The sequence below is a fragment of the Cajanus cajan genome, chromosome 2, assembly GCF_000230855.2.
Source record: "Cajanus cajan strain Asha chromosome 2, NIPB_CcT2T_4, whole genome shotgun sequence".
Taxonomy (NCBI): domain Eukaryota; kingdom Viridiplantae; phylum Streptophyta; class Magnoliopsida; order Fabales; family Fabaceae; genus Cajanus; species Cajanus cajan.
The window spans coordinates 25705752-25849930 of NC_138518.1; positions in this window are offsets into that span (position 1 = coordinate 25705752).

The window sequence follows — 144179 nt, forward strand, 5'->3', positions numbered from 1 at the left end:
GAGTATTGAGTATGATTCCTCTTGTTAGTCTCATAGTCTCTATTGTAAATACATCGTATAGTTTGATTTCTTGTACCTTGTATATAGTAGATACTTGTATAGGTGTATTTTTGCCTTTGTATTTGTGAGACACTTTATTTCCTTTTTAGTAGCTATTGTATATTGTTTCTAGGGTAGGTTACTTGGGCACTTTGACTCCATTTAACCTAACCTAGAAATACTTTCTTTTCTTAGTTTTCTAGTAGTAGGACTGGGAGTGGCATTAGCAAGCTAGAGAGTGCCATTAGCAAGCTAGAGAGTGTTACTAGCAATTTAGCCAAAAGGTGGTCCTAGGTTAAAATTTACATATTGGACTCATTTTACTCCTAATTTTTAATAGATTTGATTTAGCTAGGTTCCATTCACATTGGATGAACCTAACTAAACCAAATTATCAATTTCAAAACCGGTTGGAGTAAATTAAGTCCAAAGAGCCGCCCACCTAGATGTGTTCACACTTGTGTTCACACTTGGCCAAATAGCTTGGTTCTTCTCAAGCTTGGAAGCTTGAAGCACAAGCTTCTCCTTAGCTAGCTTAACACGCAAGCTAAGTGAGGAGCTTGCTCTCCAAGCCTCTAGACCATGGGTGGTTAGCTAGACCTTACCATGGTTCCTAGTGAACCATGGTTAAGACTAGCTTACTCTCCAAGCTTCCTACTTCTATATTTTCGTTTTTCCCTCTTTGTAAAACACTTTTGGATGTATTGAGAATTGATTTCTGAAAATATTGTTCAGATTACTCTCTCCTAAAAGTCCCTAAACCTCTTTGATATTCATCCAATTCTCTTATCCCTTCATAGAAGAGTGTGGTGAGAATTGAAGTGGCTTATCTCTTCATCAAGGAGTGGCGCCTCTTGGGAGTGTTCTCCACAAAACCGTGGTGGTTCTAAGGTCTCCTCCTCCCTTGGAGACCTTTGCCAAGCCTAGGAAGAATCAAGGAGCCAAAGATCTAGGGAGGAACTTGAAGAGGATTCACATCAATCTGGATTCTCCAACAAGTTTTCCATCATTTGGTATCAAGAGCTAGGTCTCCTTGGTAAATTCGTTCCTAAGCTTCTTGTCTTGTTTTTGTTCGGTTCAAATCATCTTGTATTGTGTCTAAACTGTTCCTACATGTATTTCCTTTTGTTGTCTTGTGTTTGTGTGCCTTGAGTGGTTCTTGTGTCATAACTATAAATCTATAGAACACACTCACTTTGTCTTGCTTGTTTTTGGTTCATCTTCTAAATTCTTGTGAATCAATCCTTGTGTGTGCCTTAGGTATTCTTTGTATGTCTTTTTGAATGTTTTAGGTTTGCTTTTATCTTCCTTTGGACTCCTCTAAATTCGGACTAAAAAAAATTCCTAAAAAGAAACAAGAATACAAGCATTTTTCATTTCTTAATCTTCTAGTTTTGTCTTAGAGTCATGTGTAGTTGTTTTACTTGTCATTAAATCCTTGTTGTGCCTTTTTCTTTTTAAATCTAAATGTGTTAACCTCTGTTCATATGTGGTGTCATTGCTGGTTGAACATTATTAAATCTTAGTGTGCTCATAAAATGATTCCAATGCATGTTATTAGACCTAACATGTTCTAGAGTCAATTTTTTGTGAACTTCAATTGCTATTTGTTTCTTAGCAATTTGTGACCAGAAATTCCTTGTGTGTCTTGTGCTTGTTTTGGAAAAAGAAAACAGAGTTAGAAGTGTATTAAAAACAAAAATCAAAGTGTACAAAAATTAAGAACAAACTAGTATCAAAACTAGTAACATTTTTGTGTTGAAAATTTTGACTAGTACACTTACACTTCTACTCTTCTTACTTCTCTTTCCTCCACCACTTGGAAACCTCCTTATTAATTGTTTGGCCTCTGTTTGAAGTTCTTACTCTCTGTATTCAAAGAAAAGAAAGAAATAAAAGAGACAAAAATATAAGAAAAAGAAAAGAAAACAAAAGAGAAAAACCTAGAAAAAGCAAAGTGAAAACAAAACATTATTAGTAGCACTTGGCCTTGAAAATTTGTGTGATTTTTCTTGAGGTTTGCTTTCTGTCCAGTGGTTGGAAAAATACTTTGAAACACTCAAAACAATTGCACAAATTTTTTTTTGGTTTTTGTAATCCATTCTAGTGCCATTCCTAGGGTTAATCTTTTGTGTGCTAGCTTTTGAAATTTGCCTTTATTTGTTGCTTTGTGTCTTCTTGGCTCTCTTTGTTTTGTCACATTAATTCCTACTAGAGTATAGCCTTTTCTAAATTGTGCTTTTCAGTTTTCATTCCTTGGCCTCTACTCTCTCTTGTTTGGTTGTTAAGCCTTGGTGAGACATAATACTTTTCAAGCCATCACACTTGGAAGGAAGGACTAATTGAGACACATTGGCTAATCTCAAAGGGGTCTACACTTGAAGGAGATTGAGGTACAAATAACCTGAGTGAAACACCTTTGGAAAGGATCACTTGTTTGTTCTTTTTGCAGCCAAGCTTTGTTTTGAATTTTAGGTCAACATTAGAGACGGATTTTGGAAGCCATTTAGAGACGGATTTGGAGAATTTGGTGACCGGTTTGGAACCCTTAGAGAAGGAATAGTGGAGACCAATTTGGGGCGTTTCACTTGACTCCAAGGCTGTCCAAGCTTGCCTCGAAACACCCTTGGTGGAAAATTCTTCAAGAATTTTTGATTTGTTTTGTTTCCTTGTCTTGTAACTCTTTAACCCTACCTTGGGTTAGCTTTGTTTAGTTTACTTTTGTTAAATCAAACCTACATTTAGGAGTGGTTTGGGAAATTGTTTAAGTCCCACAACTTCCTAAATATTTTTAAATAAAGCTTACTAGACACGTTAGTACTTGTGGAAGGGTCCCCAAAGGCTTCAAGTGCCATTTGGGTTTCCACTAGGACACGCCTAGTTTTATTAGCTTTCTTACTACGTATAGAACTTGTGGAAGTGTCCCAAAAAGCTTCAAGTGCCACTTGGACTTCCACCCTAGGATAATTCGACTAGTATATGCTTTACTTGCTTTCCTTATACTTGTTAGAATTCTAAGTTCGTTTAGAAGGCTTCCTTTGCCTACTAGGGTGATGGAAATTTAATCCCCAAGGATCCCTTTGGAAGAAGTAAGACCAAGAAGGGTGAAGGGTGAACCAAGGATGCTCACACTTGAAGACCATTGGGCCTTTAACTAGGTCCATGGTTAGGAAGCTCGAAGAGACTTCTACAGAGGAGGTGCTTCTTAGACCTTTGCTCTTCATGAGCATTGATTATGTTTCCTCTTATTAGTTTCTTGAGTTTCCATTGTACATACTTGTATAGTTGATTTCTTGTACCTTGTATATAGTAGATACTTGTGTAGGTGTATTTTTGCCTTTGTATTTGTGAGGCACTTTATTTCCTTTCTAGTAGCTATTGTATATTGTTTCTAGGGTAGGTCACTTGGGCACTTTGACTCCATTTAATCTAACCTAGAAATACATTCTTTTTAGTTTTCCTAGTAGGAGTGGCATTAGCAAAATAGAGAGTGTCCTTAGTAAGTTAGAGTGTGCTCCTAGCAATTTAGCCAAAGGTGGTCCTAGGCTAAAATTTACATATTGGACTCATTTTACTCCTAATTTTTCATAGATTTGATTTAACTAGGTTCCATTCACATTGGATGAACTTAACTAAACCAAATTAACAATTTAAAAACGTGATTGGAGTAAAATAATTCCAAAGAGCCACCCACCTAGATGTGTTCACACTTGTGTTCACACTTGGCCAAATAGCTTGGTGCTTCTCAAGCTTGGAAGCTTGAAGCACAAGCTTCTCCTTAGCAAGCTTACCAAGCAAGCTAAGAGAGAAGCTTGCTCTCCAAGCCTCTTGACCTTGGACGGTTTAGCTAGACCCAACCATGGTTCCTAGTGAACCATGGTTAAGACTAGCTTGCTCTCTAAGCTTCCTACTCCTATATTTTCGTTTTTACTTCATTGTAAAACACTTTTGATGAATTAGAGATTGTATTTTCTGAGTTGAGTTCAGATTTCTCTCTTCCAAAAGTCCCTAAACCTCTTTGAGTGCATCCAATTCTCTTATCCTTTCCATAGAAGAGTGTGGTGAGAATTGAAGGGGCTTATCTCTTCTTTAAGGAGTGGCGCCTCTTGGGAGAGTTTCTCCACCAAACCGTGGTGGTTCTAAGGTCTCCTCCTCCCTTGGAGACCTTAGCCAAGCCTAGGAAGAATCAAGGAGCCAAAGATCTAGGGAGAAGCTTGAAGGAAACTCAACATCAATCCGGGTTCTCCAACAAGTCTTCCATCATTTGGTATCAAGAGCTAGGTCTCCTTGGTAAATTCGTTCCTATGTTTCTTTGTCTTGTTTGTTCGTCCAATATCATCTTGTATATGTGTCTTTGCTGTTCCTCCATGTATTTCCTTTTTGAGTCTTGTGTTTGTGTGCCTTGAGTGGTTCTTGTGTCACAACCATAAATCTATAGAACACACTCACTTTGTCTTGCTTTTCTTGATTCATTTTATAATTTCTTGTGAATCAATCTTTGTATGTGCCTTTAGGTATTCTTTGTATGTCTTTTTGATTGTTTTAGGACTTCTTTTATCTCCCTTTGGACTCCTATAAATTCGGACTAAAAAGAAACTCCTAAAAAGAAACAAGATTACAAGCTTTTTACATTTCTTAATCTACTAGTTTTGTCTTAGAGTCATGTGTAGTTCTTTTACTTGTCATTAAATCCTTGTTGTGCCTTTTTCTTTTTGAATCTTAATGTGTTAACCTCTGTTCCTATATTGTGTCATTGCTGGTTGAACATTAAATGAATCTTAGTGTGCTCATAAAAGATTCCAATGCATGTTATTAGACCTAACATGTTCTAGAGTCAATTTTTGTGAACTTCTTTTGCTAATAGTTTTTTAGCAATTTGTGACCAGCAATTCCTTGTGTGTTTTGTGCTTGTTTTGACAAAAGAAAACAGAGGTAGAAGTGTATTGAAAACGAAAATTAAAGTGTACAAAAGAAGTTAACAAACTAGTACAAAAACTAGTAACATTTTGTGTTGAAATTTTTGACTAGTACACTTACACTTCTACTCTTCTTGTTCTTCTTTTCTCCACCACTTGGAAACCTCTTTATTAATTGTTTGGCCTCTGTTTGAAGTGCTTACTCACTGTATTGAAAGAAAAGAAAAGAAAAAGAGACAAAATACAAGAAAAAGAAAAGAAAACAAAAGAGAAAAACCTAGAAAAATCAAAGTGAATCAAAACATCACTAGTAGCACTTGGCCTTGAATTTTTGTGTGAAATTTTCTTGAGGTTTTCTTGCTGTCCAGTGGCTGGAAAAAGAATTTAAAACCTTCAAAACATTAGCACAAATTTTATTTTGGTTTTTGTAATCCATTCTAGTATCATTCCTAGGTATAATCTTTTGTGTGCTAGCTTTTTAAAATTTGCCTTAATTGTTGCTTTGTGTCTTCTTGGCTCTCTTTTGTTTTGTCATATCAAATTCCTATTAGAGTGTAGCCTTTCTAAATTGTGCTTTTCAGTTTTCATTCCTTGGCCTCTACTCTTTCTTGTATGGTTGTTAAGCCTTGGTGAGACATAATCCTTTTTCAAGCCATCACACTTGGAAGGAAGGAATAATTGAGACATATTGGCTCATCTCAAAGGAGTTTATACTTGAAGGAGATTGAGGTACACCCAACCTGAGTGAAACACCTTTGGATAGGCTAATTTGTTTGTTGTTTTGCAGCCAAGACTTGTTTGCATTTTAGGTTACAAATTAGAGACGGATTTGGAAACAAAACTAGTGACGGATTTGAAGCAATTAGTGACGGATTTGGCTAACTTGGTGAAGGCTTGGTGGAAACCAATTTGGGAAGCTTCCCCTTGACTTCAAGGCTGTTCCAAACCTGTCCTAGCTGCCCTTGGTGGAAAATTCTTCAAGAAGAATTTGATTTGTTTAGTTTCCTTGTCTTGTAACTCATTAACCCTACCTTGGGTTAGTTTTGCTTAAATTTACTTGTGTATACAAACCTACATTTAGGAGTGGTTGTTTGGGACATTGTTTAAGTTCCACCACTTCCTAAATAGTTCTAAATAAAGACTATTAGCTTCGGTTAGTACATGTGGAAGGGTCCCCAAAGGCTTTAAGTGCCATTTGGGCTTCCATTAGGACACGTCTAGCTTTATTGCTTTCATAATTCGTTTAGACTTGTGGAAGTGTCCCAAAAAGCTTCAAGTGCCACTTGGACTTCCACATTAGGACCATACGACTAGTATATGCTTTACTTGCTTTCCTTTTACTTGTTTAGCTTCTAAGTTCGTTTTAGAAGGCTTCCTTGCCTATTAGGGGTTTCGTGCACACACACACAACTACTTTGCTTGCTTGTGTGAAAAATTTGTTTTGTAAGAAAAGTATAAAGGGGTTTAGTAATTTCCACTTGAAAAGGCTTGGTTATTAAGTGGCTCCTTGTAGCTCACCTCCCTTGATAGTGCAACTTGTATACTTAGACCTCCAAATACTTAGTCTTACACCAAAAAGAAAAAAAAACTCTTTGTAAAAATTTTTATCACTCACTTTGCAAAAAATTTTAAAGACTTGTGAAAACCTTTTACCTTGCAAAAATGAGTGATCATTCCCATGAGAGTAGTGTGCATGGTCATCATTCTCCTATGACTCATAAAAGCACTAAAGATGAACTTAGAGAACTTAGGGATTATATTAGGAAAAAAGAAAGAGAAAATGAAAAAAATAATGAAACCATTAGAGAGTTTTTAAACAAACTTGTGGTGGGGGGTGAGGCTAGCAATCCCCATGCCAATGAAGGTCATGGGCCTTCTAAGCCCAAAGGACATGAAGGTGAAGGGCCTTCTAGGTCCCATAGGCCTAGACATGAAGAAGGATCATCTAGGTCCAATAGCTGTCATTCACACACTCACTCATCAACAAGTGAAGGGCTTTATAGTAGTCACCATGATGATGGCTACTATCAAAGACCCCCTAGGCATCATAGGCCTAGGCATGAAACAACTTCTAGAGAACCTAGGTTTGACCTTCCTCCCTTCCATGGAAAAGATAATGTGGATGATTACTTAGATTGGGAGATGAAGGTTGAACAACTCTTCACTTGCCACAATGTGAGTGAAGAGAGAAAGGTTCCCATGGCTACCCTAAGCTTTCAAGGGTATGCCATGTATTGGTGGACTTCCCTTGAGAGAGAAAGAAGAACTCATCATGAGCCTCCAATTCAATATTGGAATGAGCTTAGAAGTGCCTTGAGGAGAAGGAACATTCCTCCATATTTTGAGAGGGAGTTGATGGACAAGCTCCAAAGACTCCAACAAAGAAACCTTAGTGTTGAGGAATATAGGCAACAAATGGAGTTGCTTATGATGAGGGCCGGAATTAGGGAAGAGGAGAGAACCACCATAGCTAGGTTTCAAAGTGGCCTAAACCTAGAAATTAGGGATAAAGTTGAACTATTACCCTATAGAGATTTAAATGAGCTAGTTAAACTTTGTGTGAGGGTAGAACAACAACTAAGAAGAAAGCCTAGTTTTAGGAAAGAAACTACCTCCTACCCTAAGAAGGACTTCAAGAAGGAGGGTACCCCCTCCTATTCCAAAGAAAGGCCACTAAAAGAAAAAAAAAAAGAAAAATATTCCGATGAGCCTAGAACTAGTTCCATTAAGTGCTTTAAGTGCTTAGGGAGGGGACACATAGCTTCCCAATGCCCCACAAAAAAGACCATGATCATTAGGGGCAATGAGATCCTAAGTGAGGAAAGCACTTCATCTTCTTCATCATCCTTAAGTGAAAAAGATGTTAGTCTTAGTTCTAGTGAGGAAGCACCATGTGAAGGTGACCTATTCATTGCTCAAAGGTTACTTACCAACCAACCCAATGATCAATCACAAAGAGAGAACCTTTTCCATTCTAGATGCAAAATTTTCAAGAAAACTTGTTCTCTCATTGTTGATAGTGGATCTTGTAATAACTTTGTAAGCCAAAGGTTGGTTGATAAGCTTAACCTAACTACTATAGCCCATCCTAAATCTTATAAACTTCAATGGCTTAATGAGGATGGACCTATAGAAGTTAAGGATCAAGTAAATGTTCCTTTCTCCATTGGAAAATATAAAGATGAAATTTTATGTGATATAATTCCAATGGATGCAAGCCACATTTTACTTGGAAGGCCTTGGCAACATGATAGGAAGGCCATTCATGATGGTGTTACAAACAAAATTCGCCTAGTCCACCTAGGCAAGAAACACACCTTGACTCCTCTTTCACCTTCACAAGTGTTGGAAGATCAAGTATTTATGAAATCAAAAAAAAAAGAAAAGAGAAGAAAAAGAAGGTTCTAGAGTTGGAGGGTAGTGTCTCCTCCAAGGAAATTGTTCCTAGAAGTCAATTTTTAATAAAACATTCTATCAAGAAATGTCTTCTAGTTGAACAACCTCTTCACCTTCTTAAAACTAAAAAGACATTACTCTTGGAAAAGAGTAAGGAGGATAGTGTCTCCTCCAAAAATCTTGTGCAAAAGGAAAGTCACTTTTTAATTCAAAATGATTGTAAAAAGACTCTTTCTCTTCACAAAGATTTTAGCTCTTTTTCTACTGCTGCCACAACCTTAGAACTTAAGATCCACAACCTAAACATTTTTGAAAATAAAGGATCTCAAGTTCTTAGTCTTGTGAAGAAGGAGTGGACTTCACCTAGTTCTACTTCTTATGCTACTACTTTGGTGGTGCCCAAAGTAGACAGCCGTTGTCTATTTAGGACTTCTCCTTCTTTAGTTATTCTAATAAAGCACCCAACCTTTGGTTTATATTGTTTATTAGATACATATCATGGTGTTTTATTTTCTACTTTTGATCTTAAGGGAAGTTCAAAATTCTTTGAACTTAATTTTACTACTTCCCTTCAAGATCAAATTAGATTCTATGACTTTTCTAAACTCTTTACACCCTCTTCCATGATGTATCTAACATATAATATGATCAAGGGTTGTCTAGATAGTTTCCTTATTATATTCACTTTGTTTTCTTATAGAAGCCTAGGTTACTACATAGGGTACTTTAGGCAAGATATCTTAATATATAGGACTACTTCATTAGTTTGTTATAGTTTTAGCACTTTAACATTTTTAGGATTTAGTTTTACACTCAGACTACACTATAGTGAGGATCCTATTCTTATAGAACCCATCCTTCCTAGTCTAAGGACCCTTTCTAGGACTATAGAAGGAATTCCTCATAGGGTGCATTTTCCACATATGTTATATGAATATGTCATCCCTAATGCTTTATTTCTTATTTTCATTGTAGGTGATGCTATCTTTGTGGAAGGACCACTGGATTTGAGGACAAATCCTTCCGAAGGGGGAGGGTATGATGGAAATCTAATCCCCAAGGATCCCTTTGGAAGAAGTAAGACCAAGAAGGGTGAAGGGTGAACCAAGGATGCTCACACTTGAAGACCATTGGGCCTTTAACTAGGTCCATGGTTAGGAAGCTCGAAGAGACTTCTACAGAGGAGGTGCTTCTTAGACCTTTGCTCTTCATGAGCATTGATTATGTTTCCTCTTATTAGTTTCTTGAGTTTCCATTGTACATACTTGTATAGTTGATTTCTTGTACCTTGTATATAGTAGATACTTGTATAGGTGTATTTTTGCCTTTGTATTTGTGAGGCACTTTATTTCCTTTCTAGTAGCTATTGTATATTGTTTCTAGGGTAGGTCACTTGGGCACTTTGACTCCATTTAATCTAACCTAGAAATACATTCTTTTTAGTTTTTCTAGTAGGAGTGGCATTAGCAAAATAGAGAGTGTCCTTAGTAAGTTAGAGTGTGCTCCTAGCAATTTAGCCAAAGGTGGTCCTAGGCTAAAATTTACATATTGGACTCATTTTACTCCTAATTTTTCATAGATTTGATTTAGCTAGGTTCCATTCACATTGGATGAACCTAACTAAACCAAATTAACAATTTAAAAACGTGATTGGAGTAAAATAATTCCAAAGAGCCACCCACCTAGATGTGTTCACACTTGTGTTCACACTTGGCCAAATAGCTTGGTGCTTCTCAAGCTTGGAAGCTTGAAGCACAAGCTTCTCCTTAGCAAGCTTACCAAGCAAGCTAAGAGAGAAGCTTGCTCTCCAAGCCTCTTGACCTTGGACGGTTTAGCTAGACCCAACCATGGTTCCTAGTGAACCATGGTTAAGACTAGCTTGCTCTCTAAGCTTCCTACTCCTATATTTTCGTTTTTACTTCATTGTAAAACACTTTTGATGAATTAGAGATTGTATTTTCTGAGTTGAGTTCAGATTTCTCTCTTCCAAAAGTCCCTAAACCTCTTTGAGTGCATCCAATTCTCTTATCCCTTCCACAGAAGAGTGTGGTGAGAATTGAAGGGGCTTATCTCTTCTTTAAGGAGTGGCGCCTCTTGGGAGAGTTTCTCCACCAAACCGTGGTGGTTCTAAGGTCTCCTCCTCCCTTGGAGACCTTAGCCAAGCCTAGGAAGAATCAAGGAGCCAAAGATCTAGGGAGAAGCTTGAAGGAAACTCAACATCAATCCGGGTTCTCCAACAAGTCTTCCATCATAGGGGTTTCGTGCACACACACACAACTACTTGACTTGTTTGTGTGAAAAATTTGTTTTGTAAGAAAGGTGTAGACCCCTAAAATTGTCCGGGTCGGAAATAAGACTCGAAGACTCTCAAAGACCGAAGGAAAGTCAGCCGGAGGGACTCCTGGAAGATCCTGGAAGACCCTAGGATGATTATTCGTAGGTTTAGAAGTCTTAGAGTAGCTTAAAATAAAGATGTGGGAGGATTGAAGCTCAATACGGCCTCCTAGAAGTTCAGTACGGCCGTACTGAACAATTTGAACTACAATACGGCCGTACTGAAACCAATACGGCCATACTGAAGTTTTTGAACTTCAGTACGGCCGTACTGAATTCAATACGGCCGTACTGTAGTTCAAAACTTCAGTACGGGCCGTATTGATGTCAGAGGCCGTACTGCGCCTCACTCCTATATATAGGACGTCATTTGGACGTCATTCCACACTTTTCCACACTTCTTGGCCCCTCTTCTTGAGTATTCTGGGGTTTTTGAGCAGTGTTCTGCCCTAGGAATCTCTCCGAGAGCCGATCCGACGAAGTTCTTGAGTCACGAGCCATTTGCTTGAGTCTCAAACCTAGTCGAAGGGAAATCTTTTGGATTTCCATAGTCAAAAATTATTTTTTAGGAAGGAGCGAACGAGCGTGTAGAGGGAGGGAGTGCCAAAAAGCCTCCTAGACTTTGTTAAGATATATAAAAGCACGCTTCAAAGGTTTCTTCTTCAAAATCCCTTCTTTTACTGCTTTCTGATTGTTGCATATTTAAAATTGTCATCATGTAGATATCTCGTTAACAATCGTTTATAATAATAGGGGTAATTTAGTAATTTTACATTGTTATTTATGAAATAATCTGTCATAGGGAACCCGAAAGGGGCGTTGTGGGGTGCTAACACCTTCCTCGCACGTAACCGACTCCCTTACCCGACTCTGGTTGTAGTGGCCAAAGTTGATTTGCGAAATCAATTGCCTTATCCTTTTTTCCAATGTTTTGAGTAAAACATTGGTGGCGACTCCAAGAACCCTACTTTGCGAAAACCACTAATCCATGGAGGGTCTCGCTTGAGATTAACATGGATTGGTGAGAATCATTTAATAAAATTGTTAGTTCGACAAGGTCTCAGTTTGAGAATAAGTCGTTCTAACAATCCATCTTTTCAAAACTTTTAAAAAGAGTCCAACCATCGTCGCGAATGCCAAGGTCCGTTTCGGCGGGTGGCGACAGATGGCGACTCCACTGGGGAAGCCTCGAGAGTCAGTCCCATTTAGTGATGGATTATTTCTAAGATAATAGTTTAAAATTACTTCATTACCCCTCGCTTGTATGATAATATGTTTTATCTATGTGGCTTTTAATAACTGTTGAATGTTTAAATTTTTGCAATTGTTTGAAATAAAAACTGCACACAAACCTTTGCACACAACAGTTCCCTCTATACCCGGGGGCATGAGTGGAAAGCCATAGGGAGTGGATGTTAGTACGGCCGGTTGTCGAATGGGTCTATAGGTGCCCGCAGACCGTTGTCGGAAAACATCACTCAAGGTGATAACCATGAACTCAAGTCCGACAGTGCGTTGGAGCTTTCCATCGACTTACGACGAGAGGAATTGGGTCCCTATAATGGGGGCACCTTGGGGGCCTTGGACCGGTGAGAACAGTTAGAACCTCCTTGAATATGCACTTTTCTGCAGGATACCCCTACCTCGTGATTCGCTCGTGACTGTTCGTGGATGAGTGAATTGTTTGTGCATTCTTTATGTGACATTGTATGAGCATACATTGCATTATTTAAACATACAACATTCCTCTTTTAAAATGAGAATAAATAGGAATAAAAATCTTCCATTACATGGTGTTAACATCTACCTTCATCACATTCATATAGGTAGTTTCCCTTTTCACAAAAAAAATAATAATACAAAAAAACAAAATACCCAAAGAAAAATAAAAAAAGAATATTATTTATCCAAACCAAGCAATATCATGCATCATCTTAGGAAAAGCCCGAAAACATGATAATGCTTAGTTGAATAAACACTATGCATGCATATTCACCGCCATCATCTCATATCATGCATTTTTGTCATAGATCATGGAGGGATCTAGGGGAATGCAAGGGCAGTTGAAGAAAGTGGACTTCTTATTATACCGTGCCGAGAGGTTGGATCACCTCTATTCTTTGATGCCACGAGAGGCTCGTATTGAGTTTGAAAAATCATATGGACGAGTTCTCGACTTGATGAAGATATGTGTGAATCCAGCTTTTCTAAGAGCATTGGTTCATTTCTGGAGTCTCGATCTGCATTGCTTCGAGTTTCCCCAGTTTGACTTAGTTCCTACTCTCGAGGAATACGAGCTCATGCTTCGATGGCCTAAATCAGCAGGGGTCTATATCTTTCATGGCAATCATGTGGCCGTGGAGAGGGTCGCTACTCAAGTCAAACTGCCATCACGTTTATCTGCCTTAGTGGGGAACGGCAGTATCAAGGGTTGGAAGCTCGCTATGATTGAGGACCACCTTTCTTCCTTGGCTGGTGAGGGAGATTGGTTAGCTTTCAACAAGACTCTAGCGTTAGCCGTGTTTGGGATGATCCTATTCCCCTTTCACGCTAACACAGTGGACCATGCTGCTATGGACGCTTTCTTCGCTTGGGACGTACACATGAAGAGTCCCGTGCCTGCCATTCTTGCCGAAACCTTGCTTTCTGTTAACCTATCTCAGCAGAAGCAAGGGAAGACTATCCGATGCTGTACCTCCTTGTTGTATGTATGGGGCATCACACATTTCTATGCCTCTAGTCACATGGGGACCTTGCCCGATCCGTTGAGGAGTTTTTCGAAGATCCCCGTATGCCGCCGATATGCTTCCGAGTGGAAGGAAGAGATGGAACAGTGGAGTATTGAACCCTTCACATGGGTTTGTCCTTGGTTCCGTCCGAGCAATATATTGATGAGATGCGGCAGCTATCCAAGCATACCATTGATGGGCCTTAGAGGTTGCATAGCCTACTCACCTAGATTGGCTATGAGGCAACTTATGAGGACTCAGATTGTTCCTACTCAAGAGGAGCTTGGAGGATTGTGTTTCTCCTTTGATTCCGAGCATCAAAGGGACATGCACGCCGTCATTAGAGCGTGGGAGAGACCAATCCATGAGGGCGATCAAGAGCTTGGAAAGCCTCGGGTATCCGTCTCCACAGATTACGAGATATGGAGGAACGAGAGGGGGGTGTCCCAACCATCCACCTCTTGCGCAACCGCAACTACAAGGAGGTTAATGCAAGAACAAGTCGATGCCTTGACCAAGAAACTGGAAATCATGGGAGCTCAGATGAGAGTTCTTGAAGAGAAGAATGAAGAATCCGGTTTCGTCATTGATGGTCTACAAAGGCAATGCAAGAAGAAATACCACGAGATAGAGCGGCTCAAGGATGAGTGTGCTAACCTCAATGAGGAGGCTACTCGGGCATCCAAAATGCCAAAGGTTGAACCGAGTAGTCAACTCCTAGAAGTCAACGCAAAGATAGCACACCTTGAAGCCGAGCATGCAAGGCAGGCACAGTTGATCAAGGACATGCAAGACGATCTGCTCTTGACTCGATCCGACGCACAACAATGGCGGGAAGTTGCTCAACAACAAACCGCAAGCCTTTCCGATTTCCGCAAAAAGGAAAGGGAGGGACTAGCACAGATGGCTAGACTCCGGGAGGAGAAGGATCGAGCCGAAGACGAACTTAACGAGCTGCAGGCCATGATCAACTACCACATTCAAAAAGCGAAGGACGCTCAAAAGATCAGTGATGATATGAGCCAAGCAGTCCATACGCAAGTCGAAGCAATGGCCCGCCATGTAGAGGAAGCCGAAGACGAATGGAGAAGAAACATGAACCCGCCTGTGGGTTTCTATCGGCTTTTCTCATTTTGTAAAAAATTGCTTCAAAGCATTGTATAATAAGTTGTACACTTTCTTTGATCAATAAAATCGAAATTTTGAGATTTATTGCCTTTGCATTTCATAGTCATTCATTTGCATATATCTCTCCCGGTAATTTCATAATAAACATTAATAAAAAGAAAGAATTAACCGATGCATATGTTCAGAATGGATCGCACGCCATTTGTTATTAAATGCAAGCCAACAACCGCGCCAAGCGAACACACGTCAACTCCGTTGTTGGTAATCAAGACAAATAAAGGGGAAGGTCCGATACCACTAAGGATCACTGCTCCAAGACCTTTTCCCTACGAATCAAATAAGCCTGTGCCATGGATATACGACATCCATTCTTCTGCGGACAGCGATATCTCTAACATCGCTGGACTTGGGGGCATGACTAGGAGTGGCAAGATCTACACTCCCGAAGATTTTCACGATAAAGCTCCCAAGAATAAAGAAAAGGAAAAAGAAAAAGAGAAAACCGAGGAAAACAAAGAATCCGAGGAGGAGACTGACGAGCTGTTAAGATATATCCGACAGAGCGAGTACTCCATCGTGGATCAACTTCATAGGACGCCAGCAAAGATTACCCTGTTGTCGTTGATCCTAAGTTCCGAACCGCATCGGCAAGCTCTGTTGAAAGTCTTGAACGAGGCATATGTGTCGCACACTATCTCCCAAGACAAGTTTGAGGGGATTGTTAGTCACATCACAACTAGTGATCACCTCTCTTTCACCGATGAAGAGATCCCCGCTGAGGGACCGAATCACAACAAGCCCTTGCACATCTCTGTAAAGTGCAAGGAGTATCACATCGCTAAAGTCTTGGTGGATAACGGATCTTCCTTGAATGTGATGCCAAAAAGAACGTTCGATCAAATGGCAATCAAGGGAGTCCAAATGCGCCCGAGCAACATGATCGTTCGAGCTTTCGACAGTTCTAAAAGAGAAGTGGTGGGAGAAATCAATCTTCCAATCCAAATTGGACCCACCATCTTCAATGTCGAATTTCAAGTGATGGATATTACTCCCGCATACAGCTGTCTCCTCGGCCGACCTTGGATTCATGATGCGAAAGCTGTTCCCTCTACGCTCCACCAGAAAGTCAAATTCATAGTGGGTGACAAGCTGGTGACTGTACAAGCTGAAGATGACATACTCATCAGCAAGCCATCTGCCATACCTTATGTGGATGCAGCAGAGGAAGCTCTAGAAACCGCCTTCCAAGCATTGGAGATTGCCAATGTTGAAACGTTTCCCCGAGAAATGAAGAAGGTAGCCCATATGCTCACCAAGAATGGATACTTGCCCGGACAAGGACTTGGCAAGGATTCCCAAGGAATTCCCGAGCTACCCATTATTAAGGATAATCCGGGGAAACAAGGGTTAGGATACAACCCTAATAAAGATCAAAGGACGAAGAGGAACCAAGATCCTTCTCGACGTTCTTTAAGCCAGATCTTTAGGAAGGCCGATTCACAAGCGTCAAGGCCGGTCGTCGTCATCAAGTGCTCTTCTCCTTCCGATAGGGATGTATAGACCTGATGACTATTAGAGATTACTCCTCGGGGACAGCCCGACCCCCGAGCCTCGATAGGGCACATGTTTCCATTATGATTATAATAAAATCATTCTTTATTATTTCTTACTGCTTCTTTTCTTGCTTATAATAAAATTCTAAACCGCATTATTTTTAACCCTGTTTGAATAAACATGAATGAGGTTAAAATCATCTTAATAATAATAAACCCGCATCATTTTTATGTGGAAGTGTGTGTGACAACTTGGAGCACCTTCCCTTGGCCTCGACAAGTGCCATCATGGATAAAAAGAAATCCTTTAAAATAAAAGAAGCTCGGCAAGAAACACAAAAAGGGGGCTGCGCAAAAATAAGAGCAAAAAACCCGCTAGGAATCCCACAAAAGGGTGACCTAGGCAAAAGTTAGGGTTACGAAAATAAATAAAAACAAAGGTCCGCTAAGACGCCACAAAAGGGTGTTTTAGGCAAAAATGAGGACAATCAAAAAGCGAAAATAAATCCATGATGGTACCATGAGCCGAATTCAAAAAAGGTTCAAGGGAAGCTATCTAAGTTGTCAAAATCACAACGTCAATAACAAGATTTTCTTAACTTCATAAGTGTTTAATCAAACAAGCCTAAACACATAAGCCTACCTTGGCCAACCATTCTTACAAAAACCATTTTTGAAAAATAAATCCCCTCTAAAACACAAACTTCAGAACAAAAATATCTTTCCTTTCTTTTCTCTCTTGTCCCAAACGATTTTAGGATAATCTAGTGGAAACATGGAGATATAGTGATCAATAGGAGGGTTGACATGTCTTCTAAAGGAAGGGAAGGATCACTTGGTTGATGACACCAATCTCGATATAACACGCATCATTCCTCGGTTACAGAAATCGGCATCGCACAGCCCGTCTGGAGGAATGGCAAAATTCAAACAGAGAAACGCATCGGTTAATTCTTTTGAAAAATGAATCAAATAGAATTAGGTGCATCATACCGCATACATGCATACAGATGATAGGTGTACTGGAAGATCACTTATTCTCTGTTTATTGAAAAAACAAACAAAAAAACAAAAAATATAAACTTCAGAAAAAAGAATGCGCCCGTACCATGTTCAGTACACCCGTACTAAAATCAGGGTTATGAACAAATTTTCAACTCAATACGGGCGTACCGAAATGAATACGGCAGCATTGGCCATAACGTCCACACCAATACGGGCGTATTGAATTCAATACGGCCCGTATTGGCCCATTTTCATTCATCACAACATCTTCATTCCTCTGCATACTTCATCTGTGAGTGTGTTTGAGATCCCCCTGTACAGAAAAAGCCGAAAATCGACAAAAAAGGCAAAAATACAGAAAAAGCCAAAAATCGAAAAAAAGGCAAAATTCAGAAAATCAACCGCATCATACAGAATAACTGAGCCTGGAGAGGCTTGCCGAAATAATACTCCCTCATCATACAGAATAACTAAGCCTGGAGAGGCTTGCCGAAATAATACTCTCCCATCGTACAGAATAACTGAGCCTGGAGAGGCTTGCCGAAATAATACTCCCTCATCATACAGAATAACTGAGCCTGGAGAGGCTTGCCGAAATAATACTCTCCCATCGTACAGAATAACTGAGCCTGGAGAGGCTTGCCGAAATAATACTCCCTCATCATACAGAATAACTGAGCCTGGAAAGGCTTGCCGAAATAATACTCCCCCATCGTACAGAATAACTGAGCCTGGAGAGGCTTGCCGAAATAATACTCCTTCATCATACAGAATAACTGAGCCTGGAGAGGCTTGCCGAAATAATACTCCCTCATCATACAGAATAACCAAGCCTGGAGAGGCTTGCCGAAATAATACTCAACAAATTGTACAGAATAACTGAGCCTGGAGAGGCTTGTCGAAATAATACTCCCCAGAGACTTCTCAGCTCACTCTCGTGGATCAAATCCCCAGTAAGAGCTATCAAAGCAAGATCAGCAAGATTCCCCAATGGAAGCATGATCATCCAAACAGAATATCCGAGTCAAAGGACTCAGACTTCCTCAGTGGAAGATAGCTTTCCAACTCGTGCGACGAGTGAAGCTAAGCCTGAAGAGGCTTTCTAAATAATACTCTGGGATACATAAGATCTTCAATCCCCATTCGTCTACTCAGAGGCACTCCTTCAAAAAAAAGAAAAAAAAAAAAAATCAAAAACATCAACAACCATTCCCCAAGCGGAATCCGGCACTCAGCCGAACACCGAACATCAAGATCATTCGCCTACTCAGAGGCACCCCTTCAAAAAGAGAAAAATCGAAAAGATCAATAACCATTCCCCAAGCGGAATCCGGCACTCAGCCGAACACTGAACATCAAGATCATTCGCCTACTCAGAGGCACTCCTTCAAAAAGAGAAAATCAAAAAAAGATCAATAATCATTCCCCAAGCGGAATTCGGCATTGAGCCAATCATTGAACGTCAAGATGATCCGCCTAACAGAAGAGGCTAATCAAAATTAACAACAGAATCCCCCAGCGGATAACAGCCTACGCAGAGGCAACAAAACCAGAAAATCAAACGAGTCACCCGAATAAAGATAACCGGGATACTCCACCAACGTCGAAAGGACGTCAGCCAATCACAAGGCATCGCTCACCTCAGAAAGAGCATCTTTGTGTCTGCATCCCCAAGGAATCAGAATTTCCCCAGTGGGCACCAACTACGCAATGGAAAGTTGGGACACAAGAACCTATGAGTAACTGCACATCCCCTAGACGGATCCCTGCGTTATCTAGCCCTCAGCGGCACCAAAATCAAAAAAACAACCGTCGAAGCAGCATCGTGGACTGTGGAGACAAAATCATCACAAATCACTGGAAAGGAGATACTCACGCTACCCCGTCGTCACAAACACGGAGGTATGCAGCTTCCGGCTCGAGCAACGAGCGAAGCTAACCCTGGAAAGGAGATACTCACGCTACCCTGTCGTCACAAACACGGAGGTATGCAGCTTCCGGCTCGAGCAACGAGCGAAGCTAACCCTGGAGAGGAGATACTCACGCTACCCCGTCGTCACAAACACGGAGGTATGCAGCTTCCGGCTCGAGCAACGAGCGAAGCTAAGCCTGGAGAGGCAGTACTCACGCTACCCCCGTCGTCACAAACACGGAGGTATGCAGCTTCCGGCTCGAGCAACGAGCGAAGCTAAGCCTGGAGAGGCGGTACTCACGCTACCCCCGTCGTCAAAAACACGGAGGTATGCAGCTTCCAGCTCGAGCGACGAGCGAAGCTAAGCCTGGAGAGGCGGTACTCAGCTACCGAGGTTGTCAGAAGCACCGAGGTATGCACGAGCCTGGAGAGGCGACGACTAATACTCAACCTGGAGAGGCTACTCAACAATTTTCCACCGGAAGACACTACAAGTCAGAAGGATGGCCTACTCCCCGGACAATTGGGTCAACTCCTTTACTTGTCAACCGGTACACCAAAAAGCCGTTTGACTAAGTAAAGGGGGGGCAGCTGTAGACCCCTAAAATTGTCCGGGTCGGAAATAAGACTCGAAGACTCTCAAAGACCGAAGGAAAGTCAGCCGGAAGGACTCCTGGAAGATCCTGGAAGACCCTAGGATGATTATTCGTAGGTTTAGAAGTCTTAGAGTAGCTTAAAATAAAGATGTGGGAGGATTGAAGCTCAATACGGCCTCCTAGAAGTTCAGTACGGCCGTACTGAACAATTTGAACTACAATACGGCCGTACTGAAACCAATACGGCCATACTGAAGTTTTTGAACTTCAGTACGGCCGTACTGAATTCAATACGGCCGTACTGTAGTTCAAAACTTCAATACGGGCCGTATTGATGTCAGAGGCCGTACTGCGCCTCACTCCTATATATAGGACGTCATTTGGACGTCATTCCACACTTTTCCACACTTCTTGGACCTTCTTCTTGAGTATTCTGGGGTTTTTGAGCAGTGTTCTGCCCTAGGAATCTCTCCGAGAGCCGATCCGACGAAGTTCTTGAGTCACGAGCCATTTGCTTGAGTCTCGAACCTAGTCGAAGGGAAATCTTTTGGATTTCCGTAGTCAAAAATTATTTTTTAGGAAGGAGCGAACGAGCGTGTAGAGGGAGGGAGTGCCAAAAAGCCTCCTAGACTTTGTTAAGATATATAAAAGCACGCTTCAAAGGTTTCTTCTTCAAAATCCCTTCTTTTACTGCTTTCTGATTGTTGCATATTTAAAATTGTCATCATGTAGATATCTCGTTAACAATCGTTTATAATAATAGGGGTAATTTAGTAATTTTACATTGTTATTTATGAAATAATCTGTCATAGGGAACCCGAAAGGGGCGTTGTGGGGTGCTAACACCTTCCTCGCACGTAACCGACTCCCTTACCCGACTCTGGTTGTAGTGGCCAAAGTTGATTTGCGAAATCAATTGCCTTATCCTTTTTTCCAATGTTTTGAGTAAAACATTGGTGGCGACTCCAAGAACCCTACTTTGCGAAAACCACTAATCCATGGAGGGTCTCGCTTGAGATTAACATGGATTGGTGAGAATCATTTAATAAAATTGTTAGTTCGACATGGTCTCAGTTTGAGAATAAGTCGTTCTAACAATCCATCTTTTCAAAACTATTAAAAAGAGTCCAACCATTGTCGCGAATGCCAAGGTCCGTTTCGGCGGGTGGCGACAAAAGGTATAAGGGGGTTTAGTAATTTCCACTTGAAAAGGCTTGGTTATTAAGTGGCTCCTTGTAGCTCACCTCCCTTGATAGTGCAACTTGTATACTTAGACCTCCAAGTACTTAGTATTACACCAAAAAGAGAAAACTCTTTGTGATAATCTTTATCACTCACTTTGCAAATTTGTTAAGACTTGTGAAAACCGTTTCTCTTGCAAAAATGAGTGATCATTCTCATGATAGTAGTGTGCATGGTAAACATTCTCCTAAGAGTCATAAAAGCACTAAAGATGAGCTTAGAAAACTTAGGGAATATATTAGGAGAAAAGAAATAGAAAATGAAAAAAACAATGAGTCTATTAGAGAGTTGTTGAATAAACTTGTGGTAGGGGGTGAGACTAGCAAACCCCATGGCAATGAGGGTCATGGGCCTACTAGGCCCAAAAGACATGATGGGGAAGGGCCTTCTAGGTCTCATATGAACACACATGATGAAGGGTCATCTAGGCCCAAAAGCCATCATTCACAAACTCATGCATCTACAAGTGAAGGTTTTTTTAGTAGTCACCATGATGATGGCTACTATCAAAGACCCCCTAGGCACCATAGGCCTAGGCATGATACAACCTCTTCTAGAGAACCTAGGTTTGACCTTCCTCCCTTCTATGGAAAAGACAATGTGGATGATTATCTAGATTGGGAGATGAAGGTTGAACAACTCTTCACTTGCCACAATGTGAGTGAGGAGAGAAAGGTTCCCATGGCTACCCTAAGCTTTCAAGGGTATGCCATGTATTGGTGGACTTCCCTTGTAAGGGAAAGAAGAACTCATCATGAGCCTCAAATTCAATATTGGAATGAGCTTAGAAGTGCCTTAAGGAGAAGGCACATTCCTCCATATTTTGAGAGGGAGTTGATGGACAAGTTCCAAGGACTCCAACAAAGAACCCTTAGTGTTGAGGAATATAGGCAACAAATGGAGTTGCTTATGATGAGGGCAGGCATTAGAGAGGAAGAAAGAACCACCATAGCTAGGTTTCAAAGTGGCCTAAACCTAGAAATTAGGGATAAAGTTGAACTACTACCCTATAGAGACCTAAATGAACTAGTTCAACTTTGTGTGAGAGTAGAACAACAACTTAGAAGAAAGCCTACCCTTAGGAAGGAATCTACCTCATACCCTAGTAAGGACTTCAAGAAGGAGGGTCAAACCTCCTATTCAAAAGAAAGGCCACTAAAAGAAAAACAAAAAGAAAAACCTTCAGATGAGCCTAAAACTAGTTCTATTAAGTGCTTTAAGTGCTTAAGGAGGGGACACATAGCTTCCCAATGCCCCACAAAAAAGACCATGATCATTAGGGGCAATGAAATCCTAAGTGAGGAAAACACTTCATCTTCTTCATCATCCTCAAGTGAAGAAGATGCTAGCCTTAGTTCTAGTGAGGAAGCACCATGTGAAGGTGACCTATTCATTGCTCAAAGGTTACTTACCAACCAACCCAATGATCAATCACAAAGAGAGAACCTTTTCCATTCTAGATGCAAAATTTTTAAGAAAACTTGTTCTCTCATTGTTGATAGTGGATCTTGTAATAACTTTGTAAGCCAAAGGTTGGTTGATAAGCTTAACCTAACTACTATAGCCCATCCTAAATCTAATAAACTTCAATGGCTTAATGAGGATGGACCTATAGAAGTTAAGGATCAAGTAAATGTTCCTTTCTCCATTGGAAAATATAAAGATGAAATTTTATGTGATATAATTCCAATGGATGCAAGCCACATTTTACTTGGAAGGCCTTGGTAACATGATAGGAAGGCCATTCATGATGGTGTTACAAACAAAATCCGCCTAGTTCACCTAGGCAAGAAATACACCTTGACTCCTCTTTCACCTTCACAAGTGTTGGAGGATCAAGTATTTATGAAATCAAAAAAAAGAAAAGACGAAAAGAAGAAGGTTCTAGAGTTGGAGGGTAGTGTCTCCTCCAAGGAAGTTGTTCCTAGAAGTCAATTTTTAATAAAAAATTCTATCAAGAAATGTCTTCTAGTTGATCAACCTCTTTACCTTCTTAATACTAAAAAGACACTACTCTTGGGAAAGAGTAAGGAAGATAGTGTCTCCTCCAAAAATCTTGTGCAAAAGGAAAGTCACTTTTTAGTTCAAAATGATTGCAGAAAGACTTTTCTTCTTCACAAAGATTTTAGCTCTTTTTCTACTGCTGCCACAACCTTAGAGCTTAAGATCCACAACCTAAACATTTTTGAAAATAAAGGATCTCAAGTTCTTAGTCTTGTGAAGAAGGAGTGGACTTTACCTAGTTCTACTTCTTATGCTACTACTTTGGTGGTGCCCAAAGTAGACAGTCATTGTCTATTTAGGACTTCTCTTTCTTTAGTTATTCTAATAAAGCACCCAACCTTTGGTTTATATTGTTTATTAGATCCATCTTATGGTGTCTTATTTTCTATTTTTGATCTTAAGGGAAGTTCAAACTTCTTTGAACTTAACTATACTACTTCCCTTTGTAGACCCCTAAAATTGCCCGGGTCGGAAATAAAGCTTGAAGACTCTCGAAGACTGAAGGAAGATCAGCCAGAAGGACTCCTGGAAGGCCCTAGGAGGGTTCTCTGTAGGTCTAGAGGTCTTAGAATAGCTCAAAATAAGAAAGTGGAGGGAATGAAGCCCAATACGGCCGTACTGAACTTAATACAGCCGTATTGAAGCTTCAATATGGCCGCAGTGAACTCAATACGGCCGTATTGAAGTTTCTGAACTTCAATACGGCCGTACTGAAATCAATACGGCCGCATTGAAGCTTCAATACAGCCGCAGTGAACTCAATACGGCCATATTGAAATTTCTGAGCTTCAATACGGCCGTATTGAACTCAATACGGCCGTATTGAAGTTCAAAAATTTCAATACGGCCGTATTGATTCTGTAGCCCGTATTGGGCCTGTTCCCTATAAATATGACGTCAATTGGACGTCATTGGACACTTTCAAACACAGTTTTAACCCTCTCCTTGAGTATTCTGGGGTTTTTGAGCAGTGCTCTGCCTTAGAAATCACTCGGAGAGTTGATCCGACGAAGTTCTTGAGCCCCAAGCCATTTTGCTTGAGGATCGAACCTAGTCGAAGGGAAATCCTCCGGATTTCCGTAGTTAAAATTTTATAGGAGGGAGCGAGCGGGCTTGTAGAGCGAGGGAACGCCAAAAAGCTTCCCAGTTTTACGAAATATATAAAAGCACGCTTCAAAGGTTTCTTCTTAAATCCTTCCTTTTACTGCTTTCTGTGTGCATATTTAAACTGTCATCATGTAGATAGTTAATTTATAATTGCTTAGAATAAATAGGGGTAATTTAGTAATTTTACGCTATTATTTTAGAAATAATCTGTCATAGGGAACCCGAAAGGGGCGCTGTGGGGTGCTAACACCTTCCCCACGCGTAACCGACTCTGGTTGTAATGGCCGAAGTCGATTTTTGAATCGATTGCCTTATCCCTTTTTCCAATGTTTTGAGTAAAACATTGGTGGCGACTCCAAAGAACCCTCCTTTTACGAAAACCGCTAATCCATGGAGGGTCCCGCTTGGGATTAACATGGATTGGTGAGACTTTTAATAAATAAATTGGATAAGATCGACAAGGTCTCAGTTTGAGAACAAGTCGTTCTAATAATCCAATACATTTTCAAAACTAAAATAAAAGCGAGCTCGACCGTCTTCGCGACCGCCGAGGCCCGTTTCGGGCCGGTGGCGACAGATGGCGACTCCGCTGGGGAAGCCTCGAGAGTCAGTCCCATTTAGTGACAGATTATTTTAACAAATAATAGTTAAAATTACTTCATTACCCCTTGCTTGTATAATAACATGTTTTATCTATATGGCTTTTAATAACTGTTGTTTGTTTAAATTTTCGCAATTGTTTGAAATAAAAACTGCACACAAACCTTTGCACACAACAGTTCCCTCTATACCCGGGGGCATGAGTGATTAACCATAGGGAGTGGATGTTAGTACGGCCGGTTGTCGAATGGGTCTATAGGTGCCCGTAGACCGTTGTCGGAAAACATCACTCAAGGTGATAACCATGAACTCGAGTCCGACAGTGCGTTGGAGCTTTCCATCGACTTACGACGAGAGGAATTGGGTCCCTATAATGGGGGCACCTTGGGGGCCTTTGACCAAGTGAGAACAGTTAGAACCTCCTTGAATATGCACTTTTCTGCAGGAGACCCCTACCTCGTGATTCGCTCGTGACTGTTCGTGGATGAGTGAATTGTTTGTGCATTGTTTATGTGAGATTGTTTGAGCATACATTGCATTCTTTAAACATACAACATTCCTTTTTAAAATAAGAATAAATAGGAATAAGAATCTTCCGTTACATGGTGTTAACATCTACCTTCATCACATTCATATAGGTAGTTTCCATTTTCACCCAAAAAAATAAAAAAAATAAAAATATATACAAAACAAAATACCCGAAAAAAAAAGAAGAAAAGGGTTATTTATCCAAACTAAGCAATATCATGCATCATCTTAGGGACATCCCGAAAACATGATAATGCTTAGTTGAAAAAAACACAATGCATGCATATTCATCGCCATCATCTCATATCATGCATTCTTATCAAAGATCATGGAGGGATCTAGGTTTTCATTTCATACATCCCTCCTAATAAATCATTAATAAACATTAATAAAAAGAAAGAATTAAATCGATGCGTATGTTCAAAAAATGGATCGCACGCCGTTCGTTATCAAGTGTAAGCCAACAACCGCGCCAAGCGAACACACGTCAACTTCGTTGTTGGTAATCAAGACGAACAAAGGGGAAGGTCCAACACCGTTAAGGATCACTGCTCCAAGGCCTTTCCCCTACGAATCAAATAAGGCTGTGCCATGGATATACGACATCCATTCTTCTGCCGACAGCGATATTTCTAACATCGCTGGACTTGGGGGCATGACTAGGAGTGGCAGGATCTACACTCCCGAAGATCTTCATGATAAAGCCCCCAAGAATAAAGAAAAAGAAGAAAAGAAAACCGAGGAAAAAGAATCCGAGGAGGAGACTGACAAGCTGTTAAAATTTATCCGACAGAGCGAGTACTCCATCGTGGATCAACTTCATAGGACGCCAGCAAAGATTACGCTGTTGTCGTTGATCCTATGCTCCGAACCGCATCGGCAAGCTCTGTTGAAAGTCTTGAACGAGGCATACGTGTCGCACACTATCTCCCAAGACGAGTTTGAGGGGATTGTTAGTCACATCAAGGCTAATGATCACCTCACCTTCATCGATGAAGAAATCCCCGCTGAGGGACCGAACCACAACAAGCCCTTGCACATCTCTGTAAAGTGCAAGGAGTACCACATCGCAAAAGTCTTGGTGGATAATGGATCTTCCTTGAATGTGATGCCTAAAAGAACTCTTGATCAAGTGGCAATCAAGGGAGTCCAAATGCGCCCGAGCAACATGATCGTTCGAGCTTTCGACGGTTCTAAAAGAGAAGTGGTGGGAGAGATCAATCTTCCAATCCAAATTGGACCCACTATCTTCAAACGTCGAATTTCAAGTGATGGACATTACTCCCGCATACAGCTGTCTCCTCGGCCGACCTTGGATTCATGATGCGAAAGCTGTTCCTTCTACGCTCCACCAGAAAGTCAAATTCATTGTGGGTGACAAGCTGGTGACTGTACAAGCTGAAGATGACATACTCATCAGCAAGCCATCCACCATACCTTATGTGGATGCAGCAGAGGAAGCTTTGGAAACCGCCTTCCAAGCATTGGAAATCGCCAATGTTGAGACATTTCCCCGAGAAATGAAGAAGGTAGCTCATATGCTCACAAAGAACGGATACTTGCCAGGACAAGGATTAGGCAAGGACTCCCAAGGAATCCCGGAGCTACCCATTATCAAGGACAATCCGGGGAAACAAGGGTTAGGATACAACCCTGTTAATGATCAAAGAACGAAGAGGAATCAAGATCCTTCTCGACGTTCTTTAAGCCAGATCTTTAGGAAGGCCGGTTCACAAGCGTCAAGGCCGGTCGTCGTCGTCAAAATGTTTTTCTCCTTCCGATAGGGATGTATAGACTCAGTGACTATTAGAGATCACTCCTCGGGGACAGCCCGACCCCCGAGCCTCGATAGGGCACATGTTTCCGCTGCGATTATAATAAAATCATTCTTCATTAATTCTTTATTGCTTCTTTTCTTGCTTGCAATAAAATTCTAGACCACATTATTTTAACCCTGTTTGAATAAGCATAAATGAGGTTAAAATCATCTTGATAACAATAAACCCGCATCATTTTTATGTGGAAATGTGCATGACAGCTTGGAGCACCTTTTCTTGGCATCAATAAGTGCCATCATGGATAAAAGAAATCCTAAAGATAATAAGCTCGGCAGGAAACCCAAAAAGGGGACTGCGCAAAAATAAGAGCAAAAGACCCGCTAGGAATCCCACAAAAGGGTGACCTAGGCAAAAGTTAGGGTTACAAAATGAAGACAAAAACCCGCTAGGAATCCCACGAAAAGGGTGACCTAGGCAAAAGTTAGGGTTACAAAATGAATACAAAAGCCCGCTAAGACATCACAAAAGGGTGTTTTAGGCAAAAGTTAGGGCCGTCAAAAAAAAAAGAAAAAAACAAAATAAATCCATGATGGTACCATCAATTGAATTCAACAAGGGGCTCAAGAAAAGCTATCCAAGTTGTCAAAGCACAATCATTAATAATAAAGATGTGCTTAACCTCATAAGTGTTTAATCGAACAAGCCTAAACACAATAAGCCTACCTTGGCCAGCCATTCTTACAAAAACCATTTTTCAAAATAAAAATAAATCCCCTCTAAAACACAAACTTTCGAAAAAATATATCCTTTCCTTCTCTCTTGTCCCAACGATTTTTTTAATAATCTAGTGGAAACATGGAGATATAGTGGTCAATAGGAGGGTTGACACATCTTCTAAAGGAAGGGAAGGATCATTTGGTTGATGACACCAAATCTCAATATAACATGCATCATTCTTCGGTTACAGAAATCGGCAGCACACAGCCCGTCTAGAGGAATGGCAAAAATCCAAACACAGAAACGCATCGGTTAATTCTTTTGAAAAGTGAATCAAATAGAATTAGGTGCATCATCCTGCATACATGCATACAGATGATAGGTGTAATGGAAGATCACTTATTCTCTGTTTATTGAAAAAAAAAAAAAAACAAAAAAAATATAATATAAACTTCAGAAAAACAATACGCCCGTATCATGTTCAGTACGCCCGTACCAAAATTAGGGTTATGAACAAATTTTCAATACAATACGGGCATACTGAAATGAATAACGGCCGTATTGGCAATAACAGAAATCCTCCCTCACGTCGATGACAAAATTCCTCCAAGAAGAAGAGGATAGGGGGAGCCATTCATTTTTTCTAAAAAACAACAAATTAATAAAATAATTAAACTTGCATTTTGTGCATCGCGCACATTAATTGCACATTCAAAGACCTCGTCATGAGGCAATTGCATAAAATAGAAAAATAGAAAAATTGCTTGTGTATGACAGCAGCAAACAAAATGCAAAGATTCAGAAAATCAACAGCGTCATACAGAATAACTGAGCCTGGAGAGGCTTGCCGAAAGAATACTCACAGAATAACTGAGCCTGGAGAGGCTTGCCGAAATAATACTCCCGCAGAATAACCGAGCCTGGAGAGGCTTGCCGAAACAATACTCAACAGTTTGTACAGAATAACTGAGCCTGGAGAGGCTTGCCGAAAGAATACTCTCAGAATAACTGAGCCTGGAGAGGCTTGCCGAAACAATACTCCCACAGAATAATTGAGCCTGGAGAGGCTTGCCGAAACAATACTCCCACAGAATAATTGAGCCTGGAGAGGCTCGCCGAAATAATACTCTCTCAAAATAACTGAGCCTGGAGAGGCTTGCCGAAATAATACTCATGCAGAATAATTGAGCCTGGAGAGGCTCGCCGAAATAATACTCTCTCAAAATAACTGAGCCTGGAGAGGCTCGCCGAAATAATACTCTCTTAAAATAATTGAGCCTGGAGAGGCTCGCCGAAATAATACTCTCTCAGAATAACTGAGACATTTCTATACAGAAAAAGCCAAAATCAACAAAAAAGGCGAAATACAGAAAAAGCCAAAATCAATAAAAAGGCAAATACAATAAAAGCCGAAAACGACAAAAAAGGCAAACATGGAAAATCCACAAAATTATACAGAATAAGTGAGCCTGGAGAGGCTTGCCGAAAGAATACTCTCACAGAATAACTGAGCCTGGAGAGGCTCGTCGAAAGAATACTCTCTCTAAATAATTGAGCCTGGAGAGGCTTGCCGAAAGAATACTCTCTCAAAATAACTAAGCCTGGAGAGGCTTACCAAAATAATACTCCACATCCTCCACAGTACACAGAATAATTGAGCCTGGAGAGGCTCACAGAAATAATACTCCCCAGAGAAACCTCAGCTCGCGCTCAGAACAAATCCCCAGCGAGAGCTATCAAAGCAAGATCGACAAAATTCCCAATGGAAGTACGATCTCCTAAGCAGAATATCCAAGTCAGAGGACTTAAACTTCCTCAGTGAATATAGCTCTCCAACTCAAGTGTTGAGTGAGGCTAAGCCTGCAGAGGCTTCCTAAATAATACTCTGGGATACATAAGATCCCTCATTCCCCAATCGCCTACTCAGAGGCATCCCTGCAAAAAGAGAAAAATCAAAAATATCAATAAGTATTCCCCAAGCAGAATCTGGCACTCAGCCGAACACTGAACTTCAAATCCCCAGTCGCCTACACAAGAGGCACTCCTTCAAAAAGGAAAACCCAAAAAAAGAAAAAAAATCAATAACAATTCCCCAAGCGGAATTTGGCTTTTTAGCCAATCATTGAACGTCAAGCTGATACGCCTAACAGAAGAGGCTAAATCAACGACAGAATCCCCAGCGGATAACAGCCTACACAGAGGCGACAAAAATCAGAAAACCCAAAAGAGATACCCGAATAAGGATAACCGGGATACTCCACCAACGTCGAAAGGACGTCAGCCAATCATAAGGCACCGCTCAATTCAAGAAGAGCATCTGTGTCTACACCCCAAGGAAACAGAAATTCCCCATGGGTACCAACTAAGCAATGCAAGTTGGGGCACAAAAACCTATGAATGACTGCACATCCCCTAGACGGATCCCTGTGTTATCCAGCCCTCAGCGGCACAAAATCAGAAAAACCGTCGAAGCAGCATCGTGGACTGTGGAGACAAAATCATCTCAAAGCCTAAAAGGCAATACTCAGCTACCCAGTTGTCGAGAGCACCGAGGTATGCACCAGCCTGGAGAGGCAATACTCTGCTACCCAGTTGTCGAGAGCACCGAGGTATGCACAAGCCTGGAGAGGCAATACTCTGCTACCCAGTTGTCGAGAGCACCGAGGTATGCACAAGCCTGAGAGGCAATACTCAGCTGCCCAGTTGTCGAGAGCACCGAGGTATGCACAAGCCTGGAGAGGCAATACTCTGCTACCCAGTTGTCGAGAGCACCGAGGTATGCACAAGCCTGAGAGGCAATACTCAGCTGCCCAGTTGTCGAGAGCACCGAGGTATGCACAAGCCTGGAGAGGTAATACTCAGCTGCCCAGTTGTCGAGAGCACCGAGGTATGCACCAGCCTGGAGAGGCAATACTCAGCTGCCCAGTTGTCGAGAGCACCGAGGTATGCACAAGCCTGAGAGGCAATACTCTGCTACCCAGTTGTCGAGAGCACCGAGGTATGCACAAGCCTGGAGAGGCAATACTTTGCTACCCAGTTGTCGAGAGCACCGAGGTATGCACAAGCCTGAGAGGCAATACCCAGCTGCCCAGTTGTCGAGAGCACCGAGGTATGCACAAGCCTGGAGAGGCAATACTCAGCTGCCCAGTTGTCGAGAGCACCGAGGTATGCACCGGCCTGGAGAGGCAATACTCAGCTACCCAGTTGTCGAGAGCACCGAGGTATGCAGAAGCCTGGAGAGGCAATACTCAGCTGCCCAGTTGTCGAGAGCACCGAGGTATGCACAGGCCTGGAGAGGCAGTACTCAGCTACCCAGTTGTCGAGAGCACCGAGGTATGCATGAGCCTGGAGAGGCGACGACTAATACTCACCCTGGAGAGGGCAAACTCACCCTGGAGAGGGCAAGACTCACGCTACCAAAGTGACTAGAAGCGCGGAGGTATGCACCAACCTGGAGAGGCTACTCAACAATTTTCCCACCTGAAGACACTACAAGTCGGAAGGATGGCACATTACCCGGACAATTGGGTCAACTCCTTTACTTGTCAATCGGTACACCAAAAGACCGTTTGACTAAGTAAAGGGGGGGCAGCTGTAGACCCCTAAAATTGCCCGGGTCGGAAATAAAGCTTGAAGACTCTCGAAGACTGAAGGAAGATCAGCCAGAAGGACTCCTGGAAGGCCCTAGGAGGGTTCTCTGTAGGTCTAGAGGTCTTAGAATAGCTCAAAATAAGAAAGTGGAGGGAATGAAGCCCAATACGGCCGTACTGAACTTAATACGGCCGTATTGAAGCTTCAATATGGCCGCAGTGAACTCAATACGGCCGTATTGAAGTTTCTGAACTTCAATACGGCCGTACTGAAATCAATACGGCCGCATTGAAGCTTCAATACAGCCGCAGTGAACTCAATACGGCCGTATTGAAATTTCTGAGCTTCAATACGGCCGTATTGAACTCAATACGGCCGTATTGAAGTTCAAAAATTTCAATACGGCCGTATTGATTCTGTAGCCCGTATTGGGCCTGTTCCCTATAAATATGACGTCAATTGGACTTCATTGGACACTTTCAAACACAGTTTTAACCCTCTCCTTGAGTATTCTGGGGTTTTTGAGCAGTGCTCTGCCTTAGAAATCACTCGGAGAGTTGATCCGACGAAGTTCTTGAGCCCCGAGCCATTTTTCTTGAGGATCGAACCTAGTCGAAGGGAAATCCTCCGGATTTCCGTAGTTAAAATTTTATAGGAGGGAGCGAGCGGGCTTGTAGAGCGAGGGAACGCCAAAAAGCTTCCCAGTTTTACGAAATATATAAAAGCACGCTTCAAAGGTTTCTTCTTAAATCCTTCCTTTTACTGCTTTCTGTGTGCATATTTAAACTGTCATCATGTAGATAGTTAATTTATAATTGCTTAGAATAAATAGGGGTAATTTAGTAATTTTACGCTATTATTTTAGAAATAATCTGTCATAGGGAACCCGAAAGGGGCGCTGTGGGGTGCTAACACCTTCCCCACGCGTAACCGACTCTGGTTGTAATGGCCGAAGTCGATTTTTGAATCGATTGCCTTATCCCTTTTTCCAATGTTTTGAGTAAAACATTGGTGGCGACTCCAAAGAACCCTCCTTTTACGAAAACCGCTAATCCATGGAGGGTCCCGCTTGGGATTAACATGGATTGGTGAGACTTTTAATAAATAAATTGGATAAGATCGACAAGGTCTCAGTTTGAGAACAAGTCGTTCTAATAATCCAATACATTTTCAAAACTAAAATAAAAGCGAGCTCGACCGTCTTCGCGACCGCCGAGGCCCGTTTCGGGCCGGTGGCGACACCCTTCAAGACCAAATTAGATTCTATGACTTTTCTAAACTCTTTACACCCTCGTCCATGATGTATCTAACATATAATATGATCAAGGGTTGTCTAGGTAGTTTCCTTATTCTATTCAGTTTGTTTTCTTGTAGAAGCCTAGGTTACTACATAGGGTACTTTAGGCAAGATATCTTAGTATATAGGACTACTTCATTAGTTTGTTATAGTTTTAGCATTTTCACATTTCTAGGATTTAGTTTTACACTTAGATTACACTATAGTGAGGATTCCATTCTTATGCTTAGAGAACCCATCCTTCCTAGTCTAAGGACCCTAATTAACCTAACTTAGAAATACTTTCTTTTCTTAGTTTTCTAGTAGTAGGATTGGGAGTGGCATTAGCAAGCTAGAGAGTGCCATTAGCAAGCTAGAGAGTGTTACTAGCAATTTAGCCAAAAGGTGGTCCTAGGCTAAAATTTACATATTGGACTCATTTTACTCCTAATTTTTCATAGATTTGATTTAGCTAGGTTCCATTCACATTGGATGAAACTAACTAAACCAAATTATCAATTTCAAAACCGGTTGGAGTAAATTAAGTCCAAAGAGCCGCCCACTAGATGTGTTCACACTTGTGTTCACACTTGTGTTCACACTTGGCTAAATAGCTTGGTTCTTCTCAAGCTTGGAAGCTTGAAGCACAAGCTTCTCCTTAACTAGCTTACTAAGCAAGCTAAGTGAGGAGCTTGCTCTCCAAGCCTCTAGACCATGGGTGGTTAGCTAGACCTTACCATGGTTCCTAGTGAACCATGGTTAAGACTAGCTTACTCTCCAAGCTTCCTACTCCTATATTTTCGTTTTTCCCTGTTTGTAAAACACTTTTGGATGTATTGAGAATTGATTTCTGAAAATATTGTTCAGATTACTCTCTCCTAAAAGTCCCTAAACCTCTTTGATATTCATCCAATTCTCTTATCCCTCCATAGAAGAGTGTGGTGAGAATTGAAGTGGCTTATCTCTTCATCAAGGAGTGGCCCCTCTTGGGAGTGTTATCCACCAAACCGTGGTGGTTCTAAGGTCTCCTCCTCCCTTGGAGACCTTAACCAAGCCTAGGAAGAATCAAGGAGCCAAAGATCTAGGGAGGAACTTGAAGAGGATTCACATCAATCCGGATTCTCCAACAAGTTTTCCATCATTTCTCCACAAGCCTCCTAAACCATCTAGGACGGTCAAGCTAAGCTAACCATGGTTCTCTTGAACCATAGTTAGCCTAGCTTGCACCATAGGTTTCCCACACCCTATATAAATCTTTTTCTTACTTTTGTAATCACTTTTTGACATATATGAGAGTGAATTCCGAAATTGTTCAGCCAATTTCTCTCTTATAAAAGTCTCAACCTCTTTGATATTCATCCAATCCTCTTATCCTTTTCATAGAAGAGTGTGGTGAGGATTGAAGGGGCTTATCTTTCTTCCAAGCAGTGGCGCCTCTTGAAGGGTGTTCTTAACCAAACCTTGGTGAAATCCAAGGCTTCTCTTCCATTGAAAGTCTTGGAGAAGCTTGAGAAGAATCAAGGAGCCAAAGATCTAGGGAGAAGCTTGAAGAGGAATCAACATCAATACGGTTCCAAAGCAAATCTTCCATCATTTGGTATCAAGAGCTAGGTCTCCTTGGTAAATTCGTTCTTAAGCTTTTTTGTCTAGTTTGGTTTGGTCAAAACATGTAATATTGTTCCTACATGTATTTCCCTTTATTGTCTTGTGTTTTTCTGCCTTGAGTTGTTCTTGTGTCACATTAATAAATCTATAGAATAACTCACATTGTCTTGCTTGTTTTTGATTCATGCACTACTTCTTGTGAATCAATCTTTGTGTGTGCCTTTAGGTATTCTCTGTATGTGCCTTTTAATGTTTTAGGACTACTTTTATCTTCCATTGGACTCCTAATATTTTCGGTCAAAAAGAAACTCCTAAAAAGAAACAAGAATACAAGCATTTTTCATTTCTTAATCTCCTAGTTTTGTCTTAGAGTCATGTGTAGTTTGCTTTTCTTATCATTAAATCCCTTGTGTTCCTTTTTATTTTTGAATCTATATTCATTAACCTCTGTTTTGTATGGTGTTATTGCTGGCTGGACATATAGGAAATCTTAGTTGTGCTCATTAAACATTTCAATGCATGTTATTAGTTCTAACATGTTCTAGAGTCAATTTTTTGAACATCAATTACTATTTGTTTCTTAGCAATTTTAGGCCAGAAATTCCTTGTGTCTTTTTGTGCTTATTTTGAAAAACAAAACATAGTAAGAAGTGTATTAAAAACGAAAATCAAAGTGTTCAAAAAAAGAAGAACAAACTAGTACCAAAAATAATAACATTTGTGATTGAATTTTTGTCTAGTATATTTACACTTCTTGCTCTTCTTTTCTCCACTACTTGGAAACCTCTTTGTAATTGTTTGGACTCTGTTTTAAGTGATCACATTCAGTATTAAAAAGAAAAAGGAAATAAAGAGTCAAGAAGACAAGAAAAAGAAAAGAAAACAAAAGCAAAAGCTAGAAAAAGAAAAGTGAAAAACAAAGAAGTTTTAAGAGCACTTGGCCTTGAAATTTTTGTGTGAATTTTCTTGAGGTTTGCTTGTTGTCCAGTGGCTGGAAAAAGACTTCTAAATACTCAAAATAATAGAACAATTTTTGTTTTATTTTTTTTAATCAATTCTAGAGCCATTCCTAGGACTATTCCTTTGAGTGCTAGTGTTTAAAATAGCCTTTAATTGTTGCTTTGTGTCTTTCTTGGCTCTCTTTGAGTTTTGTCACAATAATTCTTGTTTGAGTTTAGCCTATTATAATTGTGCATTTTTAGTTTTGATTTTATTGGACTCCACATTCTTGTGATGGTTGTTATGCCTTGGTGAGGATAATCATTTTTCAAGCCATCACACTTGGAAGGGAAGGATAATTAAGACATATTGGGTTCATCTCAAAGAGGCCACCACTTGAGGAAGATTGAGGTAATAAAATCCTTGAGAGATACACATTGGAAAGGCTCACTTGTTTGCTCAATTTTCAGCCAAGAAAATTTTTTGTTTTAGGTGGCAGATTGAGAGACAGACTTAAAGACGAAATTAGAGACAGATTTCAACAAAATTGATTCTGGTTGCAGTAGAGATGGAACTAGCGACCAATTTAGCAACAAAATCTAAGACTATTGTTCCAGCAATGGAAAATTGCACTTTGGAGACCAGAATTAGCGACGGATTTGCTGAAAATACCTACAAGTCTTCAATTCGGTCTTTAAAGTGGTCACAAAAGCTGTCACTAAATTCGGTCACCAATTTTTGTTGAAAAAAATTTCAATTTCTTGAATTGTATTCCATTCTTTCTCTTGTAAATCTTTAACCGTACTCTTGGGTTAAATTCTTGCTTTCCTTTGTTTGATCAAACTCACATTTAGGAGTGGTTGTTTGGGAAATTTTTTTGCTTAATTCCCACCACTTCCTAAATAGACCTAAATAAATATTCTTAAACCGTTTAGCACTTGTGGAAGTGTCCCCAAAAGGCTTCAAGTGTCATTTGGGCTTCCACTAGGATTCGACTAGTTTTATTATTTTCATAGGATGTTTAGTACTTGTGGAAGTGGTCCAAGGGATTCTAAGTGTCACTTGGACTTCCACCCTAGGAAAATTCAACTAGTATATGCGTTACTTGCTTTCCTTTACTTGTTTAATTCCAAAGTTCATTTAGAAGGCTTCCTTGCCTACTAGGGGTTTCTTGCACACACACATAAATAATTGACTTGCTTGTGTGAAAAATTGATTTGTGAGACAAGTATAAGGGGGTTTAGTAATTTCCACTTGAAAACGCTTGGTTATTAAGTGGCTCCTTGTAGCTCACCTCCCTTGATAGTGAAACTTGTATACTTAGACCTCTAAGTACTTAGTCTTGCACCAAAAAGAGAAAATCTTTTGTGAAAATCTTTGTCACTCAATTTGCAAAATCTTTTCAAAATTTGTGAAAACCTTTCTTTTGCAAAAATGAGTGATCATTCTCATGATAGTAGTGTGCATGGTCATCATACTCCTAGAAGTCATAGGAGTACTAAAGATGAACTTAGGGAACTTAGGGAGTATATTAGAAAAAAATAAGTAGAAAATGAAAAAACAATGAAACAATTAGAGAGTTATTAAGCAAACTTGTGGTGGAGGGGTGAATCTAGCAAACCCCATGCCCATGAGGGTAATGGGCCTTCTAGGCCCAAAAGACATGATGGTGAAGGGCCTTATAAGCCTTCTAGAGGCAAACATGTTGAAGAGAACTCATGACCCAAAAGACACCATTCACACACTCACTCATCTTCAAGTGAAGGGTGTTATAGTAGTCACCATGATGATGACTACTATTAAAGACCCCCTAGCCAACATAGGCCTAGGCAAGAATCAAGCTCTCAAAGAGAACCTAGAGTTGACCTTCCTCCCTTTCATGGAAAAGATAATGTGGATAATTACTTGGATTGGGAGATGAAGGTTGAACAACTCTTCACTTGCCACAACGTGAGTGAAGAGAGAAGGGTTTCCATGCTACCCTAAGCTTTCAAGGGTATGCCATGTATTGATGGACTTCTCTTGAAAGGGAAAGAAGAACTCATCATGAGCCTCCAATTCAATATTGGAATTAGCTTAGAAGTGCCTTAAGGAGAAGGCACATTCCTCCTTATTTTGAAAGGGAGTTAATGGACAAGCTCCAAAGACTCCAATAAAGATACCTTAGTGTGGAGGAATATAGGCAACAAATGGAGTTGCTTATGATGAGGGCCGGTATTAGGGAGGAGGAGATAACCACCATTGCTAGGTTTCAAAGTTGTATAAACCTAGAGATTAGGGACAAGGTTGAACTACTACCCTATAGAAACCTTAATGAATTAGTTCAACTTTGTGTGTGAGTGGAACAACAACTTAGAAGAAAGCCTACCCTTAGGAAGGAATCTACCTCATACCCTAGAAAGGACTTCAAAAAGGAGGGTCACTCCTCTTATTCAAAAGAAAGACCACTAAAATAAAAAAAAAGCCTTCCAATGAAACTAGGACTAGTTCTATAAGGTGTTTTAAGTTCTTAGGGAGGGGACACATAGCTTCCTAATGCCCCACAAAAAAAACCATGATCATTAGGGCCAATGAGATCCTAAGTGAGGAAAGCACTTCATCTTCTTCCTCCTCCTCAAGTGAAGAAGATGAAAGCCTTCGTTCTAGTGAGGAAGCACCATGTGAAGGTGACTTATTAATTGCTCAAAGGTTATTTACCAATCAACCAAAGGAACAAGATCAATCACAAAGAGATAACCTTTTTCATTCAAGATGCAAAATTTTTAAGAAACACATGTTCTCTCATTGTTGATAGTGGATCTTGCAATAATTTTGTAAGTTAAAGGTTGGTTGATAAGCTTAACTTAACTACTATAGCCCATCCTAAATCTTATAAACTTCAATGGCTTAATGAGGATGGACCTATAGAAGTTAAGGACCAAGTAAATGTTCCTTTCTCCATTAGAAAATATAAAGATGAAGTTTTATGTGATGTCATTCCAATGGATGCAAGCCATATCTTACTTGGGAGACCTTGGCAACATGATAGGAAGGCCATTCATGATGGTGTCACCAACAAAATCTGCCTAGTCCATGTAGGTAAGAAACATACTTTGACTCCTCTTACTCCTTCCCAAGTGTTGGAGGATCAAATATTTAAGAAAAAAAAATTTAAGGAAGGAAAAAAAAAGAAAAAGGTAGAAAAAAAAAACCTCCTAAGTCTTGAAAAGTAGGAAGAGAAGGTTATAGAGTTGGAAGGTAGTGTCCCTTCCAAGGAAGTTGTTCCTAGAAGTCAGTTTTCAATAAATCATTCAATCAAATAATGTCTTCTAGTTGAACAACCTTTTTACTTTCTCTATGTAAAAGAGACAGTCTCTGCCCCAAATTTTGAACTTGAGTCTCTACCTAAGGAGATACAAAATCTTTTAAAAGAATTTGATGACCTATTTCCCAAAGACGTTCCAAGTGGAATTCCCCCTTTAAGGGGAATAGAACATCAAATTGACTTGGTTCCCGGGGCAAGCCTACCCAATAGGTCCGCCTATAGGACCAATCCGCAAGAAAACAAAGGAAATTGAGACCCAAGTTGAAAATTTGATGAAGAGGGGATGGGTTCAAAAGAGCCTAAGCCCTTGTGCTGTGCCTGTTCTTCTAGTACCAAAGAAGGATGAAACTTGGAGAATATGCACAGATTGTAGAGCCATTAATAATATTACTGTAAAATATAGGCATCCAATCCCTAGACTAGATGACATGTTAGATGAGTTGCAGGGAGCACTCATATTTTCTAAAATTAATCTTAAGAGTGGTTATCATAAAATAAGGATAAAGAAGGAGATGAATGGAAAACCGCTTTTAAGACCAAGTTTGGATTATATGAGTGGTTAGTCATGCCTTTTGGCTTGACCAATGCTCCTAGCACATTTATGAGATTGACGAATCATGTCTTAAAGGATTGTATAGGTAGATTTGTAGTTGTTTATTTTGATGATATCCTTATTTATAGTAAGAGCCTTAAGGACCATCTAGGACACCTTAGAGATGTCTTACTCATCCTTAGGGACAACCATCTCTATGCTAACTTATGTAGACCCCTAAAATTGTCCGGGTCGGAAATAAAGCTTGAAGACTCTCGAAGACTGAAGGAAGATCAGCCAGAAGGACTTCCAGAAGGCCCAAGGAGGGTTCTCTATAGGTCTAGAGGTCTTAGGATAGCTAAAATAAGAAAAGTGGGAGGAATGAAGCCCAATACGGTCTCCCAGAGGTTCAGTACGGCCGTATTGAACATTCTGAACTACAATACGGCCGCACTGAACTCAATACGGCCGTATTGAAGTTTCTGAACTTCACTACGGCCGCACCGAACTCAATACGGCCGTATTGAGGTTTTTTGAACTTCAATACGGCCGTACTGAATTCAATACGGCCGTATTGTAGTTCAAAAACTCAATACGGGCCGTATTGACCCCCAGAGGCCGTATTGCGCCTCATCCCTATAAATATGGCGTCATTTCAACGTCATTGGACACTTTCACACACAGTTTTAACCCTCTCCTTGAGTATTCTGGGGTTTTTTGAGCAGTGCTCTCCCTAGAAATCACTTGGAGAGTTGATCCGACGAAGTTCTTGAGCCCCGAGCCATTTTTGCTTGAGGATCGAACCTAGTCGAAGGGAAATCCTCCGGATTTCCATAGTTAAAATTTTATAGGAGGGAGCGAGCGGGCTTGTAGAGCGAGGGAACGCCAAAAAGCTTCCCAGTTTTACTTTAATATATAAAAGCACGCTTCAAAGGTTTCTTCTTAAATCCTTCCTTTTACTGCTTTCTGTGTGCATATTTAACTGTCATCATGTAGATAGTTAATTTATAATCGCTTATAATAAATAGGGGTAATTTAGTAATTTTACATTGTTATTTTAGAAATAATCTGTCATAGGGAACCCGAAAGGGGCGCTGTGGGGTGCTAACACCTTCCCCACGCGTAACCGACTCCCTTACCCAACTCTGGTTGTAATGGCCAAAGTTGATTTATAAAATCAATTGCCTTATCCCTTTTTCCAATGTTTTGAGTAAAACATTGGTGGCGACTCCATGAACCCTTCCTTTTACGAAAACCGCTAATCCATGGAGGGTCCCGCTTGGGATTAACATGGATTGGTGAGACTTTTAATAAATAAATTGGATAAGATCGACAAGGTCTCAGTTTGAGAACAAGTCGTTCTAATAATCCAATACATTTTCAAAACCAAAATAAAAAGCGAGCTCGACCGTCTTCGCGACCGCCGAAAGCCCGTTTCGGGCCGGTGGCGACAGATGGCGACTCCACTGGGGAAGCTTCGAGAGTCAATCCCATTTAGTGACAGATTATTTTAACAAATAATAGTTAAAATTACTTCATTACCCCTTGCTTGTATAATAACATGTTTTATCTATATGGCTTTTAATAACTGTTGATTGTTTAAATTTTCGCAATTGTTTGAAATAAAAACTGCACACAAACCTTTGCACACAACAGTTCCCTCTATACCCGGGGGCATGAGTGATTAACCATAGGGAGTGGATGTTAGTACGGCCGGTTGTCGAATGGGTCTATAGGTGCCCGTAGACCGTTGTCGGAAAACATCACTCAAGGTGATAACCATGAACTCGAGTCCGACAGTGCGTTGGAACTTTCCATCGACTTACGACGAGAGGAATTGGGTCCCTATAATGGGGGCACCTTGGGGGCCTTTGACCAAGTGAGAACAGTTAGAACCTCCTTGAATATGCACTTTTCTGCAGGAGACCCCTACCTCGTGATTCGCTCGTGACTGTTCGTGGATGAGTGAATTGTTTGTGCATTTTTATGTGACATTGTATGAGCATACATTGCACCTTTTAAACATACAACATTCTTTTAAATAAAAAGAATAAATAGAAATAAAGATCTTCTAGTACATGGTGTTAACATCTACCTTCATTGCATTCATATAGGTAGTTTCCCTTTTCACCCAAAAAATACAAAAAAGATACAAAATATCCAAAAGAAAAAATATGTATTTATCCAAACCAAGCAATATCATGCATCATCTTAGGGACATCCTAAAAACATGATAATGCTTAGTTGAATAAACACAATGCATGCATATTCAACATCATCATCTCATATCATGCATATAGATCATGGAGGGATCTAGGAGTCATTCATTTCATACATCCCTCCTAGTAATTCATTAATAAACATTAATAAAAAGAAAGAAATAATCGATGCGTATGATCAAAATGGATCGCACGCCATTTGTTATTAAGTGTAAGCCAACAACCGCGCCAAGCGAGCGCACGTCAACTCCGTTGTTGGTAATCAAGACAGACGAAGGGAAAGGTCCAACGCCATTAAGGATCATCGCTCCAAGGCCTTTTCCCTTACAAATCAAATAAGGCTGTGCCGTGGATATACGACATCCACTCTTCTGTCGACGGCGATATCTCCAACATCGCTGGACTTGGGGGCATGATTAGGAGTGGTAGGATCTACACTCCCGATGATCTTCATAACAAAACCCCCAAGAATAAAGAAAAAGAAGAAAAGAAAACCGAGGAAAAAAGAATCCGAGGAGGAGACTTACAAGCTGTTAAAATTTATCCGACAGAGCGAATATTCCATCGTGGATCAACTTCATAGGACGCCAGCAAAGATTACGCTGTTGTCGTTGATCCTATGCTCCGAACCGCATCGGCAAGCTCTGTTGAAAGTCTTGAACGAGGCATACGTGTCACACACTATCTCCCAAGACGAGTTTGAGGGGATTGTTAGTCACATCAAGGCTAATGATCACCTCACCTTCATCGATGAAGAAATCCCCGCTGAGGGACCGAACCACAACAAGCCCTTGCACATCTCCGTAAAGTGCAAGGAGTACCACATCGCAAAAGTCTTGGTGGATAATGGATCTTCCTTGAATGTGATGCCTAAAAGAACTCTTGATCAAGTGGCAATCAAGGGAGTCCAAATGCGCCCGAGCAACATGATCGTTCGAGCTTTCGACGGTTCTAAAAGAGAAGTGGTGGGAGAGATCAATCTTCCAATCCAAATTGGACCCACTATCTTTAACGTCGAATTTCAAATAATGGACATTACTCCTGCATACAGCTGTCTCCTCGGCCGACCTTGGATTCATGATGCGAAAGCTGTTCCTTCTACGCTCCACCAGAAAGTCAAGTTCATAGTGGGTGACAAACTGGTGACCGTACAAGCTGAAGATGACATACTCATCAGCAAGCCATCCACCATACCTTATGTGGATGCAACGGAGGAAGCTTTAGAAACCGCCTTCCAAGCATTGGAAATTGCCAATGTTGAAACGTTTCCCCGAGAAATGAAGAAGGTAGCCTCCATGCTCACCAAGAACGGATACTTGCCAGGATAAAGACGTGGCAAGGATTCCCAAGGAATTCCCGAGCTACCCATCATCAAGGATAATCCGGGGAAACAAGGGTTAGGATACAACCCTGTTAAAGATCAAAGAACGAAGAGGAATCAAGATCCTTCTCGATGTTCTTTAAGCCAGATCTTTAGGAAGGCCGGTTCACAAGCGTCAAGGCCGGTCGTCGTCGTCAAAATGTTTTTCTCCTTCCGATAGGGATGTATAGACTCAGTGACTATTAGAGATCACTCCTCGGGGACAGCCCGACCCCCGAGCCTCGATAGGGCACATGTTTCCACTGTGATTATAATAAAATCATTCATTATTATTTCTTATTGCTTCTTTTCTTGCTCGCAATAAAATTCTAGGCCACGTTATTTAACCCTGTTTGAATAAACATGAATGAGGTTAAAATCGTCTTAATAAAAATAAACCCGCATCATTTTTATGTGGAAGTGGGCACGACAACTTGGAGCACCTTTTTCTTGGCCTCAATAAAGTGCCATCATGGATAAAAAAGAAATCTTAAAGATAATAAGCTCGGCAGGAAACCCAAAAAGGGAACTGCGCAAAAATAAGAGCAAAAGACCCGCTAGGAATCCCACAAAAGGGTGACCTAGGCAAAAATTAGGGTTGCAAAAATAAACAAAAACAAAAGCCCGCTAAAACTCCACAAATGGGTGTTTTAGGCAAAAGTTAGGGCCGTCAAAAAAGAAAAAAACAAAATAAATCCATGATGGTACCATCAATTGAATTCAACAAGGGGCTCAAGAAAAGCTATCCAAGTTGTCAAAGCACAATCATTAATAACAAAGATGTGCTTAACTTCATAAGTGTTTAATCGAACAAACCTAAACACAATAAGCCTACCTTGGCCAGCCATTCTTACAAAAACAATTTTTCAAAAATAAAATAATCCCCTCTAAAACACAAACTTTTGAAAATATATCCTTTCCTTCTTTTCTCTCTTGTCCCAACGATTTTTTAATAATCTAGTGGAAACATGGAGATATAGTGGTCAATAGGAGGGTTGACACATCTTCTAAAGGAAGGGAATGATCATTTGGTTGATGACACCAAATCTTAATGTAATATGCATCGTTCCTCGGTTATAGAAGTCGGCAGCGCACAGTCCGTCTTGAGGAATGGCAGAATCCACACAGAAACGCATCGGTTAATTCTTTTGAAAAAATAAATCAAATAGAATTAGGTGCATCATACTGCATACATGCATACAGATGATAGGTGTACTGGAAGATCACTTATTCTCTGTTTATTGGAAAAAACAAACAAAAAAAACAAAAAATATAAACTTCAGAAAAAACAATGCGCCCGTACCATGCTCAGTACACCCGTGCTAAAATCAGGGTTATGAACAAATTTTCAATTCAATACGGGCGTACTGAAATGGATACGGCCGTATTGGCCATAAAGAAATTTTCAAAGACCTCTTCATGAGGCAATCACATAAAGTAGAAAAAATAGAAAAAATTGCTTGTGTATGACAGCAGCAAACAAAATGCAAAAATTCAAAAATCAACAGCGTCATACAGAATAACTGAGCCTGGAGAGGCTTGCCGAAAGAATACTCACAGAATAACTGAGCCTGGAGAGGCTCGCCGAAATAATACTCTCTCAAAATAATGGAGCCTGGAGAGGCTTGCCGAAAGAATACTCTCAGAATAACTGAGCCTGGAGAGGCTCGCCGAAATAATACTCTTTCAGAATAATCGAGCCTGGAGAGGCTCGCCGAAATAATACTCTCTCAGAATAATTGAGCCTGGAGAGGCTCGCCAAAATAATACTCCACAGAGACATTTCTGTACAGAAAAAGCCAAAACCAACAAAAAAGGCAAAATACAGAAAAAAAGCCAAATCAGAAGAAAAGGCAAAAAAAAAAAAAAAAAAAAAAAAATACAGAAAAATCCAAAATCAAAAAATACAGCAAAAGCTGAAATCAATAAAAAAGGCAAAAACACAGAAAAAGCCAAAATCAACAAAAAGGCAAAATACAGAAAATCCAACAAATTATACAAAATAATTGAGCCTGGAGAGGCTTGCCAAAATAATACTCTCACAAAATAATTGAGCCTGGAGAGGCTTGCTAAAATAATACTCCCATAAGATAATTGAGCCTGGAGAGGCTTGCTGAAATAATACTCTTTCAGAATAATTGAGCCTGGAGAGGCTCGCCGAAATAATACTCCTTCAGAATAACTGAGCCTGGAGAGGCTCGCCGAAATAATACTCTCAGAATAATTGAGCCTGGAGAGGCTTGCCGAAATAATACTCATACAAAATAACTGAGCCTGGAGAGGCTCGCCGAAATAATACTCTCCCAAATAATTGAGCCTGGAGAGGCTCGCCGAAATAATACTCTCCCAGAATAACTGAGCCTGGAGAGGCTCGCCGAAATAATACTCTCCCAAATAATTGAGCCTGGAGAGGCTCGCCGAAATAATACTCCTTCAAGAATAATTGAGCCTGGAGAGGCTCGCCTAAAGAATACTCTTTCAGAATAATTGAGCCTGGAGAGGCTCGCAGAAATAATACTCCCCAGAGAAACCTCAGCTCGCGCTCAGAACAAATCCCCAGCGAGAGCTATCAAAGCAAGATCGACAAAATTCCCAAGGGAAGTACGATCTCCTAAGCAGAATATCCAAGTCAAAGGACTTAAACTTCCTCAGTGAAGATAGCTCTCCAATTCAAGTGTTGAGTGAGGCTAAGCCTACAGAGGCTTCCTAAATAATACTCTGGGATACATAAGATCCCTCATTCCCCAATCGCCTACTCAGAGGCATCCCTGCAAAAAGAGAAAAAATCAAAAATATCAATAAGTATTCCCCAAGCGGAATTTGGCTTTTTAGCCAATCATTGAACGTCAAGCTGATACGCCTAACAGAAGAGGCTAATCAAAATCAACGACAGAATCCCCAGCGGATAACAGCCTACACAGAGGCAACAAAATCCAGAAAACCAAAAAAGAGTTACCCGAATAAGGATAACCGGGATACTCCACCAACGTCCAAAGGACGTCAGCCAAACATAAGGCATTGCTCAACTCAAAGAGAGAGCATATGTGTCTACACCCCAAGGAGTTAGAAATTCCCCATGGGTACCAACTAAGCAATGCAAGTTGGGGCACAAAAACCTATGAATGACTGCACATCCCCTAGACGGATCCCTGCGTTATCCAGCCCTCAGCGGCACGAAATCAAAAACAATCGTCGAAGCAGCATCGTGGACTGTGGAGACAAAATCCAGAATCCCCAGCGGATAACAGCCTACATAGAGGCAGCAAAAATCAGAAAATCAAAAAGAGATACCCGAATAAGGATAAACCGGGATACTCCACCAACGTCAAAGGACGTCAGCCAAACATAAGGCATCGCTCAATTCAAGAAGAGCATCTGTGTCTACACCCCAAGGAAACAGGAATTCCTCAATGGGTACCAACAATGCAATGCAAGTTGGGGCACATGAACCTATGAATGACTGCACATCCCCTAGACGGATCCCTGCGTTATCCAGCCCTCAGCGGCACAAAATCAGAAAAACCGTCGAAGCAGCATCGTGGACTGTGGAGACAAAATCATCTCAAAGCCTAAAAGGCAATACTCAGCTACCCAGTTGTCGAGAGCACCGAGGTATGCACCAGCCTGGAGAGGCAATACTCTGCTACCCAGTTGTCGAGAGCACCGAGGTATGCACAAGCCTGGAGAGGCAATACTCTGCTACCCAGTTGTCGAGAGCACCGAGGTATGCACCAGCCTGGAGAGGCAATACTCTGCTACCCAGTTGTCGAGAGCACCGAGGTATGCACAAGCCTGGAGAGGCAATACTCTGCTACCCAGTTGTCGAGAGCACCGAGGTATGCACAAGCCTGGAGAGGCAATACTCAGCTGCCCAGTTGTCGAGAGCACCGAGGTATGCACCAGCCTGGAGAGGCAATACTCTGCTACCCAGTTGTCGAGAGCACCGAGGTATGCACAAGCCTGGAGAGGCAATACTCTGCTACCCAGTTGTCGAGAGCACCGAGGTATGCACAAGCCTGAGAGGCAATACTCAGCTGCCCAGTTGTCAAGAGCACCGAGGTATGCACAAGCCTGGAGAGGCAATACTCTGCTACCCAGTTGTCGAGAGCACCGAGGTATGCACAAGCCTGAGAGGCAATACTCAGCTGCCCAGTTGTCGAGAGCACCGAGGTATGCACAAGCCTGAGAGGCAATACTCTGCTACCCAGTTGTCGAGAGCACCGAGGTATGCACAAGCCTGAGAGGCAATACTCTGCTACCCAGTTGTCGAGAGCACCGAGGTATGCACAAGCCTGAGAGGCAATACTCTGCTACCCAGTTGTCGAGAGCACCGAGGTATGCACAAGCCTGAGAGGCAATACTCAGCTGCCCAGTTGTCGAGAGCACCGAGGTATGCACAAGCCTGAGAGGCAATACTCTGCTACCCAGTTGTTGAGAGCACCGAGGTATGCACAAGCCTCAGAGGCAATACTCTGCTACCCAGTTGTCGAGAGCACCGAGGTATGCACCAGCCTGGAGAGGCAATACTCAGCTGCCCAGTTGTCGAGAGCACCGAGGTATGCACCAGCCTGGAGAGGCAATACTCAGCTGCCCAGTTGTCGAGAGCACCGAGGTATGCACCAGCCTGGAGAGGCAATACTCAGCTGCCCAGTTGTCGAGAGCACTGAGGTATGCACCAGCCTGGAGAGGCAATACTCAGCTACCCAGTTGTCGAGAGCACCGAGGTATGCACCAGCCTGGAGAGGCAATACTCAGCTGCCCAGTTGTCGAGAGCACCGAGGTATGCACCACCCTGGAGAGGGCTAGACTCACGCTACCAAAGTGACTAGAAGCGCGGAGGTATGCATCAACCTGGAGAGGCTACTCAACGATTTTCCACCGGAAGACGCTACAAGTCAGAAGGTTGGCACATCACCCGGACAATTGGGTCAACTCCTTTACTTGTCAGCCGGTACACCAAAAGACCGTTTGACTAAGTAAAGGGGGGGCAGCTGTAGACCCCTAAAATTGTCCGGGTCGGAAATAAAGCTTGAAGACTCTCGAAGACTGAAGGAAGATCAGCCAGAAGGACTTCTAGAAGGCCCAAGGAGGGTTCTCTATAGGTCTAGAGGTCTTAGGATAGCTAAAATAAGAAAAGTGGGAGGAATGAAGCCCAATACGGTCTCCCAGAGGTTCAGTACGGCCGTATTGAACATTCTGAACTACAATACGGCCGCACTGAACTCAATACGGCCGTATTGAAGTTTCTGAACTTCACTACGGCCGCACCGAACTCAATACGGCCGTATTGAGGTTTTTTGAACTTCAATACGGCCGTACTGAATTCAATACGGCCGTATTGTAGTTCAAAAACTCAATACGGGCCGTATTGACCCCCAGAGGCCGTATTGTGCCTCATCCCTATAAATATGGCGTCATTTCAACGTTATTGGACACTTTCACACACAGTTTTAACCCTCTCCTTGAGTATTCTGGGGTTTTTTGAGCAGTGCTCTCCCTAGAAATCACTTGGAGAGTTGATCCGACGAAGTTCTTGAGCCCCGAGCCATTTTTGCTTGAGGATCGAACCTAGTCGAAGGGAAATCCTCCGGATTTCCATAGTTAAAATTTTATAGGAGGGAGCGAGCGGGCTTGTAGAGCGAGGGAACGCCAAAAAGCTTCCCAGTTTTACTTTAATATATAAAAGCACGCTTCAAAGGTTTCTTCTTAAATCCTTCCTTTTACTGCTTTCTGTGTGCATATTTAACTGTCATCATGTAGATAGTTAATTTATAATCGCTTATAATAAATAGGGGTAATTTAGTAATTTTACACTGTTATTTTAGAAATAATCTGTCATAGGGAACCCGAAAGGGGCGCTGTGGGGTGCTAACACCTTCCCCACGCGTAACCGACTCCCTTACCCAACTCTGGTTGTAATGGCCAAAGTTGATTTATAAAATCAATTGCCTTATCCCTTTTTCCAATGTTTTGAGTAAAACATTGGTGGCGACTCCATGAACCCTTCCTTTTACGAAAACCGCTAATCCATGGAGGGTCCCGCTTGGGATTAACATGGATTGGTGAGCCTTTTAATAAAATTGCTCGTTTGACAAGGTCTCAGTTTGAGAATAAGTCATTCTAGCAATCCATATTTTTAAACAAATAAAAGAGTCCAACCATCCTTCGCGAATGCCGAAAGCCCGTTTCGGGCCGGTGGCGACAACTTAGAGAAGCGCACCTTTTGTCAAGAAAATGTGAACTTCTTAGGTTTTATAGTTGGCAAAGAAGGGGTTGATGAAGTTAGCAAAAATACACATAGAAGGGGGTTTGAATGTGTGTGAGTGTTCGGAGGAATATTTTTCAAAATCGCTTTGTAAAGATACTCCTTAAACAGAATGTTTAATCACTGTTGAAAACTTATGCAGGCTTGTCTGACTAGAAAGTGTTTTTTTGTCCAATAAATCTGATTGTCTAATTCAAAAAACAAGTTGAGTAAATTTGTTTTTCGTCTGAAAGACTTTATCGTCTAGATAAAAAGGATTGTTCCTTAAACAAAATGAGCAAGTGTGTTTTCGTCTAACAGTTTGTTGAAATGAAAGTGGATGAAAGACGAAGTAAATAGTGTTTGAAAAATGGAAAAAGGTATACACAGATGTTTATACTGGTTCACTCAATCTGAGCTACGTCCAGTCTCCTTTAACTAAAGGGTTCCACTAATCACAGAGGATTACAAGTATTCTCAACCACTTCTGGCTCGTCAACCTCACTTGTCGACGCTAGTATTCCTAACCACTTCTGGTTCTCCAAGTATTCTTGACCACTTCTGGCCCGCTAGCTTCACTCACTAGCGCTATTATTCTCAACCACTTATTGTTGACAAGTATTCTTTCTACCAGCCTCTTCAGGCTTTACAGCAAATGAGGTTGTTGAGTGTGTTTGCAACTCTCACAGAGAGGATAAAATAGTTTCTACACTCACTAAGGTGCGTAACCTTAGTTCTACAAGAATAAGTGTCTACGTGTTGTGTTTACTCTCGTAGAGAGGATAGGATATTAGCAACACTCACTAAGATAAGCTATCTTAGCTTTTACACATATATGTAAGAAATGCATTGAGAAGAAATGTAGCTTATGCTCTTTCGCTTTCTTTTTTCTTATTGCACGTTTTCTGTTCTTCTCTATTCTTTACTTTTTATTTCTTCTTTGCCTTGATACTTATATCATTTTGATAAATTTTCCCATTGGAACGGGGCTTCATGTCGTTGCAGATGGAGGCTTGTTCATGGCTATGTAAATCTTTTCATTTAATGGATTTGATCTTGCATTAAATTTTTGCTTGTATACGTGAAGTCCTTTTGTGTAGTTGATTGTTTCAATGTCTGACTTCAATCATGATCTAGGCATATTTGTACTTTTCTCATTAGTTTAGCTGTTGAGTTGCTGTCTTTTTCTGAAAAGTAGGTGTCATTTCTCTAACACAAGCAGCTTTGACTTGTGAATCCACGCTTGCCTATTTTTCTTCTTTTTGTATTCACGTTTGATGTCCTTTTGTGTTTCTTGTATGATTTCACTCGATGTGATTAGTGGACTTAAGACGCGCTTTACTTTTTGACTGCGTCTGGATACAAGATTCTTCATCTGATCTTAACTACCCTTTACGTTTGATTATGAGAGTGATGACTTCGTCTGCTTGTTCGTTAGGCTCTATCTAATGATTTTGCAACTCTATGTTGATGTTTGGCCAAATTTCGTCCCATTCTTGACTTAGACTCATATGATGCCTATTCTGGTCTTGCGTCTGATCCCTCAGGCTTCAGCTGATAGATTCGTCTTATCTTGTATTTGATTTAGGCTTGGATCAACCTTAGTCTTGATACTAGCTTTGCTATTGTCTAATGTCTTGTTCAATTCGATAATGCTTGATCATACTTCGTCCTTCATTTTTGCTTGATCTTATTGTTATCCATCTGAAACACTAATGCATACGTTAGGAATAATAGTATGTATTATATTTTTCATATTCAAAACCTCGATGGGAATTGCGAATGCGCTTCGTCTGACTTAACAATGTCCCCTTTTTGATGATGACAAATATAATCTATCAAGTTCATTTTTGGATATATCCTTCATACATGTTTATACATATCAAGCATTTTGTATGAGACACAGAGCAATTAAATATCATATATATGTAATGTAAGGGTTTTTATGTTTGTTTTTTTTAAAGTTTCTTAAAGTTCCACCCCCTTAGACTATGCTCTCTCCCTTTCCCCCTTACATAGTGACCTTTTCAATTGATAGATTCTCTTGTGTGTTCTTTATCCCCCTTTATAATCATCAAAAGGAAATAGAGGGCGAGTGCAATATACTATTGATCATTTATCAACTCCATACCTAGCCTATCTCACAGCCAGACATATCTATCTTCTTGAAGGGGTTTGGTGAAGATATCAGCTAGTTGTTCTTCAGTCTTAACATAAATCAGTTCAAACGTTCCATTTTGCACATGATCTCTAATGAAATAATGTTTAATTTCTATATGCTTAGTCTTAGAATGCAAGGCAGGATTTTCATAAATGTTAATTGCAGCAGTGTTATCATAGAGTACAGGAATACTACTTCCATAAATGTCCTAGTCTTCCAGCTGATGTTTGATCCAAAGCAGTTGCGTAAGACATTGTCCTGCGGTAACATACTCAGCTTTGCAGGTTGATAAGGCAATCGTGCTTTGCCTTTTGCTAGTCCATGAAACCAAGCAGCGACCAAGGAAATGACATCCTCTGCTAGTGCTTTTTCTCTCCCATTTGTCTCCTGCATAATTTGCATCACAATATCCTAGAAGGGAAAAATTCTGGCTTCTATAGAAGCTGATGCCCAGGTTAGCTGTTCCTTTAAGATATCTTAAGATTCTTTTGACCACTTGTAAGTGTACCTCGTTAGGTCGTACTTGAAACCTAGCATAGACACAGATGCTGAACATGATGTCTGGTCTTGATGCTGCTAGGTACAAGAGAGAACAAACCATTCCTCGGTACATCGTGCTACCAACGTCTAATGATTCTTCGTCCAAACCAAGTGTAGTTGAAGGATGCATCGATGTCTTCATTGGTTTTGTATCTTCCATCCTAAACTTTTACAGTATCTCTTTCGTATATTTCGTCTAATAAATTTTGATTCCTTTTTCTGACTGGACGATTTGAAGTCCTAGAAAGAACTTCAGTTCTCCCATGTAGACACCTAATTTCGTCTAGGGGCCTACAAACAAGGAAATGAACCTCTATTAACAAGGAAAGGAACTCCCAAAGTAGGCAAACAACAAGACAAGACATCAGAGGGCTGAAAGCCCAAAACAACTAGTTTTAGTGGCCCGGAACGGGCTGTTCCAAAATCTGAACGGGCCGTTCCCAAATCTGGAACGGGTCGTTCCTAAATTGGAACGGGCCATTCCGAGCCACCGAAAAGGCTTAAAGACTTTTGGTTGGAACGGGCCGTTCCAAACTAGAACAGGTCGTTCCAAACCAATCAAAAGGCCTAAAAAAATTTGGTCTAGAACAGGCCGTTCCTAAACTAGAACGGTCTGTTCCAAACTCGTAAAATGACCTAAAAACCTAGTTTGGAACGGGCCGTTCCGACCAATTTTTAGAACGGGCCGTTCCCAGGTGCGTGGTTAACACACAATGTTCGGATCCAGAATGGGCCATTCCGGTTTTGGAACGGGCCGTTCCGACCAATTTTTGATGCCTATAAATAGACAGCTTGGGCACAGTTATCAAGGCCATAAAATTTCGTCCAATACTCCATAGAGCTCAAAATTTCTCTCTCTATCTCTCTCCTATTGTACTTCTTGAGATTTGTGAGGCATTTGTGTAGTGTGAAAGGTAGCCAAAAAACACCTACAAGTCCCCATATCTGAAGATTCAATAAAGCTCGTTCAAGAGGTATTTCAATCAATCTTCTTCTCTCTCTTCTATTTCTTATCTTTGATAAATATTGTTATAATAAGAACAATCATGTAGACATTTTAGAGTTAATTATATAATTTAAATTTCAAGCATGTAAATAAGTATTAATAAAGGGGATTTAATATTTAATTTATTAATTCCTATCATGTTAACTTCATCATAGGGTACCGATTGAGGGTGCTGTAGGGGTGCTTAATACCTTCCCTACACGTAATCGACCCCGAACCGAATTCTGGTTATCAAGGCCATTATTGGATTTTAAAAAACGTTTTCTTTTTCCAATGTTTTGAGTAAAACATTGGTGGCGACTCCATGAACTCATTTTTCAAAATCATTAATTAAGGATTAGTCTGGTGTCCGGGCATTCCTTGATTGATGAGATCTTTAAAAGGATGTCTAAATCATAGGTCGCAAGATCAAAAATTTTTGGGTTGCGACAGATGGCGACTCCGCTCGGGATGTTTAAAGAGGGTCAAGCCCATTTAATTGATGAAGTTAATAAAATAAAAATAAAAATTTAAATATTTTCCCCTTTACTTTGTTTGCTTTATTTGATTGGCTTTGATATCTGTTTGCTTGTTTAAATTCTGCACATTCTTGAATACAATTTGTACACAAACCTTTGCACACAACAATTCCCCCTACACCCGGGGGCATGAGGGTATTAAACATAGGGAGTGGTTGACGTACGACCAGCCCAAGTTTGGCCTTGGAGCCTGCGAGCCTTGTCGAAAATCACACTCAAGGTGATAACCGGTTACTCTAGCCCGAAATACTGTGACAGACCTTAGAGTTTGCCAGGTGACGGCGACAGAGATACTGGGTCCCTATAATGGAGGGCACCTTGGGGGCCTTAAGACTAGTGAGATTAGAACTGTGCTATACAATGCACTTTTCTTGCAGGGACCACAAACCAAGGATTTAAACGTGACTATTCACGGGTTATGTTGATTGAGCATGTGTGTGTGCATTTGTTTGCATTATTTGTTCTAATAAGAGTGGATTAAATTTTTAAAACAAGCAAACTAATAATAAAAATATAAAAAAATAGAGAAATTTATACCCCTTTTGTACATTCTTAGGTCATCATATCATAACATCATATAAGTAGTTTCCTTTCCAAAAATATATATTAATAATACCCTTAAAAAATGTATGTATATTCGTATCATGCATCATATCTCATAGTTAATCAAAACATGAAAAAGTTTAGGCAAAAAAAATGGCATTCATTATAGGTTAAGATTAGGTATTAGCAACATATAGAGAAAGTTAAGAAAAGTGAATGCTCTAATATACGAGAAAGTCCAAATCGATTTTATTAAAAAAATACTATGGTTGTGCCTTTGCTTTGATATGTTAATACTTTCAAAATCTATTTGAACATTCACAAATAAACAAATCAATGAGACTAATATTTATTATTCTCAACTTTCTCTTCATTCTGCATTGCATTCATTTAGAACATATCCTCATTGTAAAAGAATAAATGAGAATAAAAAGATAAATCAACCTATGTGCGTTAGTCGAAAGTAATGGAAAGTGAGCCATGTATAAAGAGTTTAGGACAAAGAACTCCACAATCATCAAGATGCTAACTCTTGCCCTAAAAGGATAAAGCTTTGTCGTACAACCGTGAAATCCAAGCGGAATAGAACTTGAGGAGGACGAATCCCTCAAACACTGAGTCAAAATGAATATAGCTTTCTTGAAAGATGATTTTAACAAGAGAGAAGCATTGCTTGTTAAGAAATTACTAGAATGAAAACTCGCAAAGGGCGTTCTAGGAAAAAAAAATTAAAAGAAAAAAAAGCAATGTTTGTTTGAGTTGAAAATCGAGAGACAACTTGAATGTTCCTCTTAAGAAGCAAGACTCCATGGAAAGCTTTATCATCGCTTCTACCCGTCCCTAATTCTTAGGATATAGGTTGACAACACCTTCATGAGAAAAAACCAACAAATCTCCCGCTATATGAGATCTTATAAAGCGCTACATGCAAGCAAGTGGAGGACTAGTTCTATAGTCAGATCACCTAGACCTCTCTAAGGGGCAACCTCCTTCTACTCCTCTGTGTATGAATCACGAACTCGGGGCATGCCCGGGCCCTCGAGCTACATTAAATGGGCACGTGTAAATTGAAAATTTTATTTTAATGCCATGCATTTTTCTACTTCATTTCTCTTCTCCCTTTCATCTACTCTAAGCCTCGTTAACAAACCCTAAATAAGTAAGTACATTTGAAATAGGGACATCATTAGAAACAATAGCTTAATGCCCAATAAGGAACCCAAAGATCAATTAAATTTGACATGACTTGTGGATAAAAGTCCAAACGAAATCAGTGCAAGGGGCATCCCCCTTTAATGAAGGTACGAAAAATGATCACAAATCTTGCAAAAAATAAAAGTCTGGCAGGAAACACACTAAGGGGGCTGCGCAAAAATTAAGGCAAGGTCTGTTAGGAGACTCACAAACAAAAAGGGTAACCTAGGCAAAAGCAAGGACCGAAAAGGAAATGTCTGCTAGGAAACATATCTCAAGTTATCTAGGAAAAAGTTAGGACAAAGCAACATCCCGAACTGAAAATCGAGAGGCAGTTCGGGAAGATCATTTCACCAATATGCAATCTCAAGTCATCCTTTAACTTTGAAAGAATACTAAGCTAACGCGGAAAATAGTTTCCTTACCTTGAATGTGCTTGTTCATCAACCTAAACACTAGCCTACCTCAGCCAACCATTCTTCTATAAACCATTTTTAAAAAAAAAAATCCTTTCTGACAAAACTTCTACAAAAAATATATGTATATATCCCCTTCTTCTCTTTCCTCTTGACCTATATGGCATTAAGATAAATTTGAGAGATACATGGAGTATGCACAGTGAACACTCACAAGGAAAAGATGGAGGTGTCCCAGAATAGAGTCTAGGTACACCTTATCTAAGGGCTAACATATCACATCCGGTACAAGCGAGAGGGCGGAACTACACAAACCTTAGGTTCAAGAAGAAACACTGAATTCGACAGGGCTAAAGGCCAACAGTCCATGTCATTGATCAATGCGAATAGATTAATTTCTTGAAAGTAAAAATAAATTTGCATTTTAAGCATTAGCATAGAAGCATCATTGCATAACATGCATATGGAACAAGCGTGCACAAAAGGGTATAAGTTCATTTAAAAAAAAATCCAATCCATTCCTGCTTTGCATTGTCTTTTGCATTCTTGCATTCTTTGTGTGTGTCTATCCATCACATGTTGGAGGAATCAAGAGGCCAAAGCACTCGTAAAAAAGATCAACAGCTAGGCAGTGCCTTAAGAGCCAAAATCATGTAAAAAAAAACCTAGCCCCAACAAGGGCATTCCATACAAGTGGTTTCATATAGCCACCAAGAAAAGAAAGACACATCAATAGCAAGACGGGATAGAACTGGACGAGGAAGAATAATCAAGCCTATAAGCATGAAGAGGCCACCACGCCTTACTTCTTCACCAAATGAGATGATTGATGAGAATGCCAGACTAGGAATGGTTTCCTCACCAAAGCCAGGAGTGGCTTCCGAAATAATACTCATTAATAAAGATTGAACAAATAACATCATCATGGGATGGGATCCCTCCACCCAATGATGACAACACAAGATAAAACAGAAAAAAGGCAAGCTTCGTAAATGTTGAAAAAGCCGAAGCATTTAGAAAAATAGCAGAAAAAGGCAAGCTTAAAACATGAAAAAGACGAAGCTAAACAAAAATGAAATTCAGAAAAAAAACTCTATCACAAGAAAACGCTTGGAGAGGCATCACAATACTCACATGGTAGGGGCAACACCAGAATCCCTGTCAACCATCTGCTCCTTTGCCCGTCAGCACAAGGGCACCACCTACTAGCAATCCTCATCTTCATCAGACGTCCTGCCCATAGAAAAGGGGCAATCACACACCATTCAGTAGGCATCCTAGAGAGGCCACCCATAACAATACCATCATTCAGCAAGCAGGCTAGAGAGGCCAGACATAACAATACTCACCATTCAGCAGGCAGCCTGGAGAGGCCGGGCATAACAATACTCACCATTCAGCAGGCATCCTAGAGAGGCCAAGCATAATAATACTCACCATTCAACAGGCAGCCTGGAGAGGCCAGGCATAATAATACTCACCATTCATCAGGCAGCCTGGAGAGGCCAAACATAATAATACTCAACATTCAGCAGGCAGCTTGGAGAGGCCAGGCATAATAATACTCAGCATTCAGCAGGCAGCCTGGAGAGGCCAAGCATAATAATACTCACCATTCAGCAAGCAGCCTGGAGAGGCCAGACATAATAATACTCAACATTCAGCAGGCAGCCTGGAGAGGCCAGGCATAATAATACTCACCATTCAGCAGGCAACCTGGAGAGGCCAATCATAATAATACTCAATATTGAGCAGGTAGCCTGGAGAGGCCATCTATAATAATAGTCCCTCTTAAAAAAGCTACAAATAAAGGGACACATTATCACAAGAGAAACAATGGAGCTTCTACTTGCAGATTGAAGATCAGGTGTACAGTTTGTCAACCTTGTTACCCAATAGAGTACGCAACCAATGCTCAACTGCTCTAAAGGGTGAAGATACAAGCAAATACACCTATCCAAGGGAAACAACATAGAAGCATCAAAGATATAAAGAAAAGACCCGGAAGAAATGTCTACGTCTTTACTTGCCTTTGGAAAAGCAACACATTATTATTCCAAAGGACAAGTAAAGAGGGGTAGCTGTAGACACCCAATTTCGTCCGGGGGCATACAAATAAAGAAATGGACCTCTATTATTAAGGAAAGGAACTCCCAAAGTAGGAAAACAATAAGACATGACATCAAAGGGCTGAAAGCCCAAAACAACTAGTTTTAGTGGCCCGGAACGGGCTGTTCCAAAACCGGAATGGGCCGTTCCAAATCTGGAACGGGTCATTCCTTAATTGGAACGGGCCATTCCGAGCTACTTAAAAGGCTTAAAGACTCTTGGTTGGAATGGGCCGTTCCAAACCAATCAAAAGGCCTACAAAACTTGGTCTGGAACGGGCTGTTCCTAAACTAGAACGATTCATTCCAAACTGGTAAAAAGGCCTAAAAACCTAGTTTGGAACGGGCCATTCTAAGCAAGGGAATATATTTTTAATCTCAACTCCGAACGGGCGTTCTCAGTTCAGAACGGGCCGTTCCCAGGTGCGTGATTAACACACAACGTTCGGATCCAGAACGGGCTGTTTCAGTTTTGGAACGGGTCGTTCTGGCCACTTTTTGATGCCTATAAATAGAAAGCTTGGGCATAGTTATCAGGGCCACAAAATTTCATCCTATACTCTTGAGAGCTCGAAATTTCTCTCTCTCTCTCTCCTATTGTATTTCTTGAGATTCGTGAGGCATTTGTGTAGTGTGAAAGGTAGCCAAAAATCACCTAAAAGTCCCCATATCTGAAGATTCAATAAAGCTCGTTTAAGAGGTATTTCAATCAATCTTCTTCTCTCTCTTCTATTTCTTATCTTTGATAAATATTGTTATAATAAGAGCAATCATGTAGACATTTTAGAGTTAATTGTATAATTTAAATTTCAAGCATGTAAATAATTATTAAAAAAAGGGATTTAATATTTAATTTATTAATTCTTATCTCGTTAACTTCATCATAGGATACCAATTAAGGGCACTGTAGGGGTGCTTAATACCTTCCCTACACGTAACTGACCCCCGAACCCAATTCTGGTTATCAAGGCCATTATTGGATTTTAAAAAACCTTTTCTTTTTCGAATATTTTGAGTAAAACATTGGTAGCGACTCCATGAACTCATTTTTCAAAACCATTAATTAAGGATTAGTCTGGTGTCCAGGCATTCCTTGATTGATGAGATCTTTAAAAGGATGTCTAAATCATAGGTCGTAAGATTGAAAACTTTTGGGTTGCGACTGTCGCCACCCGCCGAAACGGACCTTGGCATTCGCGACGATGGTTGGACTCTTATTAGATTTTGGAAAAATGATGGTTTGTTAGAGCGACTTATTCTCAAACTGAGACCTCATCGAACTAACAATATTTATTTAAATGACTCTCACCAATCCATGTTAATCCCAAGCGGGACCCTCCATGGATTAGTGGTTTTCGTAAAAAGAAGGGTTCTTGGAGTCGCCACCAATATTTTACTCAAAACATTGGAAAAAGATATAAGGCAATTGATTTTCAGAAATCAACTTTGGCCACTACAACCAGAGTCGGGTAAGGGAGTCGGTTACGTGCGAGGAAGGTGTTAGCACCCCACAACGCCCCTTTCGGGTTCCCTATGACGGATTATTTCATAAATAACAGTGTAAAGTTACTAAATTACCCCTATTTATTAGAAACGATTATAGATTAAATATTTACATGATGAAAGCTCTAAACATGCAATGCGACAATCAAAAATCAATAAAAGCGGTAAAAGAAAGGATTTAGAAAGAAACCTCCGAAGCGGGCTTTTATATATATCAGAACAACGTTAGGAGGCTTTTTGGCGCTCCTTCCCACTACACGTCCGCTCGCTCCTTTCCCCTAAAGACAAATTTTTACTATGGAAATCAAAGAGATTTCCCTTCGACTTGTTCGAATCTCAAGCTAATGGCTTATGACTCAAGAACTTCGTCGGATCGGCTCCCGGAGAGATATCTAGGGCAGAGAAAAGCTCAAAAACCCAAGAATACTCAGTAGGAGGGTTGAGGAATGTGTCAAAAGTCTGGAAGGACGTGCAAATGACGTCCTATTTATAGGATTGAGGCGCAATACGGCTTGGGAGGTCAATACGGCCCGTACTGAGTTTTTGAACTACAGTACGGCCGTATTGAATTTGGTACGACCGTACTGAAGTTTTTTGAACTACAGTACGGCCGTATTGAATTTGGTACGGCCGTACTAAAGTTCAAAAACTTTAGTACGGCCGTATTGAGTTCACTACGGCCGTATTGCAGTTCAAATGGCTCAGTACGACCGTACTGAACCTCTGGGAGGGCGTATTGAGCTCCAATCCTCGCACACCCTTATTCTAAGCTACTCTAAGACTCCTAGACTTTACAAAGAATCATCCTAGGGTCTTCCAGGAGTCCTTCCGGCTGACTTTCCTTCGGTCTTCGAGAGTCTTTGAGTCTTATTTCCGACCCGGACAATTTTAGGGGTCTACAGCGACATCCCATCATGCTCATTTCAAATTCATCCTGCATAAGCTTGGAAAACTCTTAGAAAGATTTTCATTAGTAACACCAAATATTATGTCGTCTATGTAGATTTGAACTATGATGAAATCATCTTTTATTTCTTTTCTAAACAAGGTGCTATCAATTTTGCCTCTTATAAAATTATTTTTTGTTAGAAAAGAACTTAATTTTTCATACCACACACGTGGTGCCAGTTTTAGTCCATACAAAGATTTGTTTAGTTTGAAAACATGAGATGATAATAGTTCATTTTCAAAACTAGGAGGTTGACTCACGTAAACGTCTTCCGAGATTGTTCCATTTAAAAATGTACTTTTAACATCCATCTGATATAATTTCATGCTAGCGCATGCGACAAAAGCAAGTAAAATTCTAATGGCCTCTATTCTGGCAACAGGTTCAAAGGTTTCAGTAAAGTCTATACCTTCTTGTTGAGAGTACCCTTTTGCAACTAACCTAGACGTCATTCTTCTAGAATTAACTTAACTCTTCTTGCATGGCTTGAACCCAACTTTCGTCTGACAAAGCTTCATCCGTGGTTCTTGGCTTAGCTTGGGATAACAGTGTAATTTATGCTTGTGTTCTGACCAAACTTCTAGTTCTTACTACATCCTTTACTTCTTCAATGATTTGTTCTTGTGGGTGATGGGCTTTCATCTGCCAGTTGCAATGGACTAGTTTTCTTTCTCCTCTTTCATCTTGTTAAGTCCCTATTTCTTCAGACTCAGACTTTTTCGTTTTGTCAATGTTCACCTGCATGTTCTCGAAGAAATTGCCCAACTCTGATATTTCTTTATCAAGCTTATTATCATCAAATTTAACATGAATGGCTTCCTCAATTGTTTTAGTTCTGTTGTTGAATACCCTACAGGCTCTTGACTTTTCAGAATATCCAAGTAGGATACCTTCGTCAGTTTTTGAGTCAAATTTTCCTAAATTGTCTTTGGTATTCAAAATAAAGCATTTGCATCCAAATGGATGAAAATATGATATGTTGGGTGCTCGTCCCTTCCACAATTCATAGGAAGTCTTTTTCAATGAAGGCCTAATATATATTTTGTTTTGAACATAGCAAGAAGTATTAACAACTTCTGCCCATAAATGTTTGGGGGTGGAAAAATCATTTAATAGTGTTCTTGCCATTTCTTGTAAAGAACGATTCTTTCTTTCTACAACCCCATTTTGCTGTGGAGTTCTAGGAGTTGAAAAATTATGTTTTATTCCATTTTCTTCACAAAATTCTTGAAATTGTTCATTTTCAAATTCTCCCCCATGATCACTTCTAATAGAAGAAATTGATATTCCTTTTTCATTTTGAACTCTTTTATAGAATACATGGAATACCTTAAAATACTCATCCTTGTGAGTTATGAACAACACCCATGTCCATCTAGTGTAGTCATTCACAATGACCAATCCATATCTTTTACCACTTACAGATGTTGTCCTAGTGGGGCCGAATAAGTCTATGTGGAGCAGTTCAAGAGGTCTAGAAGTGGAAACATGATTTTTACTTTGAAATGAACTTTTAATTTGTTTCCCCTTTTGACATGCTTCACATACACTGTTCGTTTGATGCACAAGATTTGGTAGAACTCTTACGAGGTTATGCTTTTTCAGCTTTGAGATTAATCTCTGGCTTGCATTGTCGCCACCGGCCCGAAACGGACCTTCGGCATTCGCGAAGGATGGTTGGACTCTTTTATTTGTTTAAAAATATGGATTGCCAGAATGACTTATTCTCAAACTGAGACCTTGTCAAACGAGCAATTTTATTAAAAGGCTCACCAATCCATGTTAATCCCAAGCGGGACCCTCCATGGATTAGCGGTTTTCATAAAAAGGAAGGGTTCATGGAGTCGCCACCAATGTTTTACTCAAAACATTGGAAAAAGAAGTTTAAGGCAATCGATTCAAAAATCGACTTCGGCCATTACAACCAGAGTCGGGTAAGGGAGTCGGTTACGCGTGGGGAAGGTGTTAGCACCCCACAGCACCCCTTACGGGTTCCCTATGACAGATTATTTCTAAAAATAATAGTGCGAAATTACTAAATTACCCCTTATTTATTTATTCTAAACAATTACAACTTAACTATCTACATGATGACAGTTAAATATACACACAGAAAGCAGTAAAAGGAAGGACTTAAGAAGAAACCTTTGAAGCGTGCTTTTATATTCAAGTAAAACTGGGAAGCTTTTTGGCGTTCCCTCGCTCTACAAGCCCGCTCGCTCCCTCCTAGAAAATTTTAACTATGGAAATCCGGAGGATTTCCCTTCGACTCCGTTCGAGACACAAGCAAAAAGCTCAGAACTCGAGAACTTTGTCGGATCAACTCTCCGAGTGATTTCTAGGCAGAGCACTGCTCAAAAAAACCCAGAATACTCAAGAAGAGGGTTAAAACTCAGTGTCAAAGTGTCAAATGACGTCCAAATGACGTCTTATTTATAGGGATGAGGCGCAATACGGCCCCTGGGTCCAATACGGCCCGTATTGAAGTTTTGAACTTCAATACGGCCGTATTGAATTCAGTACGGCCGTATTGAAGTTCAAAGACTTCAATACGGGTGTACTGAGTTCGCTGCGGCCGTATTGTAGTTCGAAATGCTCAATACGGCCGTACTGAACCTCTGGGAGGCCGTATTGAGCTTCATTCCTCCCACTTTTCTTATTTTAGCTATCCTAAGACCTCTAGACCTATAGAGAACCCTCCTTGGGCCTTCTGGAAGTCCTTCTGGCTGATCTTCCTTCAGTCTTCAAGAGTCTTCAAGCTTTATTTCCGACCCGGACAATTTTAGGGGTCTACAGCTGCCCCCCCTTTACTTAGTCAAACGGCCTTTTGGTGTACCGTTTGATAGGTAAAGGAGTTGACCCGATTGTCCGGGGAATAAGCCATCCTTCCGACTTGTAGTGTCTTCCGGTGGAAAATTGTTGAGTAACCTCTCCAGGTTGAGTATTAGTCGTCGCCTCTCCAGGCTCATTTCATACCTCCGTGTTCCTTGACAACCTCGGGGTAGCTGAGTACCGCCTCTCCAGGCTATACCTCCGTGTTCTTTGACAACCTCGGGGTAGTTGCATACCTCCGTGTTCCTTGACAACCTCGGGGTAGCTGAGTACCGCCTCTCCAGGCTAATTGCATACCTCCGTGTTCCTTGACAACCTCGGGGTAGCTGAGTACCGCCTCTCCAGGCTAATTGCATACCTCCGTGTTCCTTGACAACCTCGGGGTAGCTGAGTACCGCCTCTCCAGGCTATACCTCCGTGTTCTTTGACAACCTCGGGGTAGTTGCATACCTCCGTGTTCCTTGACAACCTCGGGGTAGCTGAGTACCGCCTCTCCAGGCTAATTGCATACCTCCGTGTTCCTTGACAACCTCGGGGTAGCTGAGTACCGCCTCTCCAGGCTAATTGCATACCTCCGTGTTCCTTGACAACCTCGGGGTAGCTGAGTACCGCCTCTCCAGGCTAATTGCGTACCTCCGTGTTCCTTGACAACCTCGGGGTAGCTGAGTACCGCCTCTCCAGGCTAATTGCATACCTCCGTGTTCCTTGACAACCTCGGGGTAGCTGAGTACCGCCTCTCCAGGCTAATTGCATACCTCCGTGTTCCTTGACAACCTCGGGGTAGCTGAGTACCGCCTCTCCAGGCTAATTGCGTACCTCCGTGTTCCTTGACAACCTCGGGGTAGCTGAGTACCGCCTCTCCAGGCTAATTGCATACCTCCGTGTTCCTTGACAACCTCGGGGTAGCTGAGATGATTTTGTCTCCACAGTCCACGATGCTGCTTCGACGATTTGATTTTGATTTTGGTGCCGCTGAGGGCTGGATAACGCAGGGATCCGTCTAGGGGATGTGCAGTTACTCATAGGTTCTTGTGTCCCAATTTTGCTTTGCGTAATTGGTGCCCATTGAGGAATTTCTGTTTCCTTGGGGTGTAGACACGAAGATGCTCTTCTTGAATTGAGCGATGCCTTATGATTGGCTGACGTCCTTTGACGTTGGTGGAGTATCCCGGTTATCCTTATTCGGGTGACTCTTTTTTGATTTTCTGATTTTGTTGCCTCTGTGTAGGCTGTTATCCGCTGGGGGATTTTGTCATTTGATTTCTGATTAGCCTCTTCTGTTAGGCAGATCATCTTGATGTTCAAATGGTTGGCCGAACGCCGAATTCCGCTTGGGGAATGATTATTGATCTTTTTGATTTTCGCTTTTTGCGAGAATGCCTCTTTAGTAGGCGACTGGAGATTTGAAGTTCTTATTTTATCCCAGAGTATTATTTAGGAAGCCTCTGCAGGCTTAGCCTCACTCAACGCTTGAGCTGGAGAGCTATCTTCACTGAGGAAGTTTAAGTCCTTTGACTTGGATATTTTGCTTCGATGATCGCGCTTCCATTGGGGATTTTGACGATCTTGCTTTGATAGCTCTCGCTGGGGATTTGTTCCATGAGCTTAAGCTGAGGTTTCTCTGGGGAGTATTATTTCTGCGAGCCTCTCCAGGCTCAGTTATTCTGAGAGAGTATTATTTCGGCAAGCCTCTCCAGGCTCAGTTATTCTAAGAGAGTATTATTTCGGCAAGCCTCTCCAGGCTCGGTTATTCTGTACGATGGGGGAGTATTATTTCGGCAAGCCTCTCCAGGCTCAGTTATTCTGTACAATTTGTTGGGTTTTCTGTGTTTTGCCTTTTTTGTTGATTTTTGGCTTTTTCTGTATTTTTGCCTTTTTTCGTTTGATTTTTGGCTTTTTTTGTATTTTTGCCTTTTTTCGTTGATTTCAGCTTTTTTTTTTTGTTGGAGGGATCTCAAACACACTCACAAATGAAGTATGCAGAGGAATGAAGATGTTGTGATGAATGAGAATGGGCCAATACGGGCCGTATTGAATTCAATACGCCCGTATTGGTGTGGACGTTATGGCCAATGCTGCCGTATTCATTTCGGTACGCCCGTATTGAGTTGAAAATTTGTTCATAACCCTGATTTTAGTACGGGTGTACTGAACATGGTACGGGCGCATTGTTTTTTCTGAAGTTTATTTTATTTTTTTGTTTTTTTGTTTTTTTGTTTTTTTTGTTTTTTTTGTTTGCTTTTTTCAATAAACAGAGAATAAGTGATCTTCCAGTACACCTATCATCTGTATGCATGTATGCGGTATGATGCACCTAATTCTATTTGATTTATTTTTCAAAAGAATTAACCGATGCGTTTCTTTGTTTGGATCTTGCCATTCCTCTAGACGGGCTGTGCGTTGCCGATTTCTGTAACCGAGGAATGATGCGTGTTATATTGAGATGGGCGTCATCAACCCAGTGATCCTCCCCTTCCTTTAGAAGACGTGTCAACCCTCCTATTGACCACTATATCTCCATGTTTCCACTAGATTATCCTAAAATCATTTGGGATAAGAGAGAAAAGAAAGGAAAGATATTTTTGTTCTGAAGTTTGTGTTTTAGAGGGGATTTATTTTTCAAAAATGGTTTTTGTAAGAATGGTTGGCCAAGGTAGGCTTATGTGTTTAGGCTTGTTTGATTAAACACTTATGAAGTTAAGAAAATCTTGTTATTGACATTGTGATTTTGACAACTTAGATAGCTTCCCTTGAACCTTTCTTTTTGAATTCGGTTCATGGTACCATCATGGGTTTCTTTTGCTTTTTTGATTGTCCTTATTTTTGCCTAAAACGCCTTTTTTGTGGCGTCTCAGCGGACCTTTGTTTTTGTTTATTTTTGCAACCCTAATTTTTGCCTAGGTCACCCTTTTGTGGGATTCCTAGCGGGTTCTTTGCTCTTAATTTTGCGCAGTCCCTCTTTTGGGTTTCCTGCCGAGCTTTTTGTTTTTAGGATTTCCTTTTTCATCCATGATGGCATTTGTCGAGGCTAAGGAAAGGTGCTCTAAGTTGTCGCACATTTCCACATAAAAATGATGCGGGTTTATTATTATTAAGACAATTTTAACCTCATTTATGCTTATTCAAACAGGGTTAAATAATGCGGCCTAGAAGTTTATTGTAAGCAAGAAGAGAAGCAGTAAGAAATGATAAAGAATGATTTTATTATAATCATAATGGAAACATGTGCCCTATCGAGGCTCGGGGGTCGGGCTGTCCCCGAGGAGTAATCTCTAATAGTCATCAAGTCTATACATCCCTATCGGAAGGAGAAAAACACTTGATGACGACGACCGGCCTTGATGCTTGTGAACCGGCCTTCCTAAAGATCTGGCTTAAAGAACGTCGAGAAGGATCTTGGTTCCTCTTCGTCCTTTGATCTTTATTAGGGTTGTATCCTAACCCTTGTTTCCCCGGATTATCCTTGATAATGGGTAGCTCGGGAATTCCTTGGGAATCCTTGCCAAGTCCTTGTCCTGGCAAGTATCCATTCTTGGTGAGCATGGAGGCTACCTTCTTCATTTCTCGGGGAAACGTTTCAACATTGGAAATTTCCAATGCTTGGAAGGCGGTTTCTAGAGCTTCCTCCGCTGCATCCACGTAAGGTATGGTGGATGGCTTACTGATGAGTATGTCATCTTCAGCTTGTACAGTCACCAGCTTGTCACCCACTGTGAATTTGACTTTCTGGTGGAGCGTAGAAGGAACAGCTTTCGCATCATGAATCCAAGGTCGGCCGAGGAGACAGCTGTATACGGGAGTAATGTCCATCACTTGAAATTCGACGTTGAAGATGGTGGGTCCAATTTGGATTGGGAGATTGACTTCTCCCACCACTTCTCTTTTAGAACCATCGAAGGCTCGAACGATCATGTTGCTCGGGCGCATTTGGACTCCCTTGATTGCCACTTGATCAAGAGTTCTTTTAGGCATCACATTCAAGGAAGATCCATTATCCACCAAGACTTTTGCGATGTGATATTCCTTGCACTTTACAGAGATGTGCAAGGGCTTGTTGTGATTTGGTCCCTCAGCGGGGATCTCTTCATCGGTGAAAGTGAGGTGATCATTAGCCGTGATGTGACTAACAATCCCCTCAAACTTGTCTTGGGAGATAATGTGCGACACGTATGCCTCGTTCAAGACTTTCAACAGAGCTTGCCGATGCGGTTCGGAGCATAGGATCAACGACGACAGAGTAATCTTTGCTGGTGTCTTATGAAGTTGATCCATGATGGAGTACTCGCTCTGTCGGATATACTTTAGCAGCTCGTCTGTCTCCTCCTCGGATTCTTTATTTTCCTCGGTTTTCTCCTTTTCTTTTCCTTTATTCTTGGGAGCTTTATCATGAAGATCTTCGGGAGTGTAGATCCTGCCACTCCTAGTCATGCCCCCAAGTCCAGCGATGTTAGAGATATCGTTGTCGGCAGAAGAATGGATGTCGTATATCCATGGCACAGCCTTATTCGATTCGTAGGGAAAAGGTCTTGGAGCAGTGATCCTTAATGGTATCGGACCTTTCCCTTTATTCGTCTTGATTACCAACAACGGAGTTGTCGTGTGCTCGCTTGGCGTGGTTGTTGGCTTACGCTTGATAACCAATGGCGTGCGATCCATTCTGAACATACGCATCGCTTAATCCTTTCTTTTTATTACTTATTATTAATGAATTACTAGGAGGGATGTATGAAATGTAAACCTAGATCCCTCCATGATCTTTGATAATGATGCATGATATGAGATGATGGCGATGAATATGCATGCATTGTGTTTATTCAACTAAGCATTATCATGTTTTCGGAATGTTCCTAAGATGATGCATGATATTGCTTGGTTTTGGGTAAATATTTTTCTTTATTATTTTTTTGGGTATATATTTTTATTTTTATTTTTATTTTTTTTAAGAAAGGGATGTTGTATGTTTAAAGAATGCAATGTATGCTCAAACAATGTCACATAAACAATGCACAAACAATTCACTCATCCACGAACAGTCACGAGCGAATCACGAGGTAGGGGTATCCTGCAGAAAAGTGCATATTCAAGGTGGATCTAACTGTTCTCACCGGTCTGAGGCCCCCAAGGTGCCCCCATTATAGGGACCCAATTCCTCTCGTCGTAAGTCGATGGAAAGTTCCAACGCACTGTCGGACTTGAGTTCATGGTTATCACCTTGAGTGATGTTTTCCGACAACGGTCTACGGGCACCTATAGACCCATTCGACAACCGGCCGTACTAACATCCACTCCCTATGGATTACCACTCATGCCCCCGGGTATAGAGGGAACTGTTGTGTGCAAAGGTTCGTGTACAGTTTGTATTTCAAACAATTGCGGAAATTTAAAAATACAACAGTTATTAAAGCCAAAATAGATAAACATGTTATCATACAAGTGAGGGGTAATGAAGTAATTTTAAACTATTATTTTAAAAATAATCCATCACTAAATGGGACTGACTCTCGAGGCTTCCCCAGCGGAGTCGCCATCTGTCGCCACCGGCCCGAAACGGACCTTCGGCATTCGCGAAGGATGGTTGGACTCTTTTATTTGTTTAAAAATATGGATTGCCAGAATGACTTATTCTCAAACTGAGACCTTGTCAAACGAGCAATTTTATTAAAAGGCTCACCAATCCATGTTAATCCCAAGCGGGACCCTCCATGGATTAGCGGTTTTCATAAAAAGGAAGGGTTCATGGAGTCGCCACCAATGTTTTACTCAAAACATTGGAAAAAGAAGTTTAAGGCAATCGATTCAAAAATCGACTTCGGCCATTACAACCAGAGTCGGGTAAGGGAGTCGGTTACGCGTGGGGAAGGTGTTAGCACCCCACAGCGCCCCTTACGGGTTCCCTATGACAGATTATTTCTAAAAATAATAGTGCGAAATTACTAAATTACCCCTTATTTATTTATTCTAAACAATTACAACTTAACTATCTACATGATGACAGTTAAATATACACACAGAAAGCAGTAAAAGGAAGGACTTAAGAAGAAACCTTTGAAGCGTGCTTTTATATTCAAGTAAAACTGGGAAGCTTTTTGGCGTTCCCTCGCTCTACAAGCCCGCTCGCTCCCTCCTAGAAAATTTTAACTATGGAAATCCGGAGGATTTCCCTTCGACTCCGTTCGAGACACAAGCAAAAAGCTCAGAACTCGAGAACTTTGTCGGATCAACTCTCCGAGTGATTTCTAGGCAGAGCACTGCTCAAAAAAACCCAGAATACTCAAGAAGAGGGTTAAAACTCAGTGTCAAAGTGTCAAATGACGTCCAAATGACGTCTTATTTATAGGGATGAGGCGCAATACGGCCCCTGGGTCCAATACGGCCCGTATTGAAGTTTTGAACTTCAATACGGCCGTATTGAATTCAGTACGGCCGTATTGAAGTTCAAAGACTTCAATACGGGTGTACTGAGTTCGCTGCGGCCGTATTGTAGTTCGAAATGCTCAATACGGCCGTACTGAACCTCTGGGAGGCCGTATTGAGCTTCATTCCTCCCACTTTTCTTATTTTAGCTATCCTAAGACCTCTAGACCTATAGAGAACCCTCCTTGGGCCTTCTGGAAGTCCTTCTGGCTGATCTTCCTTCAGTCTTCAAGAGTCTTCAAGCTTTATTTCCGACCCGGACAATTTTAGGGGTCTACATGCATGACCAAGTTTCTTATGTCAGATCCACTAATTTTCATATGAAACTAGACAATCAACATTTTGATTTTCTAGTTCATTAAGCATTATTTTATACAGGTTGTTGCATCTATTAGCTGTAAATAATACGGATGAATCAGGTTGACTAACAGTACATTTATCTTTGTTGAAGGATACCTCATAACCACTATCACACAATTGACTTATGCATAGTAGATTATGCGTTAATCTTTTAACATACAGAACATTATCTATGGAAATAGAGGAGTTGATACCTATTTTACCTATCCCAATGATATGTCCTTTCTGTCCTCCTCCAAATGTGACTTGCCCTTCTTTCTTGGACTTGAGGTCTAGGAACAATTACCTTTCGCTTGTCATGTGTCACAAGAAACCACTGTCCAGGTACCATGATTGGACATTTTTTGTTCTTGTTGAACAGATCTGCAACAGACACTATTTTAGTCTTTGGTACCCAAATGGATTTGGGTCCATGAGTGTTAGCACTGGAGGTTTTGGAATCCCTCTTCTTGTGCATGTGACTGCACTTGGACGTAAAATGTCCATTCTTTCCATACGAAGAAGATACGTATGTTCCTGTTTTAGTTTCTGAATCAGATTCAACATATCCTAGTCCTGATCTATCTTTCCCACTCCTGGAGTGTTTTAAAAGATGCTCAAGATATTTAGTTCCTAGTGTGAATTTTGATAGGTCTGATTTTAATAGATCAATCTCTTTGTTCATCATGATTACTTCTTCTGTAGTTGAAAAACCTTTTTCTGTCTTTTCTAAGAGTTTTGCATTTTCATTTTTCAGTAAACGGTTTTCTTTAAGTAGTTCAAAAATTCTTTTCATTTGATCTTTATATCCAGTAGAGATTTTTGCTAAATCTGATAGACGTTGATTGTATGCATGCTCAAGAATTTTAAAGTCAAATTCAGTTATCTCCTCATTATCAGATTTTGATGATGAGTCTGTGTATGCCATGAGACAGATATTTCTTCATCGTCATCTTTAGATGATGTTGTGTCGAGGTCCTCCTATGTGGCCATCATGGATTTCTTCTTTTTGTAGGAGATCAACTTCTTCTTCTCTGTTTCTTTTTCCTTTTCTTTTTGTTTTCTAAGTTCTAGACATTCTGTTTTGTAATGTCTAGGTTGCTTACACTTATAGCACAATGGCTGTGCCCTTTCTCTGGGAGTTCTATTGTATTTTCTCTATCTTATTGCTCCCTTTTTCATCATTATTGAATGAATCTTCCTTGATAGGAAAGATATTTCATCGTCTGTGTCGCAGGTCCTTTCACTAAAGCTTTCATCAGACATATCATCTGCCTTTAGAGCTTTTGAGGAAGATGGTGTAGATCTTATCTTTTGCACATTTACTACAATAAACTTTTGTTTTCTCCCAGTGTCGTCTTGTTGCAATTCTAACTCGTGAACCTTAAGTAGTCCAATGAGTTCCTCTAGGGAAAGCTTTTCCAGATTCTTAGACGCTCTTAGAGTAGTAACCTGTGGTCTCCATTTCCTGGGTAAATTTCGAAGTAATTTGTAAATATGATCAAAGTTGATGGCATCCTTACTTGCATGAACTTGAGATGATGAGCAAGGAGGAGGACGCCTTCTCCAAGGATCAAGTTCTTCAAAGGTGGACCAAGGTTTTGGGGTGGATGATGATGGAATGGACGAAAATGAAGGTTGGGTAGAAGGTGTTTGAGGAAATGCTTGAGAATGGTACTCTAGGGTTGGCTCACTTCATGATGATGAAGGCCACTTCTAGGGTTGTTTCTCTCAAGGTGGAGATGGTAGGGTTTGGCCGAAAATAGCCAAGGGTGACTAAGGAAAGATATAAAGGCACTAAAGGCTCTCTTTATATTCAATATCCAAAGTATTTACAAGGTGTGGGGTGTTGGGTATTTATAGGAGGGGAGGCATCTAGGGTTGCATTTGGAGTAGGCAAATGCATTCCAAATGAAATGCAAATGAACCCTAGATGCAACTTGGTGGCCAAGGATGGAATCTTTGGGTTTAGATTGGCTATATCTAGGTGCATGATAAGACCATGCAACCTTTGCCCTCCACTTGGGCCTAAGCCTTTCTAACACCAAAAATAGATCCAATGAACACCAAAAAATGTGTTACCCTTCTAGTTAACACCCTAGCCCAAAATTAAAAACCCTAATCATCTAGAGCACCCCATAATACAAGGGTAAAAAGGGAAATACAAGGGAAAATAAATTCTAAGTCCTAAACACCCCAAAATACAAGGGTAAAATTGGAAATACAAGTAAAATAAATTCTATGATTAAAAAGAACTTAGGAGCTAAGGTCCAAAAGTGGTCTCACTAACCCATTCCTCTTGCCTCCTTTAATATATCACCTCTTGGTCTTCTCGGCCTTAGTGTTATTCCATCAAAAGTTATCGTAAGTTCTACCTAGGAAGGAATGTTCATTAACAATGGTTTGGAATCATCCAAACATAGTTTGTATAGATTCACTTTCTTTTATCTCAAAGAGTTCATACTTACGTGCCAACAAGCTTAGCTTGTTGCGCTTTACCTCTAGGGACCCCTCGTAGGTCAGAGCTAGGGTGTCCCACATCTGTGACCAAGTATATCCATCTACATCTCCATGTTGAGTATCTTCGTCTTCGTCCTCTTGAATGGTCATGCTAGGGTCCTCGTGGGCAGCCGATTGAGGAGGAGCATATGCATCGGGCTCGGCATCCTCCAACATGTCATTATACTCCATATACTACCCCCGGTAAAAGTCCTTATTTACCTCAAACTGAAAATCGGAAGGTAGATTGCAAAAGTGCGAAGCCTAGCGCCCGGTGTGCATGAATCCAGCTTCATGTTCGAGAATGATATTATCCTCACACTCCTTCCTGAAAATGGCCATGGCCGACTCGGCCTCTACTTTAGCTCGTGCCTGTCGATCTAAGACCTCCTTCACCTCCTCCACCCGCATTCTCTCAGCCCCCTTGTAGACCCCTAAAATTGTCCGGGTTGGAAATAAGACTCAAAGACTCTCGACGACCGAAGGAAAGTCAGCCGGAAGGACTCCTGGAAGACCCTAGGATGATTCTTTGTAGGTCTAGAAGTCTTAGAGTAGCTTAGAATAAGGGTGTGTGAGGATTGGAGCTCAATACGCCCTCCTAGAGGTTCAGTACAGGCCGTATTGACTCCTTAGGCCGTACTGCGCCTCAATCCTATAAATAGGACGTCATTGGCTCGTCCTTCCACACATTTGGAGCATTTCTCCACCCTCTTGCTGAGTATTCTTGGGTTTTTGAGCTATTCTCTGCCCTAGAAATCTCTCCGAGAGCTGATCCGACTAAGTTCTTGAGTTCACGAGCCTTTAGCTTGAGACTCGAACAAGTCGAAGGGAAATCTCTTTGATTTCCATAGTTAATATTTATTTTTAGGGAAAGGAGCGAGCGAACGTGTAGTGGGAAGGAGCGCCAAAAAGCCTCCTAACTCCTTTTTGAATATATAAAAGCCCGCTTCGAAGGTTTCTTTCCAAATCCTTTCTTTTACCGCTTTCATTTATCGCTTTTTGATTGTTGCATTGCACGTTTAAAACTTTCATCATGTAGATAGTTTACTTATAATCGTTCTAATAAATAGGGGTAGTTTAGTAATTTTACGCTATTATTTATGAAATAATCTGTCATAGGGAACCCGAAAGGGGCGTTGTGGGGTGCTAACACCTTCCCCACACGTAATCGACTCCCTTACCCAAACTCTGGTTGTAATGGCCAAAGTTGATTTGCGAAAATCAATTTCCTTATGTCTTTTTCCAATGTTTTGAGTAAAACATTGGTGGCGACTCCAAGAACCCCTTTTTGCGAAAACCACTAATCCATGGAGGGTCCCGTTTGGGATTAATACGGATTGGTGAGAATTATTTAACAAAATTGTTAGTTCGATGAGGTCTCAGTTTGAGAATAAGTCGTTCTAACAATCCATCATTTTTCAAAACTAAAAAGAGTCCAACCATCGTCGCGAATGCCAATGTCCGTTTCGGCGGGTGGCGACAGATGGCGACTCCACTGGGGAAGCCTCGAGAGTCAGTCCCATTTAGTGATGGATTATTTCTAAAATGATAGTTTAAAATTACTTCATTACCCCTCGCTTGTATGATAATATGTTTTACCTAATTGGCTTTAATAACTGTTGGATGTTTAAATTTTCGCAATTGTTTGAAATATAAACTGCACACGAACCTTTGCACACAACAGTTCCCTCTATACCCAGGGGCATGAGTGGAAAGCCATAGGGAGTGGATGTTAGTACGGCCGGTTGTCGAATGGGTCTATAGGTGCCCGTAGACCGTTGTCGGAAAGCATCACTCAAGGTGAAAACCATGAATTCAAGTCCGACAGTGCGTTGGAGCTTTCCATCGACTTACGACGAGAGGGATTGGGTCCCTATAATGGGGGCACCTTGGGGGCCTTAGACCGGTGAGAACAGTTAGAACCTCCTTGAATATGCACTTGTCTGCAGGATACCCCTACCTCGTGATTCGCTCGTGACTGTTCGTGGATGAGTGAATTGTTTGTGCATTGTTTATGTGACATTGTTTGAGCATACATTGCATTCTTTAAACATACAACATTCCCCTTTTAGAATAAGAATAAATAGGAATAAGAATCTTCCATTACATGGTGTTAACATCTACCTTCATCACATTCATGTACGTAATTTCCCTTTTCACCCAAAAAAATACAAAAAACAAAATACCCAAAAAAAAAGGGTTATTTATCCAAACCAAGCAATATCATGCATCATCTTAGGAGCATCCTGAAAACATGATAATGCTTAGTTGAATAAACACAATGCATGCATATTCAACGCCATCATCTCATATCATGCATTCTTATCGAAGATCATGGAGGGATCTAGGGGAGTGCAAGGGCAGTTGAAGAAAGTGGACTTCTTGTTATACCGTGCCGAGAGGTTGGACCACCTCTGTTCTTTGATGCCACATGAGGCTCGTGTTGAGTTCGAGAAATCATATGGACGAGTCCTCAATTTGATGAAGATATGTGTGGATCCGGCCTTTCTGAGAGCATTGGTTCACTTTTGGAGTCTCGATCTGCATTGCTTCGAGTTCCCCCAGTTTGACTTAGTTCCTACTCTCGAGGAGTACGAGCTCATGCTGCGATGGCCCAAATCAGCAGGGGTCTATGTTTTTCATGGTAATTATGTGGCCGTGGAGAGGGTCGCTACTCAAGTCAAACTACCATCACGATCATCTGCCTTAGTGGGGAACGGCAGTATCAAAGGTTGGAAGCTCACTATGATTGAGGATCACCTTTCTTCCTTAGCTGGTGAGGGAGATTGGTTAGCTTTCAACAAGACTCTAGCATTAGCCGTGTTTGGGACAGTCCTATTCCCCTTTCACGCTAACACAGTGGACCATGCCGCTATGGATGCTTTCTTCGCATGGGACGTGCACATGAAGAGTCCCGTGCCTGCCATTCTTGCCGACACCTTGCTTTCTATCAACATATCTCAGCAGAAGCAAGGGAAGATTATCCGATGCTGCACCTCCTTGTTATATGTGTGGAGCATCACACACTTCTACGCCTCTAGTCACATGGGGACTTTGCCCGATCCGTTGAGGAGCTTTTCGAAGATCCCTGTATGCCGCCGTTATGCTTCTGAATGGAAGGAAGAGATGGAACAGTGGAGCATTGAGCACTTCACATGGGTTTGTCCTTGGTTCCGTCCGAGCAACATATTGATGAGATGCGGCAGTTACCCAAGCGTACCTTTGATGGGCCTCAGAGGTTGCATAGCTTATTCACCTAGATTGGCTATGAGGCAACTTATGAGGACTCAGATTGTTCCTACTAAAGAGGAGCTTGGAGGATTGTGTTTCTCCTTTGATTCCGAGCATCAAAGGGACATGCACGCTGTCGTTAGAGCGTGGGAGAGACCAATCTACGAGGGAGATCGAGAGCTTGGAAAGCCTCGGGTATCCGTCTCCACTGACTACGAGACTTGGAGGAGCGAGAGGGGAGTGCCCCAACCATCCACCTTTTGCGCAACCGCAGTTACGAGGAGGTTGCTGCAAGAACAAGTCGATGCCTTGACCAAGAAGCTGGAAATCATGGGAGCTCAGATGAGAGTTCTTGAGGAGAAAAGCGAAGAATCTAGTTTCGCCATTGACGGTCTACAAAGGCAGTGCAAGAAAAAAGACCATGAGATAGAGCGGCTCAAGGACGAGTGTGCTAACCTTAATGAGAAGGCTATTCGGGCATCCAAAATGCCAAAGGTCGAATCGAGTAGTCAACTCCGAGATGTCAACGCAAAGATAGCACGCCTTGAAGCCGAGTACACAAGGCAGGCACAATTGATCAAGGATATGCAAGATGATCTACTCTTGACTCGATCCGATGCACAGCAATGGCGGGAAGTTGCTCAACAACAAACCGCAAGCCTTTCCGATTTTCGCAAGAAGGAAAGGGAAGGATTAGCACATATGGCTAAGCTCCGAGAGGAGAAGGATCGAGTCGAAGACGAGCTTAATGAGCTGCAAGCCACGATCAACTACTATATTCAAAAGGCGAAGGACGCTCAAAAGATTAGTGATAATATGAGCCAAGCGGTCCATACGCAAGCCGAAGCAATGGCCCGTCATGTAGAGGAAGCCGAAGTTGAATGGAGAAGAAACATGAACCCGCCTGTGGGTTTCTATCGGCTTTTCTCATTTTGTAAAAATTTGCTTCGAAGCATTGTATAATGAGTTGTACACTTTGTTTGATTAATAAATCGAATTTTTGAGATCTATGAAATCTTTCAATTGCCTTTGCATTTCATAGTCATTCATTTGCATACATCTCTCCTAGTAATTCATTAATAACATTAATAAAAAGAAAGGATTAATCGATGTGTATGTTCAGAATGGATCGCACGCCGTTTGTTATTAAGTGTAAGCCAACAACCGCGCCAAGCGAACGCACATCAACTCCGTTGTTGGTAATCAAGACGAATAAAGGGGAAGGTCCGACACCGTTGAAGATCACTGCTCCAAGACCTTTTCCCTACGAATCGAATAAGGATGTGCCATGGATATACGACATCCATTCTTCTGCCGACAGCGATATCTCTAACATCGCTGGACTTGGGGGCATGACTAGGAGTGGAAGGATCTACACTCCCGAAGATCTTCATGATAAAGCTCCCAAGAATAAAGGAAAGGAAAAAGAAAAAGAGAAAATTGAGGAAAATAAAGAATCCGAGGAGGAGACTGACGAGCTATTAAAATATATCCGACAGAGCGAGTACTCCATCGTGGATCAACTTCATAGGACGCCAGCAAAAATTACTCTGTTGACGTTGATCCTAAGCTCCGAACCGCATCGGCAAGCTCTGTTGAAAGTCTTGAACGAGGCGTACGTGTCGCACACTATCTCCCAAGACAAGTTTGAGGGGATTGTTAGTCACATCACGGCTAATGATCACCTCACTTTCACCGATGAAGAAATCCCCGTTGAGGGACCGAATCACAACAAGCCCTTGCACATCTCTGTAAAGTGCAAGGAATATCACATCGCTAAAGTCTTGGTGGATAATGGATCTTCCTTGAATGTGATGCCAAAAAGAACGTTTGATCAAGGGGCAATCAAGGGAATCCAAATGCGCCCGAGCAACATGATCGTCCGAGCTTTCGACGGTTCTAAAAGAGAAGTGGTGGGAGAAATCAATCTTCCAATCCAAATTGGACCCACCATCTTTAATGTCGAATTTCAAGTGATGGACATTACTCCCGCGTACAGCTGTCTCCTCGGTCGACCTTGGATTCATGATGCGAAAGCTGTTCCCTCTACGCTCCACCAGAAAGTCAAATTCATAGTGGGTGACAAGCTGGTGACCGTACAAGCCGAAGATGACATACTCATCAGCAATCCATCTGCCATACCTTACGTGGATGCAGCAGAGGAAGCTCTAGAGACCGCCTTCCAAGCATTGGAGATTGCCAATGTCGAAACGTTTCCCCGAGAAATGAAGAAGGTAGCCTACATGCTCACCAAGAACGGATACTTGCCTGGACAAGGACTTGGCAAGGATTCCCAAGGAATTCCCGAGCTACCCATTATTAAGGATAATCCGGGGAAACAAGGGTTAGGATACAACCCTAATAAAGATCAAAGGACGAAGAGGAACCAAGATCCTTCTCGACGTTCTTTAAGCCAGATCTTTAGGAAGGTCGGTTCACAAGTGTCAAGGCCGGTCGTCGTCATCAAGTGCTCTTCTTCTTCTGATAGGGATGTATAGACCTGATGACTGTTAGAGATCACTCCTCGGGGACAGCCCGACCCCCGAGCCTCGATAGGGCACATGTTTCCGCTAGAATTATAATAAAATCGTTCTTTATTAGTTCTTATTGCTTCTTTTCTTGCTTGCAATAAATTTCTAGACCACATTATTTTTAACCCTGTTTGAATAAGCATGAATGAGGTTAAAATCGTCTTAATAACAATAAACCCGCATCATTTTTATGTGGAAGTGTGTGTGACAACTTGGAGCACCTTTCCTTGGCCTCGATAAGTGCCATCATGGATAAAAAAGAAATCCTTTAAGGACAAAATCCTAAAAACAAAAAAGCTCGACAGGAAACCCAAAAAGGGGGCTGCGCAAAAATAAGAGCAAAGAACCCGCTAGGAATCCCACAAAAAGGTGACCTAGGCAAAAATAAGGGTTGCAAAAATGAAACAAAGGTCCGCTGAGACGCCACAAAGGGGTGTTTTAGGCAAAAATAAGGACAATCAAAAAAAAGCAAAAGAAATCCATGATGGTACCATGAGCTGAATTCAAAAAGAAAGGTTCAAGGGAAGCTATCTAAGTTGTCAAATCACAACGTCAATAAAAAGACTTTCTTAACTTCATAAGTGTTTAATCAAACAAGCCTAAACACATGAGCCTACCTTGGCCAACCATTCTTACAAAAACCGTTTTCAAAACAATAATAATCCCCTCTAAAACACAAACTTTGAACAAAAATATCTTTCCTTTCTTTTCTCTTGTCCCAAACGATTTTAGAATAATCTAGTGGAAACATGGAGATATAGTGGTCAATAGGAGGGTTGATACGTCTTCTAAAGGAAGGGAAGGATCACTGGGTTGATGACACCAATCTCGATATAACACGCATCATTCCTCGGTTACAGAAATCGGCAGCGCACAGCCCGTCTAGAGGAATGGCAAAATCCAAGCAAAGAAACGCATCGGTTAATTCTTTTGAAAAATAAATCAAATAGAATTAGGTGCATCCTACCGCATACATGCATGCAGATGATAGGTGTACTGGAAGATCACTTATTCTCTGATTATTTCCAAAAAAAAAAAAAAAAAAAAAAAAAACAATGCGCCCGTACCATGTTCAGTACGCCTGTACTAAAATTAGGGTTACGAACAAATTTTCAACTCAATACGGGCGTACTGAAATGAATACGGCCGTATTGGCCATAACGTCCACACCAATACGGGCGTATTGATTTCAATACGGCCCGTATTGGCCCATTCTTTTGTACATCAACAGTAAGGTCAGTACGGCCGTACTGAATTCAATACGGGCCGTACTGACCTAATTTTTTCTATAAATACGTCCCTCCTCCTCTCATTCATCACAACATCTTCATTCCTCTGCATACTTTATCTGTGAGTGTGTTTGAGATCCCTCCGATTCCGAAAAAATGGCCGAGTCTTCAAGGAAGAGGCAGAGGGTCCCTGCGCAACTTGAAATGACCGCGCGGCACCAAGAGAGGTTGGATTTCCTCGAGTCATTCGTCTTCCAGTCGTCGAGGGTGCTCGACTTCAGCATCCTTCGGGCAATGGAATGGGAAGATGAGGTCAGAGGCTACATCGATGTCATAGGATGGGGGTTCCTTCTTGATCCCAACCTTAAGATCTATCCGACCGCGACAAAGGAATTTCTGGCTACCGTCGGTGTCACAGAATCGACGAACAGCTATGGCGCAACGGTCTACTCTGTAGACTTCTAGATGAAGGGAGGATACCGCTCCCTGACACTGGATGAATTCAACGTCCAGGCTGGTTTCTTTCGGCGAGCCGATCAGTTGGAATATCGGGACGCCGTCTGTGAGTGCCCTGATAATCTGACCCCGACCGAGATGTGGAGAGAGGTCACGGGTCAGATGGATTATCACGCTGGAGTAAAGGGTACCCGGCTCCCGACTGTGCTCCGGATTTTCCACAAGCTGATCACCGGCTCCATCCACGCCAGACTGAAGAGTCTAGAGTCTGTAACGCGGCAGGATCTGCTAGCTCTTTACTGCATGGCCACCGGGCAGAAGGCCAACCCCGGATTCTTTTTTCTCGAACATATAAAGAATCTGGGGGCAAGAGAGGGCAGCGACGCTCGGCGAGGATACATTTTGGTCTCTACGCTCGTTTCACGACTCGCCGAGACTTGGGGGTGCCCTGATGGCGTAGATGCGGGGGAGTTGGCGCCCAAGCCTATCAATGCTGCCACCCTGCTCAATATGAAGATCATTGCTAAGGCAGGGAGGCAATATGTACGTGCGACCACCCGCGACACCTTCAGTGAGCTTTTCGAGAACATCGAGCTCCCGGGTGAAGGGGACCCGTAGACAGAGGCCGACACCTCGCAGCAAGACAGGGCCTACTTTGATGCTCGTTTCGACGCGTTGCAGCAGAGCATCGACGCCCGATTCGACACTGCGCAGCACAACATTGACGCCCTGAGACAGGATTTTGACAACCTGTCAGTCTGGCTGCATCGTCGCTTCCCAGACCCTCCATAGGATCCGCCGGCAGAGGAATGAAGACCGGCCATTTGCTGTGTTTTCCTGCTTTTTGTTTATTTTGATTGATCGGGCTGTGCCCCACTCTTTTTATCATCATTGTACAAATTTCATTCCGTTTGATTAATGAAATTTTCCACTGTAGACCCCTAAAATTGTCCGGGTCGGAAATAAAACTCGAAGACTCTCGAAGATCAAAGGAAAGTCAGCCGGAAGGACTCCTGGAAGACCCTGGAAGACCCTAGGATGACAATCTGTAGGTTTAGAGGTCTTAGAGTAGCAAAAAATAAGAAAGTGGAGGGAATGAAGCCCAATACGGCCTCCCAAGGGTTCAGTACGGCCGTATTAAAGTTTCTGAACTTCAATACGGCTGCACTGAACTCAATACGGCTGCACTGAACTTCAATACGGCCGTATTGAGGTTTTTGAACTCAATACGGCTGCACTGAACTTCAATACGGCCGTATTGAGGTTTTTGAACTTCAATACGGCCGTATTGAATTCAATACGGCCGTATTGTAGTTCAAAACTTCAATACGGACCGTATTGACCCCCAGAGACCGTATTGAGCCTCATCCCTATAAATATGATGTCAATGGGACGTCATTCTACACTTTTACACTGAGTTTTAACCCTCTTCTTGAGTATTCTGGGTTTTTTTTTAGCAGTGCTCTGCCTAGAAATCACTCGGAGAGTTGATCCGACGAAGTTCTTGAGTCACGAGCCATTTGCTTGAGTCTCGAACCTAGTCGAAGGGAAATCCTCCGGATTTCCATAGTTAAAATTTTATAGGAGGGAGCGAGCGGTCTTGTAGAGGGAGGGAACGCCAAAACGCTTCCCAATTTCTGTCAAGATATATAAGAAAGCACGCTTCAAAGGTTTCTTCTTAAGTCCTTCCTTTTACTACTTTCTGTGTGTATATTTAACTGTCATCATGTAGATAGTTAAGTTATAATTGTTTAGAATAAATAAATAAGGGGTAATTTAGTAATTTCGCACTATTATTTTTTAGAAATAATCTGTCATAGGGAACCCGAAAGGGGCGCTGTGGGGTGCTAACACCTTCCCCACGCGTAACCGACTCCCTTACCCGACTCTGGTTGTAATGGCCGAAGTCGATTTTTGAATCGATTGCCTTAAACTTCTTTTTCCAATGTTTTGAGTAAAACATTGGTGGCGACTCCATGAACCCTTCCTTTTTATGAAAACCACTAATCCATGGAGGGTCCCGCTTGGGATTAACATGGATTGGTGAGCCTTTTAATAAAATTGCTCGTTTGACGAGGTCTCAGTTTGAGAATAAGTCATTCTAGCAATCCATATTTTTAAACAAATAAAAGAGTCCAACCATCCTTCGCGAATGCCGAAAGCCCGTTTCGGGCCGGTGGCGACAGATGGCGACTCCACTGGGGAAGCCTCGAGAGTCAGTCCCATTTAGTGACAGATTGTTTTTAACAAATAATAGTTAAAAATTACTTCATTACCCCTTACTTGTATGATAACATGATTTATTTTTGTGGCTTTAATAACTGTTGTATGTTTAAATTCTCGCAATTGTTTGAAATACAAACTGTACACAAACCTTTGCACACAACAGTTCCCTCTATACCCGGGGGCATGAGTGGAAAGCCATAGGGAGTGGATGTTAGTACGGCCGGTTGTCGAATGGGTCTATAGGTGCCCGCAGACCGTTGTCGGAAAACATCACTCAAGGTGATAACCATGAACTCAAGTCCGACAGTGCGTTGGAACTTTCCATCGGCTTACGACGAGAGGAATTGGGTCCCTATAATGGGGGCACCTTGGGGGCCTCAGACCAGTGAGAACAGTTAGAACCTCCTTGAATATGCACTTTTCTGCAGGATACCCCTACCTCGTGATTCGCTCGTGACTGTTCTTGGATGAGTGAATTGTTTGTGCATTGTTTATGTGACATTGTTTGAGCATACATTGCATTATTTAAACATACAACATTCCCTTTTTAAATAAGAATAAATGGGAATAAGAATCTTCCATTACATGGTGTTAACATCTACCATCATCACATTCATGTAGGTAGTTTCCCTTTTCACCCAAAAAATAATAAAAAATAAAAATATATACAAAACAAAATACCCGAAAAAAAAAGAAAAGGGTTATTTATCCAAACTAAGCAATATCATGCATCATCTTAGGGACATCCCGAAAACATGATAATGCTTAGTTGAATAAACACAATGCATGCATATTCATCGCCATCATCTCATATCATGCATTCTTATCAAAGATCATGGAGGGATCTAGGTTTTCATTTCATACATCCCTCCTAATAAATCATTAATAAACATTAATAAAAAGAAAGAATTAAATCGATGCGTATGTTCAAAGAATGGATCGCACGCCGTTCGTTATTAAATGCAAGCCAACAACCGCATCAAGCGAACACACGTCAACTCCGTTGTTGGTAATCAAGACAAACAAAGGGGAAGGTCCAACACCATTAAGGATCATTGCTCCAAGGCCTTTCCCTTACGAATCAAATAAGGCTGTGCCATGGATATACGACATCCATTCTTCTGCCGACAGCGATATCTCCAACATCGCTGGACTTGGGGGCATGACTAGGAGTGGCAGGATCTACACTCCCGAAGATCTTCATGATAAAGCTCCCAAGAATAAAGGGAAAGAAAAAGAAGAGAAAACCGAGGAAAACAAGGAATCCGAGGAGGAGACTGATGAGCTGTTGAAGTACATTCGACAAAGTGAGTACTCCATCGTGGATCAACTTCACAGGACGCCAGCGAAAATCACTCTGCTGTCGTTGATCCTAAGCTCTGAACCGCATCGACAAGCTTTGTTGAAAGTCTTGAACGAAGCATATGTGTCGCATTCCATCTCCCAAGACAAGTTTGAGGGGATTGTTAGTCACATTACGGCTAATGATCACCTTACCTTTACCGATGAAGAAATCCCCGACGAGGGACCGAACCATAACAAGCCCTTGCACATCTCTGTAAAGTGCAAGGAGTATCACATCGCCAAAGTCTTGGTAGATAATGGATCTTCCTTGAACGTGTTGCCAAAAAGAACACTTGATCAAGTGGCAATCAAGGGAGTCCAAATGCGCCAAAGCAACATGATCGTTCGAGCTTTCGACGGGTCCAAAAGAGAAGTGGTGGGAGAAATCAATCTTCCTATCCAAATTGGGCCCACCATTTTCAATGTCGAATTCCAAGTGATGGACATTACTCCTGCATACAGCTGTCTCCTCGGCCGACCTTGGATTCACGATGCAAAAGCTGTTCCCTCAACGCTCCACCAAAAAGTCAAATTTATAGTGGGTGACAAGCTGGTGATTGTACAAGCTGAAGACGACATACTCATCAGCAAGCCATCCGCCATACCATATGTGGATGCAGCAGAGGAAGCTTTAGAAACCGCCTTCCAAGCATTGGAGATAGCCAATGTTGAAACGTTTCCCCGAGAAATGAAGAAGGTAGCCTGCATGCTCATCAAGAACGGGTACTTGCCTGGACAAGGACTTGGCAAGTATTCCCAAGGAATTCCCGAGCTACCCATTATCAAGGAGAACCCGGGGAAACAAGGGTTAGGGTACAACCCTAGTAAAGATCAAAGGACGAAGAGGAATCAAGATCCAACTCGACGTTCTTTAAGCCAGATCTTTCGGAAGGCCGGTTCACAAACGTCAAGGCCGGTTGTTGTCATCAAGTGTTCTTTCCCTTCTAATAGGGATGTTTAGACCTGATGACTATTAGAGATCACTCCTCGGGGACAGCCCGACCCCCGAGCCTCGATAGGGCACATGTTTCCATTTTGATTATAATAAAATCATTCTTTACTCATTTCTTATTGCTTCTCTTCTCGCTTGCAATAAAATTCTAGGCCGCATTATTTAAACCCTGTTTGAATAAACATGAATGAGGTTAAAAAATAATAATAAAGCCGCATCATCTTTATGTGGGAATGTGCATGACAATTTAGAGCACCTTTCCTTGGCCTCAATAAGTGCCATCATGGATAAAGAAGAAATCCTAAAATAAAAAGCAATAAGCTCGGCAGGAAACCCAAAAAGGGGGCTGCACAAAAGCAAGGGCAAAAAAAAAAAACCCGCTAGGAATCCCACAAAAGGGTGACCTAGGCAAAAATTAGGGTGCAAAATAAACAAATAATAAAGGTCCGCTGAGATACCACAAAAGGGTGTTTCAGGTAAAAAAAAAAAAAAAGACAAATCAAAACAACAAAAGAAATCCATGATGGTACCTTAAATTCAAAAAAAGAGAGTTCAAGGGAAGCTATCTAAGTTGTTATGTCACAACAATAAAATTTTCCTAACTTCATAAGTGTTTAATCAAACAAGCTTAAACACATGAGCCTACCATTGGCCAGCCATTCTTACAAAAACCATTTTTCAAAATAAATGAATCCCCTCTAAAACACAAACTCTCGAAAAATATATGTTTCCTTTCTTTTCTCTCTTGTCCCAAACGATTTTAGAATAATCTAATGGAAACATGGAGATATAGTGGTCAATAGGAGGGTTGACACATCTTTTAAAGGAAGGAAAGAATCATTTGGTCGATAACACCAAATCTTAATACGCATCGTTCCTCGGTTATAGAAGTCGGCAGCGCACAGTCCGTCTGGAGGAATGGCAAAACTCAAACATAGAAACGCATCGGTTAATTCTTTTGAAAAAAATAAATCAAATAGAATTAGGTGCATCATACCGCATACATGCATACAGATGATAGGTGTACTGGAAGATCACTTATTCTCTGTTTATTGAAAAAACAAACAAAAAAAAAACAAAAAACAAAAAAACAAAAAAACAAAAAAAATAATAAACTTCAGAAAAAACAATGCGCCCGTACCATGTTCAGTACACCCGCACTGAAATTAGGGTTACGAACAAATTTTCAAAGACCTCTTCATGAGGCAATTACATAAAATAGAGAAATAGAAAAATTGCTTGTGTATGACAGCAGCAAACAAAATGAAGAAATTCAGAAAATCAACAGCATCATACAGAATAATTGAGCCTGGAGAGGCTCGCCGAAATAATACTCTCAGAGTAATTGAGCCTGGAGAGGCTCGCCGAAATAATACTCTCTCAGAATAATTGAGCCTGGAGAGGCTCGCCGAAATAATACTCTCTCAGAGTAATTGAGCCTGGAGAGGCTCGCCGAAATAATACTCTCTCAGAATAATTGAGCCTGGAGAGGCTCGCCGAAATAATACTCTCTCAGAATAATTGAGCCTGGAGAGGCTCGCCAAAATAATACTCCTCAGAGACATTTCTGTACAGAAAAAGCCAAAACCAACAAAAAAGGCAAAAATACAGAAAAAGCCAAAATCAACAAAAAAAGGCGAAATACAGAAAAAGCCAAAATCAACAAAAAGGCGAAATACAGAAAAAGCCAAAATCAATAAAAAGGCAAAATATGGAAAAAGCCCAAAAATCGATAAAAGGCAACCATAGAAAATCCACAAAATTGTACAGAATAATTGAGCCTGGAGAGGCTTGCCGAAATAATACTCCCACAGAATAATTGAGCCTGGAGAGGCTCGCCGAAATAATACTCTCTCAGAATAACTGAGCCTGGAGAGGCTTGTCGAAATAATACTCCCACAGAATAACAGAGCCTGGAGAGGCTTGCTGAAATAATACTCTCTCAAAATAATTGAGCCTGGAGAGGCTTGCCGAAACAATACTCCCTCTTAGAATAATTGAGCCTGGAGAGGCTCGCCGAAATAATACTCTCTCAGAATAATTGAGCCTGGAGAGGCTCGCAGAAATAATATTCCCCAGAGAAACCTCAGCTCGCGCTCAGAACAAATCCCCAGCGAGAACTATCAAAGCAAGATCGTCAAAATCCCCAATGGAAGTACGATCTCCCAAGCAGAATATCCAAGTCAAAGGACTTAAACTTCCTCAGTGAAGATAGCTCTCCAGCTCAAGCGTTGAGTGAGGCTAAGCCTGCAGAGGCTTCCTAAATAATACTCTGGGATACATAAGATCCCTAAATCCCCAGTCGCCTACTCAAGAGGCACCCCTACAAAAGGAGAAAATCAAAAATATCAATAAGTATTCCCCAAGTGGAATCCGGCTCGTACCAAACATCGAACGTCAAGCCGATACGCCTAACAGAAGAGGCTAATCAAAATCAACGACAAAATCCCCCAGCGGATAACAGCCTACACAGAGGCAACAAAAATCAGAAAATCCAAAAGAGATACCCGAATAAGGATAACCGGGATACTCCACCACCGTCAAAAGGACGTCAGCCAATCATAAGGCATCGCTCACATCAGAAAGAGCATCTTCGTGTCTACACCCCAAGGAAACAGAAATTCCTCAATGGGTACCAACTACGCAATGGAAAGTTGGGACACAAGAACCTATGAGTAACTGCACATCCCCTAGACGGATCCCTGCGTTATCCAGCCCTCAGTGGCACAAAAATCAAAAAATAATCGTCGAAGCAGCATCGTGGACTGTGGAGACAAAACTATCACAAATCCCTGGAGAGGCAATACTCAGCTACCCAGATGTCCAGAGCATCGAGGTATGCACAAGCCTGGAGAGGCAATACTCAGCTACCCAGATGTCCAGAGCACCGAGGTATGCACAAGCCTAGAGAGGCAATACTCAGCTACCCAGATGTCCAGAGCACCGAGGTATGCACAAGCCTGGAGAGGCAATACTCAGCTACCCAGATGTCCAGAGCACCGAGGTATGCACAAGCCTGGAGAGGCAATACTCAGCTACCCAGATGTCCAGAGCACCGAGGTATGCACAAGCCTGGAGAGGCAATACTCAGCTACCCAGATGTCCAGAGCATCAAGGTATGCACAAGCCTGGAGAGGCAATACTCAGCTACCCAGATGTCCAGAGCACCGAGGTATGCACAAGCCTGGAGAGGCAATACTCAGCTACCCAGATGTCCAGAGCACCGAGGTATGCACAAGCCTGGAGAGGCAATACTCAGCTACCCAGATGTCCAGAGCACCGAGGTATGCAATGAGCCTGGAGAGGCGACGACTAATACTCACCCTGGAGAGGGCAAACTCAACCTGGAGAGGCTACTCAACAATTTTCCACCGGAAGACGCTACAAGTCAGAAGGTTGGCACATCACCCAGACAATTGGGTCAACTCCTTTACTTGTCAGCCGGTACACCAAAAGGCCGTCCGACTAAGTAAAGGGGGGGCAGCTGTAGACCCCTAAAATTGTCCGGGTCGGAAATAAAACTCGAAGACTCTCGAAGATCAAAGGAAAGTCAGGCGGAAGGACTCCTGGAAGACCCTGGAAGACCCTAGGATGACAATCTGTAGGTTTAGAGGTCTTAGAGTAGCAAAAAATAAGAAAGTGGAGGGAATGAAGCCCAATACGGCCTCCCAAGGGTTCAGTACGGCCGTATTAAAGTTTCTGAACTTCAATACGGCTGCACTGAACTCAATACGGCTGCACTGAACTTCAATACGGCCGTATTGAGGTTTTTGAACTTCAATACGGCCGTATTGAATTCAATACGGCCGTATTGTAGTTCAAAACTTCAATACGGACCGTATTGACCCCCAGAGACCGTATTGAGCCTCATCCCTATAAATATGATGTCAATGGGACGTCATTCTACACTTTTACACTGAGTTTTAACCCTCTTCTTGAGTATTCTGGGTTTTTTTTGAGCAGTGCTCTGCCTAGAAATCACTCGGAGAGTTGATCCGACGAAGTTCTTGAGTCACGAGCCATTTGCTTGAGTCTCGAACCTAGTCGAAGGGAAATCCTCCGGATTTCCATAGTTAAAATTTTATAGGAGGGAGCGAGCGGTCTTGTAGAGGGAGGGAACGCCAAAACGCTTCCCAATTTCTGTCAAGATATATAAGAAAGCACGCTTCAAAGGTTTCTTCTTAAGTCCTTCCTTTTACTACTTTCTGTGTGTATATTTAACTGTCATCATGTAGATAGTTAAGTTATAATTGTTTAGAATAAATAAATAAATAAGGGGTAATTTAGTAATTTCGCACTATTATTTTTTAGAAATAATCTGTCATAGGGAACCCGAAAGGGGCGCTGTGGGGTGCTAACACCTTCCCCACGCGTAACCGACTCCCTTACCCGACTCTGGTTGTAATGGCCGAAGTCGATTTTTGAATCGATTGCCTTAAACTTCTTTTTCCAATGTTTTGAGTAAAACATTGGTGGCGACTCCATGAACCCTTCCTTTTTATGAAAACCACTAATCCATGGAGGGTCCCGCTTGGGATTAACATGGATTGGTGAGCCTTTTAATAAAATTGCTCGTTTGACGAGGTCTCAGTTTGAGAATAAGTCATTCTAGCAATCCATATTTTTAAACAAATAAAAGAGTCCAACCATCCTTCGCGAATGCCGAAAGCCCGTTTCGGGCCGGTGGCGACATCCACTTTCGAGTTCAAAGTTCTTTAGCACTTTAATTTCTGTACAGAAAAAGCCGAAAAAAGCCAAAATCGACAAAAAAGGCAAAAATTCAGAAAATCCAACAATCGTACAGAATAACTGAGCCTGGAGAGGCTTGCCGAAATAATACTCCCCAGAGACATCTCAGCTTGCACTCTTGGGCCGAATTCCCAGTGAAAGCTATCAGAGCAAGATCAGCAAGATTCCCCAATGGAAGCATGATCATCCAAACAAAATATCCGAGTCAAAGGACTTAGACTTCCTCAGTGGAAGATAGCTTTCCAACTCGAGCGACGAGTGAAGCTAAGCCTGAAGAGGCTTTCTAAATAATACTCTGGGATACATAAGATCCTCAATCCCCCTTCGCCTACTCAGAGGCACTCCTTCAAAAAGAGAAAATCCGAAAAGATCAATAACCATTCCCCAAGCGGAATTCGGTATTCAGCCAAACACCTAACGTCAAGATAATCCGCCTAACAGAAGAGTCCAATCAAGATCAATACGACAGAATCCCCCAGCGGATAACATCCTACGCAGAGGCAACAAAATCAGAAAATCAAAAAAGTCACCCGAATAAGGATAACCGGGATACTCCACCAACGTCGAAATGACGTCAGCCAATCATAAGGCATCGCTCACCTCAGAAAGAGCATCTTTGTGTCTGCATCCCCAAGGAATCAGAATTTCCCCAGTGGGCACCAACTACGCAATGGAAAGTTGGGACACAAGAACCTATGAGTAACTGCACATCCCCTAGACGGATCCCTGCGTTATCCAGCCCTCAGCGGCACCAAAATCAAAAACAACCGTCGAAGTAGCATCGTGGACTGTGGAGACAAAATCATCACAAATCCCTGGAGAGGGCAAACTCACGCTACCAAAGTGACCAGAAGCACGGAGGTATGCAACCCTGGGGAGGGAAAACCGCAGACCCTGGAGAGGGCAAACTCACGCTACCAAAGTGACCAGAAGCACGGAGGTATGCAACCCTGGGGAGGGCAAACCGCAGACCCTGGAGAGGGCAATCTCACGCTACCGAGGTCGTCAGAAACACCGAGGTATGCACGAGCCTGGAGAGGCGACGACTAATACTCAGCTACCGACGTCGTCAGAAACACGGAGGTATGCAGCTGCCAACGTCGTCAGAAACACGGAGGCATGCAGACCCTGGAGAGGGCAAACTCACGCTACCGAGGTTGTCCGAAACACCGAGGTATGCACGAGCCTGGAGAGGCGACGACTAAGACACACCCTGGAGAGGGCAAACTCAACCTAGAGAGGCTACTCAACAATTTTCCCACCTGAAGACACTACAAGTCGGAAGGATGGCTTACTCCCCGGACAATTGGGTCAACTCCTTTACTTGTCAACCGGTACACCAAAAAAGCCGTTCGACTAAGTAAAGGGGGGGCAGCTGTAGACCCCTAAAATTGTCCGGGTTGGAAATAAGACTCAAAGACTCTCGACGACCGAAGGAAAGTCAGCCGGAAGGACTCCTGGAAGACCCTAGGATGATTCTTTGTAGGTCTAGAAGTCTTAGAGTAGCTTAGAATAAGGGTGTGTGAGGATTGGAGCTCAATACGCCCTCCTAGAGGTTCAGTACAGCCGTACTGAGCCATTTGAACTACAATACGGCCATAATGAAATCAATACGGCCGTACTGAATTCAGTACGGCCGTACTGTAGTTCAAAAACTCAGTACGGGCCGTATTGACTCCTTAGGCCGTACTGCGCCTCAATCCTATAAATAGGACGTCATTGGCTCGTCCTTCCACACATTTGGAGCATTTCTCCACCCTCTTGCTGAGTATTCTTGGGTTTTTGAGCTATTCTCTGCCCTAGAAATCTCTCCGAGAGCTGATCCGACTAAGTTCTTGAGTTCACGAGCCTTTAGCTTGAGACTCGAACAAGTCGAAGGGAAATCTCTTTGATTTCCATAGTTAATATTTATTTTTAGGGAAAGGAGCGAGCGAACGTGTAGTGGGAAGGAGCGCCAAAAAGCCTCCAAACTCCTTTTTGAATATATAAAAGCCCGCTTCGAAGGTTTCTTTCCAAATCCTTTCTTTTACCGCTTTCATTTATCGCTTTTTGATTGTTGCATTGCACATTTAAAACTTTCATCATGTAGATAGTTTACTTATAATCGTTCTAATAAATAGGGGTAGTTTAGTAATTTTACGCTATTATTTATGAAATAATCTGTCATAGGGAACCCGAAAGGGGCGTTGTGGGGTGCTAACACCTTCCCCACACGTAATCGACTCCCTTACCCAAACTCTGGTTGTAATGGCCAAAGTTGATTTGCGAAAATCAATTGCCTTATGTCTTTTTCCAATGTTTTGAGGAAAACATTGGTGGCGACTCCAAGAACCCCTTTTTGCGAAAACCACTAATCCATGGAGGGTCCCATTTGGGATTAATACGGATTGGTGAGAATTATTTAACAAAATTGTTAGTTCGATGAGGTCTCAGTTTGAGAATAAGTCGTTCTAACAATCCATCATTTTTCAAAACTAAAAAGAGTCCAACCATCGTCGCGAATGCCAATGTCCGTTTCGGCGGGTGGCGACACCCCTCAGCGACGATGACCTTCCCCTCCATACCTTCCAAAAAACTTCTTTAAGCTTAGCCACCTCAGCCTCTAACTTTGCCTTTTTAGCCGAGGTAGCCTCATGGACGTCCACTGATTCTTGGAGAGTTTTCCAAGTTTCATCCAATGAGTTGTTTAACTCATGGGTCTCAGCAATAGGCTCCCAAGCCAATTGTCTAACTATCGTGCTTGCCTGAACTCGCAATTCGTAAGCAATAGCCCATTGTACTGCCGAGTTTGCAGAACGTAGCATATGATGCCCCTCCTCGGAGAGCACATCAGCGGACATCATCAGTGCTGGCCAAACACTAGAGGCTAGGAAATCCTTCGAGATAATGGCCGAGGGGATGGCGAGATCCAAACGTGAGCTCTTTGTTTGCCTACTCTTGTGACCCCGATACCCTTCCCCAGGGACGCTGGCTTCACCTGGACAAGAAGGCTCGGGCACCTTTCTCTTTCCCTTGTCTTTCTTTTTAGCATTAGCCTTAGGAGGAGCAAAGTCCCGAGGAGGAGGGCGAGCTTTGGTCACATTTAGCATAGGGCCTATTGCAACATTTTGATGCTCCTCAACAGTAGTGTTTGGGGGGTCCCGATTGCGCACAACTTGTCAGTATGAAAGTGTTATTCCCTCCTACGCCATTAGACCTGCAACAGAACACTAGTCACGAATCAACCCAAGGGCAAAGAAACTAAGGTACCCACAACATATACCATTTAGGTCAAACCGAGGCCATGGAGACTTCAGTAGTAAAACCAAAAACTGAGCTGAGATTTCTTAGGGTAAGGATAGTAGGTACTCTAGGGCTTACACCTCACTAGGACTTAGCATATCAATCAGGTATTCATCTTACTTCTGAGGCACCTTCGTCCAATAAAAAAGGAATAAGGGAGTTCCCTCAGATTCGTAGAAGTAGTTTTGACCGACCACTGGGTCTATTATTACTTTAAAGATCCAGACTTGAACCCTTTGAAGGAGGAAGTGAAGACATACGCGTACAAAAGAAATGCAAAAATAAACCTACACTAGGTTCAATATAATGGTATTTACATAATTCTCGGAAGGCTTGCATAACCGCTCACCCATTCGGATGAAGCTGAGTCGGGGCCATGTTCAACACCCGTAGAACACGCATCTGAAACTCGTCTAATGGTAATGACACCCCAAGTTCTTTGAACATGCACTCATAGACATAGAAAAAGTCTCCCTGGTGCGCTTTTGTCTCGAAGCACACTAGATCCACACCAACACGGCCATCAGCTTTACAGCCCTCAGCATAACCTGATAGGGATCCTGGTCTTCACATCGGGCCAAAGTGCAATGTTTCATTAAGCCCTCACAACACTCCTCTGATAAAAAAGTGAAAAGCATGCTGCGGCCTGCCCATCAACATATTCGTACCCGGGAACCTTACACGGGCAGAATTTTTGCTTGTAATCCCGAGCCTCCATCTCGGCATTAGGGAGGGCCAAACCCGAAGACTCAGATGAATTGGAAGTCTCATCCCTGGATAAACGTTTTGAGGTAGATTCCGACAAGAAAATCCCCATAACTTTGGGCTGGTCCGTTAGAGCCGAACGAGGACCCACTAGATGGGTAGATTTCATTGATCGCTTCCTTCAGCAAAACCATGAGAGACCCAGCTCACCGAATACGTAAAACCCAAACACACACAAACGTACCTCAAAGAATGCACAAAGAAGAGTAAGAAGGATAGCCCCTTTGGTTTAGAGAAATAAGAATAGGGTGTCACAACGACACCCCTTTTATATAGACCTCACCAACCAAGAACTCAAGGGTCACACCCCCTGTAAGCATCGCTGGATCTTCTTCATCCAACGGCCAACACTAAGCGACGTTTCATTTCTTCACAGATCCCAACGCTTAAATGTACTTGCACACCTCAGCCCTAGGAGGCGAAACAACACCTCCAAATGATATAACCCTTCAACAACTATCACCTTATCGCCCAAACAACCAACCGATCTCTACACTAAACCCCTTCGTTTTGCATCTTTGGGCTCGGGGGCTAGTTTACTGGTTATGCCAAAAACCCCTTCGGCCATTGAACATGCCGAACACCCCTTTGACAAAAGAACAGGTCGAGCACCCCTCAGGCCAATGAATAGGCTGAACACCTCTTTGGCCCAAAGAACAGGTCGAGCATCCCTCAGGCCAATGAACAGGCCGAGTACCCCTCACGCCAATGAACAGACTGAGTACCCCTTATGCTGATGAATAGGTCGAGTACCCCTCAGGCTAATGAACAAGGCGAACACCCCTTCAGGCCAATGAACAGGCCGAGTACCCCTAAGGCCAATGAACTATCCGAACACCCCTTCAAACCAATGAACAGGCCGAGTACCCCTAAGGCCAATGAATAGGCCGAGTACCCCTCAAGCCAATGAACAGGCAGAGTACCCCTTAGGCCAATGAATAGGCCAAGTGATGGAGGGTCATCCAAGGAGGATACATACTTGAAGGCCAATGGACCTTTAACTAGGTCCATGGTTAGGAGGCTCGAGGAGGCTTCTAAAGAGGAGGTGTTGCTTGGACCTTTGCTCTTCATGAGAATTGAGTATGATTCTTCTTATTAGTCTCTTAGACTCCATTGTATATACATTGTATGATACTTGTACATAATAGTTTCTTATATAGGTGTATTTTGCCTTTGTATTTGTGAAACACTTTCTTTCTTTTATTTTAGGTTATCCTTTAGGAATTTAGGGTATGTTACTTGGAGACTTTTGCTCCATTTGACCTTGTATTAAGGGTCATTCATTTTTTTTATTTTTCATTAGTAGAAGTGGGGTAACAAATAGCAAGGTGTGTAGGTGGCAACTAGTAATTGGGCCAAAATTGGGCCTGGGCCAAATTTTACATATTGGGCTTGTTTTGCTCCATATTTTCCAAGGAATTAATTTAGCTAGGTCTCACCATCATATGGTGAACCTAACTAAACCAACTCCAAGTTTTTGGATTGGATTAAATATGGAAAAACAAGTGGACCACCTAGCTTGTCTTCCTTGGCCGAATTGCTTAGTTGCCTTGTTCCAAATGAAGCATGTTCCAACTCATTTGCATCAATGAAGCATGTTCCAAATGTTATAAGAGTAGATCACATCAAATACACTAGAATATCAATATATTTACTATCTAGTTTGTTTGAAACACAAAAGGAAAACAAACATAGTAAACCACTGAGTCTGAATATTCCTCAAAGTGTAGTAAGAAATTACTGCATCTGAAAATCTTCGTCCGATGAAGTGTCTAGGTAATTTCTCTTGCGTCTGAAAATTCAGTCTTTACATCTAAAAATTCTGTCTGGCATATTCCTAATAAATGACCTTCATTATTAAACATAAAATCTGTCAAAAGCAGTCAAAGATAAACATTCTCCGTATTTAAAGGATAAAACTCTTAAATAAATGAGTAACAAACTGTCATTTGGTGTTTTTATTCAAAAAGACAGAATTAAATGCGAGTTGCCCATGACACATTTCACTCTTCACGAGGCAAGAAAAAACGTGCCACATCAAACAAAAAATAAAAATAAAAATAGAAATATTTTTCTGTTTTGAAATCCCTATATCTTCCTTCCACCTCACTATCTTACTCTACACACTCAAAGAAATCAAACTTTGAAAGTTTTCACTCTAAACCCAAAACCCTAATCTCTTCAAACCTTGTTCACTCCACCATAATGGCCATCCCAACTGAGAACACTCAAACTGTGACCAACCCTGCAGAAATGCACGAAGCTACTGACTGCGCTCATACCTTCTCTACGGAGGTAAAGCTAGTTATGTATCTGGAACATCACTTCAACATCAACCAGATGAAGGAATGAGGAATACCCATTTACAAGGATTTGGAAAACTGTGAAATCCTCGGGTATTTCAACATCAAAGAGGTTGTATACCCTAGTTTGGTGAAAATGTTCTACGATTCCTTGAAGATCTCTAAAGGATTCTTCAAAGGAAAAGTGCTTGGAGTAACGGTCAGAGTCTACCCTACCACCATCGCACAAGCCATCGGGTGCGAGAAGACAAACACCATCTACCACAAGGCATGGATGTTAGATGCAGGTGGTTTGTGCCAAGTCACCAACGTCCTTCACAAGGAGGGTGAAGGAGGACCTATGGCCTATAGGAAGTTTGAAGATAAGGCTAAGGTCTATCAGGAAATACTGAACAAGTCGATTGATCGAAGCCGTATCCGGTCAAATAAATACAATTAAGTGTAGTACTAGGAAGTGACTCCTAGGCCGTCTCCCAAGGACCGTCTTTTACTGTTAAAGGCTTAAACACACGAAATAGGGGGTTTAGTTCAGAAATTCAGTTTGTAACACAATAAACGCAGATAACACAGTAAGTAAAATAGATTGGCTCCTTGTTTGGATTATAACTCTCTTATCCCTGGTTCTCAAAAGATGACTCCATTAACCACTTAACCCTTGTTTCATCCGAGTTAACCAACTAAGCGAAGATTAACTCAAGATTTCCCTACACGAATTAAGCAAACGTATACAACATCAACCTCTTCACAGATTAAGTAACTGTGACATTGATACAGAGGTTAAATGAAGAAGACAAAGCAGAACATAGATATACAACCATAACTAAACCTCAAACAGAGATTACAATCCACAACAAGAAGCCAACCCAGGGGTTTTTAGCCTTCCATTAAAATACAACAGAAACAGAAACGAAAATGGAAACAAAATTGGAAACGAAAATGCAAGGCAGAGAAGAGAAACGAAAATGCAATGTATTCTTCAAAATGTAAATATTCAAGTTCCACAACCAGAGAAGAAGGGGCAAAAAGAAAATGGCAGCTCCCAGAGAACAAAACGTAAAACTAGGCTACAAGAGAGCAAAACATAAATAGGAGAACAAGAGAGAAGCCAAAAACCGTCCACACTAATGAAGGGGGCTACTGTTCACGTAGTCACTTCAGAATATTCAAACTAGTGGCTGCCAAGTCAGCCCTACCTTAGACCTATGACCTAAAAAACGAAATTGGGCCCAAATAAAAATACAAGTCTGACCCAAGTTCAATAAATTAAAATACAGATTGGAATTAAATGCTGACGTGAAAAAAGGGTGCAGCAGTGACATGGCAGATGATGTGGTAGATGACATGGCAGCTCCACTTGAAGTCCAGAAATTAATTCCAAGCCCAAATAATTATTAAACTGCCCTGAAAATGAAATTTGGAATAATTAGATTCAGAAAATTCAAATTAATTAAAATATGAATTACCGGTCCAATTAAAACCCAAATAGAAAATAGTACAGAATATAAACAATTAAGCACAGATCAGAGATTAAAATAAGTACAGAAAGGTAAGAAAGTAAGGGAAAATAATGACTCATCATCGATCCTTCACAAGATAGGCACTAAGGACAACATCTTAGACTTGCACAAGTTTTGCTTGTTTTAGATGATGATTGGGACCCCTTTCAACCTCCCTCAAGTCCTATTTCAGCACTGGAAAACATGTCTGAAAGACAATAAAGAGTTCATGGTTCACACCATGATACTCAACAAAATCCTCTAGAACCACAAAGTCTACCATACCTTCTTCACCACTGACGAAGAGGAAAAGTAAAGGATCATGGCGATGGGGAGAAACAAGAGACTAAACCCCATTGTCTTTGGAACGAAAAACCTGGGGAAGATGCTAGTGAGCTAGAACATCCTTGACCCCACAGTAGCCTTGAAGATCAAGAAGGAGATCGAAGGAGAACAACCTGTGAAGCGCTCAAGCAGGAAGTGCCAACCTTCTCCGTCTCCCAAAGTGGTTGAACCCTTGGCTATTGCTGCACCACCAACTAAGAGGAGAATGGTCCTCTAATTTGGATCAGACAAAGATTCTGCGTCTAATGTAGAGGATTGCCAACCCACCGGGAAGGCATTGAAAAGGAAAGCTCCTCTACCTCCTAAAGCGCCACCTCACCCTAAGAAGAAGAGGGTCATGAGGTTAGCACCAAAGGTGGTTGCTTAACTAGAACAGTCGACATGCACTCCTCCTCCTGAAATTGAGGCCAAAATCATCGTCCCTTCAGCTCTGTTTGAAGTTTCTATGGACGTTTCATCCCCCTCTATCACTATACGTTCTTCATCTGTAAGTGATACTCCTGTGATTCCTTACTTTGTATCTTTCTTGAACTTTATCTGAATCTCAATTTCCTTACAGGTCACCCTTGTAAATACTCTTGCCCTAAGGAAGAGAAAGACGACAATCAAAGTCGGTCGTCTGATCATGCCTCCAAGGCCTCTGATGGAGGACCATCTTTGAAGAACCATGTGGGCCCCATCACAAGGTTCATGGCTAGGAGAGTAGAAGAGGAGGAAGAAGCTCACCCACCAAAGGACACCCTCTTCATGGTCATAGAGTATTAATAATCTCCTAAAGCTTCATTAGTATAAGGTTTCATTTTTCTTCCATTTTTACCTTTGTATTTTGGGGTGCTTAGGACTCAGAATTTATTTTCTTTGTATTTCCTATTTTGCCCTTGTATTTTGGGGGCATTTATAAGATAGGGATTTATTTTTTTCTAAGGGTATAAGTGTGTCCGTGATAATAATGGACCTTTTGAGCTAAGGAGAAGCATTGACCCTAGTGGAAAGGGCCCTAGGTTGCATTCTCCCATTATGCACCTAGGTATAGCCTAACTTAACCCAAAATGGTGGCATTTTTAGGGTAAGGTGGGATACACTTTTAGGGTTTATTTGGTATTCATTTAGGTTGCATTTCTTTCCCATTTAGGTAGGGAATGATCACCCAAATGGTAACCTAGCCGTCACCCCCTAGGTTTTTGAGCTCACCCTCACTTATAAATACGCTATACCTCACCTCATGTAAACACTTTGGATTATATTGATATTGAGTGAGCATTTTATGCCTCAACATCTCTTCCTTAATCACTAGGTTTGATTCGTCCAACCTTCTCCTATCTTCACCCTTGGAGAGTAGGAAACCTAGAGTGGCCTCCATCTTCATCTTGGAGTGAGCCAACCTACCTTGAGCATCCACACTACACGCCTAATCCTTCACCCATCCAAACACCCAAATTTCCCTCCACCCTAAAACGTCTCTATCTCTTTTCCTTGGTGAACCTAGATCCTTGGGCAAAGGTGACCCTCTTCAAAGACGCCAATTTCATCCATGGAAGGGAGATTTCCATCATGTGGTATCTAGAGCCAAGGTTCATCAAGGTTAATCACTAGTTTTGGTCTTTCTTTTCCGGTCATGTCATTGTCTTCTTGATTATCATTCCTTGTTGTGGCCGAATGCTTTACTTCACATTTTGGTTCATATTATGCTTCTTGTGAACCTTCCTTGAACGTTTTAGGTTTCCTTGTTAAGTGGTTGTAGACCCCTAAAATTGTCCGGGTTGGAAATAAGACTCAAAGACTCTCGACGACCGAAGGAAAGTCAGCCGGAAGGACTCCTGGAAGACCCTAGGATGATTCTTTGTAGGTCTAGAAGTCTTAGAGTAGCTTAGAATAAGGGTGTGTGAGGATTGGAGCTCAATACGCCCTCCTAGAGGTTCAGTACGGCCGTACTGAGCCATTTGAACTACAATACGGCCATAATGAAATCAATACGGCCGTACTGAATTCAGTACGGCCGTACTGTAGTTCAAAAACTCAGTACGAGCCGTATTGACTCCTTAGGCCGTACTGCGCCTCAATCCTATAAATAGGACGTCATTGGCTCGTCCTTCCACACATTTGGAGCATTTCTCCACCCTCTTGCTGAGTATTCTTGGGTTTTTGAGCTATTCTCTGCCCTAGAAATCTCTCCGAGAGCTGATCCGACTAAGTTCTTGAGTTCACGAGCCTTTAGCTTGAGACTCGAACAAGTCGAAGGGAAATCTCTTTGATTTCCATAGTTAATATTTATTTTTAGGGAAAGGAGCGAGCGAACGTGTAGTGGGAAGGAGCGCCAAAAAGCCTCCTAACTCCTTTTTGAATATATAAAAGCCCGCTTCGAAGGTTTCTTTCCAAATCCTTTCTTTTACCGCTTTCATTTATCGCTTTTTGATTGTTGCATTGCACGTTTAAAACTTTCATCATGTAGATAGTTTACTTATAATCGTTCTAATAAATAGGGGTAGTTTAGTAATTTTACGCTATTATTTATGAAATAATCTGTCATAGGGAACCCGAAAGGGGCGTTGTGGGGTGCTAACACCTTCCCCACACGTAATCGACTCCCTTACCCAAACTCTGGTTGTAATGGCCAAAGTTGATTTGCGAAAATCAATTGCCTTATGTCTTTTTCCAATGTTTTGAGTAAAACATTGGTGGCGACTCCAAGAACCCCTTTTTGCGAAAACCACTAATCCATGGAGGGTCCCGTTTGGGATTAATACGGATTGGTGAGAATTATTTAACAAAATTGTTAGTTCGATGAGGTCTCAGTTTGAGAATAAGTCGTTCTAACAATCCATCATTTTTCAAAACTAAAAAGAGTCCAACCATCGTCGCGAATGCCAATGTCCGTTTCGGCGGGTGGCGACAGTGGTATCCATGCTTTTCATTTTTTAGGTTTGAGTCTCATATGAACATGATGAACATGCTTTTTGATTTTTGAATCCTTTCAAGTTTTCTCTAAGTCTTGTTTTCCATTTGTGTCTACAAAATTCCATGTTTGTATGCGAAACACTTTGCATGACTACATGAACCAAAAATATTATGATGCATAACATGAAGTGGGTGTGACATATAGAAGCCTTTTAGGAGTCATTCACGCATTCTATTTATTCGTAGCATGTTCCATGTAATTTTGAGTATCCATGTGTAAAATGCTTCCTTACACATGTATTTAAATTGCAACCCACTTTTTCCTTGTATTTCCACTTGATTTGGTCAATATTTGATGCTTGTTAACCATAAAAGAATCTAAGAGGTGTGCTGAAAAATTGTGCAAAACAACTTGTACTACAAGTACAAAAACCAATACCACTCAAAAGATTCCCTAAAACCCTCTAAGAAGCCGCCACTTGTCCCCTGCTCCTTCTCCTAAATTTGACCTAATTTCTTCTCCACCCACAAGCGCAAAACCTAAGCAAAAAAAGGGCTGAAGTATTGAAAAGAACTTGGACCCAAAGAACAAAGGAAATTGACGTAAAAAAAAAACAAGAAACAAAAAGGAAAAAGAACAAAAATAAAAAATTGACCAAAAAGAACTTGTTGCTAGACTTGTGGACTTGAACCTTTACCTATGCTTTTGGGAGTTGGACTTAAGACCTTATTAAACCTATTTTGAGACCTTAAGAGTGGCTGGATCAAATCATATAAAAGACTTAATCAAGTGGACTAAACAACTAATCTATTCTAGTGTCATTCTAAGACTACTTTTTTGTGTGCTTCCTTTTTAAATTGTGACTTAATTTTAGTTTGTCATTTTTTTGGCCTCTTTTGTTTTGTCTCAATCAATTCTCTCTGAGTTTAGCCTTTCATTAATTGTGCCTTTTCAGTTTTTATTTCTTGGACTCTTGCTCTTGGGTTGGTTTCATTTTAAGTGTAGGTGGAGAACAATTCTAGACAACTAGCAAACAATTGGTGGATTTGAGTGGAGAAGCAAACCGAATCTCTACCTAGTCCTATGGAGGGATTTCCACACCCAAAAGGAGTGCTTAAACACTTGGAGAGGACTAACCAAGTTTTTTCTTTGTGAAGGAAGCCAATTGGAGGAGTTGAAGACTTAATTTTTCTTTTCTCTTGTTCTTGCTTAATTTCTTTTAGGCCACTTGTATTTGGGCCTTGTCTATTTTATTTTGGGGTTATAATTGGCCATTTTTAAACCTCTTCATTTTAGGGTAACTCGAAGTAGTGCTTCTGGGAGTGGCTTGAAAACCACCAAGGTCACTTCAAGCTCCCACCCTAGGGAATCCGACTAGCATATGCTTTAAGTTGCTTTCCTATGCATGTTTTATAGCTTTTACAGTATAATTGTTTAGGCTCTTTGTTCTTATTTGTTTCATTTAGAAGGCTAAAATTTACATACTAGGGGGCCGTGCACACACATACTTAACTTTTTTGCAAAAATTGTTTTGTAAGAAAAGTATAAGGAGGCTTAGTGATTTTTACTTGAAAAGGCTTGGTTTTTAAGTGATTCCTTGTAGTCCACCTCCCTTGTTAGTTCAATTTGTACACTTAGGCCTTCTAATACTAATCTTGCACCTTCAAAACTATTTATGAAAACATTTTATCACTCACTCTTCGTGAAAACCTTTTTGTCCCAATCTTTTGAACTCTATTTTTGAAATCTTTTCTTGATCAAAGATGAGTGATCATTCTAGTGTTCATGGTCATAATTCTTGTAGTACTAGGTCTAGTGTTAGGGATAAGCTTAGACAATTAAAAGAATACTTGAGAAAAAAGGAAGAAAATATAAAAAGATAGGAAGAATTGAGAAGAAGAGAAAAAGAAAATGAGAAAAACAATGAAGAAATAAAAAGGTTGCTTGCTAGGTTAGTTGTGGGAGGAGAGGCTAGTGGATCAAGACCAAGAGTCTCTTCCCCTTGTCGCCACCGGCCCAAACGGGCCTCGGCGGTCGCGAAGACGGTCGAGCTCGCTTTTTATTTTGGTTTTGAAAATGTATTGGATTATTAGAACGACTTGTTCTCAAACTGAGACCTTGTCGATCTTATCCAATTTATTTATTAAAAGGCTCACCAATCCATGTTAATCCCAAGCGGGACCCTCCATGGATTAGTGGTTTTCGTAAAAGGAAGGGTTCATGGAGTCGCCACCAATGTTTTACTCAAAACATTGGAAAAAGGGATAAGGCAATTGATTTTATAAATCAACTTTGGCCATTACAACCAGAGTTGGGTAAGGGAGTCGGTTACGCGTGGGGAAGGTGTTAGCACCCCACAGCGCCCCTTTCGGGTTCCCTATGACAGATTATTTCTAAAATAACAGCGTAAAATTACTAAATTACCCCTATTTATTCTAAGCAATTATAAATTAACTATCTACATGATGGCAGTTTAAATATGCACACAGAAAAGCAGTAAAAGGAAGGACTTTAAGAAGAAACCTTTGAAGCGTGCTTTTTATATATTTCGTAAAACTGGGAAGCTTTTTGGCGTTCCCTCGCTCTACAAGCCCGCTCGCTCCCTTCCTATAAAATTTTAACTATGGAAATCCGGAGGATTTCCCTTCGACTAGGTTCGATCCTCAAGCAAAATGGCTCGGGGCTCAAGAACTTCGTCGGATCAACTCTCTAAGTGATTTCTAGGGAGAGCACTGCTCAAAAAAAACCCCAGAATACTCAAGGAGAGGGTTAAAACTGTGTGTGAAAGTGTCAAATGACGTCCAATTGACGTCATATTTATAGGAATGAGGCGCAGTACGGCCCCTGGGGTCAATACGGCCCGTATTGAAGTTTTTGAACTTCAATACGGCCGTATTGAGTTCAATACGGCCGTATTGAAATTCAGAAATTTCAATACGGCCGTATTGAGTTCGCCGCGGCTGTATTGAAGCTTCAATACGGCCGTATTGATTTCAGTACGGCCGTATTGAAGTTTCAGAAACTTCAATACGGCCGTATTGTGTTCACTGCGGCCATATTGAAGCTTCAATACGGCCGTATTAAGTTCAGTACGGCCGTATTGGGCTTCATTCCCTCCACTTTCTTATTTTGAGCTATTCTAAGACCTCTAGACCTACAGAGAACCCTCCTAGGGCCTTCCAGGAGTCCTTCTGGCTGATCTTCCTTCAGTCTTCGAGAGTCTTCAAGCTTTATTTCCGACCCGGACAATTTTAGGGGTCTACAGCTGCCCCCCCTTTACTTAGTCAAACGGCCTTTTAGTGTACCGATTGACAAGTAAAGGAGTTGACCCAATTGTCCGGGTGATGTGCCAACCTTCTGACTTGTAGCGTCTTCCGGTGGAAAATTGTCGAGTAGCCTCTCCAGGTTTTGCTTTGCTTGCTGCCCAAGCTGGAAGCTGTGAGTGCTGTCTCTCCAGGCTTAGCTTCACTCTTTGTTCGAGCCGGAAGCTAAGTACCCTTGTGACAACGGTAGCAGTGTGAGTTTCGCCTCTCCAGGCTTAGTCTCGCTCTTTGTTCGAGCCGGAAACTAAGCACCTTTGTGATGACGGTGAGCAGTGTGAGTTTCGCCTCTCCAGGCTTTGCTTTGCTTGTTGCCCAAGCTGGAAGCTGTGAGTACCGCCTCTCCAGGCTTAGCTTCACTCTTTGTTCGAGCCGGAAGCTAAGCACCCTTGTGACGACGGTGAGTAGTGAGTACCTCCTTTCCAGAGATAGCTTCGCTCATTGCTCGAGCCGGAAGCTGCATACCTCCGTGTTTGTGATAACGGGGTAGCGTGAATATCTCCTTTCCAGGGATTTGTGATGATTTTGTCTCCACAGTCCACGATGCTGCTTCGACGGTTGTTTTTTTGATTTTTGTGCCACTGAGGGCTGGATAACGCAGGGATCCGTCTAGGGGATGTGCAGTTACTCATAGGTTCTTGTGTCCCAACTTTCCATTGCGTAGTTGGTGCCCACTGGGGAATTTCTGATTCCTTTGGGGTGCAGACACAAAGATGCTCTTTCTGATGTGAGCGGTGCCTTATGATTGGCTGACGTCCTTTCGACGTTGGTGGAGTATCCCGGTTATCCTTGTTCGGGTATCTCTTTTTGATTTTCTGATTTTTACTGCCTCCGTGTAGGCTGTTATCCGCTGGGGATTCTGGATGTTGATTTTGATTAGCCTCTTCTGTTAGGCATATCACCTTGATGTTCAATGATTGGCTGAGAGCCAGATTCCACTTGGGGAATGATTATTGATCTTTTTATGTTTTTTCCTTTTGAAGGAGTGCCTCTTATGTAGGCGACTGGGGATTTGAAGTTCAGTGTTCGGCTGAGTGCCAGATTCCGCTTGGGGAATACTTATTGATATTTTTGATTTTTTCTCTTTTTGCAGGGATGCCTCTGAGTAGGCGATTGGGGAATGAGGGATCTTATGTATCCCAGAGTATTATTTAGGAAGCCTCTGCAGGCTTAGCCTCACTCAACACCTGAGTTGGAGAGCTATCTTCACTGAGGAAGTTTTAGTCCTTTGACTTGGATATTCTGCTCGGGAGATCGTACTTCCATTGGGAATTTTGTCGATTTTGCTTTGATAGTTCTCGCTGGGGATTTGTTTTGAGCGCGAGCTGAGGTTTCTCTGGGGGAGTATTATTTCTGCGAGCCTCTCCAGGCTCATTTATTCTGTACAGTTGGGGAGTATTATTTCTGCAAGCCTCTCCAGGCTTTAGTTATTCTGAAGGAGTATTATTTCTGCAAGCCTCTCCAGGCTCAGTTATGATGAAGGAGTATTATTTCGGCGAGCCTCTCCAGGCTCAATTATTCTGAGGGAGTATTGTTTCGGCGAGCCTCTCCAGGCTCAGTTATTCTGAGAGTATTATTTCGGCAAGCCTCTCCAGGCTCAGTTATTCTGTGGGAGTATTATTTCGGCGAGCCTCTCCAGGCTCAATTATTCTGGGAGAGTATTCTTTCGGCGAGCCTCTCCAGGCTCAATTATTCTGGGAGAGTATTGTTTCGGCGAGCCTCTTCAGGCTCAATTATTCTGAGGGAGTATTGTTTCGGCGAGCCTCTCCAGGCTCAATTATTATGGGGGAGTATTGTTTCGGCGAGCCTCTCCAGGCTCAATTATTTGGGAGAGTATTGTTTCGGCGAGCCTCTCCAGGCTCAATTATTCTGGGAGAGTATTATTTCGGCGAGCCTCTCCAGGCTCAATTATTCTGTACGATGAATTGGTTTTTTGTTCAGCCCGAGAATGCGAGCTGAGGCGTCTTTTGGAGAGTATTATTTCGGCAAGCCTCTCCAGGCTTAATTATTCTGTGCAATCTTTTTGTTGGATTTTCTATACCCTTGCCTTTTTCATTTTCGGCTTTTTCTGTATTTTGCCTTTTCTTCTGATTTGGCTTTTTCTGTATTTTGCCTTTTTTATGTTTTTGGCTTTTGCTGTACAGAATTTAAATTGCTGGAGAATTTAAAATCAAACAGTGGAAATTTTCATTTAAATAGAAAATAAGTTTGTACGAGAGAAATCAAAAGAAATCAAAAGATGGGACACAGCCCAAACAAACTAAATACATAAAAATTAAAGGAAGCAATCCGGTCTTCACTCATCGGCCGGCGGATCCTGAGGAGGAGTGGGGTAGTGGCTATGGAGCCAGACTGAGAGGTTGTCGAAACCCTGCACCAAGCTGTCTAGTCGAGTATCGGTACTCTGCTGCCATGTACCGACACTATGCTGAAAAGCATCGAATCGCGTGTCGATGCTCTGCTGAAAAGCATCGAATCGCGTGTTAATGCTTTGCTGTAGTGTGTCGAAGCGAGCGTCAAAGTATCCCCTGTCCGACCGTGATGTGCTAGCCTCTGGCTGCGGGGCGTCGCCTCCCTCAAAGTCGAGGTTGTTGAGGAGGTCGTTGAAGGTCTCGAGGCCATCTACTCGCACAAACCCCCCTCCTGGCGATCTAGCGATGATCTTCATGTTAATCAGGGTGGAGGCACCAATCAGCTTTGGCGCCAATGCCCCTGGCTCTGCACCATCGGGACATCCCCATGTCTCCGCCAGCTGTGAAAGGAGTGGGGCAACCAAGATGTACCCCTGTCTGGACTCTCCTCCCTCTCGTACCCCAAGCTTCTTCACGTGCTCGAGGAAGAAATATCCAGGATTGGCCTTCCGGCCGGTGGCCATGCAATATAAGGCCAGCAGATCCGGCCGTGTAATCGACTCCGGACTCTTGGACCTGCCATGAATAGTACTAGTGAGGATCTTGTGGCAGATCCTAAGAGCAGTCGGGAGCCGGGAACCCTTTACCCCTGAATGGTAATCCTCTCGACCCGTGAGTAGTCTCCACATATCAGTCGGAGTCTGATCTGGCCACTCGCATACGGCATCTCGAAATGCCAGCTGATCAGTCCGGCTGACAAATCCTGCTTGGACGTTGAACTCGTCCAACGTCAGTGAGCGGTATCCTTCATTCATCCAGAAGTCAACCGTGCAGACATCCTCCCCATAGCTGTTAGTCGACTCCGTGACGCCGACTGTAGCCAAGAACTCCTTCGTGGCCGTCAAATATAGCTGGGATGAGGGATTAAGGAGAAATCCCCATCCTATGGCGTCGAAGTAACTCCTGACATCATTCTCCAAGCCCACTGCCCGGAGAAGCTCAAAGTCGAGCACCCTCGACGGCTCGATGGTGAACGTCTCTATAAGCTGTAGTCGGTCCTGGTGTCGATCTGTCATTACACGTCTGGCCGGGGCTCTCTGCCTTTTACGAGAAGATTCCGCCATTTTTCTGAAGGGATTTTTGGGAGTACACTCACAAGCAAGGATGCAGAGAATGAAGATTGGATATGCAAAATGAGGGGGGGGAAGCTTATTTATAAGCAAATTTTCGCCAATACGGCCCGTATTGGATTCAATACGGCCGTATTGGCTTTTCTGTTAGTGTACAAAAATTGCTACCAATACGGACCGTATTGAAATTAATACGGTCGTATTAGCCTTGAATACGGGCGTATTGGATTTTAATACGCCCGTATTGAAGTTAAAACGTTGTGCTTAACGTTAACTTCAATACGGCCGTATCTATACCAATACGGGCGTATTGGACCCCCCTTCTTTTTTTTTTTTTTTTTTTTTTTTTTGAATAAACAGAGAATAAGTGATCTTCTAGTACACCTATCATCTGTATGCATGTATGCAAATATGATGTACCTAATTCTATTTGATTCGTTTTTCAAAAGAATTAATCGATGCGTTCTTTGTTTTTTGCCATTCCTCCAGACGGGCTGTGCGCTGCCGATTTCTGTAACCGAGGAATGATGCGTGTTATATTGGGATTTGGTGTCATCAACCAAATGATCCTTCCCTTCCTTTAGAAGATGTGTCAACCCTCCTATTGACCACTATATCTCCATGTTTCCACTAGATTATAAAAAATCGTTGGGACAAGAGAGAAAAGAAGGAAAGGATATATTTTTTCGAAAGTTTGTGTTTTAGAGGGGATTTATTTTTATTTTGAAAAATGGTTTTTGTAAGAATGGCTGGCCAAGGTAGGCTTATTGTGTTTAGGTTTGTTCGATTAAACACTTATGAGATTAAGCACATCTTTGTTATTAATGATTGTGCTTTGACAACTTGAATAGCTTTTCTTGAGCCCCTTGTTGAATTCAATTGATGGTACCATCATGGATTTATTTTGTTTTTTTCTTTTTTGACGGCCCTAACTTTTGCCTAAAACACCCATTTGTGGAGTTTTAGCGGGCTTTTGTTTTTGTTCATTATTTTGTAACCCTAATTTTTGCCTAGGTCACCCTTTTGTGGGATTCCTAGCGGGTCTTTTGCTCTTATTTTGTGCAGTCCCCTTTTTGGGTTTCCTGCCGAGCTTTTTGTTTTTTAGGATTTTTGTCCTGAATGGATTTCTTTTTATCCATGACGGCACTTATTGAGGCCAAGGAAAGGTGCTCCAAGTTGTCACACACTTCCACATAAAAATGATGCGGGTTTATTGATTATTAAGATGATTTTAACCTCATTTATGTTTATTCAAACAGGGTTACATAATGCGGTTTAGAATTTTATTGCAAGCAAGAAAAGAAGCAATAAGAAATAATAATGAATGATTTTATTATAATCATAATGGAAACATGTGCCCTATCGAGGCTCGGGGGTCGGGCTGTCCCCGAGGAGTGATCTCTAATAGTCACTGAATTTACACATCCCTATTAGAAGGAAAAGGACACTTGATGACGACAGCTGGCCTTGACGTTTGTGAACCAGCCTTCCTAAAGATCTGGCTTAAAGAACGTTGAGAAGGATCTTGATTCCTCTTCGTCCTTTGATCTTTGCTAGGGTTGTATCCTAACCCTTGTTTCCCCGGATTATCTTTGATAACGGGTAGCTCCGGGATTCCTTGGGAGTCCTTGCCTAATCCTTGTCCTGGCAAGTATCCGTTCTTAGTGAGCATATGGGCTACCTTCTTCATTTCTCGGGGAAACGTCTCAACATTGGCAATTTCCAATGCTTGGAAGGCGGTTTCCAAAGCTTCCTCTGCTGCATCCACATAAGGTATGTTGGATGGCTTACTGATGAGTATGTCATCTTCAGCTTGCACGGTCACCAGTTTGTCACCCACGATGAACTTGACTTTCTGGTGGAGCGTAGAGGGTACAGCTTTCGCATCATGAATCCAAGGTCGGCCGAGGAGACAGCTGTATGCAGGAGTAATGTCCATTATTTGAAATTCGACGTTAAAGATAGTGGGTCCGATTTGGATTGGAAGATTGACTTCTCCCACCACTTCTCTTTTAGAGCCGTCGAAAGCTCGAACGATCATGTTGCTCGGGCGCATTTGGATTCCCTTGATTGCCACTTGCTCGAGCGCTCTTTTTGGCATTACGTTCAAGGAAGATCCATTATCTACCAAGACTTTAGCGATGTGATACTTCTTGCACTTTATAGAGATGTGCAAGGGCTTGTTGTGGTTTGATCCCTCGGCGGGGATTTCTTCATCGATGAAGGTGAGGTGATCATTAGCCTTGATGTGACTAACAATCCCCTCAAACTCGTCTTGGGAGATAGTGTGCGACACGTATGCCTCGTTCAAGACTTTCAACAGAGCTTGCCGATGCGGTTCGGAGCATAGGATCAACGACAACAGCGTAATCTTTGCTGGCGTCCTATGAAGTTGATCCATGATGGAGTACTCGCTCTGTCGGATAAATTTTAACAGCTTGTCAGTCTCCTCCTCGGATTCTTTTTCCTCGGTTTTCTTTTCTTCTTTTTCTTTATTCTTGGGGGCTTTGTTATGAAGATCATCGGGAGTGTAGATCCTACCACTCCTAGTCATGCCCCCAAGTCCAGCGATGTTGGAGATATCGCTGTCGGCAGAAGAGTGGATGTCGTATATCCACGGCACAGCCTTATTTGATTCGTAGGGGAAAGGCCTTGGAGCGATGATCCTTAATGGTGTCGGACCTTCCCCTTTGTTCGTCTTGATTACCAACAACGGAGTTGACGTGCGCTCGCTTGGCGCGGTTGTTGGCTTACACTTAATAACAAATGGCGTGCGATCCATTTTGAACATACGCATCGATTATTTCTTTCTTTTTATTAATGTTTATTAATGAATTACTAGGAGGGATGTATGAAATGAATGACTCCTAGATCCCTCCATGATCTATATGCATGATATGAGATGATGGAGATGAATATGCATGCATAGTGTTTATTCAACTAAGCATTATCATGTTTTGGGATTTTCCTAAGATGATGCATGATATTGCTTGGTTTGGGTACATACATATTTTTTCTTTTGGATATTTTGTATCTTTTTTGTATTTTTTGGGTGAAAAGGGAAACTACCTATATGAATGCAATGAAGGTAGATGTTAACACCATGTACTAGAAGATCTTTATTTCTATTTATTCTTTTTATTTAAAAGAATGTTGTATGTTTAAAAGGTGCAATGTATGCTCATACAATGTCACATAAAAATGCACAAACAATTCACTCATCCACGAACAGTCACGAGCGAATCACGAGGTAGGGGTCTCCTGCAGAAAAGTGCATATTCAAGGAGGTTCTAACTGTTCTCACTTGGTCAAAGGCCCCCAAGGTGCCCCCATTATAGGGACCCAATTCCTCTCGTCGTAAGTCGATGGAAAGTTCCAACGCACTGTCGGACTCGAGTTCATGGTTATCACCTTGAGTGATGCTTTCCGACAACGGTCTACGGGCACCTATAGACCCATTCGACAACCGGCCGTACTAACATCCACTCCCTATGGTTAATCACTCATGCCCCCGGGTATAGAGGGAACTGTTGTGTGCAAAGGTTTGTGTACAATTTTTATTTCAAACAATTGCGGAATTTAAACATACAACAGTTATTTAAAGCCAAATAGATAAACATGTTATCATACAAGCAAGGGGTAACGAAGTAATTTTTAACTATTATTTGTTAAAAACAATCTGTCACTAAATGGGACTGACTCTCGAAGCTTCCCCAGTGGAGTCGCCATCTGTCGCCACCGGCCCAAACGGGCCTCGGCGGTCGCGAAGACGGTCGAGCTCGCTTTTTATTTTGGTTTTGAAAATGTATTGGATTATTAGAACGACTTGTTCTCAAACTGAGACCTTGTCGATCTTATCCAATTTATTTATTAAAAGGCTCACCAATCCATGTTAATCCCAAGCGGGACCCTCCATGGATTAGTGGTTTTCGTAAAAGGAAGGGTTCATGGAGTCGCCACCAATGTTTTACTCAAAACATTGGAAAAAGGGATAAGGCAATTGATTTTATAAATCAACTTTGGCCATTACAACCAGAGTTGGGTAAGGGAGTCGGTTACGCGTGGGGAAGGTGTTAGCACCCCACAGCGCCCCTTTCGGGTTCCCTATGACAGATTATTTCTAAAATAACAGCGTAAAATTACTAAATTACCCCTATTTATTCTAAGCAATTATAAATTAACTATCTACATGATGGCAGTTTAAATATGCACACAGAAAGCAGTAAAAGGAAGGACTTTAAGAAGAAACCTTTGAAGCGTGCTTTTTATATATTTCGTAAAACTGGGAAGCTTTTTGGCGTTCCCTCGCTCTACAAGCCCGCTCGCTCCCTTCCTATAATATTTTAAGTATGGAAATCCGGAGGATTTCCCTTCGACTAGGTTCGATCCTCAAGCAAAATGGCTCGGGGCTCAAGAACTTCGTCGGATCAACTCTCCAAGTGATTTCTAGGGAGAGCACTGCTCAAAAAAACCCCAGAATACTCAAGGAGAGGGTTAAAACTGTGTGTGAAAGTGTCAAATGACGTCCAATTGACGTCATATTTATAGGAATGAGGCGCAGTACGGCCCCTGGGGTCAATACGGCCCGTATTGAAGTTTTTGAACTTCAATACGGCCGTATTGAAATTCAGAAATTTCAATACGGCCGTATTGAGTTCGCCGCGGCTGTATTGAAGCTTCAATACGGCCGTATTGTTTTCAGTACGGCCGTATTGAAGTTTCAGAAACTTCAATACGGCCGTATTGTGTTCACTGCGGCCGTATTGAAGCTTCAATACGGCCGTATTAAGTTCAGTACGGCCGTATTGGGCTTCATTCCCTCCACTTTCTTATTTTGAGCTTTTCTAAGACCTCTAGACCTACAGAGAACCCTCCTAGGGCCTTCCAGGAGTCCTTCTGGCTGATCTTCCTTCAGTCTTCGAGAGTCTTCAAGCTTTATTTCCGACCCGGACAATTTTAGGGGTCTACACCCCTAAATCCTCAAAGGGCAAAGGGGTTAGAATACCCTCAAGTTTTCATAAGGAGGAAGGGCATCATACCCAACCTCCAAGTGATAACTTTTATAGTAGTCATCACAATGATGATTACTATCAAAGACCCCCAAGGCAACCAAGACATAGGGAGTCTTCCAATAGGGAACCCAACATCACTCTTCCCCCATTTCATGGCAAAGAAAATTATGAAAATTATTTAGATTGGGAAATGAAAGTGGAATAATTGTTCTCTTGCCATGGAGTGAGTGAAGAAAGGAAGGTTTCTTTGGCAACCCTTAGCTTCCAAGGGAATGCCATGTATTGGTGTACCTCCTTAGAAAAAGAAAGAAGAATAAACGATGAACCCCCAATTCAATATTGGAATGAGCTCCGTAGTGCCTTTAGAAGGAGGCATATTCCTCCATACTATGACCGTGAGCTAATGGACAAGCTACAAAGATTGAAACAAGGGTCATCTTGTGCGGAAGAATATAGGCAATCTATGGATTTACTCATGATGAGGGTTAGGATAAAGGAAGAAGAGAGGACCACCATCTCAAGGTTTCAAAGTGGTCTTAACCTTGAAATAAGAGACAAAGTTGAACTCTTACAATATAGAGATTTGAATGAGCTTGTTCAACTTTGTTCTAGAGAGGAACATCAACTTAAAAGAAAAACTTTTAGAAAAGACTCCATTCTCTCTTATTCCAAGAATTTCAAGAAGGAGGGCCCCTTTTCCTAATGAAAAAGAAAAAGAAAAATAAAAAGATAAAGCTCTCATAGGACATCTTCCAAGGAAACTAAGACAAATGACATCAAGTGCTTTAACTGCACTAGTAGAAAATAAGCATATTACGTCACCCCTTTTACGTCGGAAATATGAAAATTCGACGTAAAAAAAATGCGGTGACTTTTTTGTAATTTTTGCGAACTTTTTTACGTCGCACCTAGTAGGGTCTGACGTAAAAAGTCCAATCTACGTCGGAGGTATGTTTGTCCGACGTAGATTTGACATTTTACGTCGGACCTGGTAGGGTCCGACGTAAAAAAGACGCAAATTTGAATAAGAGAGCGCGAGGCACACCGCGCGCATTCACTTTTCATCACTTTTCGTTTTTTTCTCTGTAAACCCTTTCCCTCTCCTTTGTTACTTAATCGTTTTTTTGTTTTTTGCAGAGGGATGAACTCTTTGTTACACATTTGCACATTGTTGCTGCTCAAGTATGAAACAAGGTTTCGTTAGCACTTTTCTACTTAGCATTGCTACTCTAGCTATCTGTTTTATTCGATTTTTTGGTTGTTCTATTTGTATAGGTAGTGGGCATTTTTTTTTGTTGTTCTACGAAGCAGAATGGCTTGTTCTGCAAGCAGAACGGCCCGTTCTCCAAGCAGAAAGGGCCATTCTGATTGTAGAACGGGCCGTTCTGATTGCAGAACAGGCTGTTCTGCCTGCGTTCTTATGTTGTTTTTTTGTTTTTTTCCTACTTTTTTATGTCGGATTTTGTAATGTCTGACGTAAATTTACGTCGGGTTTGCAGGTCCGACGTAAAATTTACGTCTCCCGCTTCTACGTCGGTACGTTTTCTGACGTAAAAAGCCTAAAATATTCGACGTAGTACACCTCTTTTGTACTAGTGCTGTCTTGGTCGAGGAAACCATGATTTTAAGGGGCCAAGACCACTATAGTAGCCTTGATGAAGCTACTTCTTCTTCTTCAAGTGATGAGGAAGAACTCTTAGAGTCCGAGGAAGAAACTTACCCTTGTGAAGGAGACTTGTTAATGGTTAGAAGGCTTCTTGGAAACCAATCTAGTGATCTAGATAATCCCAAAGAGAGAACTTGTTTCATACAAGGTGCAAGGTTTTGGAAAACACTTGTTCTCTCATTGTGGATAGTGGATCTAGTTGCAATTGTTGTAGCACTAGATTAGTGGATAGGTTAGCCTTAACTACTACACCTTATCAAAAACCCTACAAATTACAATGGACAATGAGGAGGGAGGTACTTTAGTTAATCAACAAGTGAATATACCTATCTCCATTGGCAAATACCAAGATGAAGTTTTGTGTGATATAGTGTCATTGGATGCTAGTCATATTCTACTTGGAAGGCATTGGAAATTTGACAAAAAATCTATTCATGATGGCCTTACCAAAAAAATAAGTTTCCATCACTTAGGCAAGAAATTTGTGTTGTGTCCTCTATCACCCTCTCAAGTGTGTGAGGACCAACTCAAAAATGAAAGTCAAAAGAGAGGATAAAGAAAAAAAAAAAAGGAGAAAACAAAGGAAAGGAAAAATAGACCTTCCCTTAAAGAATAAAGAAGGGGAAGAAAAGGTACCAAGTTTTGAGGCAAGTGTCCCCTCTAAAGAAGTTGTTCACAAAATTTAATTATCCCTTAAAAATGACATTAAGAAAACACTTTTAATTGAACAACCTTTGTACCTTCTCTATTTCAAAGAGACACTAGCTACCACTAGTCATGAGCTTGAGTCTCTACCTCATGTGGTTCAAAAACTTTTAAAAGAATTTGATGACCTATTTTCTCAAGAAGTTCCAAGTGGAGTTCCACCTTTAAGAGGAATAGAACATCAAATAGATCTCATACCGGGTTCTAGTCTTCCTAATAGGCTCGCCTATAGGACTAACCCTCAAGAAACCAAAGAGATAGAAGCTCCAGTTGATGACTTGTTGAAGAAGGGTTGGGTTCAAAAGAGCCTTATCCCTTGTGCCATCCCCGTTCTCTTGGTGCCCAAGAAAGATGGAAAATGGAGGATGTGCACTGATTGTAGAGCCATCAATAATATCACAATAAAATATAGGCACCCAATCTCTAGTTTAGATGACATGTTAGATGAGGTGCATGGAGCCATCATATTTTCCAAGATTGACCTTAAAAGTGGTTACCACCAAATTAGAATTAAAGAAGGTGATGAATGAAAAACCGCTTTTAAAACCAAATTTGGTTTGTATGAGTGGTTAGTGATGCCTTTTGGCCTCACTAATGCCCCTAGCACCTTCATGCATCTAATGAATCATATTCTTAGGGATTGCATAGGAAAGTTTGTAGTCGTCTACTTTGATGACATTTTGGTGTATAGCAAAACCTTAGATGAACATCTTAGACATCTAAGGCAAGTCTTAATAATTCTTAGGGAAAACTACCTCTATGCCAACTTTGAGAAGTGGAAATTTTGTAACGACCAATTCAACTTTTTGGGTTTCATAGTTGGCAAAGACGGAGTTCATGTTGACCCCGAGAAAATATAGGCCATCCAAGATTGACCCACCCCAAAAAGTGTTGGAGATACTAGAAGCATTCATGGTCTAGATAGCTTCTATATAAGATTTGTAAAAGACTTCTCCACACTTGCATCCCCTCTTAACGAGCTTGTTAAGAAGGATGTACCTTTCCTTTGGGGTGAAGCACAAGAAAAACCCTTTAAAATCCTAAAATAGAAACTTTCCAATGCACCCATCCTAGCTCTTCCAAATTTTGACCAAACCTTTGAGCTAGAATGTGATGCATCTGGTCTTGGCATAGGTGTTTTGTTACTTCAAGGAGGCCACCCCATTACATATTTTAGTGGAAAACTCCATGGGGCTACCTTGAATTATCCCACCTATGACAAGGAACTTTATGCCCTAATAAGGGCTCTCCAAGTTTGGGAGCACTACTTAGTGACTAAACAATTTGTTATACACACCGACCATGAGTCACTCAAGTATCTTAGAGGGCAAGGGCTCTCCAAGGCATGCAAAGTGGGTGGAATATCTTGAACAATTTTCCTACATTATCAAATATAAAAAGGGTAAGAGCAATGTAGTAGTCGATGCTCTTTCAAGAAGGCATACATTACTCTCCACCTTAGGCACACAAATACTTGGTTTTGATGATATAAAGGAATTGTATGAACTTGATTTGGACTTCCAAGCCACTTATGCCAAATGCCTCCGAAAGCCTTTTGATGGATTCTATCTTCTTGAGGGGTATCTCTTTAGAATCTGCAAACTTTGCATACCCCAAGGATCCATTAGAAAGCTTTTGGTCAAAGAAAGCTATGAAGGGGGTCTCATGGGTCATTTTGGGGTTGACAAAACCCTAAGTTTCTTAAAAGAAAAAATTTATTGGCCACATATGAGAATAGATGTCCAAAGGCATTGCTCTAAATGCATTACTTGTTTAAAAGCTAAATCAAGAGTAATGCCTCATGGACTCTATACTCCCCTTCCCATAGCTAGCTCCCCTTGGGTAGATATTAGCATGGACATTGTGCTTGGTCTTCCAAGGACTTAAAGGGGATTTGACTCCATCTTTGTGGTAGTGGACCAATTTAGCAAAATGGCTCATTTCATACCATGCCACAAAGTGGATGATGCTAGCTATATAGCTAAATTATTCTTTAGGGATGTGGTCTGCTTGCATGGTCTACCCAAGACAATTGTGTCCGATAGGGATGCTAAGTTCCTTAGTCACTTTTGGAAAGTACTATGGGAAAAACTAGGAACAAAGCTCCTCTATTCTACTACTTGTCATCCCTAAACCGATGGCCAAACCGAAGTAGTGAATAAGTCCCTATCCACTTTGTTAAGGGTACTCCTCAAAGGGAATAAGAAAACTTGGGATGATTGTCTCCCCACCTAGAATTTGCATACAATAGAGTAGTTCATAAGACTACTAATCTTTCACCCTTTGAAGTTGTATATGGCTTTAACCCAATAACCCCTCTTGATCTACTACCCCTTCCTAATACTCCTTCCTTGTTTCACAAAGAAGGTGTGTCTAGGGCAGATTTTATTAAGAAATACCATGAGAATATCAAGGGTTAAATTGAAAACCAAACACAAAAACATGCCAAATACAACAACAAAGGAAGAAAGAAAATCACCTTTGAGGTTGGGGATTGGGTTTGGCTTCATTTGAGGAAGGATAGATTTCCCACCCAAAGGATTTCAAAACTAAACCCTAGGGGAGATGGACCATTCCAAGTCCTTCAAAAAATAAATGACAATGCATATAAATAAGATATTCCTTTTGAGTATGGCATTAGCTCTTCTTTTAATGTATGTGATCTCACACCATTTTTAGGAGCTGAGGATATGGATGAAGATCTTAATATGAGGATAGATTCTTCTCAAGAAAAAGGGGATGATGGAGGACCATCTTTGAAGAACCATGTGGGCCCCATCACAACGTCCATGGCTAGGAGAGTATAAGAGAAGGAGGGAGCTCACCCACCAAAGGACACCCTCCTCATGGTCATTGAGTATTAATACTCTCCTAAAGCTTCATTAGTATAGGGTTTAATTTTTCTTCCATTTTTACCCTTGTATTTTGGGGCATGTGTGTGCTTTGTGCATGAGTTAATCTTAATCTAATTTGATTGAGAGTGAGTATGATGATGATTTAAATACTTGGAAAGTTATTTTGAGATAGAAAACTGAGTTTTTGAAAACTGACTCAAAATAATCGATTATTCCAGCAACAGGTGAAAAGGAAGCCTTGCTGTAATAATCGATTATTTGTGAAATAATCGATTATCCCAGGAAGCACTCCCTGGAATAATCGATTATCCTGCAAAATAATTGATTATTATGTTCTTGGGTGATTTCCAAAAATCATGAAGAATAAAATAACCGATTATCCTTTAAAATAATCGGTTATTTGGTTCTAAAAATGTTATAAATAGTTTTCACACTTTGAAACTTCAGAACAGAGAATGAGTTAACAATCAAAAAGAGAAAAATGTTATTGTGAAGTCTTTGTGACCTTCTTGGAGCGTTTTCTTTGTGAAACCAAGAAGTAAAACGTTTTTGAAATGCTTTGAAAAAGATCATCATCATCATCACATTCTTGGAAGAGAAAGATTGAGATTTGCTTCTGAATTCACATTCTGATTTGTTCAGCTTCCAGGTGAATTCATTTATTTAATTCTTTGTGAATAATTGTAAATCTTGAGTAGGTGTCTCAAGTGGTAAGGAATTCTTGTAGTGGGTTTCTACAAGAGGTGATTTCTTGGGGTCAAGAAAATGGTTATCTTGAATGTAGGAGTATATGCATGTGTGGTATGCTTGTAAAACTTCTTCATTGAGCCATTCTTTTCTAAACGAAAGGGTCTTAGGTTGCATTCTCCCATTATGCACCTAGGTATAGCCTAACTTAACCCAAAAAGATGCCATTTTAGGGTAAGGTGGGCGACACTTTTAGGGTTTATTTGGTTTTCATTTAGGTTGCATTTCCTTCCCATTTAGGTAAGGAATGATCACCCAAATGATAACCTAGCTGTCACCCCCTAGGGTTTTTAGCTCACCCTCACTTATAAATACCCTATACCTCACCTTATGTAAACACTTTGGATTATATTGATGTTGAGTGAGCATTTTATGCCTCAACATCTCTTCCTTAGTCATTAGGTTTGATTCGTCCAACCTTCTACAATCTCCACCCTCGGAGAGTAGGAAACCTAGAGTGGCCTCCATCTTCATCTTGGAGTGAGCCAACCTACCTTGAGCATCCACACTACACGCCTAATCCATCACCCATCCTCATGCCCGAATTTCCCTCCACCCTAAAAAGTCTCCATCTCTTTTCCTTGGTGAACCTAGACCCTTGGGCAAAGGTGACCCTCTTCAAAGCTTCCAATTTCATCCATGGAAGGCAGGATTCCATCAGCCTCTTCCTTCATTTTGGACCAAGCAAACTAAGAATCGGCTAATTCCAAAAGGGATGCATCCAAAGACGGACATATACTCCCTCTTTTTTCCTAGTGCAACAAACCCAGATGAAAAAGTGGAATTTCTTTAGGACGTCCACCTCACTAAAAATAGGGACATAATGAAGAGGAATAAGATCGATTTGCATCCAAAGCCACGTCCATACATCATGGACAGAACAATAAGTGTTCTTTGTGGACTATACCCCATCACCTAGGTTGGGCGTTACATATTGCAGAAGCACACTAAACATGCCCTGGGGTACTACGAACCTGTATACTCATGGCTTGAACATGACTCCACCATACTCAATGCTTTAGGAAGTCCTCTGCCTAATTCGCAAAGAAACTCCTACAAGTGTGAAGCCATCCTCTTTGGGAAGCCAATCTACGGACCAGAGTACTACTATTCGGTGCAACCTCCTCCTCCAGCTCCTTTCTCCAAGCTTATTCGTCCACCTATCTTTGGACTCAAGTAGAAGCCTTCCTCCTCCTTTCCATAAGAGCTTGAAGATCAGTCCAGACATCTTTCGTCTGTGTACTATCTTCTAAAGCATTTTCCAGCCCTTGCTATCACTAACCCTCATGGTCAAACAGCTGAAGCCTCATCTCCATCGTGCCAACAAGACTCATCTGTGTCGGTGTACGAGTACGAGGAAGGGGTATACGAGTCCATATTGTCCAGACACTCCCTTCACTCCGTCTAAGGCCTACTTGGCACTCCCACAAGATGCAATCACTGCTCTTCCTCCACCGACATTCAAAAGGATAGTTTACCCAAGAGGGTTAATAAAGTTCAAAACTGCATGGACTCCTCCACGGGGCACTCCTCAACTTATCCTTCCTCTACATCAACAACCATTTTCCTTACCACCCAGACGCAAGAAGAAAACACCATCCACCATAACCATTCGTCCAAGACAGCCTCCATCCCCTCTACCAAAGGTAAAGTTCATCAAAACACCTACCAAATTCTCTCCTGTACATATAGGTCACCTTCGCTCTCTTTCAGCGTCTGACTTTACAATAATTGGCCATCTGTGCCTGTGTATAGATACAACCACACAACTATATATACCTCTTTCACTATACACTACAAACAACACCCAAATTTTCGTTTACCCTGACCGTATTTGCCCCCATCTTCCTCTAGTGGATCAAAACAAGATGAAGGATCACACACTTCATCTCAGACCAATGCCCAAACCATGAAGGGTTGAGGTTTGCCACTATCCAGGTGTAAGTTTGGACAAGCCACAGGATCCTGCAAACACACTTCAATGCATTGAAGATGATGCTGAGAAGTATTATCAAAAATTCATGCGTAGGTGCAGTCAAAAGGCCAGCTTGTCTGGTATTTCAAACGAAGAAAAGGCAAAGACACTTATGCTGCGTGGATATCACTAGATGTCTCCATGCAATCTAATGCACTTCTCTAACACATTTGTCGCCTTTCTTTGTAATGAAAGATGTGAGCCATACCTGGACGCTCTTAGCAAGGAGTACTTCATCCATTCTGGGCTATTCAACTTAGATCTCTATAAGGATGAATGGAAGGAAGTTACAGACTCATGGTACAAAGCTCCCATCTACGACTAGTGCAAGGACATTTCCTCGTGGAAACCAAACATGTCTATGCCTTGGGATGCTCCTTCTAAAATGGCACCGTCGAAATTGCCCATGTTTGAGCTTATCTCCGCTGAGCCAATTGTAGCGTATGCCCCTCCTGAGGGTCTTCCATTTGCGTCTGAACCTGCACAACAATATGTTTTTATAGAGACATTCAAAAAATTCAAAGCAGACTTAGACAACAAGTTGGACCGTTTTTCCAACTTGATGGCACCTAAGCTTCCTAGGGATACACCTCCGTCTTCATGATCACATTAGGGAGGACAGAATAATTTGTATAAACTGGCTTAGGGATAACCAAGTCAGGGGGAGGATAATCAGGTGTATTTTTTATTTATTTGGTTGTATAGATTCTTCTCATTGTATACATTTCTAATTCAATTCAATTCAATATATATTTTTCATCCAAAGTTATTGTTTTAATGTATGGAATGCTCTGCTCAAAGTTATGTTTTTGATATGTATGATCTCGCTCTGCTATTTTATTTATCCTGGTATCAAATTTCTCTTAGAGATTCATTTGTTTGTTTTTAATGATTACAAAGGGCGAGAAATAGGAAAGGATTAATCAAATATGATCTATAAATCAAATATAACTAAGAAACAATCTAGTAAGGGGAGAGCATATACTAAGCGTGAGATCCGTAGTACATTAATAATATGCGAACTTGCTATGATATACACATTTCTCTGATTTAGTTTATCTGAAACAATTTGATCAATTATATTTTTCATCATCAAAAAGGGGAAGATTTGTTAAGTCATATGAAGCAATGCCCAACAAGGTTTTGAATGAGACAAATATAATACATGTTGTTATTTCCAACAAGTGTGTTAGTGTTTTAGAAAAACATAAGTACAGGCAAGATGAAGAATAGAAGATGTGCTACTTCATATACTGGAACCAAGACAAAAGAAGGAAAGTTTCAAGCATCAGATGGAAAGGTCAAAAGAAGCCAAGCCTAGCACAAAAAGGAAAATGAACAAGCTTCAGACGACACAGACCATAGACGAAAGCTTCAAGTACCAAACGAAGCAAAGCATACAACGAGAATCAGACAAAACAAGTCAAATGATAGATGGAATGTGAAATGTGCACCAGAAGATAATGAATCAAATATCAAATGAAGGTGTGTCAAGGATAACCTAGAGCGCAACATAAAAACTCAAACGAAGGTTGGTCAAAGATCAGAACAAAGTCAACTAAATATCAAACGAAGGATAGCACAGATTGAAAAGTATTCTAGACGAAAACAAAGTCTATCCATCTATAATGCTGACCAAACCTAAGAAAGTCAAAGCATTAATGACTAATGCTTAGGCAAAGATAAAGACTTGAGATGCACATGGGCTATCAGATGCAGACGAAGACTTCCATACAAGTATTTGAAGAATCAAGTCTCAAGGGACAAATCAGGCATCGTCTACTATCATACGGAAACTCTCAACATGATCGCATGATTAAAGGAAAAGACAAAGAAGAAGAAAAGCAAGTCAAAAGTAAAAGCATGCATGTGTTGGAAAAAGTATATCACTTTTTTCAAAAAAAGACAATGCTCTACAGCTACGCGACCGGAAAAAGACAAAAGGTTCCTAGGTCCCCACTAAAGTCAGACACTGTTGCTAACAAAATGAAGAAGACTTCACGAAATGTCTATAAACAGGAAACAACATTTAATGCAAGAGATCTTGTGCATTAAATGAAATATCAAACTAGTCATGAACAAAAGGTTCCTAGGTCCCAGCTAAAGTCAGACACTGTTGCTAACAAAACGAAGAAGACTTCACGAAATGTCTATAAACAGGAAACAACATTTAATGCAAGAGATCTTGTGCATTAAATGAAAGATCAAACTAGTGTTGCCACCCGCCGAAACGGACATTGGCATTCGCGACGATGGTCGGACTCTTTTTAGTTTTGAAAAATGATGGATTGTTAGAACGACTTATTCTCAAACTGAGACCTCATCGAACTAACAATTTTGTTAAATGATTCTCACCAATCCATGTTAATCCCAAACGGGACCCTCCATGGATTAGTGGTTTTCGCAAAAAGGGGTTCTTGGAGTCGCCACCAATGTTTTACTCAAAACATTGGAAAAAGACATAAGGCAATTGATTTTTCGCAAATCAACTTTGGCCATTACAACCAGAGTTGGGTAAGGGAGTCGATTACGTGCGGGGAAGGTGTTAGCACCCCACAACGCCCCTTTCGGGTTCCCTATGACGGATTATTTCATAAATAATAGCGTAAAATTACTAAACTACCCCTATTTATTGGAACGATTATAAGTAAACTATCTACATGATGAAAGCTTTAAACGTGCAATGCAACAATCAAAAAAGCGGTAAAAGAAAGGATTTGGAAAGAATCCTTCGAAGCGTGCTTTTATATATTCAAAAAGGAATCTAGGAGGCTTTTTGGCGCTCCTTCCCACTACACGTTCGCTCGCTCCTTTCCCTAAAAATAATGTTTACTATGGAAATCAAAGAGATTTCCCTTCGACTTGTTCGAGTCTCAAGCTAATGGCTCGTTGTCGCCACCCGCCGAAACGGACGTTGGCATTCGCGACGATGGTTGGACTCTTTTTTAGGTTTTGAAAAATGATGGATTGCTAGAACGACTTATTCTCAAACTGAGACCTCATCGAACTAACAATCTTATTAAATGAGTCACCAATCCATGTTAATCTCAAGCGAGACCCTCCATGGATTAGTGGTTTTCGCAAAAGAAGGGTTTTTGGAGTCGCCACCAATGTTTTACTCAAAACATTGGAAAAAGATATAAGGCAATTGATTTCATAAATCAACTTTGGCCATTACAACCAGAGTCGGGTAAGGGAGTCGGTTACGTGCGAGGAAGGTGTTAGCACCCCACAACGCCCCTTTCGGGTTCCCTATGACGGATTATTTTATAAATAACAGTGTAAAATTACTAAATTACCCCTATTTATTAGAAACAACTATAAACGAGATATCTACATGATGAAAAAGGCAATGCAACAATCAGAAAGCAATAAAAGGAAGGATTTGAAAAAGAAACCTTTGAAGCGTGCTTTTATATATTCAAACAGACGTTAGGAGGCTTTTTGGCGCTCCTTCCCACTACACGCTTGCTCGCTCCTTCCCTAAAGATTAATTTTTACTATGGAAATCAAAAAGATTTCCCTTCGACTAGTTTGAATCCTCAAGCTAAATGCTCAGAACTCAAGAACTTTGTCGGATCGGCTCTCGGAGAGACTTCTAGGGCAGAACACTGCTCAAAAACCCCAGAATACTCAGCAAGAGGGTCCAAAAGTATGGAAAAAGTGTGGAATGACGTCCAAATGACGTCCTATATATAGGATTGAGGCGCAATACGGCCTGGGGGGTCAATACGGCCCGTATTGAAGTTTTGAACTACAATACGGCCGTATTGAATTCAATACGGCCGTATTGAAGTTCAAAAACTTCAATACGGCCGTATTGGTTTCAGTGTGGCCGTATTGTAGTTCAAAATGTCCAATACGGCCGTACTGAACTCCAGGGAGGGCGTATTGAGCTCCAATCCTCACACACCCTTATTTTGAGCTACTCTAAGACTCCTAGACCTACAGAGAATCATCCTAGGGTCTTCCAGGAGTCCTTCTGGCTGACTTTCCTTCAGTCTTTGAGAGTCTTCGAGCTTTATTTCTGACTTAGAGTGTCTTCAGGTGGGAAAATTATTGAGTAGCCTCTCCAGGGTGAGTATTAGTCGTCGCCTCTCCAGGCTCGTGCATACCTCGGTGTTTCTGACGACCTCGGTAGCGTGAGTTTGCCCTCTCCAGGGTCTGCATGCCTCCGTGTTTCTGACGATGTTGGCAGTTGCATACCTCCGTGTTTCTGACGACGTCGGTAGCTGAGTATTAGTCGTCGCCTCTCCAAGCTCGTGCATACCTCGGTGATTCTGACAACCTCGGTAGCGTGAGTTTGCCCTCTCCAGGGTCTGCATGCCTCCGTGTTTCTGACGACGTTGGCAGCTGCATACCTCCGTGTTTCTGACGACGTCGGTAGCTGAGTATTAGTCGTCGCCTCTCCAGGCTCGTGCATACCTCGGTGTTTCTGACGACCTCGGTAGCGTGAGTTTGCTCTCTCCAGGGTCTGCATGCCTCCGTGTTTCTAACGACGTTGGCAGTTGCATACCTCCATGTTTCTGACGACGTCGGTAGCTGAGTATTAGTCGTCGCCTCTCCAGGCTCGTGCATACCTCGGTGTTTCTGACGACCTCGGTAGCGTGAGTTTGCCCTCTCCAGGGTCTGCATACCTCCGTGTTTCTGACGACGTTGGCAGCGTGAGTTTGCCCTCTCCAGGGATGCATACCTCCGTGCTTCTGGTCACTTTGGTAGCGTGAGTTTGCCCTCTCCAGGGTCTGCGGTTTGCCCTCCCCAGGGTTGCATACCTCCGTGCTTCTGGTCACTTTGGTAGCGTGAGTTTGCCCTCTCCAGGGTCTGCGGTTTGCCCTCCCCAGGGTTGCATACCTCCGTGCTTCTGGTCACTTTGGTAGCGTGAGTTTGCCCTCTCCAGGGATTTGTGATGATTTTGTCTCCACAGTCCACGATGCTGCTTCGACGGTTGTTTTTGATTTTGGTGCCGCTGAGGGCTGGATAACGCAGGGATCCGTCTAGGGGATGTGCAGTTACTCATAGGTTCTTGCGTCCCAACTTTCCATTGCGTAGTTGGTGCCCACTGGGGAAATTCTGATTCCTTGGGGATGCAGACACAAAGATGCTCTTTCTGAGGTGAGCGATGCCTTATGATTGGTTGACGTCCTTTCGACGTTGGTGGAGTATCCCGGTTATCCTTATTCGGGTGACTCTTTTGATTTTCAGGTTTTGTTGCCTCTGCATAGGCTGTTATCCACTGGGGGATTCTGTCGTATTGATCTTGATTGGCCTCTTCTGTTAGGCGGATTATCTTGACGTTCGAATTCTGCTTGGGGAACAGTTATTGATCTTTTCGGATTTTTCTCTTTTTTGAAGGAATGCCTCTGAGTAGGCGAATGGGGATTGAGGATCTTATGTATCCCAGAGTATTATTTAGAAAGCCTCTTCAGGCTTAGCTTCACTCGGCGCTCGAGTTGGAAAGCTATCTTCCACTGAGGAAGTCTAAGTCCTTTGACTCGGATATTTTGTTTGGATGATCATGCTTCCATTGGGGAATCTTACTGATCTTGCTCTGATAGCTTTCACTGGGAATTCAGCCCAAGAGTGCAAGCTGAGATGTCTCTGGGGAGTATTATTTCGGCAAGCCTCTCCAGGCTCAGTTATTCTGTATGATTGTTGGATTTTCTGAATTTTTGCCTTTTTTGTCGATTTTTCGGCTTTTTCTGTTGGCTGCTGTCATACACAAGAAATTTTTCCTATTTTTTCTATTTTATGCAACTGCCTCATGATAAGGTCTTTGAATGTGCAACTAATGTGTGTGTGATGCGCAAAATGCAAGTTTAATCATTTTGTTGATGTTTTTTTAAAAAAATGAATGGCTCTCCCTATCCTCCTCTTCTTGGAGGAATTTCTGTCGTCGATGTGAGGGAGGATTTCTGTGAGCCTCTTATGCAGGAGATTACGGATTTTATAGGAACACCTCCAACTTTCTTTATTGACCGATTATTAAAGGAATTTCGTACAATTTTTAAGAAACACCAATTTAGAGGCATAATCACATGGTCAAGAGAAGAGAAATGAATAGATATTTTATTGATATTCACAAATGTTTTTACAGAAAGATATACAAAAGGAATTTCTGAAGAATGGCTGGCCAGGGTAGGCTATATACATTAGGCTTAACAATTATATCTGTAATTGTTGCTCTTACGTTCCCCTAATTGCTTCGGGTGAGATGCCTGAGCCAGGAGTGTAGACACTGCAAGACGCTTGCTTCTAGAAGATGATCACTTGAACCGCCTTTCGGTTTTCGGTTCAAGTGATCGTTGCTTGCTTTGTTTTTGTGTCTTATTCTTTTGCCCTTAATTTTTGCCTAGGACGTATCCTAGCGGGGATAAATTCGCCTTTGTTTTGCCTAGTACCCTTGTACTGGCGGGCTTTTTATTTTTGTCCTAACTTTTGCCTAGGACGCCCTTTTCGGGTTTTCATCTTAGCGGGCCTATGCAAGCAACGTCTTCAAGCATAATACTTCTTTACCACGTCAGCGTTCACTGGGTATCGAAGTTCTTCCCCATCCATGTCCGTGAGGATCAATGCTCCTCCTGAGAAGGCTCGCTTCACCACGTATGGTCCTTCGTAATTCGGGGCCCACTTTCCGATTTTGTCCTTTTGAGCTGGTAGCAACTTCTTCATTACCAGCTCTCCCTCATGGTAGACTCGAGGGTGGACTTTCTTGTCAAAAGCCTTTTTGATCTTCCTCTGATAGGCTTGACCATGGCATATGGCGTTCAGCCGTTTCTCTTCGATAAGATTCAACTGGTCGTATCGGCTTTGAACCCATTCTGCCTCGGAAAGTTTTGCTTCCATGATTACCCTTAGAGAAGGTATCTCGACTTCGACAGGTAGAACTGCCTCCATCCCATAGACGAGGGAGAATGGAGTAGCTCCTGTAGATGTGCGTACTGAAGTCCTATAACCATCAAGAGCGAAGGGTAACATCTCATGCCAGTCTTTAAATGAGACAACCATCTTTTGCACTATTTTCTTAATGTTTTTATTGGCTGCCTCGACTGCCCCATTCATCTTTGGCCGATATGGGGAAGAGTTGTGGTGTTGGATCTTGAATTCTTGGCACAGTTCTTCCACCATTTTGTTATTCAAATTAGATCCATTATCAGTGATGATTTTATCGGGAATACCGTATCTGCATATAATGTTCTTCTTGATGAAGGATGTTACCACCTTTCGGGTCACATGAGCATACGATGCCGCTTCTACCCATTTGGTGAAGTAGTCAATGGCCACAAGGATGAATCTATGTCCATTGGATGCTTTCGGCTCGATGGGTCCAATAACATCCATGCCCCACATTGCGAATGGCCAAGGTGAAGCCAATACATTGAGTGGAGTCGGTGGGACATGAATGTTGTCGGCGTATGCTTGACACTTATGGCATTTTCGCACGTACTGGTAACAATCCCTTTCCATGGTCGACCAATAGTATCCCGCCCTGAGGATCTTTTTAGCCATTGCAGGCCCGGGGATATGGGTACCGAAAACCCCCTCATGTACTTCTTTGATCATATTTTGAGCTTCGACTTGGTCTATACATCTCAACAAGACCGAGTCATAATTTTTCTTGTAGAGGGTTTCACCGACTAGCAGAAATCCCCTGGCCCTTCTTCGGATATGCTTCTTGTCATTATCGTTGGCCGCATCAGGATATTCCTCTTTTGTTAAATATTGCTTGATGTCATGGAACCATGGACGATCATCGACAACTTTATCTATCAGAAGGCAGAACGCTTGCTTATCGTGCCGCCGGATATTGATGATGGGCATTTCATGCTCACTATCCAAGGCGAACATCGACGAGAGCGTAGCAAGAGCATCGACAAACTGATTCTCCTCTCTTGGAATGTATTCAAAGACGACACTTTGGAAGAAATGTGTCAAATCTTTGATGTGTTCAACATATGGTATCAGTTTAGGATTTCGGACTTCCCAATCACCTCGTAGTTGATAGATGACTAGGGCCGAATCACCAAATACTTTGAGTTTTAGGATACCATTGTTGATGGCTGCTTGGATTCCCAACGCGCAAGCCTCGTATTCAGCCATGTTGTTTGTACAATCGAAGTTGAGTCTTGCCGTTACGGGAATGTATTTTCCTTGTGGAGAGATTAGAACTGTGCCAATCCCTCGTCCAAGCATGTTGGAGGCTCCATCAAATTACATGGTCCACGCATCATCTTTAGGCTCTTCATGTTGTAGATTCATTATATCCTCATCGGGGAAATTATCCTGAAGGGATTGGTAGTCGTTGGTCGGCCCGTGTGCTAGGTAATCAACTAGGGTACTGCCCTTGATGGCCTTTTGTGTGACATGTATGATGTCAAATTCTGATAACTGTACTTGCCATCGGGCAATCTTCCCAGTGATTATTGGTTTTTCGAACACGTACTTAATTGGATCCATTTTGGAAACCAACCAAGTAGTATGCCTAATCATATACTGCCTGAGCCGTTGTGTTGCCCATGCTAACGCACAACACGTCTTTTCTAACGGCGTGTAGCGGGTCTCATAGTCGCGAAATTTCTTGCTCAGGTAGTAGATGGCTCGTTCTTTCTTTCCCGTTTCGTCTTGTTGTCCTAGCACACCTCCCATGGACTCATCAAGCACGGTTAAGTAGAGGATTAATGGTCTTCCCTCGACAGGTGGCACCAATACTGGTGGATTGGCCAAGAACTGTTTGATCTTATCAAAAGCTTGTTGACAATCCTCATCCCAAGATTCGGAATGATTCTTGCGCAACAGCCTGAATATTGGTTTGCACGTGTCAGTCAACTGTGCGATGAACCTTGCAACATAGTTCACCCTGCCGAGGAATCCTCTTATCTCTTTCTCGGTTTTAGGAGGAGGCATTTCCATTATTGCCTTCACTTTATCGGGGTCCACCTCTATGCCTTTTTTACTGATGATGAACCCGAGAAGCTTACTCGACCGAACTCCGAAAGTACACTTAGCCGGATTTAGCTTAAACTGATACTTGCGAAGCCGGTTGAATAATTTTCTCAAATATTGGATATGGTCCATTTCGTCCTTCGACTTTGTGATCATGTCGTCCACGTATACTTCGATTTCTTTGTGGATCATGTCGTGGAATAACATCACCATCGCTCGTTGGTAGGTGGCACCCGCATTTTTGAGTCCAAAAGGCATCACCCTGTAATAGAAAGTGCCCCAGGGTGTAATGAAGGAAGTTTTCTCGAGGTCTTCCTCATTCATCTTGATTTGGTTGTACCTAGAGTACCCATCCATAAAGGAATAGAGTGTGTTCGTGGCTGTATGATCCACCAGTGTATCGATGTGAGGTAAGGGAAAATCGTCCTTTGGACTGACACGATTCAGATCCCTGTAGTCAACACAAACTCTAACCTTTCCATTCTTTTTAATGACTGGCACGATGTTAGCCAACCATTCGGGATACTGAGATACAACCAAGAATCCCGCATCTAATTGCTTTTCTACCTCCTCCTTGATCTTTAAAGACCACTCAGGCTTGATTCTTCGGAGCTTTTGTTTGACAGGTCGAAACCCTTCTTTCAACAGTAACTTGTGCTCGACGATGTTAGAGTCCAAACCGGGCATATCATGATACGACCATGCAAATACGTCCTTATATTCCCTTAACAATTGGATCAATTGCGCCCTTATTTCATCACTGATATGGGTCCCAATGTTGACCTCTTTTATCTCTTGGCCCTGCCCCAAATTCACGGTCTCCAATTTCTCTTGGTACGGTTGGAGTAGACGAGCTTCTTGATCTAGCAGTCTTTGCAGATCCGGAGAGATGGTCTCCTCATCACTGTCCAACTCAACCCATTCATCCTCAACTTTCGGATCCCGGTCGGAGCGAACAATCACAGACATAATTATTTTATCGGTTCTGTTTTTGGTTTAGAATTATTAATGTTAATGAGAGAAAGAGAGAAAAGAATAAATGAGAGAATGATGTGTGAAAAATGCCTCTTTATTGATATGTATGAAAAACTGTACAAAAAAAACCCTTATTTACATGAAAAAGATCTCATGATCTCGGGTACTGATCATGAGTCCCAGAAAGAAAAGAAAAATGTGGAGGGGCCCTATCGTGGCTTGCTCTTCTCTCTACTCCTGCTTCGGCAGAGGATTCTTGCTCACGTCGGGCACTGTCGAATCAAAAGTGATCCACCCGGCATCAATAAGGTCTTGGACCTTATATTTGAGAGCTCTACAGTTTTCCGTTGAATGCCCCGGTGCCTCCGAATGGTATAGACATTTGTCTTGCGGATTGTACCAATCGGGGTAAGGTGGATCAATTTTCCTTGGTGGAATGTAAGCTAGAAGATGAGCTTGCACTAGCTTCGGTAGGAGGTCGCTATATGTGGTCGGAAGTTTATCAAACTTCTTCACAGGGTTGTACTGCGACTTTCCCGACTTCGAAGCGGAGGAAGATGAAGAAATAGTTATGGCGTTGACTCCTCCCTCCTTCTTCTTCCCAAAGGTCTTCTTAGCTTCAAATGATTGGGAAGGCTTAGCTAGCTTCCCACTTTTCAGCCCTTGTTCCACTCTTTCTCCAATGGTGATGATGTCCGAGAAGAGAGTTGTTGTGTTCCCTATCATCTTGTCATAATAGGGACCGGTCAACGAGTTTATAAACAGGGACACCGTCTCCTTATCTGACAGCGGGGGCTCTATTTGTGCTGCCAATTCCCTCCATCGTTGGGCGTACGCCTTAAAGGATTCATCACTTTTCTTACTCAAGGCTTGAAGATCGAACCTATCGGGTGTTAGGTCGATGTTATACTTGTAGCGCTTGAGAAATGCGTCGGCCAACTGCTTCCATGTAAGCACCTGATTCCCATCCATCTGCATATACCAGTTGAGTGCGGTGTCAGCCAAGCTCTCTTGGAAGCAATGGATTAAGAGCTTTTCATTAGTGGCATATGCAGCCATCTTTCGGCAATACATGGTGAGATGACTTTTGGGGCAAGTCGATCCCACATACTTTGGGAGATCGGGCACTTTAAATTTGGGAGGGAATTGGATGTCCCTCACTAAGCACATGTCGACGGCATCTTTGATATCAAAATCATGCCCCTCCATAGCCCTCAACCGGTCCTCGAGAGCGTGGAATTGTTCCTTTGAAATCTCGGGCTCTCTAATTGTAATCCCTGCCCCAGGGGGTACAGCTTGCGGAGGCTCTTGCTCTTGCTCCTCCTCATGATGGGATTCATGGTCACTGTGTTGAGCCCCGTGTATGTTTTGGTGACGCATGAGTTCCATCATTTGCGCCATTTGCTCCTTGAGCTGTGAGAGCTCGGCTGTAAGCTTCCTATTTTGTTCCTCCAACGCGTCCATCTTCTTGAGTTTCTGCGCGCGCGTGAGGACAGAGAGATGACCAGCCACTTTCTAAAATGAATGCTTAATCTAATTAGTTTATTTATGGAATGAATACATTCTTGACATGAGCTTGGTAACCTTCCATCTTTAAGGTGCTACCTTTTTAAGACGGAGGTTTACCACCCTCCTTGACTTATGATCTCTCCCTAACGGAGAATCTCAATAGTCGTGGGTCTCTTTCACTCATGTCAAGGGGTATTGGTGAGCCTAAAATGAATGGTTATGAGGATGCATGATGTCTTATTGATAATGATGCACATGCTACTCACTTTTATTATATTTTCACACATGGTCTTTCCTCTCATGTCATGACATTTTTCATGCATGGGGGTTATGCTTAGACCTTATCACGAGGTTTATTATTAATGCACAAACAATGTCACATAGACCTATATACAAACAATTCACTCATCCACGAACAGTCACGAGCGAATCACGAGGTAGGGGTATCCTGCAGACAAGTGCATATTCAAGGAGGTTCTAACTGTTCTCACCGGTCTAAGGCCCCCAAGGTGCCCCCATTATAGGGACCCAATCCCTCTCGTCGTAAGTCGATGGAAAGCTCCAACGCACTGTCGGACTTGAGTTCATGGTTTTCACCTTGAGTGATGCTTTCCGACAACGGTCTACGGGCACCTATAGACCCATTCAACAACCGGCCGTACTAACATCCACTCCCTATGGCTTTCCACTCATGCCCCCGGGTATAGAGGGAACTGTTGTGTGCAAAGGTTCGTGTGCAGTTTATATTTCAAACAATTGCGAAAATTTAAACATCCAACAGTTATTAAAGCCAATTAGGAAAAACATATTATCATACAAGCGAGGGGTAATGAAGTAATTTTAAATTATCATTTTAGAAATAATCCATCACTAAATGGGACTGACTCTCGAGGCTTCCCCAGTGGAGTCGCCATCTGTCGCCACCCGCCGAAACAGACATTGGCATTCGCGACGATGGTCGGACTCTTTTTAGTTTTGAAAAATGATGGATTGTTAGAACGACTTATTCTCAAACTAAGACCTCATCGAACTAACAATTTTGTTAAATGATTCTCACCAATCCATGTTAATCCCAAACGGGACCCTCCATGGATTAGTGGTTTTCGCAAAAAGGGGTTCTTGGAGTCGCCAGCAATGTTTTACTCAAAACATTGGAAAAAGACATAAGGCAATTGATTTTTCGCAAATCAACTTTGGCCATTACAACTAAAGTTGGGTAAGGGAGTCGATTACGTGCGGGGAAGGTGTTAGCACCCCACAACGCCCCTTTCGGGTTCCCTATGACGGATTATTTCATAAATAATAGCGTAAAATTACTAAACTACCCCTATTTATTGGAACAATTATAAGTAAACTATCTACATGATGAAAGCTTTAAACGTGCAATGCAACAATCAAAAAAGCGGTAAAAGAAAGGATTTGGAAAGAAACCTTCGAAGCGTGCTTTTATATATTCAAAAAGGAATCTAGGAGGCTTTTTGGCGCTCCTTCCCACTACACGTTCGCTCGCTCCTTTCCCTAAAAATAATGTTTACTATGGAAATCAAAGAGATTTCCCTTCGACTTGTTCGAGTCTCAAGCTAATGGCTCGTGAACTCAAGAACTTAGTCGGATCGGCTCCCGGAGAGATTTCTAGGGCAGAGAATAGCTCAAAAACCCAAGAATACTCAGCAAGAGGGTGGAGGAATGCTCCAAAAGTGTGGGAGGACGTGCCAATGACGTCCTATTTATAGGATTGAGGCGCAGTACGGCCTAGGGGGTCAATACGGCCCGTACTTTGTTTTTGAACTACAGTACGGCCGTATTGAATTTGGTACGGCCGTACTGAAGTTCAAAAACTTCAGTACGGCCGTATTGATTTCACTACGGCCGTATTGTAGTTCAAATGGCTCAGTACGGCCGTACTGAACCTCTAGGAGGGTGTATTGAGCTCCAATCCTTGCACACCCTTATTCTAAGCTACTCTAAGACTTCTAGACCTACAAAGAATCATCCTAGGGTCTTCCAGTGTCGCCACCGGCCCAAACGGGCCTCGGCGGTCGCGAAGACGGTCGAGCTCGCTTTTATTTTAGTTTTGAAAATGTATTGGATTATTAGAACGATTTATTCTCAAACTGAGACCTTGTCGATCTTATCCAATTTATTTATTAAAAGTCTCACCAATCCATGTTAATCCCAAGCGGGACCCTCCATGGATTAGTGGTTTTCGCAAAAGGAGGGTTCTTTGGAGTCGCCACCAATGTTTTACTCAAAACATTGGAAAAAGGGATAAGGCAATCGATTCAAAAATCGACTTCGGCCATTACAACCAGAGTCGGGTAAGGGAGTCGGTTACGCGTGAGGAAGGTGTTAGCACCCCACAGCGCCCCTTTCGGGTTCCCTATGACAGATTATTTCTAAAAATAATAGTACGAAATTACTAAATTACCCCTATTTATTCTAAGCAATTATAAATTAACTATCTACATGATGACAGTTTAATATGCACACACAGAAAGCAGTAAAAGAAGGGATTTTTAGAAAAGAAACCTCTTGAAGCGTGCTTTTATATATCAAGTAAAACTGGGAAGCTTTTTGGCGTTCCCTCGCTCTACAAGCCCGCTCACTCCTTCCTAAAAAATAATTTTTGACTTGGAAATCCGGAGGATTTCCCTTCGACTAGGTTCGAAACTCAAGCAAATGGCTCGTGTCTCAAGAACTTCGCCGGATCAACTCTTCGAGTGATTTCTAGGCAGAGCACTGCTCAAAAAAAACCCAGAATACTCAAGAAGAGGGTTAAAACTCAGTGTAAAAGTGTGTTATGACGTCAAAATGACGCCATATTTATAGGGAACAGGCGCAATACGGGCTATGGAATCAATACGGCCGTATTGAAATTTTTGAACTTCAATACGGTCGTATTGAGTTCAATACGGCCGTATTGAAATTCAGAAATTTCAATGCGCCCGTATTGAGTTCACTGCGGCTGTATTGAAGCTTCAATACGGCCGTATTGATTTCAGTACGGCCGTATTGAAGTTTCAGAAACTTCAATACGCCGTATTGAGTTCACTGCGGCCGTATTGAAGCTTCAATACGGCCGTATTGATTTCAGTACGGCCCTATTGAAGTTTCAGAAACTTCAATACGCCGTATTGAGTTCACTGCGGCCGTGTTGAAGCTTCAATACGGCCGTATTAAGTTTAGTACGGCCGTATTGGGCTTCATTCCCTCCACTTCCTTATTTTAAGCTACTCTAAGACCTCTAAACCCACAGATAGCCATCCTATGGTCTTCTAGGAGTCCTCTTGGCTGACTTTCCTTCGATCTTTGAGGGTCTTCGAGTTTTATTTCCGACCCGGACAATTTTAGGGGTCTACAGCTGCCCCCCCTTTACTTAGTCAAACGGTCTTTTGGTGTACCGGCTGACAAGTAAAGGAGTTGACCCAATTGTCCGGGTGATGTGCCAACCTTCTGACTTGTAGCGTCTTCCGGTGGAAAATTGTCGAGTAGCCTCTCCAGGTTTTGCTTTGCTTGCTGCCCAAGCTGGAAGCTGTGAGTACCGCCTCTCCAGGCTTAGCTTCACTCTTTGTTCGAGCCGGAAGCTAAGTACCTTTGTGACAACGGTAGCAGTGTGAGTTTCGCCTCTCCAGGCTTAGTCTCGCTCTTTGTTCGAGCCGGAAACTAAGCACCTTTGTGACGACGGTGAGCAGTGTGAGTTTCGCCTCTCCAGGCTTTGCTTTGCTTGCTGCCCAAGCTGGAAGCTGTGAATACCGCCTCTCCAGGCTTAGCTTCACTCTTTGTTCGAGCCGGAAGCTAAGTACCCTTGTGACGACGGTGAGCAGTGTGAGTTTCGCCTCTCCAGGCTTTGCTTTGCTTGCTGCCCAAGCTGGAAGCTGTGAGTACCGCCTCTCCAGGCTTAGCTTTGCTTGCTGCCCAAGCTGGAAGCTGTGAGTACCGCCTCTCCAGGCTTAGCTTCACTCTTTGTTTGAGCCGGAAGCTAAGTACCCTTGTGACGACGGTGAGCAGTGTGAGTTTCGCCTCTCCAGGCTTTGCTTTGCTTGCTGCCCAAGCTGGAAGCTGTGAGTACCGCCTCTCCAGGCTTAGCTTCACTCTTTGTTCGAGCCGGAAGCTAAGTACCCTTGTGACGACGGTGAGCAGTGTGTACCTCCTTTCCAGAGATAGCTTCGCTCATTGCTCGAGCCGGAAGCCGCATACCTCCGTGTTTGTGACAACGGGGTAGTGTGAATATCTCCTTTCCAGGGATTTGTGATGATTTTGTCTCCACAGTCCACGATGCTGCTTCGACGGTTGTTTTTTGATTTTTGTGCCACTGAGGGCTGGATAACGCAGGGATCCGTCTAGGGGATGTGCAGTTACTCATAGGTTCTTGTGTCCCAACTTTCCATTGCGTAGTTGGTGCCCACTGGGGAATTTCTGATTCCTTTGGGGTGCAGACACAAAGATGCTCTTTCTGATGTGAGCGGTGCCTTATGATTGGCTGACGTCCTTTCGACGTTGGTGGAGTATCCCGGTTATCCTTGTTCGGGTGTCTCTTTTGGTTTTCTGATTTTTGCTGCCTCTGTATAGGCTGTTATCCGCTGGGGATTCTGGATGTTGATTTTGTCTCCACAGTCCACGATGCTGCTTCGACGATTGTTTTTGATTTTTGTGCCACTGAGGGCTGGATAACGCAGGGATCCGTCTAGGGGATGTGCAGTTACTCATAGGTTCTTGTGTCCCAACTTTCCATTGAGTAGTTGGCGCCCATTGAGGAATTTCTGTTTCCTTGGGGTGTAGACACGAAGATGCTCTTTCTGAGATGAGCAGTGCCTTATGATTGGCTGACGTCCTTTGGACGTTGGTGGAGTATCCCGGTTATCCTTATTCGGGTAACTCTTTTTAATTTTTGGATTTTGTTGCCTCTGTGTAGGCTGTTATCCACCAGGGGATTTTGTCATTGGTTGTGATTGGCCTCTTCTGTTAGGCAGATTATCTTGATATTCAATGATAGGCTGAGAGCCGGATTCCGCTTGGGGAATGATTATTGATCTTTTTGATTTTTTTCTCTTTTTTGAAAGAGTGCCTCTGAATAGGCGAATTATCTTGATGTTTGATGATTGGCTGAATGCCGAATTCCTCTTGGGGAATGGTTATTGATCTTTTTGATTTTTTCTCTTTTTGAAGGGGTGCCTCTTGAGTAGGCGACTGGGGATTTGAAGTTCAGTGTTCGGCTGAGTGCCAAATTCCGCTTGGGGAATGGTTATTGATGTTTTTTGATTTTTCTCCTTTTGCAGGGATGCCTCTGAGTAGGCGACTGGGGAATGTGGGATCTTATGTATCCCAGAGTATTATTTAGGAAGCCTCTGCAGGCTTAGCCTCACTCAACGCTTGAGTTGGAGAGCTATCTTCACTGAGGAAGTTTAAGTCCTTTGACTTGGATATTCTGCTTGGGAGATCGTGCTTCCATTGGGAATTTTGTCGATCTTGTTTTGATAGCTCTCGCTGGGGATTTGTTCCGTGAGCTTGAGTTGGGGTTTCTCTAGGGAGTATTATTTCTGCGAGCCTCTCCAGGCTCAATTATTCTTTGATGTGGAGGATGAGGAGTATTTTGGTAAGCCTCTCCAGGCTCAGTTATTCTGTACAAACTGTTGAGTATTGTTTCGGCAAGCCTCTCCAGGCTCGGTTATTCTGCGGGAGTATTATTTCGGCAAGCCTCTCCAGGCTCAGTTATTCTGTGCAATCTTTTTGTTGGATTTTCTATATCCTTGCCTTTTTCATTTTCGGGTTTTTCTGTATTTTTCCTTTTCTTCTGATTTGGCTTTTTCTGTATTTTGCCTTTTTTATGTTTTTGGCTTTTGCTGTACAGAAATGTCTCAGTTATTCTGAGAGAGTGTTATTTCGGCGAGCCTCTCCAGGCTCAGTTATTTTGAGAGTATTATTTCGGCGAGCCTCTCCAGGCTCAGTTATTCTGAAAGAGTATTATTTCGGCAAGCCTCTCCAGGCTCAGTTATTTTGAGAGAGTATTATTTCGACAAGCCTCTCCAGGCTCAGTTATTCTGTGGGAGTATTGTTTCGGCAAGCCTCTCCAGGCTCAGTTATTCTGAGAGTATTCTTTCGGCAAGCCTCTCCAGGCTCAGTTATTTTGAGAGAGTATTATTTCGACAAGCCTCTCCAGGCTCAGTTATTCTGTGGGAGTATTGTTTCGGCAAGCCTCTCCAGGCTCAGTTATTCTGAGAGTATTCTTTCGGCAAGCCTCTCCAGGCTTAGTTATTCTGTATGACGCTGTTGATTTTCTGAATCTTTGCATTTTGTTTGCTGCTGTCATACACAAGCAATTTTTCTATTTTTTTTCTATTTTATGCAATTGCCTCATGATAAGGTCTTTAAATGTGCAATTAATATGTGTGATGCATGCAATACAATTTTTATTTTTTTTATTTTTGTTCATTTATTTAGAAAAGTGAGTGGCTCTCCCTATCCTCTTCTTCTTGGAGGACTTTCTGTCATTGACGCGAGGGAGTATTTTTATGAGCCTTTATGCAGGAGATTTATGGATTTTATAGGAACCCCTCCAATTTTTCTTTATCGACCGATTATTAAGGAATTTCATACAATTTTTTAGAAAAACCAATTTAGAGGCATAATCACATGGTCAAGAGAGAAAAGAAATGAATAGATATTTTATTAATATTCACAAGTGTTTTTACAGAAAGATATACAGAAGGAAATTTCTGAAGAATGGCTGACCAAGGTAGGCTATATACATTGGGCTTAACAATTATATCTGTAATTGTTGCTCTTTACGTTCCCCTAATTGCTTCGGCCTGAGCCAGGAGTGTAGATGCTGCAAGATGCTTGCTTCTAGAAGATAATCACTTGAATCGCCTTTTGGTTTTCGATTCAAGCGATCGTTGCTTGCTTTGCTTTTACATCTTATTCTTTTGCCCCTAACTTTTGCCTAGGACGTATCCTAGCGGGGATGATTTTGCCGTTGTTTTGCCTAGTACCTTTGTACTGGCGGGCTTTTTATTTTGCCCTAACTTTTGCCTAGGACGCCCTTTTTGGGTTTTCATCCTAGCGGGCCTATGCAAGCAACGTCTTCAAGCATAGTACTTCTTTACCACGTCAGTGTTGACTAAGTATCGAAGTTCTTCTCCATCCATGTTTGTGAGGATCAATGCTCCTCCTGAGAAAGCTCGTTTTACCATGTACGGTCCTTCGTGATTTAGGGCCCACTTTCCGATTTTGTCCTTTTGAGTTGGTAGTAATTTCTTCATTGCCAACTCTCCCTCATGGTAGACTCGAGGGTGGACTTTCTTGTCAAAAGCCTTCTTGATCTTCCTCTGATAGGCTTGACCATGGCATATGGCGTTCAGCCGTTTCTCTGGGATAAGGTTCAACCGGTCGTGTCGGCTTTGAACCCTTTCTGCCTCGGAAAGTTTTGCTTCCATGATTACCCTTATATAAGGTTTTTCGACTTCGACGTGTAGAATTGCCTCCTGAAGTCCTATAATCATGAAGAGCAAAGGGTAACATCTCGTGCCAGTCTTTAAATGAGGCAACCATCATTTGCCCTATTTTCTTAATGTTCTTATTGGTTGCCTCGACTGCCCCATTCATCTTTGACCGATATGGGGAAGAGTTATGGTGTTGGATCTTGAATTCTTGGCACAGTTCTTCCACCATTTTGTTGTTCAGATTAGATCCATTATCAGTGATGATTTATTTCTCTATGCTTCCACTAGATTATTCTAAAATCGTTTGGGACAAGAGAGAAAAGAAGGGAAAGATATTTTTATTCTGAAGTTTGTGTTTCAGAGGGGATTTATTTTTATTTTGAAAAATGGTTTTTGTAAGAATGGCTGGCCAAGGTAGGCTTATTGTGTTTAGGCTTGTTTGATTAAACACTTATGAAGTTAAGCACGTCTTGGTTATTAACGTTTGTGATTTGACAACTTGGATAGCTTTTCTTGAGCCCCTTTGTTGAATTCAGTTGGTGGTTCCATCATGGATTTATTCTGTTTTTCGATTGCCCTAACTTTTGCCTAAAACACCCATTTGTGGAGTTTTAGCGGGCTTTTGTTTTTGTTCATTATTTTGTAACCCTAATTTTTGCCTAGGTCACCCTTTTGTGGGATTCCTAGCGGGTCTTTTGCTCTTATTTTTGCGCAGTCCCCTTTTTGGGTTTCCTGCCGAGCTTTTTGTTTTTTTAGGATTTTTGTCCTGAATGGATTTCTTTTTATCCATGACGGCACTTATTGAGGCCAAGAAAAGGTGCTCCAAGTTGTCGTGCACATTTCCACACAAAATGATGTGGGTTTATTGATTATTAAGACGATTTTAACCTCATTTATGCTTATTCAAACAGGGTTAAAATAATGTGGTCTAGAATTTTATTGCAAGCAAGAAAAGAAGCAATAAAGAATTAATGAAGAATGATTTTATTATAATCGCAGCGGAAACATGTGCCCTATCGAGGCTCGGGGGTCGGGCTGTCCCCGAGGAGTGATCTCTAATAGTCACTGAGTCTATACATCCCTATCGGAAGGAGAAAAACATTTTGACGACGACGACCGGCCTTGACGCTTGTGAACCGGCCTTCCTAAAGATCTGGCTTAAAGAACGTCGAGAAGGATCTTGATTCTTCTTCGTTCTTTGATCTTTGTTAGGGTTGTATCCTAACCCTTGTTTCCCTGGATTATCTTTGATAACGGGTAGCTCCGGGATTCCTTGGGAGTCCTTGCCTAATCCTTGTCCTGGCAAGTATCCATTCTTAGTGAGCATATGGGCTACCTTCTTCATTTCTCGGGGAAACGTCTCAACATTGGCAATTTCCAATGCTTGGAAGGCGGTTTCTAAAGCTTCCTCCGTTGCATCCACATAAGGTATGGTGGATGGCTTGCTGATGAGTATGTCATCTTCAGCTTGTACGGTCACCAGTTTGTCACCCACTATGAACTTGACTTTCTGGTGGAGCGTAGAAGGAACAGCTTTCGCATCATGAATCCAAGGTCGGCCGAGGAGACAGCTGTATGCGGGAGTAATGTCCATCACTTGGAATTCGACATTAAAGATAGTGGGTCCAATTTGGATTGGGAGATTGATCTCTCCCACCACTTCTCTTTTAGAACCATCGAAGGCTCGAACGATCATGTTGCTCGGGCGCATTTGGATTCCCTTGATTGCCACTTGCTCGAGCCCTCTTTTTGGCATTACGTTCAAGGAAGATCCATTATCTACCAAGACTTTAGCGATGTGATACTCCTTGCACTTTATAGAGATGTGCAAGGGCTTGTTGTGGTTTGATCCCTCGGCGGGGATTTCTTCATCGATGAAGGTGAGGTGATCATTAGCCTTGATGTGACTAACAATCCCCTCAAACTCGTCTTGGGAGATAGCGTGCGACACGTATGCCTCGTTCAAGACTTTCAACAGAGCTTGCCGATGCGGTTCGGAGCATAGGATTAACGACAACAGCGTAATCTTTGCTGGCGTCCTATGAAGTTGATCCACGATGGAGTACTCGCTCTGTCGGATAAATTTTAACAGCTTGTCAGTCTCCTCCTTGGATTCTTTTTCCTCGGTTTTCTTTTCTTCTTTTTCTTTATTCTTGGGGGCTTTGTTATGAAGATCATCGGGAGTGTAGATCCTACCACTCCTAGTCATGCCCCCAAGTCCAGCGATGTTGGAGATATCGCTGTCGGCAGAAGAGTGGATGTCGTATATCCACGGCACAGCCTTATTTGATTTGTAAGGGAAAGGCCTTGGAACTGTGATCCTTAATGGTGTTGGACCTTCCCCTTTGTTTGTCTTGATTACCAACAACGGAGTTGACGTGTGCTCGCTTGGCGCGGTTGTTGGCTTACATTTGATAACGAACGGCGTGCGATCCATTCTTTGAACATACGCATCGATTTAATTCTTTCTTTTTATTAATGTTTATTAATGGATTACTAGGAGAGATGTATGAAATGAATGACTCCTAGATCTCTCCATGATCTATATGCATGATATGAGATGATGGAGATGAATATGCATGCATAGTGTTTATTCAACTAAGCATTATCATGTTTTTAGGATGTCCCTAAGATGATGCATGATATTGCTTGGTTGGGATAAATACATATTTTTTCTTTTGGATATTTTGTATCTTTTTTGTATTTTTTGGGTGAAAAGGGAAACTACCTATATGAATGCAATGAAGGTAGATGTTAACACCATATACTAGAAGATCTTTATTTCTATTTATTCTTATTATTTTAAAAAAAGAATGTTGTATGTTTAAAAGTGCAATGTATGCTCATACAATGTCACATAAAAATGCACAAACAATTCACTCATCCACGAACAGTCACGAGCGAATCACGAGGTAGGGGTATCCTGCAGAAAGGTGCATATTCAAGGTAGGTTCTAACTGTTCTCACCAGTCCAAGGCCCCCAAGGTGCCCCCATTATAGGGACCCAATTCCTCTCATCGTAGGTCGATGGAAAGCTCCAACGCACCGTCGGACTCAAGTTCATGGTTATCACCTTGAGTGATGTTTTCCGACAACGGTCTATGGGCACCTATAGACCCATTCGACAACCGGCCGTACTAACATCCACTCCCTATGGTTAATCACTCATGCCCCCGGGTATAGAGGGAACTGTTGTGTGCAAAGGTTTGTGTGCAGTTTTTATTTCAAACAATTGCGGAATTTAAACATACAACAGTTATTTAAAGCCATATAATAAATCATGTTATCATACAAGCAAGGGGTAATGAAGTAATTTTTAACTATTATTTGTTAAAAACAATCTGTCACTAAATGGGACTGAACTTCAAATCCCCAGCGGAGTCGCCATCTGTCGCCACCGGCCCAAACGGGCCTCGGCGGTCGCGAAGACGGTCGAGCTCGCTTTTATTTTAGTTTTGAAAATGTATTGGATTATTAGAACGATTTATTCTCAAACTGAGACCTTGTCGATCTTATCCAATTTATTTATTAAAAGTCTCACCAATCCATGTTAATCCCAAGCGGGACCCTCCATGGATTAGTGGTTTTCGCAAAAGGAGGGTTCTTTGGAGTCGCCACCAATGTTTTACTCAAAACATTGGAAAAAGGGATAAGGCAATCGATTCAAAAATCGACTTCGGCCATTACAACCAGAGTCGGGTAAGGGAGTCGGTTACGCGTGAGGAAGGTGTTAGCACCCCACAGCGCCCCTTTCGGGTTCCCTATGACAGATTATTTCTAAAAATAATAGTACGAAATTACTAAATTACCCCTATTTATTCTAAGCAATTATAAATTAACTATCTACATGATGACAGTTTAATATGCACACACAGAAAGCAGTAAAAGAAGGGATTTTTAGAAAAGAAACCTCTTGAAGCGTGCTTTTATATATCAAGTAAAACTGGGAAGCTTTTTGGCGTTCCCTCGCTCTACAAGCCCGCTCACTCCTTCCTAAAAAATAATTTTTGACTTGGAAATCCGGAGGATTTCCCTTCGACTAGGTTCGAAACTCAAGCAAATGGCTCGTGTCTCAAGAACTTCGCCGGATCAACTCTTCGAGTGATTTCTAGGCAGAGCACTGCTCAAAAAAAACCCAGAATACTCAAGAAGAGGGTTAAAACTCAGTGTAAAAGTGTGTTATGACGTCAAAATGACGCCATATTTATAGGGAACAGGCGCAATACGGGCTATGGAATCAATACGGCCGTATTGAAATTTTTGAACTTCAATACGGTCGTATTGAGTTCAATACGGCCGTATTGAAATTCAGAAATTTCAATGCGCCCGTATTGAGTTCACTGCGGCTGTATTGAAGCTTCAATACGGCCGTATTGATTTCAGTACGGCCGTATTGAAGTTTCAGAAACTTCAATACGCCGTATTGAGTTCACTGCGGCCGTATTGAAGCTTCAATACGGCCGTATTGATTTCAGTACGGCCGTATTGAAGTTTCAGAAACTTCAATACGCCGTATTGAGTTCACTGCGGCCGTGTTGAAGCTTCAATACGGCCGTATTAAGTTTAGTACGGCCGTATTGGGCTTCATTCCCTCCACTTCCTTATTTTAAGCTACTCTAAGACCTCTAAACCCACAGATAGCCATCCTATGGTCTTCTAGGAGTCCTCTTGGCTGACTTTCCTTCGATCTTTGAGGGTCTTCGAGTTTTATTTCCGACCCGGACAATTTTAGGGGTCTACATCCAGGAGTCCTTCCGGCTGACTTTCCTTCGGTCTTCGAGAGTCTTCGAGTCTTATTTCCGACCCGGACAATTTTAGGGGTCTACAACTAGTCATGAACAACTACATGCTACTTCAGTAGACACTTGCAACGAGCAAATTTTACAAGACTTTATATATGTCATCACTTCAAACCTGAAAATTTTGGCGAAGAGTGATATCAAGCCCATGAAGCAATAGAACCAGAGACAAAGCTTATAGAGTCAAATGTACAATATTGTATTGTAATTATCTCTGTAGACAAAGGATTTCTAAGTGTAACTTAAGAACGTGCACCTTACTAAGTGTAGCAAATTCTTGTGTCCTCTCTATGAGAGGAAACCACACACTCAAACACAAACTATCTATCATTTGTAAAGCTTGAAGAGGCTAGGGAAAGAATATTTGTAAAAGCATAGAGACGCTTGTCAAATAATCCTCACTACGAGCTTGAAGAGGCTAAACAAATAATACTAGCGCTAATGAGCGAAGTTAGCGGGCCAGGAGTGGTCGACAATCCTCACTGAGAGCCTGAAGAGGCTGAACAAAGAATACTAGAGCTAGTGAGTGAAGCTAACTGATGGGCTCCTTCCTTCCATAGTGTGTTCTTTGGATTCCAAGGAGGAGCTCCCTCTTTCTCCACAGTCTAGGAAGAAGGATGATGGCTGGATGTTCCTCAAGGGTGGTGGAAAAATAATATTGAAGGGTGGAGATAAAGGTGGGCGAAAATGGAGGTGGGAAGGTGGAAGGTGTTTTTGGTGCTCTTGGCTAGCTCTCTCCACCAAGGGTTGGTGGAGGCCACTCAAGGGAAACTCAAACTCTCTTTAGGGTAGAGAGGAGAGGAGGTTGGGCATGAGGAACCTAGGAGACTAAGGAAGGATTTTGAGGCACAAAGGCTCACTCAAAATGCATATATTCCAAAGTGGGTACAAGGTGGAGGGACGAGAGTACTTATAGAGAGAGAAGAGCATCCTAGGGTTTCTTGGGAGCATTTGGCAAAATATTTCATGCCCAAATGCACCCTAAATGAACCCTAGATGCAGCCCAAATGAAATGGCTCTCATCTCTCCAAAAAGACTAAAGTACCCTTAGTCCTAGAAAATGAAAGAAATGGACTTTTGACCTTACTAGTCAAGGTTAAGTCCCTAAATAAATCCTAAGCCTAATTTTTCCCCATAATACAAAGGCTAAATAAAAATACACAATAAAATCCTAATAGCTAATGTACCCCAAAATACAAGGGCAAAATAGGAAAGGAAAGCAACAAACTAAGGAGAGGGCCCAAAATTCACACACATGATGATCATGGTTTTTCA